We start from the raw sequence: 144,179 nt of genomic DNA, 5'->3' as shown, positions 1-144,179 counted from the left end.
AGAATTTGTAGATAGAGCTGGTCATAAATTTTTGGACAAAAAATAAGGTTTTTCTGGTCATAAAATGGTGATTCACTGAACCTGAAATGTTTTATGAAAACAATTTGGGTCCAAATGCTGGCAGGGAACTGCCCTAAGTTGGGACCCCAGGCTTCTAGAGTTACTTACTATGGAGCCGGAAGCCCTGACTTTAGTTGGGTCTTTCTGGGTTTTTCCCATGGTCCCTGTTAGGGAGCTGGGGTCTGGAAGCTCTGGGAGCACTGGATCCCAGATTCCTGGCTCAGCCCTGAAAGCTGTGTGGCAGGGAACCTGGCATCCCTGAAAGCTGAGAGCCCCAACGTGATCTGGGGATCTCAGGGTTTCCAGGTTCCTTGCACCTAGAAGACTCCTGTACCAGCTGGCTCTTTGGGTTGCTGGTTCCCCATACTGTGGGAGTCACCACACCAGACTGCAGCCAAGTGTACATAGCCAGCAAAGGGCTTGGCACTGAGAGAATAAATCTCTTTCCGTGGGGGAGGGGAAAGGTCTCTACCCGACCCTACAGACGTTATCTGAGCTGTCAGTGATGAAGGTAGAAGCCTCCATTTCAAAGTTATTAAGGTTTCTCAGCAGATCAGGATCAGACAGAGAGGAATAACTGTGTAATAATCTGTGTTTTCAGAGTCCCTCCCAATCACTCTGTGAAGTAGATTAATAAATAGAATTTTATAGATGGGTAAACTGAGGCACAAATCAAATCATTTGCTCATAGCCAGACAACAAGCCAGGATTAGAATTAAGGAGTTCACCCTCCCACCTTGCAGGGTCCCAGAGCCCGGGATCCAGACAGAGCCCCAAGGTCAACACAGCAATGAAACAGTCCAAACCCTGCAAGCCCAAATTGTCTGGCACGGGCCAGCTGCAGATGTCTAGTTGCTGTGTAGACATACCTTCATGTCACTGTTTCTCAGCAGCTGCCTCCAATCCCAGTTGTGGGGTTTTGCTTCTACTCTGAGAAGGAGGGAATAGTTTATTTTCCTTTGAAGAAAAGAACCTGTTTGCTTTACAGCAAGGAGGAGTGTGCTCTTTACAATTTAACCCTTTCTGGAACCTAAAAATAGCTACCACAAGAGTGCTTTTAAACCCCAGCCTGCTTGTTGTGTATTGTTTTCTGCAGATGCGATAGCACCTGTGCCCTATCTCCTTGCCCAAACCTAGACACACAGTCATTCTGAAATGCGTCTATCCCGAATGAGGGATGTCACAGTAGATGTGACATGGAACTGTTAATTATCTCCTAGCAGGATGGCTTCTGGCTTTAAACTACTAGCATCTACAGTCATGGAATCATGTTTTTACTTCTCCCAGTAAATTATGTTCAGCTCACAGAAGCTGCTTAACCTGGTCAGAGGGACTAAGTGTGATTTAACAGGATTTTTGCCCATCTTGTGCGTGCTGTTTCCAACTAGTCTTTAATTCTTAGTAGGCAGAGACCTCTGCTGGAAACAGTGAGGTACTACAAGAAACTTTAGATACCTGTTAACAATTACAGTGGAGCTGTGAAAAGAACAGGAGTACTTGTGACACCTTAGAGACTAACGAATTTATTTGAGCATAAGCTTTTGTGAGCTACAGCTCACTTCATCGGATGCATGCAGTGGGGAGACTTTATATACACAGAGAACATGAAACAATGGGTGTTACCATATACACTGTAACGAGAGTGATCAGGTAAGGTGAGCTATTACCAGCAGGCGAGAAAAAAAACCTTTTGTAGTGATAATCAAGGTGGGCCATTTCTAGCAGTTGACAAGAACGTGTGAGGAACCGTGTGGGGAGGGAAATAAACATGGGGAAATAGTTTTACTTTGTGTAATGACACATCTACTCCCAGTCTTTATTCAAGCCTAAGTTAATTGTGTCCTGTTTGCAAATTAATTCCAATTCAGCAGTCTCTCATTACAGTCTGTTTTTGAAGTTTTTTTGTTGAAGAATTGCCACTTTTAGGTCTGTAATTGAGTGGAGCTGTAAGGGCTTGGAACCCCACCTGGGGAGCAAGGGCACAAGCCTAGGGAGGGTTACATTAAAGACAATAGAGACTGTCTTCATGTGGCTTTCTCTGTCTCTCTGCTGTCAGGGTTCAAGCTGCACTTTTCAGAGAGTAAATACTCCAGTTTGGACTGGATTGACTTTATCTTTTGCATTTCACTGTTACCCTACACTTGAATCAACCAATGGCAATAGAAACCACATACCTGCCTCTGGGCAAAAACTCACACATCACAAGCCAGTGGTGTGCTAGTGAGCCACCCTGTGTGTGTGGCATACATCCCCCCATAGCACATAATAGTACTGGGGAAGTAAGGCTGGCCACTGCTCTAGAGGACAGAGCATAGCCCCCAGGGCACGTGGTTAACTGGGAGAAGGGTGAGTCCAGCCCTCCAGCTGGCTAGTACATTACGTTGCTATCAGCAGAATGTGCTAGGTGGTTTCAGAACTATGAATGGCAGTAACTAGTGATTAATATGCTGCAATCACCCTCTCTGAGCCATTGTGCACTGCAAAGCAGGATGCCTCCTTATTCTTATTTCTGATTCTGTTTGCTAGTTCATTCAGTGCCTTTTGTTTCAGATGCATGACTGGCAACTGTGCCACCAGCCTCTCATCAGTGCAGGCTGTGTCAGGTGAGAGCAGGGTTTGGCCTGTTGGGTTTTCCCATTGGGTTACAAAACAGGGGAACTACTGCATTGTTTTAAAATCTCTTTCTGAAGTAGTCCTTGCTCATAAGAGAGAAGCACGTTCTGCTCCTGGGCAGCAGCATCAGGAGCTCCTGGGGTTTATTTAATGTTCAGTAGGTATAGTCTTAAAGAGTCTTATATTTGTCTCATGACAATAGGATTCAGGTGGCTCCACTTGGAAGTAATGATGGGTGCATTTCATTATTTTCCCCAAATGTTCATGATAATTGAGGTGTCTGGATCAGACCCAAACAGCATCACCAGTGGCTGTAGTAAAGTAAGACTTCCCAAATAATTTTCAGCCCATATAGTAAATGACATTTTAACACATTCTCCCAATCTGGGCATCACATCTACTCATTACCCCAGAGCAGCTCTCCACAGTGTTAAATGAACCATAAGCAGAACATGCTGGTGGCTATGTGTATAAAGAATAATCATTAGAGTTTCAGTGAGATTGATAGAGTGGGACAGACTTCTTTTGAAGTGGGGATGTTAGCCTTAAAGCAAAGTTTGGTTGGTTGGTTAATCTGTCTATGATAGTTTGAAACATGTGCATAATGAAAGAGGCGGAAAGCAGTACGCTGATGGACAGTGATGATCCAGTATCACAGCAGTGGTTAGAAACATGCTCATTTTATTTATATGCAACAGGAAATAACATTTGTGGAATGCTAAATGTATTAGACTGATCAGTTTTGGCACATGACGGAAACTGATCTCTGTGAGCGGTATTGTACTTTTAAAATAGTCCCCTGTCCTATGGCCATAAATTCCGGTTCGTCCAGAATAATCATGATCTTAGTCTTCATCCAGAAAAATCAGAGTCAGGACATTGGGAAGGAGGATTCTATGCAGGATAGGAATTTTTCCACTCCCATGTGTGTCTATATGAGCACTAACTGAAAGGAGAATTAGTATAGCCACAAAATACTACTGAGCAAGGACTTAAAAATAAGGCTTCTGGTTTGGGGATTAACTAGAACTTTTTGGAATCATAGAAATGTAGAGAGGTCATCTAGCCCAGCCGCCTGTGCTTGGAGACTCTGCCACTTCATTACTCTTGGAAATGAAAATTAAATGAAATTGTCTGTGGTTTGCACATTTAGGGGCCATCCTCTAAACAAGAAACAGAGGAACTGCCAGTCTGGATCAGGCCAGTGGTTCATCAAATCTAGTATTCTGGCTCTAACAATGGTCAGTATGACATGCTTGTCAGGGGAAGTTGCCAGAAACACCATAGTTTTCAATTATGGAATAATCAGCCTTCAGGGGAAGTTTCTTCCTCACCCCCATCAGTTAGTGGCTGGCTTGTACCCTGAAGCATGAGGGTTTATATTCCTTTTTTTAAAATGTGACTGCTCTTTCCTGAAGCTGTGGATATTCCTATTATCCAGATCAATGGCTAATCCTTTTTTGCATCCTTGTAAATTCTTGTTTTCAGTGATGTACTGGGACAGTGAGTTCCATAGGTTAATTGTGCATTATGTAAAAGTACCCCAGAAGGAAATGCGAATGTGGAGATAGGCCACATGTATGCAAGCAATATAAACCAACTCAACTACCTGCACGTACACAACTTACAAGATGTGTGAGACTTGTCTTTCAAAAGGATGTAAAGTGGGCATATTTTCTGCTGCTGACAGGTGCATAGAGCAGTTTTTGCTTCAAGGTGCCAGAGAAGTCCTAGGCTGTACTAGACTCACCCCTCTGCTCAAACTGGAAGCAGATGAGGTGGGATAATTCATTTGTATGGGTGACACATTAATAGGTGCAGCATTTGTTATCTCTGTGCTACACCTCCAGTTCCTGTTACTCACCCCAGTAGAAATTTGCAGTGGACCCTTTTGCACTGTGCGTAACCAAAACCTCTGTTCTGTTCTGTGTGGGCAGCATGTGGCGCATGTCAATAGGAGTTGCATTCCTATGGAAGAGAGACCATCAGCTTCTATTTTAGCCTGCATAGGATCAGATTCTGCAAGGTGTTTCAACTCCCATGGACTTGCAGGTGCAGGACAGTAAATAACAAATTAAGATGTGTACTGGAATAGCATGCAGTAGGCTTAAGATACCTACAAATATTGAACCGAATCCTGAACTCTTTACTCAGTGTCTAGCTTGGCAAAATTCTCACTGAAGACTTCAATGGGAGTTTTGCCTAAGTAAGGCCTACAGGATTCGGTCCAATAGGAAGGTGCAGTTTATAGATGCCAGCCTAGTACAGGCCTGTCATTGCCAATTCTATCTGACTTTTCATCTCATAATATTCTCTTTGACGTTCTTAATACTAACCAGACTAAATATTTTATATACATTCCTTGCAGCCTCTTGCTAAGCCCTTTGCTCCCACTCACTGTGAAGATGGGTATTGCATTGCTGCTTATTCTGAAACATTACAGCCCTGTGAACTTTTTTTGTAAAGGTTTGAGCTGATATTTATTTTTGATAAGCAAGGATCCACTTAATCAGAAACAAAACCACCACCAAGGAAGAAAAAAGAAGCCAAACAAGTGATCCACAGCTAACAACAAGCTGTGTCCTCATCAACTCATTATAGTCTAATTAAAAAGTAATGCCATCACTTCTCTGGTAACGTCTACAATTCCTGCTTGTAATAGTGTGTCTGAAAAATTTATTCAAATGTGTATGTATTATTTAGTAACATTTTTATTCTAACAGCTCAATAAGTTACAAAAGTGGTTTTAGGGGGTTGTTTCACTTCACACTGATGTAAATCAGGAGTAACTTCATTGTGTCCAAAGGAGTTAAACTGATGTAACCAAGAAGAGCATTGGGCTCATTAGCCTCCCAGGGCTTGGTGTATATTGGCTGTTTGTTCGTAAGTGCAGTGACCCTGATTTATTATTATTACTGTTATTTATTATTTATGATTGTGTAACTTTCCAAACATCAACAAAAAAACAATCACTGCCCTGAAGAGTGTACAAGTGTAGAAAGACAATGTCAGATTCTGGGTGAGGGAAAGGGATTCAGCATACAGAAAAGTGATCAGGGAGCTGATAGATACATATCATATTAGTTATATGTTTGTAGTAATTGTTATTAGCAATATGCACTAATTTCCCCTCCTTCCATCCACCATTGCCCATTCATCACCCTTGTCTCCCTGCCCCATTATCCTCCAGCTCTCATTCCAGTCTCCTTACGCCCCTTACCTACCAACACTTAAACCCTGGATAAGTAGACAACTTAGCCATCTCTTATGGGTGTCATGAAAGAACCATGTCTTTGAGAGGGATTTAAGAGACGATAAGGTGATGATTTTGAGGAGCAGCTCAAGAAGGACATTCTATGAGTAGAGGGGTGATGGTGTGGAAGAAAATACTGAGATGGTTCTGGGAGAAATGGATAAATAGGATGTTGAGTCTGGCATTGCTGGTGAAGAGGAAAACACCATGCGGCTGCAACATGATAAGAGACAAGGTTAGATAAGCAGGAAGTGGTGAAGATATGTAGGGCCTTGCAAAGCATCACAAGAAGCTTGACTTTGATGTAGTGGTTATGGGGGAGCTAGGGGAGGGATTCCAAGAAGACTATCATGGTCAGAACAATGGGCGATGATCTCAGCAACCGTGGTTTGTGTGAACTACAGAGAGGCCATGTGAATATTAGAGAGGAGGAGGTTATAGTACTCACAATGGGGAATAAGGGCCAGATGGAGAAAAAGGTTGGATCTCTAAAATGTTTTGAGAGAAAGAGAAGCAAGATTTGGGCAAGGCCTGGATGTGTGAGGCCAGGGGGAGGGAGGAATGGAGGATGACATCCTGGTGACAGGCTTGAGTTACTGAAAGGTGGGATGGTGTTCTTGTCTGCAACAATAGAGAATAGGGGCTTGGAGAAGATTTGAAAGGAAAGATTGGGATGAAATCCAAGCCCTACTGAAGTCAAGGGGGCCAGGATTTCACTCCAGGAGTTCAGTTTTGGCCATGTTAAAATTTTGCTTATGACATGAGATTAAGGAGCAGGTAGCAGATAGGATTATTATTAATAATAATATAATTTAGCATTTATATTGTGGCAGTTCCTGAAGTCCATAACTAGCTTGAATTAGGTGCTGTACAAATGATGAGATGCAGAACTGGATGAAGGATGCTGCAGATCTAGGAATGGATGTAGGTAAACTAGATTCAAATCCCAGACCATTATTTCTGAACATGTTATTATGGTCTAAGTGAGACAAAGACAATCCAAGGGGCTACCTGTGTAACCCTTCTGCCCGTCAGAGTTGGCAGCAACAAGGGCCGGGTTCAATATCTAGGGGTTCCATTCCAATAACACAATGCAAACCGGCTCGAGCCCCCACCCAGTGACCTGGGACAAATATATACCACCCCCGCTGGGCGCCTCCAAGAGGCAATACTTCCCCTCTCGCAAGCACATAGTTTGAGTGTAGCAAAAGTCTTTTAATAACAGAGAGAAACAATGTGGCATTATGTTGGGGAAACACCACCAACCGGATTCATAACACAACCCATGAGCAAAAACAACCCCACCCCAGGCAAATTGGGGCATGCCCTTTTCCCTTTGGTTCTTGAGTCCAGCAACCCCAAAAGTCCAATGCCCCAAAAGTCTCTGTCCCTGGTCAGGGCAGCCCCAGAGTTCGAAAGTTTATCGGCGGAGCTTTACCTCCCAACCTGGGTGGAAATGGGACAGGGGTAAGAGGCACCTTACGTGATCTGAAGCTGACCGCCCCATAGCTCCATAGCGGCGCTCCGCTCCGCCAGCCGCCCCACAAAACTCCTTCGCGCAGCTGCAGTCCGCTCCACCAGCCGCCCCACGAACTCCTTCGCTCAGCTGCGCTCCGCTCCGCCAGCCGCCCCACGAACTCCTTCGCTCAGCTGCGCTCCGCTCCGCCAGCCGCCCCACGAACTCCTTCACTCAGCTCCACGGCCCACAAGCAGCTCCTGCCATCCACACACTGCTCCATGTCGAACTGCTTCACCAGCCGTCCCGCAAACTGCTCCACAATATATCTTCAGGCTCCCCCACTACTTAACACAACACTCAGTGATTTCAGCTCTTAGGTGAATTCAGCTTATAGTAGGGGAGCCCCAGTGCTGGTGCACTGTCAGCCCAAAGTGAGCTCAGCAGCCTATAACTAGACTTCTAATGAAATCAAAATTAGCTCTGATATTTCACAGTGGAGAGAGGAGGAAGTGCAATCAGCATGTAAGGCCCTCACCAAGGGGCCCATGCCACCAAGTATTAATACTTGTCCCCAGCCTCTCTCCCTTCACACAGTTTTGGAACCCATGACCCTTGCCTAGCGAGTGCTACTTAGATGATGGTGAATCCCTCCATCGTAACAAAAGGCCACGTACAGTTCCAAGCACAGTTCCCATAATCAGGGTAATAACAATTTATTCTTCCTGCCCCAATAACAGAGACACTGGGGATCCCACAGCAGCCAAAGTGACCATTTGGGCAGCTATGGTCTCATTCTAGGCGTGGTGGGTGTGCCTATGCAAAGGAGATCGGCCCCTGAAGTTCTTTTCCACAACTTGCCACACCTCACCACCAGATGTCAGGGTGGAGCTCATCCTGACACTGCTTACATCCTCCCCCCAGCCGAGACTTTGTCGTCCCGACAAATCACACTCCCTTTATACCAACTCATTGGTTTCCTCCAAAGGGCCTCAGGAAGCCCACTTTAGCTTCCACAAGCCTGTGTGCTAAATGTATTGGCTCCTCACTAGTCACCCCAGGTGCATCATAAGTTAACCGTTTCACTGGTCTTATCACCCTGTCTCGTCTATTGAGAATCTCTGTTGCCGAAGTAAGGGGAACATCCTCTTGAGTGACGGATGGAGAGGCTTCCCTGGAGGGTCCCTCGGCTACTGGCGTAGGCCCCTGCACTCCTAGTTCTAACGCTGGAGGGTCCAAGGTGCCCAGGACATCCTCTACCTGTCTGTCCCCATTGTCCAATAACCTGTGTGTGTCATCACAGGGGGGTCTCATCAGCAGCACCGGGGTATCAGAAAGGGGCCTAAATAGTTCCGCCATTGGGTTTAGGGCGGAAGAGGGAAAACTCTCGTTTGGTTCAGCTGATCGAGACTGAAATCTTGTCTCCATCCCAGGATACACCAGGGTTGTGTCTTCCTCCTCAGACTCACTCTCAGATGTGCAGAATAGGGGTAAGTTAGCTGCAGGGGGCCCACTGTCTGTGTTGGATGGCGGCTTTGGTCTAGCACCTCTGTTCTGCCCGGCGGCCCTGCCGTGGCCCATCTCACAAGGGGTGCTTACCAATTCCCCCACAGGGAGCAAAAGGTTTCTATGCACCGTCTTTATTTGCCCTGGACCGTCTTCAGGTTTGATCTTGTAGACCGGCAGATCTCCCAGCTTTTCCATCACCAGGTAAGGTATTGCCTTCCATCTGTCAGCTATCTTGTGTTTGCCAGCAATACCCAAATTTCGCAGCAGGACTCTGTCCCCCAGCTGGAGCTCCTGCGAACGCACTCTAGCATCATATCGATGTTTGTTGCGGTCTGCGTTCTTCCGAGCCGCAGCGGTAGCTAAGCGATAAGCATCCCGCAGCTTTTCTCTTAGTCGGGATACATATTGCTGATGAGTTTCATAGCTATCTCCATCCTCTGATACACCAAAGCACAAGTCTATGGGTAATCTTGGTTCTCGCCCAAACATCAAGAGATATGGGGTGACTCCCGTAGCATCGTTCTTTGTGGCATTGTAGGCATGCACCAGAAATGCGACATGCTGGCTCCAGGTTGCCTTCTGCTCTGGTCGCAAAGTTCCCAACATATCTAATAGGGTTCGATTGAACCTCTCTGGCTGAGGATCACCTTGGGGGTGATAAGGCGTTGTCCTAGACTTTTTAATTCCTGCTATCTTCAGCACCTCCTTCAGAAGGTGACTCTCAAAATCCCGCCCCTGATCAGAGTGTATCCGAGCCGGGAATCCATAGACTGAGAAATATTTGTCCCACAATACTCGAGCAACGGTGGTGGCCCTCTGATCACGTGTGGGATATGCTTGTGCATACCGTGTAAAATGGTCAGTCACTACTAGAATGTTTCCAACATTCCTCTTGTCTACCTCTACAGACAAGAAATCAATGCATACCAACTCCAAAGGTTTGTTGCTGGTGATGTTCTTGAGATATGCAGCCCTCGTGGGCAGAGTTTTCCTTTGAACACATCGAGCGCAAGTCTCACATTTCCTGCGAACATCTTCAGCCATTCGGGGCCAATAGAACCTACTACGAATAAGTTCCAGGGTCCTCTCCATCCCTAAATGCCCAAAGTCATCATGCAGGGCCCTCATGGCCAGGGCTCTGTACTTTTTTGGCAGTACTAGTTGTGCTCGTTGTTTTTGTAAAGGGTCAGTGGTCATTCGGTGTAGCACTCCCTGAATCAGTTTTAGTTTGGTCCATTCTCTCAATAGTAGTTTACCCTCCGGGTTAGGTGGGACAACCGCAGTTGGGCTTCGCCCCTCCCTTTTGGCAAGTAGTGTATCACGAATGTCAATATCTTGCCGCTGGGCTTCTTGCCAGTCAGCCGCATTGAGCATGGGCAAAGGAGATTGATCTAATGCAATATAGTTCACCGAAGCAGAAGGCATGCATTCAGGGGGCAGGCCCAAAGCTTCTGCAACACATCCCTGAAAGTCTTCACGGGCCTCTGGCTCTCGGCGACTCACACTGCAAATAGCTCTCACTCCATCTGTGGGTATCACAGCAACTTCTGGAGCCTGCGGACGCCTGGACAATGCATCTGCATCTACATTGCTTCTCCCTGATCGGTACTGAATGCTGAACTCATAGCTAGCCAAGGCGGCCACCCATCTCTGCCCTGTAGCATCCAGCTTAGCACTTGTTAACACATAAGTCAGTGGATTGTTGTCTGTCCACACCTGGAACTGAGCACCATACAAGTAGTCTCGAAATTTCTCAGTGATGGCCCATTTCAAGGCCAAAAACTCCAGCTTGTGGGTGGGATAGCGAGTTTCACTATCAGACAATCCTCGGCTGGCAAAGGCTACAGGTTTACATTTGCCTTCCACTTCCTGGTACAGGACTGCTCCCAGACCCTCCAAACTGGCATCAGTATGCAGGATAAATGGTTTGCTTGGGTCAGCAAAAACTAGGACTGGAGCATGAGTTAGGCAAGTAATGATTTCTTGAAAAGCCCTTTCACATCTCTCATCCCACCGTGGCCCAAATGGTGCAAAGGGGCCATTGTGTCTCTGCACAGGAGGCTTTGGGGACCTCCCCTTATTCTTGGACTTAGATTTGTTCTTGCTGGACTGATGTCCCCTGGTAAGATCATTCAGAGGCTTTACAATCGTAGCATAGTTTTTCACAAATCTGCGGTAGTAGCCACTAAATCCAAGGAAGGTCTTGAGTTCTCTGTAGTTACTTGGACGTGGCCATGTAGTGAGTGCTTCTATTTTATCAGGATCAGTACTCACACCTTCTTGGGACACAATGTGACCCACATACTTCACTGAGGTTCTGCAGAACTGGCATTTGTCAATTGAAAGCTTCAGACCATAATCCTCCAACCTATCAAGCACTTTAAGAAGTCTTTCTTCATGCTCCTCTAAGGTTCTTCCAAACACAATCAGGTCATCCAAATAAACTAACACTTGCAGTAAATTCATGTCTCCCACAACTTTCTCCATGAGACGTTGAAAGGTGGCAGGTGCTCCAGAAATCCCTTGGGGCATGCGTTCGAACTGATAAAACCCTAATGGGCAGATGAAGGCTGTCTTCTCCTTATCTTCTTCTCCCAGAGGGATCTGGTAGTATCCACTTCGAAGATCCAACACAGAGAACCACTGGCTTCCCAGCAAACAGTCTAAGGCGTCTTGCACTCGAGGCATAGTGTACTGGTCGACCACCGTACGGCTGTTTAGGGTGCGGTAGTCAATACACATCCGGATTTTCCCATTCTTTTTGCGGACTACCACAATGGGTGAGGCGTATGGGCTGCGGGACTCTGTAATGATGCCATTCGCAGCCAGCTCCTGAAGATGATGTCGCACATCTTCCATCTCAGAGAGAGCAATCTTCCTAGATCTCTCCCTGAAAGGTCGAGAGTCATGTAGTCTGATATTGTGCTCTACTCCTTTTGCACATCCCACATCCCACTCATGCAGTGAGAACACCTTGGATCTTTCACAAAGTTTCTTCCTCAGGCGATCTTTCCAGTCCTCGGACACTGGTGAATCTCCAAAGTCAAACTTTGCTGGGTCTATTGCCGGAACTGGAGTTTCATACTGGGGTTTTACAATCGACTCAGGCTCAAAGAGGTCTGCTATCTTTTGTCCTTGCTTCACAAAAATATCACGACTCGTTTCATTAACAATCAGTATAGTCACCCTTTCCTGGGCTTCAGCAGGTAGGGTTATGACTCCACTGGGGACCAGCACTCCTTCAGGGAGCTCTCCTCCCATCGGCTGCTCTATCATTGCTAACGTCCCTTTACTGCCTTTCAGACAGGTACTCATGACAAGCACTTCTTGCTCCGTCCTTGCAGGCACTACTAAGGGGGTTGTGCCCGCGTACTTCAGTGCCCCAAGCGGTAGCTCAGATGTGTCCCTTTTAGCGCTCTCAATTTTCCTATAGGCTTCAGCACAAAGCGTATGGATCATCAGGGTATTCAGGTACTGGTCCCCAGCCCGCCTTCTGCAGTAATCCGCGAGTACCTTGAAGAGACTGGAGTTGGTCCCTATCAGCACAGACACATCAGAAGTCCCTTTAGGGTCAGGGCATATTAAGGCAGCTGTGTCTACCTCTTCTCTTACCCCAGCAACCTCCTCTGGGAATTCCAGGTGCACTATGACATACCCTTGATAGGGGTATTCATCCATGCTGAGGCCACATAGGCCAAGGCCAGTCAGTGGCTGTATAGGCAGGTGCCTAAGCATCTGTTGGTAGAATGACTGAAATATAATAGTCACTTGAGATCCAGTGTCAAGCACTGCTTTACACTCCACCCCTTCGATCCTCACCATGACCTCTGCTCGAGGCCCTATCAGTCCTGCAGGGATCCCAGCTGTACAGTCTTTTCTGGGGGAATCTTCAAATCCTGCAGACCTGGGGGGTCCCCGTCCCCAGACCCTCTGGCAGCTACCGGATCTCTCCCAACTGATCCTCAGCTTTCCATACACTAAGGAGGGGTTTTCTTCATTACGGCACTTGGCAGCACTGTGTCCATCCTGACTACATCGGTAGCAGAAGAATTGACCTTTCCCCCTTCGCCTGGGGGGGATGGTGGCTCTAAGTGCGGGCTTCTCAATCGCCACAGTTTGAGGCTTCTTATTCCTAGAAGTCTTAACTCGGTCAACAGTACTTTGCAGCTCAGCTATCCGTTCCGTCAGGACCTGCATTTGTTGGGCAAGTTCCTCTCTGGTGCTCACCATCAGTACACTGGCCATTTGCAGTGGTGTTGTGCTGGCTGGCTCCGATGTTTGGGCTTCCCAAAACTCACTGGCAGCCTGCCTTTCTTCCTCCTCTCGGACCTCTTTTATCAGCTGGGAGTAACTTGGGGGATGTTCCCGTCGTTCTCTTAGCCGGAGATGAAGTAGAATCGGGTTCTGATACTGAGTTCCTCTTACAATTTGAGCCAGTCTGGTCTGATCCATCTGCTCAGCAGTCACTGCTCCCCTCATGACAGCTCTCTGAAGCAGTCTCTCCAGTCTCTGTATGTAGGCTGAAGCCTTCTCGCCCTTTTGTTGTCAGGAATTAAGGAACTTACAGTAGCTGTCTTCAGGGCCCTCTACGCTCCCAAAGTTGTGTTCAAGGGCCTCTAGGCAGTCCTTCACACTGACCCCAGGGTCAATGAGCTTCAGGGTGCGAATCACATCTAATGCTGGGCCGCCAAGGCTCTCTATAAGGCATCTTCGCTTTTCTGCATCTGGTACGGCCCACTCTTGCAGCATTTCAGTGGTATGCTCTAACCAGGGTTCAAACTCCTCCTCCCCAGCAAATAATCTTAACTTACGACAAGAGTCTGACTCAGCATGGGGCAGCACAACCTTTTCCAATATTTGCCCCAGAGCTTTTGTCCAATCATCAGCCGAGGCTGCAGCCTCCGAGCTAGAAGCTGCTAAGCCAGGGTCCAACAAACCTGACATATTAGCCATTATACAAACAGTAATTTCCTCAAAATATAAGCACAAACAAAAAAATATATAAATTGTTTCCCAATGTAGTGGATCACTCAACAGGTGCTTGCGAGGGGTACTGACCCAGGCAAATCCCGGACAAGCCCCCAAAAATGTAACCCTTCTGCCCGTCAGAGTTGGCAGCAACAAGGGCCGGGTTCAATATCTAGGGGTTCCATTCCAATAACACAATGCAAACCGGCTCGAGCCCCCACCCAGTGACCTGGGACAAATATATACCACCCCCGCTGGGCGCCTCCAAGAGGCAATACTTCCCCTCTCGCAAGCACATAGTTTGAGTGTAGCAAAAGTCTTTTAATAACAGAGAGAAACAATGTGGCATTATGTTGGGGAAACACCACCAACCGGATTCATAACACAACCCATGAGCAAAAACAACCCCACCCCAGGCAAATTGGGGCATGCCCTTTTCCCTTTGGTTCTTGAGTCCAGCAACCCCAAAAGTCCAATGCCCCAAAAGTCTCTGTCCCTGGTCAGGGCAGCCCCAGAGTTCGAAAGTTTATCGGCGGAGCTTTACCTCCCAACCTGGGTGGAAATGGGACAGGGGTAAGAGGCACCTTACGTGATCTGAAGCTGACCGCCCCATAGCTCCATAGCGGCGCTCCGCTCCGCCAGCCGCCCCACAAAACTCCTTCGCGCAGCTGCACTCCGCTCCACCAGCCGCCCCACGAACTCCTTCGCTCAGCTGCGCTCCGCTCCGCCAGCCGCCCCACAAACTCCTTCACTCAGCTCCACGGCCCACAAGCAGCTCCTGCCATCCACACACTGCTCCATGTCGAACTGCTTCACCAGCCGTCCCACAAACTGCTCCACAATATATCTTCAGGCTCCCCCACTACTTAACACAACACTCAGTGATTTCAGCTCTTAGGTGAATTCAGCTTATAGTAGGGGAGCCCCAGTGCTGGTGCACTGTCAGCCCAAAGTGAGCTCAGCAGCCTATAACTAGACTTCTAATGAAATCAAAATTAGCTCTGATATTTCACAGTGGAGAGAGGAGGAAGTGCAATCAGCATGTAAGGCCCTCACCAAGGGGCCCATGCCACCAAGTATTAATACTTGTCCCCAGCCTCTCTCCCTTCACACAGTTTTGGAACCCATGACCCTTGCCTAGCGAGTGCTACTTAGATGATGGTGAATCCCTCCATCGTAACAAAAGGCCACGTACAGTTCCAAGCACAGTTCCCATAATCAGGGTAATAACAATTTATTCTTCCTGCCCCAATAACAGAGACACTGGGGATCCCACAGCAGCCAAAGTGACCATTTGGGCAGCTATGGTCTCATTCTAGGCGTGGTGGGTGTGCCTATGCAAATGAGATCGGCCCCTGAAGTTCTTTTCCACAACTTGCCACACCTCACCACCAGATGTCAGGGTGGAGCTCATCCTGACACTGCTTACACCTGCAAATCACATAATTTCTTCCTATTCCCCATCTTCTGGTATGATCATTCAGGTGACATAAAAGTAAAGTTACAGCACTTCTTAAATATGTACTGCTGTCCACTTCAGGACATAATTACTGTACTCATTAAGTCACATTTAAAAAAGCACCTTGATGAATTTACCATAGGATGTGTAGAGGAATGCTTTCCTCCAGTATTTATGAGAGGAACATATGATGGGGTGAGAGTCATTAATGTGGTACTAAATTACTGTTCCCATCAGCTCTCAATGTATTTCTCACCCAGTACATTTCCATAGCTTTAGATGACACATTTAAAAAATTCTTCTTCTGAAGAGAAACATCTATTGCAGTTTTTCTTTCCTAGGCACTATGTCTTTGTAACTTTAGGGGTGGAGTGTCACATGGCTGTAAGTGGGACTGCTTTAAGAGCCATATAACCGTGCCTCCGTGGGTCACAACTGAGAAGACCAAATTCAGGACAAACTGCTGATAAACAGGGCAGACACACTGCAAAACTGGTGGTTATTCTCCCATAAGGTATACCAAAACAGCAACAAAGGTAAACTTCTGTTTCACCATGCTGGCTAACAAGAAGTCAGAAAAGCAGTCTCCTTAGGCTTTCCAGTCTGGATTCAACACCCAGACACTAGACTTAATGATGAGTGGTTATTTAAAACCAATTTCATCAAACAAAAGGTTCTTCTGATTCCAAAGGACCAGCCACACACCCAGGTCAATATATAACTCAGATCTTACCCAATAATCATGCTGTTGCCAGTCCTTTAGTATCTAAAATCTAAAGGTTTATTTGTAAAAAGAAAGGTGAGAGTTAAAATTGGTTAAAGGAATCAAAAACATACAGTAATTGCAAAGTTCTTGGATCAGGCTTGTAGCAGTGATGGAATAAACTGCTGGCTTGTTAAGTCTCTGGTTGTTTCCAAATTATTGGACAGTCCTCAGTCCCTTGGTTAGAATGCTCCCATTAGTGTAATTCATAGAGGTTTGAGCAGGAAAGAGGCAAAATGGAGATGTTTCCAGAGCCTTTTATAGCTTCTGCCGTGTGGAGGGAAATCCATGGTTTCAAACTAAGTCCTCAGCACACCTAGTGGAAAATTACAGGTTGCAAGATGGTGTTTGGAGTCATATGGGCAAATCACATGTCCATACATGATTTCGCTTAGTCACAGCAGAGGTCATTACCTATACTTCAAATGGAACATTCATAGGGAAAGTCCATTCAGTGTAGATGGGTGTCTTCCATTGTGAGTTAAGAATTCTTTTGATGGGCCACTTAACTTGAAGAGTCCCTTCAAGATGTGCAGGCTAAATACTTTGTGGGCATTACCACAGGAGCAAACATTTGAAATACAGGTTTAGAGCCAATGCTCACTACTTCAAATACAAAAATTGATACATGCATACAGATAGCATAATCATATTCAGCAAATCATAACCTTTCATAGACACCTTACGTGACATAATTTGTACACGATTTGTTGCAATTATATAACAGTGGTAGCAACAATGATCTACATGGTCATATTTTATCAGATAATGTCACAAGGCGTTTTATAGATTGGCATAGCAAAGGATGAGAATCCTTAATTTAATGAACAATGCTTCTACCAAACAGAAAGTTAAAAGCAAGGGAGCAGGGATGTTAAAGGAAATGGCTGTACAAAATCTATCCTACAAGATAATCCCAGTAGCACAGGTGACTACATTTAGGGTATGTTAGCGGAAGCTACCAGTTTGTGATATGTGCTTCTCAACATATTTATAGTGATAATGACATACTGAAATCTATTGCATTCAGAAAAAATTGCATTAAAAGAACATTAACTTCACAAAGTCAAGTACTCAGAAGTTATGAAATGCTAGAATTAATGTTGGCTCTGCAACTTTAATTCAGTCCCTTTGTGCATATGCATTATGATGCATAATTTAATTACATGATCACATACTGCTTTTTCCACAGAACCCTTGCCTCAGTCAGTACGGAGACGGTTGTTTAGGACCCCTGTTCATTTGTTGCAGATGTTGGAACGTGTGTAACGAATAAGGCATGGGACTGCAGGGAGAGAAAGATCATGGTCTCATGATTAAGGTAGTGGAATACTGCCCTGGAGAACTGGATTCTATCCCTGCCACAGAGTTCTTATGTGGTGCTGGCCAAGTCACTTAAACCAAACTTTTCACAGGTGTCACTAATTGTGTGTTCCTCATGTTCTGAGTGCCCTAACTTGAGACCCTGGGTCTGATTTGCAGACATGCTGAGCACGCACAGCTGAAAATGAATTCAGTGGGAGCTGTGCTTTGAACATAATGCTAAATACTCTGAAAAAATCAAGCCATAGGCATTGCAAATTGAGCATCCAAAATTAGTGGACACTTTTGACCTTAATCTCTGTGTGCCTCAGTTTGCCATCTGTAAAATGGGGATAATACCCCCTCACCTCACAGAGGTATTGTGAAGATACATTTGTGAAGAGTAAGAAGCACTTGGCTATGATCGTGATAAGCATAATAGAAAAGCCCATGAGGAAATTCTGAATTCAGTGCAGGGTTTGGAGTGTGTGCAGTAAATAATGCATGGGGGCCACATGCTGACTGATGAGGATAAAAAGAGCTATGGAATACCTGCTCATTCAGTGAGCACTCAGCCATCTTGTGCTCTGAATGAGGAAGGGGGTGTGTGTGGACAAAATCAGGCATAATCATGTAATTAAAGACTGCACCATATGCATGCTCACAAGGGGATGACGTAATGTTGTGTAGGCAACCTTCATCCAGGCATTTCCTAACTTCTGAGTGCTTGACTTTGCTACCTTAACATTCTCTTCACATAGCTTTTTTTCAATGTATTTTCCTAGGTTTTAAAAAAAGCAAATTGGGAAACCCAGAAATTCCCTTGTGTGTAGCCATACTGATTCCCACACGAGTCATAGGCAGGACTGGAACCTTTAGATCCACTGCCACTTGAGCTAATGGATAAGTCTAAGCAGAATAGTAGGCAGCTATCCTCTGTGCAAAGCAGCCACTAAACAAGAATGAGATGTGCACTTTGCCAGTGGGCTTCACAGATATTTGCTAGACAGCAAAGAAATGTTTAGACCTAGGAATCCTGGATTGTATTCTAGGTTCTGAAAGACAGTGTGTTGCTGTAGTTACAGCCCCTTCTGCTTCTATCTACCCTTTCCTGCCCCTGTCCCCTAGCCTGATCCTCTCTGCCTGTCCTCTTCTGTTCCGATTCCCCCTGTTCCTATCCCGCTCTGCTCTTGTCCCCCCGATGGTACCACGGGCAATGGAAAGCCGTGGCACGTGCTAGCCAAGCCGAGCACAACCTGCCAGAACCCACTGGGTATAGACATGGCATAGCTAGCGCATGCCACCACTGTGATGTTACTGGGGCTGTACTACTATTTTTAGTGCACTAGCCCTCATTGAATAGCATGAATATGGGAATCCTGTCCCCAGCTCCTAGTGCAGACATAGCCACACACACACAATTTGTAACATGCAACGTAACCACTATCATCAACCTGTAGGGTACCTAGTAGATTGCATTAGTAACATAAGGAGGTGCCTGAGTCTATGTAGTTTGCACCTGCTGTGATATGCACCCTCTTCACTCCCAAGCTTATGAAAGAGAATATTTGAGATCCCCTGGCGAACTTCCTCTCCCCAGTAATTAAGGGTATCCTAATGGGTATGGTAAGTGCCTTTCTGGGCATGTTGGGATGGACATATAACATCATGAACTCTTTCTGCCTGACAGGAAGTAGTTCTGTAATTGCAAATAGTGCTTTCAGACTTGCCTCGCACAAGGGAATGCTACAATTGTGGTCCAGAACAATTTCCTATTAAAATATTTATCAGACAATCAGTAACTTATTGTGGACATAAGCAAAATACTAAACATTGCAATCTATGTCATTGCAGACATATATTTTCCTGCAGGAAAAGGAGGTGCAGAGGTTAATTAAACCTGGTCCCTGCCCTACAGTTTACAGCATAATTTCAGAAAGGATTCAAGGGGGAAACAGAAAAGTGGTAGCAAACCACTAGAGATGGCTAAAGACAGAATTTCAGGGAAGAATATAACAATAATTTTTATAACTTTTTAGTCCTGGGGGAATTCTGTATCACTGCATGTGTGCAGAATTCATGTCCCCTGCAGATTTTTTTGCTTCCCTGCAGAAAAATGACTTCTGATGGGGAAGCAAAGGGAAGACACAAGAGTGGTCATGTGCCCCTCCCCAGCAGTGCAAGCAGGTCAGTTCAGGTGCCCAGAGCAGCCAGTAGAGACATAAATCACCACCAGGAGGAGGAGACTGGGCAGTGGTGTGTGAGAGAGAGACACTCTGTTCCTCTCACTCGCTATTGCAGCACACTCGGCATGGAGGGGCAAGGCTTCAGGGTGTTTCTGAAGAGGTAGACGTGGGGCAGGCCTTGTCCCCTCAGGCTGAGGAGAATGTAGCAGCCTGCCTGCATAGTGAATTGTTCCCATTGTCTTTGTGAATTCCCCCAGGAATATAAAAAAAGTGTAAAGTTTTAAGGCTTCTTTATATTGCCAGAGTGGTGTAAAGGACAGTATGGCCTTATAAATACTTATAGTGCTTTAGTGATTAGAATTAGTCTAAATTTTTGGACTGAAAACATTTCCTATCAAAATGTGCTCCATGAACTGTTCGCTACTGACCTTTTTGGAGATGGTCAGTAGCCAATATAAATTGTGAGTTTGATTTCCCAGCCCTCAGTTGCTCTTCAGTTGACTATGAAGTAACACTGAGCATATGGCTGTATATATTTGTTGACTAATAACTAGAAATAAAGGGTCAAACCTAGCTACATTACTATTAGACAGAGGGGGGCTTTGGCATTTCCTCCAATGCTCTCCACTTCCATTCTCCATCCATTGTATGGTAGTTTAAATAAATTACCAAAATAATTGAAACCAGCATGATTATATTGCATTACTTTGACAAATAAAATATGCGGAATTTTGCAGAATTTTAAAATATCATGTTCAGAATTTTTAATTTTTGGTGCAGAATTTCCCCAGGAGTTGCTACTCACCAACTTTCACAAAATGATCATATTTACTGACATGCTTATGCTATATTGGAACTTGGGCTCCCAGGTTATGTAGTTCCATGTCACAATAGCAGCCACCTAGTTTGTATGCAGTATCCAAGTTGTATGTGATAAAACTTGATCATCGAATGTTTCATGCACAAAAAATCTGTGTGCTTAAAGTTACAGTCATGACTTCAGACACTGCTTTTGATAGGCCTTTTATGTCCATACACTTTTCTCTTAAGGTTGATCCAAAGCCTACCGAAGTCAACTGGAGTCTTTCTTGATGAAAATGTCGACCCAGCTATAGGGCCAAATTCTCTGCAGGTGCAAATGGGTGAGGCTCCATTAACTTCAAAGGACTTGAGGTCATGCTAGAGCATTAGCACGTGCACCTTCCTAGCACACTTATGATCCTACCCTGCTCCTTACACCCTTCACTCTCCTTCCCACTCTTGCTTGTGCACTGGCAGGAGCAAATAAAGTCCCCTTAGTAACAGCATAAGAGAAATAAATTCAATATATGATATAGCAGCAGAATTGTCTCTAAGCAGAATGTTTTGCAAATTTCTCTAGGTGGTGTCAGTGGCCTACGATACATCTTATGTTATTATACAAACTAAGGAGTTGCTAAACACACAGAGCTTCTTTTCTGTTTATGCTGGGTTTTCCATGCATCAGCAGAAATATTTGTGCTGATGCATGGTTATTACTGAATATTACTGAATGGTTTGTCTGTTTTTTTGTTATCAGAAGTGCCTTCCTTCCTTTTCTTCCTATCCTAACCCACATTCTTAATAATGTGTTGAAAGAGGCCTTGCTTACGAAGATAGGTTTTCAAAGTTTTTAGAATTGTTCTGAGTTAATTAAGGTTAGTAGAGTTCTTAAATTGGTGGCAATTCCACCTGTTTCAGTAAATATGAAAGCAGATCAGGGCTACATCTTCTCATCAGATCCAAATAGCTCAAATAAAGGATTATCGTCACTCCACTGCAGAAACATTTATCCACCTGATGCTTCCTATACCTCCTGCACACACCTGCAGTGGCACGCATGGATCTCCAAAAGGGGTGTATTTTGGTGAGAGATGTTTGTCAAATATTTCAGATTCTGCTGTCCTAACACTGGCTGCACAATAAGGCATTGCAGGCAAAATACACCTGTATATTTAGATTTTCCTCCTTGTGGGAAACTGACATGCATCCTCGTCCGCCTCTGATATGGGATCACTAGACAGGACTGCACAGATGTATAAACAATTGTCATTGCAAATAGGCTAGTCCCAGGGCAAAGAACATAAAATACAATGTGGGCCACTTGGGGCAGTTATGATCCAGCATGTATTTGTTTCACATTACCTCAAAGCAAACTGTACTCATTCTCCTCAGACTGACTCACTAAGCTATCAGTGATAATAGCTACTGTAATTGTCCAGCAAGCATAAACTCAGAAATCTAGAACAAAATCCATTTGGCCTCAGCTGGTGAAATTGCAGGCTTGTAGGATAAGCCTAATGGGCACAGCTTTTGTATTTTTGATAGCCAGAGGTGAGAGTCACTCCGAGTCTGCGATAACGTCCTGTCCCAGGTCCCTCAGCAGCAGGTGCCCACCTGGAAGGGGATCTGCAGTAGTTTCTGTAAACCTCCCTGCCTGGGTTCTGGGAGACCCAAGAATGTGTGAAGCTGGCTAGTCAGGAAGGAGGTGTGACAGGAGCAGCCAGGGATGTGATAATTCAGTGCTTCCCTTGGTAGCCTCCACAAGCAGGACTCCTGCGTAGACCTTATCTGAGATGAAATCCACTCTCCCCTAACAGAAATGCTACAAAAAGGCAGATGGTGAGACCACTGCCTGCCCTCCCTTGGGTGAATGCCCCATAAGGCACAGTGGGCCGGACCGGCACAAGGAGGTGCAATTCCCATTCCACTGCTTCAGAAGAGTGAGTCTGGCCCTTTGTATGACACGAAACTGCAGAAGAGGGAAAAAGTCATCAATACAGTGTGTGAGAAGGCTTCAGCCTTTTGTGCCATGGTTCATGCATGTCTGGGAACTGACAGGCATGTCACACATCTGCTTCTTGGCTGTGCTATGTCACAAGACAGCAGTGACACAGCCCAGCCTAGGAAACATGTCACAGTCAAAGAGCAGGTGTGTGGCCTTCACTCAGTCACATGCATGCAACATGACACACAATGCTGCAGACCTTTTTGCTTTCTCTGGGATCACAGTGAGCATGGCTCTATGAAGGGTCCAGGATAGGAAGTATACAGTCTTTGGCCTGCTGTGATACAAAGCATTTGGGGTGGGGAGGAGTATTTTCTGGTGTCATCCAGCAGCTTAATCCCAATTCAGTAGCAGAATATATGTGTAGACATGATAAACACAACTACTTTCAAAAAAGAACTAGATAAATTCATGGAAGATAGCTCCATCAGTGGCTATTAGCCAGGATGGCAGGGATGGTGTCCCTAGCCTCTGTTTGCTAGAAGCTAGGAATGGGCGACAGGGGATGGATCACTTGATGATTACCTGTTTGGTTCATTCCCTCTGGGGCACCTGGCATTGGCCACTGTCAGAAGACCGGATACTGGGCTAGATCAGTGGTTCCCAAACTAGAAGCGCCACTCGTTCAGGGAAAGCCCCTGGTGGGCCGGGCCGGTTTGTTTACCTGCCGCGTCTGCAGGTTCAGCTGATCGTGGCTCCCACTGGCCACGGTTCACCGTTCTCGGCCAATGGGGTCTGTGGGAAGCTGCGCGGGGCAAGGGATGTGCTGGCCGCCCTTCCCGCAGCCCCCATTGGCTTGGAGCGGTGAACCGCGGCCAGTGGGAGCTGCAGTCAGCTGAACCTGCGGACACAGCAGGTAAACAAACCAGCCCAGCCCACCAGGGGCTTTCCCTGAACAAGCGGCGCCCCTAGTTTGGGAACCACTGAGCTAAATGGACCTTTGGTCTGACCCAGCATTGCCATTCTTATGTACTACTGCACACCTTTCCTATAAAGCTTTATAACAGTGGTTATTATACCTGTTCTGTAGATGGAAAAAGGAAGCAGCAAGAGACTAAAATGAGTTGGCAGGTGTCATGCTGTCAGGAGTAACTCACAACTGTGAGTACCTAACTCAGACAGCATGACAGTTGGCATAGTTGTGACAGGATTCAAATGCCACAGGTCAATTGAGATTAAAGATCATAACCCAATGCTGTCAAAAGTTTAAATTTGATATTGAGAGTCTTAAGGGTTAACCATTAGTCACAATGAGTGTCTCACAGTCATATGAGGATCTTGACACACAAGACCTTGAAAAATTATGTAAAAATAGAGGACTATCCCGTAAAAAGAAAGCCCAAGATCAGGAACTGAGAGCTTTGCTCATAGACTTTGACCAAAGAGCAGGATCTGAGCATCCCCATACCCAAGGTGCCACAAAGACCACTGCATCAAAACTAGTTCATCTGAGGCTCCTGGAAGGCAAGAAAGAACGTGAGCATGAAAAAAGAATGGTGGAATTCTGGAACAAGGAGAAGAAAGAAGCTGAGGTGAGAGCATACCAAAGACACAAAGCCGACGCTAAAACTGAGGAGAAATTCCACCAAAGATGCATGGAGCAGCTCAGGAGAGAACTCATGTATAGCAGCTTAAGGTCTTGGAGCAGCAAAAGGAACCGCCTCAGACTGTGAGTACATCTCCTCTCAACAGCCAGGAGTGGGAGAAAGCCTGCCCAATTTATAAACAGACTGACTGCATTGAGGAGTTCCTGTCCAATTTTGAAAGACAGTGTGGGATCCATAAGATTCCAGAGGATAAATGGATGCCTATCCTCAGAACCAGGCTGATTGGGAAAGCCAGACAAGTTTTTGATGATCTGGAGGTGGATGAAGCTATGGTGTATAAGAAATGTAAAGAATATATATTGGAGAGGTTTAAGATCACCCCTGGTCCTATTGAAGTACAGAAATCTTAAAATGTTTGGCAATGTCACTCATGTGGAACTGGTGCATAAAATGTAAAATTATATGAAAAATAAGTAGTGGGGCAGGGGCTGAAAGTACCTATGACAAGCTGTTTGATTTGGTGGCACAGGAGCAGTTATTGTGAACGGTTACTGATGAGGTAAAAGCGGCCACCTGTGACAAAAAACCTTCCATAGCTTTGGAGGCAGCAGAAATTGCTGATGAATATATTGTGTCAAGAGCTCATGATGGACACAAACCCCAGTGGAAAGATAATCCCTCTGCTCTCCAGGTTAAAAGAGATGAGGGGGTCTAGGAATAAACCTAACCCCAACTTTGTTTAAAAACCTCAAGGAAGCCTGAGATTTTAAAACCTCTTACCCGGAAGGAAGACAGGCAGTCTGCCATCACTGTGGGGCTCCTGCTCATAAAAAAACAAATTGCCCAAAACTTAAGGTCACCCCACAATCTACACTCACAACCCCCACCATGAGTATCAGTGCTACCGCCTTGATTCCAGAGGAAATTGTGGAGGAGGAGAATGGCCTCCTAAACAATTTTAGGATTGAGTCTTGGGAAGTAGTGAAGAATTTATCAAGACTGTGAGAGTGAATGGCATTGAATGTACAGAGTGGAGAGAGTGCATCACTTTAGTTACAGAAAGTTTGGTAAGGGAAGAGGACAGACTTCCTGGCAAAAGTCTAAATGTTTTAGCTTTTGCTGAATTTTCTGTCACTGTACCTCTAGCTAAAGTCCACCTTAAGTGGGAAGGTTTTAAGGGTGATGTTATGGTTGGCATCAGGAATTTACTGCCTGCTGATCTTTTACTAGGTAATAACATTTTAGCCATGACTAGGCATATTGTTATAACTAGGTCCCAGGGAGAGTATGGATCTGATTCACCTGCTTGGTCTGTGGTCAGCAGGGAAGGCTGTGAAGGGGAGGGGAAATGCCCTTCAGTAGCAGCTTGCCTTCTGGGGAGGAATTTGCGAAGTCTTCTGTCATGCCAGAGTCTGCTCTGAGCTTAAGTGAAATGCAAAAGGAGTTTGTGACTGCCCCAGAAGCTGACTGTCTTCTCTGGAGCAAGAGAGGGTTGCAGCTGAGAATAATGCCCCAGCTGGGGAAGGAAAGGGTAGATTTATTTATTTTTTTTTTGTAGAAGGATTGTTGTATAGAGAGGCTCCTAGAGGTGTCCTCATGAGGTTTGCAAGCAGGTAGCTGTGCCTGAGAAATACGGGAGAGAATTGTTCCAAGTAGCTCATGATTGTCCATTTGCAGGGCATTTAAGAGTGGGAAAAAAACTGTGACAGAGTGAAACAGAATTTCTATTGGCCTTGCACGTTTGAGACAGTAAAAGATTACTGGAAGAGTTGTGACTTTTGTCAGAAGCATAAGGGATTAAAGGGACCTTGCAAAGCACCATTGAAGCCTTTGCTCATTATTAAAGAGGCATTTGCCAGAGTGTCTGTACATATTATGGGACCTCTCACTAAACCTTTCAGGACTGGAAAGAGATATATGCTTGCCTCCAGGTACCCTGAAGCCACAGCCTGGTCTAATATTGAAGATGAGACCATGGCTACAGCTTTATTCACCATTTTCAGCAGAGCAGGTTTTCCCAGAGAAATCTTGACAGACTGTGGTGCAAATTTCATCTGTAGTCTTTAAAAAGTTATGGGAATTATCTGGAGTGAAGTATATAAAGGCTGCTCCCCATCACCCATGGGCTTGTGGAAAGATTTAATGGAACTTTAAAGGCTATTGTAAGAATATATGTCTCTAGGCGTGTGAATGACTGGGACATGTTACTCCCTTATTTTCTATGTGTGTACAGAAGTATTCCCTAATAGTCTACTGGCTTTCCCCCCTTTGATCTGTCGTATGGGAGACAAGAGAGGGGACCCCTAGATTTGATCTGAGACTCTTGGGTGGGCAGTACTGAGGAAGCAGGACAGCTGGAAGGGCAGTATGTCATTCATATTAAGTTTGGTATGATCAGCATACTGAAGAAAGATCATTTGATATTGGTGTTAGTTCTGATCCGTGTAAGGAAAAACAAAATGCAGGATTATTGGGAAGGACCTTTTGAGGTGATTGAAAAAGTGAATAAAGTTACACGATGTAAGGAAGCCCAATAGCACAGGAGCTGTGCAAACCATGCAAATCAATAGATTAAAAGCTTACCATGAAAGGGAGATGGCAGAAAACATTTGTTATCCTGATGAGGAAACATTCTCCACCCTTTTAATTGATTTGGTCAAAGAGAGCAGGGAAGAAACTTGTCTGGGAATCATTGAGTTTGGGGAGGGTTTAAATCCTACCCAAAAGCAAGAAATGCTGGCCCTTTTAAAGCACCACAAACAGGTATTTTACAACTGGCCAGGTTTAACTAACAAGATTGTAGACTCCATTCAAACTTCCCCCCACCCCCAGCTCCTAGCAGAGCATACTGGGCTAAAGGGGAAATGCAGAAGCAAATCCAGGAGGAGGTAGAGAGCATGCTTGAAATGGAGGTAATCACTAAGTCAAAAAGCCCCTTGGCATCTCCTGTTATAACGGTAGCCAGAAAGTACAAAACCATGAGATTTTGTTGGATTACAGGAAACTAAATGCTATCACCCAGTCTGGCCCGTACTCCACACCCCGAATAGAGGACTTATTGGACCTTACTGGATGCTAAGGGAACCAATTCTAAATTACTTTGTTGGAATCTAGCCCTACAAGAATTTGACAGAAATAATTCATATCAAGGGAAAGGAGAATGTAGTGGCTGATGCCTTATAGAGAAAAATGTCAGTAACACTCCTTCATACACCAGTTTTGCATTGTGGGTGTGACACTGGCAGACCAGGTGCCAGCTCATGCCAAAGCCCCAGGCTAATTCACTTGTGTATTAATATAGATCAAAATGATTGTTAAATGTATAAGAATGTAGTTGGTGTTTAAACTTCATGAAAACTAATGGGATGTTACCTGAATTGTTTTCACTTATCTGTATCTTGTTACAATGTAGTAGCAAACATTTACATTGTGTATACCCTTGTAACTAAATAACCCATCAAAGGAGAAAGAAGCCGTGTGGAATGCAAATGAAGAACTTTAACAAAAGCATGCAAACTTCAAAGCAAGTGGTCATTGTGTGTGATGATCAGAGGTCAAAGACTCAAAATGCATTCTTCACTCTGTCCTCAAAGGAAAAGCCCATGTGGGTAGTGACACTCTCAGCTTGTTTTCTTTGAGAAGAAGCTATAAGTATGGATTGAAGGAAGGATTCTGGCTCTCTGGACTGTTTGGACTCTCACAGGGAAGTGTACCAGATGCAAAGCGGAGATCCCCAGAGACAATCTGGGTAGATGAAAAGACTTTTTTGGGAAACTAGCAGTTTATTACATCACTTGCCACCATTTAGAATTACAAACTGTGACTCACCTGCGCATATATTTTACTTGCTTTAACTTCTCAATATCTCTCACTTCCTTTTCTTAGCTAATAAACATTTACTTAGTTTACTATAATATTGGCTATCAGCATTGTCTCTGGTGTAAGATCTAGAGTACCAGTTGGTCAGGGATAAGTGACTGGTCTCTTGGGACTGGGAGCAATCTGATGTTGTGTGATTTTTGGTTTGTGACCTTTTATCACAAAGTCCGGGTGGCAAGATAGAGTGGAGAGTCTACGGGGACTCTGTGAGACCATGGTAGTGATCCAGGAGTTCACATTTGTCACTGGCTCGGTGAAATCCAATGATAGTACATACCACCAGTGTGGGGTGTCTGCCCTTTTTTCTGACAGTCTGCCCTTAGGTTGGTCTTCACAGTTGTGAGCCCTACAGTGTGTCAGCAGGGTCAGTCAGGAAGCCAATAGCAGAGCCTGGAGAAGAACCTGGTGTGACATTGCACCCCCTAAGGCTTTATGGAAATATGCTTAGGAATGTATATATGACATAACTGGAATATGTTTTATGCTACATATGCCATGTAACATATCTCTGTAAAGTTTATGATCCACTGAATCTATTCCTCTTATATGTATGCATGTATCATTTTTGTGTTCGAAGTTATGAATATTGGCTGTGTACTTGCTTGATTTCTAAATAGCTTTAGTAAAGCATTTGGTCAGCTTCTTGAGAAAGGAATGTGCAAGTTAATTGCCCAATCAAGAAATACTTAATGGACAATGGATCTTGGAAGGCTCCAATCCACATAAGAAGTCTACTTGAGGATGTGCAAGGTAGCATGTGAACCATGGCTGCTACCTGTAAATTCTGAGTCAGGCATGGACATGTGACTTCCCCATGTGACTCCAAAACTCCATCTTGTAGCTGGGATTCTACGCAGGGGGAGGGAGGGGTGTCCACCCACAAGAGAAAGTCTATTTAAACCCTAGGGAGACCCCTCCATTTTGTCTTCAGCTGGCTCAAGACATAGCCTCTCCACCCCAAAGGATACCTGAAAGAAACTGGAACAAAGGATAGTAGCCACAGGGGGTGAGTGATTGCTGGACCCAGACTAGAAGGAGACTAGTCTGTAAAAGGAAGCTTACTGGAACACCCCTGAGGGTGAGGTTTTATCTGTATTTAGTTTTCTTACTGTATTAGGCAGAGACTTGCGTGTTTTATTTTATTTTGCTTGGTAATTCACTTTGTTCTGCTACTACTTGGAACCACTTAAATCCTACTTTCTGTATTTAATAAAATCACTTTTTACTTATTATTCAACCCAGAGTATGTATTAATACTGGGGGGAGGGGGGGGGAACAGCTGTGCATATCTCTCTATCAGTGTTATAGAGCGTGAACAATTTATGAGTTTACCCTGCATAAACTTTATACAGGGCAAAATGGATTTATTTGGGGTTTGGACCCCATTGGGAGTTGGCCATCTGAGTGTTAAAGACAGGAACACTTCTTAAGCTGCTTTCAGTTAAGCTTGCAGTTTGTGGGACGTGGTTCAGACCTGGGTCTGTGTTTGTGGTCGGCAAGCGTGTCTGGCAAGACCAGGCAGTGCTCTGGAGTCCCAAGCCGACGGGAAAGCAGGGGCTTGGCACATCAGTTGGCAACACCAAGGGGGTTTCTGTGATCCAACCCGTCACAGTGGCATAATCGGCAGGATCTGTGCACAGCTGATTGCTTTGAGATACCGGTAGTGATTTTAACTGAGTTTTGGGTGTGGTGGCTGGTGAACAGACAAAGTGGTTACTGGTTTGTTATTTTCTGTTTGCTTATTTTGGGGAAGGGAACAGAGGCAGGAAAATCAGCAACATGAGTGAGAGCGAGGCTCAGAAAAAGCTAGAACTGCACAGGTTGCAAATGGCAGAGAAAGAAAATTAACATAAAAGACTGATGCAATTAAAACAAATGGAAATTAATGCAGAAACAGCCAGGGAGGAGGCTGCCCACAAGAGAGCTATGGAGGCAGAAGCAGCCAGGGGCAAAAGAGCCCTGGAGTTAAGATACAAAGAACTACAGGCCCAGATTGAAGCCCAGAAGCATGAACTGGCTGTTATGGAGTGGAAGAGACAAACCCCCCCCCCCCATCTGCTGGCTCCACTTCCTCAGAAATCCACAAATGGGAGAGACTGTATCCACAGTATGATGAATCCAGCGATATTGCTGAGTATTTCATCACCTTTGAGAGACTGTACACCCTCGATGCAATTCCTGAAGATCAAAAGATGACCACATTGATAGCAAAATTGACTGGCAGAGCTCTGGACATATTCAATAAGATGTCTATTGATGCTTCAAACTATGGTACATTTAAGGAACTGGTTTTGATACAGTTTCAGATTACACCTGAAATTTACAGGGTTAAATTCGGGAGTTTTAAGAGGGGTTCTGGATTCAGTAATGTGGCTTATGTAATGAAATGAGAGATTTGGTAGATAAGGGGGTGAGGGGGAAAGGCATTACAAGCTTGGAAGAAATGTGTGATTTGGTTACTCAGGAATTATCCCTGAATATGTGCAGTGATGATGTAAAACCGTATTTGTGGGACAAAAAGGTGAATGCAGTGGGTGAATTAGCTGGGTTTGCAGACTCTTATGAGCAAGCACAAGCTGCAATTAAACATAAACCATTGGAAGAGGGGTACGGGGTTGGGGGAAAGCAAAATCACCGTTTTACCCCTGGGAAAAAGGAGGCGGGGCATTCGTCTCCCCATTCCCCTGTTACTCGTCCCAAATCTCCTGTACAAGCAGGGGAGCCCAAGAGGTGCTATAATTGTAAGTCCACTGGGCACCAGAGGAATAAGTGTCCCTTGCTGAGTGGAAACAGGCAGCAAGTAACACATGAAGCTGCTGCTTCTCAGAGGCCAGCTGCTGCCTCTTTCCACTCAGCAAGGGACATTTATTCCTCAGGTACCCAGTGGACTTCCCAGAATCCTATCAAACAATCTGTGCTTGTCATAAATCTAAAGGGAAGGGTAAATACCTTTAAATCCCTCCTGGCCAGAGGAAAAACCCTTTCACCTGTAAAGGGTTAAGAAGCTAGGATAACCTTGCTGGCACCTGACCAAAATGACCAATGAGGAGACAAGATATTTTCAAAGCTGGAGGGGGGGGGACAAAGTGTTCTCTCTGTCTGTGTTGCTTTTGCCGGGACCAGAGCAGGAATGCAGGTCAGAACTCCTGTAAAAAGTCAGTAAGCAATCTAGTTAGATATGTGTTAGATTCTGTTTTGTTTCAGTGGCTGATAAAATAAGTTGTGCTGAATGGAATGTATATTCCTGTTTTTGTGTCTTTTTGTAACTTAAGGTTTTGCCTGGAGGGATTCTCTATGTTTTGAATCTGATTACCCTGTAAGGTATTTACCATCCTGATTTTAAAGAGGTGATTCTTTTACTTTAATTAAAATTCTTCTTTTAAGAACCTGATTACTTTTTCATTGTTCTTAAGATCCAAGGGTTGGGGTCTGTGTTCACCTACGCAAATTGATGAGGATTTTTATCAAGCCTTCCCCAGGAAAGGGGGTGTAGGTTTTGGGGGGATTTTGGGGGAAAGACTTTTCCAAGTGGGCTCTTTCCCTGTTATATTTGTTAGATGCTTGGTGGTGGCAGCAATAAGGTCCAGGGACAAAAGGTAAAATAGTTTGTACCCTGGGGAAGTTTTAACCTAAAGCTGGTAAAAATAAGCTTAGTGGGGTTTTCATGCAGGTCCCCACATCTGTACCCTAGAGTTCAGAGTGAGGAAGGAACCTTGACATGGTGGCAGAGCAGTGGGATTAACTTGAAATCATTTTGAGATTTTTTGAACCAGAAGCACAGATTTTAAAAGGAATTTTTTTTTTCCTTTGGGCTGCTGGAAAGCAGGTTTTAAGCTGAAAGCAGTTAGAGGGTTTTTTTTTTTGTCTCTGCTTGGGGGCCAGAGCAGAAACAAAAGGGAATTGTCTTTTGTGAGCTGGAGTTTTCTCTACCTAAAGGCAGGATAGTTAACCTCCTGCAGGGAAATTTACAAGTCTTCACAGACTTGAAGAGGTGGGTTGTTTTTTTTTAGCTAAGAGCAACTAGAGGATTTTTCTGTCTATTTGCCTGGAGACAGAGGTGTTAGGGGTTTTCTTAAAGGATTTTTCTGTAGGCTGACAATCACTATCAGAGAACATAGGTATCCGTTTACAGCACAATCTGTTTTTGGGGGTTTTTTTTGGACAAGCCAAGTTGTTTGTTTGTTTTGTTTTTATTTCTAACTCTCGGGTGTAAGGTTAGTTAAAAACAGAGAGGCAAACATGACAGAAACCAAGGAAAAAGCCCAAGAGGCTGCCCACAGGAGAGCTGTTGAGGCAAAGGAAAAAGAATGGAAGCCATGCTCAGGAGGAAAGGAAGGCTGATCACAGGAGAGCTATGGAGGCAAGGGAAAAAGAAATGGAGGAAAAGGAAAAGAGAGGAAGCATGCTGAGGTGAAGAGGGAAAAGGCAAAGGCTGAGCGGAATCTACTGGATAACCCTAACCATCCTTCCCCAACAATCCACAAATGGGAGCGACTATGTCCACAGTATGACGAATCCAGTGATATTGCTGAATATTTTCTCACCTTTGAGAGACTGTGCACTCTCCATAAAATTCCTGAAGCTCACAGGATGACCACATTGGTCGCAAAATTAACTGGAAGAGCTCTGGACATATTCAATGAGATGCCTATTGATGAGGCTTCTGACTATAATAAGTTCAAGGATTTGGTTTTAAAGCAATTTCAAATTACATCTGAAAAGTACAGAGTAAAATTTCCAACCCTTAAGAGAGCGCCTGGACTAAGTAATGTGGCTTATCTAAACCAGATGAAGGATCTGTTAGATAAATGGGTCCAAAGAAGGGGAGTCACTAGCTTTGATGGAATGCGTGATTTGATAGCTCAGGAGCAATTCCTGAATATGTCCAAGGAGGAAATAAAACAGTGCTTATGGGATAAGGAAATGGACTCAGCAGAAAGTCTTGCTTCTTATGCTGATCGATACGAGCAGTCCCAGACCCCCAGAGAGGCGGGGCAAGCCGGAACAAAACGGGTGGAGAGAGGAGAAAGGAACAACCCTGGTCGCAGTTGGAGCGCATACCAGAAGGGACACCCTCAGATCACACCCCACTACCGGGGGCAGCCCAAGGCCCCAACTACACACCAAGGAATACTCCAGACACCTTATCGTCCTGCCACACCATTCTCCAGCAACCCACCTCGCCCCAGTGACCCGTCAGCTGGATGATGTTTTAAATGTAACAAGCCGGGGCATGTAAAGGCCAACTGCCCCAAGAACCCCAACCGATTACAGTTCATTGTACCGGAATCACAGCAGAGGTCCTCACGCCCAGATACCTCCCAGATACTCTCGGAGAGGAAGGAAACTGTGAGTGTGAGCGGGAAGAAGGTCACCACATGGAGGGACACTGGAGCACAAGTGTTGGCTATCCATGCTTCCTTAGTGGACCCCAATTTAATCAACTCAGAGATCCAAGTGATGATTCAACCCTTCAAGTCCAACTCTTTCAATTTGCCTACAGCCAAGTTGCCTGTCCAGTACAAGGGCTGGTCAGGAACGTGGACTTTTGCAGTATATGATGATTATCTCATCCCCATGCTGTTGGGAGAAGACTTGGCCAATCATGTGAAGCTAGCCAAGAGGGTGGGAATGGTCACCTGCAGCCAGACTAAGCAAGCCGTCGTGCCCAGCTCTGTTCCGGAAACTTCTACCAGGACCTGGTCAGAGGTGATGGACCCGGACCCCATGCCAACGTCTGCAACAGCAGTAGTGGATCCAGTCCCAGAGACCCAGACAGAGCCAGTCCCAGAACTGGAACCAGCGGAACAACCAGCACCAGACCCATTGCCAGCACTGAATCCAGTACTTGCAACCCCAACACCAGAGGCCCCACCAAACCTGAACCGGCAGCAGCTGATAACCCTACACAAGAGGTTCAGCTGGAGCCTAAACCCCAACATAGTGCACCAGTGGAGAGCGGTTCACAGCCAACGGAAACAGCCCCATCCCCTACATCGCTTCCAGAGGGACCAAGCCTAGGTCCACAATCCAATAAGGAACTGATGTCTCCAGCATCAAGGGAACAGTTCCAGATCGAACAGGAAGCAGATGAAAGCCTCCAGAGAGCTTGGACAGTGGCACGGAGCAACCCACCACTTCTCAGCTCTTCTAATCGATCCAGGTTTGTTGTAGAAAGAAGACTTTTATACAAGGAAACTCTTTCTGGTGGACACCTGGAAGACTGGCATCCTCAGAGACAGTTGGTAGTTCCAACTCAGTACTGGGTAAAGCTCTTGAACTTAGCCCACGATCATCCTAGTGACCATGCTGTGGTGAACAGGACCAAAGACCGTTTGGGGAGGTCATTCTACTGGGAGGGAATGGGCAAGGATGTTCTACCTATGTCCGGTCTTGTGAGGTATGCCGAAGAGTGGGAAAACCCCAAGACCAGGTCAAAGCCCCTCTCCAGCCACTCCCCATCATTGAGGTTCCATTTCAGCGAGTAGCTGTGGATATTCTGGGTCCTTTTCCGAAAAAGACAGCCAGAGGAAAGCAGTACATACTGACTTTCATGGATTTTGCCACCCGATGGCCGGAAGCAGTAGCTCTAAGCAACACCAGGGCTAAAAGTGTGTGCCAGGCACTAACAGACATTTTTGCCAGGGTAGGTTGGCCCTCCGACATCCTCACAGATGCAGGAACCAATTTCCTGGCAGGAACTATGGAATGCCTTTGGGAAGCTCATGGGGTGAATCACTTGGTTGCCACCCCTTACCATCATCAAACAAATGGCCTGGTGGAGAAATTTAATGGAACTTTGGGGGCCATGATATGTAAATTCATAAATGAGCACTCCAATGATTGGGACCTAGTGTTGCAGCAGTTGCTTTTTGCCTACAGAGCTGTACCACACTCCCGTTTAGGGTTTTCACCATTTGAACTTGTATATGGCCGCGAGGTTAAGGGGCCATTACAGTTGGTAAAGCAGCAATGGGAGGGATTTATACCTTCTCCAGGAACTAACATTCTGGACTTCGTAACCAACCTACAAAACACCCTCCAAACCTCTTTAGCCCTTGCTAAAGAAAACCTAAAGGATGCTCAAAAAGAGCAAAAAGCCTGGTATGATAAACATGCCAGAGAGCGTTCCTTCAAAGTAGGGGACCAGGTCATGGTCTTAAAGGCGCTCCAGGCCCATAAAATGGAAGCGTCGTGGGAAGGGCCATTCGCGGTCCAGGAGCGCGTGGGAGCTATTAATTATCTCATAGCATTCCCCACCTCCAACCGAAAGCCTAAGGTGTACCATATTAATTCTCTAAAGCCCTTTTATTCCAGAGAATTAAAGGTTTGTCAGTTTACAGCCCAGGGAGGAGATGACACTGAGTGGCTTGAAGGTGTCTACTACGAAGGGAAAAGTGCTGGTGTCATGGAAGAGGTGAACCTCTCCATGACCCTTGGGCGTACGCGGCGACAGGAGATCAAGAAGCTGTGCACTAGCTACGCGCTGACGTTCTCAGCCACCCCAGGACTGACTGAACGAGCATACCACTCCATTGACACAGGTAATGCTCACCCAATTTAAAGTCCAACCTTACTGGGTGTCTCCTCAAGCTAAAACTGCTATAGAATGGAAGATCCAGGATATGCTACAGATGGGTGTAATCCACCCCTCTGGCAGTGCATGGGCATCTCCAGTGGTTCTAGTTCCCAAACCAGATGGGGAGATACGTTTTTGCGTGGACTACCGTAAGCTAAATGCTGTAACTCGCCCAGACAAATATCCAATGCCACGCACAGATGAACTATTAGAGAAACTGGGATGGGCCCAGTTCATCTCTACCTTGGACTTAACCAAGGGGTACTGGCAGGTACCACTAGATGAATCCGCCAAGGAAAGGTCAGCCTTCACCACACATGTCGGGCTGTACGAACTTAATGTACTCCCTTTCGGGCTTCGGAATGCACCCGCCACTTTCCAAAGACTTGTAGATGGTCTCGTAGCGGGATTAGGAGAATATGCAGTCACCTACCTTGACGATGTGGCCATATTTTTGGATTCCTGGGCAGAACACCTGGAACATCTAAAAAAAGTCTTCGAGCGCATAAGGGAGGCAGGACTAATGGTTAAGGTTAAGAAGTGTCAAATAGGCCTAAACAGAGTGACTTACCTTGGACACAAGGAGGGTCAAGGAACTATCAACCCCCTACAGGCCAAAGTGGATGCTATCCAAAAGTGGCCTGTCCCAAGGTCAAAGAAACAGGTTCAATCCTTCTTAGGCCTGGCCGGATATTACAGGCGATTTGTACCACAATACAGACAAATCGCCGCCCCACTGACAGACCTAACCAAAAAGAAACTGCCAAATGCCATTCAGTGAACCGAAGAGCGTCATGGAATCATAGAATATCAGGGTTGGAAGGGACCTCAGGAGGTCATCTAGTCCAACCCCCTGCTCAAAGCAGGACCGATCCCCAATTAAATCATCCCAGCCAGGGCTTTGCCAAGCCTGATCTTAAAAACTTCTAAGGAAGGAGATTCCACCACCTCCCTAGGTAACGCATTCCAGTGTTTCACCAACCTCTTCATGAAAAAGTTTTTCCTAATATCCAACCTCCCCCACTGCAACTTGAGACCATTACTCCTTGTTCTGTCATCTGCTACCACTGAGAACAGTCTAGAGCCATCCTCTTTGGAAACCCCTTTCAGGTAGTTGAAAGCAGCTATCAAATCCCCCCTCATTCTTCTCTTCCACAGACTAAATATCCCCAGTTCCCTCAGCCTCTCCTCATAAGTCATGTGTTCCAGTCCCCTAATCATTTTTGTTGCCCTCCGCTGGACTCTTTCCAATTTTTCCACATCCTTCTTGTAGTGTGGGGCCCAAAACTGGACACAGTACTCCAGATGAGGCCTCACCAGTGTTGAATAGAGGGGAACGATCACATCCCTCAATCTGCTGGCAATGCCCCTATGTATACATCCCAAAATGCCATTGGCCTTCTTGGCAACAAGGGCACACTGTTGACTCATATCCAGCTTCTCGTCCACTGTAACCCCTAGGTACTTTTCTGCAGAACTGCTGCCGAGCCATTCGGTCCCTAGTCTGTAGTGGTGCATTGAATTCTTCCATCCTAAGTGCAGGACTCTGCCCTTGTCCTTGTTGAACCTCATCAGATTTCTTTTGGCCCAATCCTCCAATTTGTCTAGGGCCCTCTGTATCCTATCCCTACCCTCCAGCGTATCAACCTCTCCTCCCAGTTTAGTGTCATCTGCAAACTTGCTGAGGGTGGAATCCACACCATCCTCCAGATCATTTATGAAGATATTGAACAAAACCGGCCCCAGGACCGACCCTTGGGGCACTCCACTTGATACCGGCTGCCAACTAGACATGGAGCCATTGATCACTACCCGTTGAGCCCGACAATCTAGCCAGCTTTCTATCCATCTTATAGTCCATTCATCCAGCCCATTCTTTAACTTGCTGGCAAGAATACTGTGGGCGACAGTGTCAAAAGCTTTGCTAAAGTCAAGGAACAACACATCAACGCCTTGTGAGAAGGCCTTTAACCAGCTTAAAGCGACACTCATGTCTGACCCTGTGCTAAGGGCCCCAGACTTAGACAAACTGTTCCTAGTGACCACAGATGCGTCCGAGTGTGGTGTGGGAGCAGTTTTAATGCAGGAAGGACCGGATCAAGAATTCCACCCTGTAGTGTTTCTCAGCGAGAAGCTGTCTGAGAGGGAAAGCAACTGGTCAATCAGTGAAAAAGAATGTTACGCCATTGTCTACGCTCTGGAAAAGCTACGCCCATATGTTTGGGGACGGCGTTTCCACCTGCAAACCGGCCATGCTGCGCTACAGTGGCTTCATACCGCCATGGGAAATAACAAAAAACTTCTTCGGTGGAGTTTAGCGCTCCAAGATTTTGATTTCGACATCCGACACATCTCAGGAGCTTCTAACAAAGTGGCTGATGCACTCTCCCGTGAAAGTTTCCCAGAATCAACTGGTTAAAATCATCCTTGAGATGTGAAAAATATTGTTAGTCTTTTTATATACTTGGTAGTATATTTAGAGGTGCATGTGTCTTATTAACTCGGTTTTCTCCTAGAGTTCCAGGAAGAAATCACAGCCAGCGTTTCACCCTATCTGTGATTTGGGGGGGGGCATGTCATAAATATAAAGGGAAGGGTAAACACCTTTAAATCCCTCCTGGCCAGAGGAAAAACCCTTTCACCTGTAAAGGGTTAAGAAGCTAAGATAACCTCGCTGGCACCTGACCAAAATGACCAATGAGGAGATTAGATACTTTCAAAGCTGGAGGGGGCGGGGAAACAAAGGGTTCTCTCTGTCTGTGTTGCTTTTGTCAGGACCAGAGCAGGAATGCAGGTCAGAACTCCTGTAAAAAGTCAGTAAGCAATCTAGTTAGATATGCGTTAGATTCTGTTTTGTTTAAGTGGCTGATAATATAAGTTGTGCTGAATGGAATGTATATTCCTGTTTTTGTGTCTTTTTGTAACTTAAGGTTTTGCCTAGAGAGAGTCTCTATGTTTTGAATCTGATTACCCTGTAAGGTATTTACCATCCTGATTTTAAAGAGGTGATACTTTTACTTTAATTAAAATTCTTCTTTTAAGAATCTGATTGCTTTTTCATTGTTCTTAAGATCCAAGGGTTGGGGGTCTGTGTTCACCTATGCAAATTGGTGAGGATTTTTATCAAGCCTTCCCCAGGAAAGGGGGTGTAGGTTTTGGGGGGATTTTGGGGGGAAAGACGTTTCCAAGTGGGTTCTTTCCCTGTTATATTTGTTAGACGTTTGGTGGTGGCAGCAATAAGGTCCAGGGACAAAAGGTAAAATAGTTTGTACCTTGGGGGAGTTTTAACCTAAGCTGGTAAAAATAAGCTTAGTGGGGTTTTCATGCAGGTCCCCACATCTGTACCCTAGAGTTCAGAGTGGGGAAGGAACCTTGACATGTATCAAACAATCTGTGCTATAACCACTAGTCAGCATTACTGCCTCCCCTACCACATCCTCACCCATAGCTTGGAGAAGGCTGACCAAGATGTAAGCATGCACAGCTTCTGATGGATAAAATATTCTCCATATCACAACCGTAACACTACCCCCTAGAGATGCCAGTCGCCCATTGTCCTCTTTAACTGCCGTCCTGCAGGTACCCCTTTAACAAATTATTTTTCCCCAACACTTGTAGTTGTAATTTAGCAAACGGGTTTGTGCAAATGGGTGAAAGGGTGCAGAGTTTATATTGTGGTGAGGTTTGTGGTGTATGGTAGTTGCAATAATGATAAGGGGTGGGCTCATAGATGGAATAGTAGAGGATACGCTTTGTTGCGTGGCTTAACTTTTCACTTTCCATGCTTTTCTGGGTTTGTGCTGGGAAGATTTTGTATAAAATCATCGAAATGTAAGGCTGGAAGGGACCTCAAGAGATCATCTAGTCCTTCCCCCTGCACTGAGGCATCTATGTAGCAACCTTCACTGCTTCACAGTGAAGATTTCTGCATATTAGTTTCCATGGGTTTTTAAGGCTTAATTAGTCCTGGAGTTGGCCAAGTGGGGTATAGAAATTCAAGTGCTGATGGACAATAGTTTAGGGTGAACAATGACTTTCAATTACCCTACCTCTAATATTTAAAAACAACCCGAAACTACTTGTTGCACCAGCTCTACTCAAGCTCACCTCTCTACCAAGTGTTGCGTAGTCATTAGACAATGATTTTTAGGAGACACTGGACTTCAGTAACTCAGTCAGAGGTTAGGGGTCTATTATAGAAGTGCGTGGGTGAGGTTCTGTGGCCTGCCATGTGTAGGAGGTTAGACTAGATGATCATGATGATCCCTTCTGATTTTAAAGTTTAGGAGTCTATAAAGAAAAGTGGTACTGCCAAGAACAAATTCCAGCCCGAGGCCAAATTCAGAGACTTCCTGTTAAATAGTTTTGAAGAGAAATGACACAAAAAACATGTAGAAAATTCAAAGGGCCTAAAAACAAAGGTTGTGTGAAACTTTGCACTGACTGGCCACCTATTTTTAGAAGGCCAGCAATTCATGCCCATTTTAAGCTCATTTAATGCAACATCTTACTGTAGATTCTCAAGCAGGCACCACCACAATATAAATAATAATCAAGTGGAAGTGGAATTTCTGCAAATTGCTACTTAGCTCATAGACTTTTGGGGTAAAAAAAAACTTGCAGGATCCAGGTGCTGGATTGGTGATCTTGGGATACTGCCATGTCAGTTTGCAATAGGGTCTGGAATTTTTTTAGTGTTAGGAGCTGGTGCATTGTGCATCTATTTATAGAGCAGAATGTAGGATATTGCAGTTAAAAATTAGCAGGATCCATCAGGATCCATGTCCCAATCTGGGTCGTTGCATCACTAGGACATGCTGGTGTCCAGAACTTCATAGTGAAGTAGGAGCAGCTGGTTTGTTCTGTATTCAGACAGTAGAATTTGGGGGTCTGAGCACAAAAATCTGCAAGATCCAGCAGGATCCCAGAGCAGGTCTCTGTAGCATCAAGATGCTAGACAGTTAGAATAATCTATTCTAGAATTTTTGTGTGTGCCCTAATAGGGGTTGGATGTGTTTTGTAGTAAGGTTATGGGGCTTTGGGGGCTTTGGTGCAAATGGGGAAGAATCCACCAAGACTCCATGTCCCAGATCTAGGCCTGGGTAGTGCTATTGTGCTGGGACATCTGGGGGTCTGGAATTTTTTGGTGCACTAGAATGGGTTGGATTTCTTGTGAATGTCGGCTGTTGTTTTGGGGAGCAGGAGTGCCATACTCCATGTTCTGGATCCAGGCTTTTGCAGCGCTGAGATGCGCTGCAGTCGTGACATTTTGGTGCAGTAGGAGTGTGGCTGCATGTGTTCTATACTTGGGAGGTGGAATTTGGGGGTTCAGGCCCAACCACCAACAAGCTCCATTTCCTAGATCCAGGTCTTTGTGGCAGGAGGGCACACGGGGGGGGGAGGGGGTCCAGATTATTTTAGTGCAGTAGGAAAGGCTTGGACGTGTTTTGTATTTAAGTGGTGGAATTTGGGGAGGAGGAGGGTTGGCTGCAAGGATCCGGCAGGATCCACTTAGATCCGGCTTTTCCCTTTTTCCTCAACCCCCCGTGGAAACGGTGCATAAAGAGAGAGCCCCGCGCCTCAACCGGGGAGGCCACCAGCGAGCAGACTGAGCCGCTCTGAACTCTGCTGTTTTTCCTAGAAACGGATCCGTGCACCTAGAAAATAACAGGAAGGGAAAGCAGGGAAAAAAAAAATCACCACCCGAAGATCCTGTTGTTTTCGGTCGCTGCCCGAGGAATAATTTGGAGGAGAAGGATCCATATTTCTGCGGCTGCCGAGGCTGCGGCGCCGGGGATGGAGCGCGGGGCGCGGGCCGTGTAGCGGGCTCGCCCGGGGGCTGCCTTTCGGCCAGGCTCGCTCCGCCCGCAGGGCGATTCCAGCCTCGGCCCGGGCCCTGCCGCGGCGGCAGCGGGATCCCAGCCATTGGGGGCCGGTGGGGTTGAGTCCAAGGCCTCCCCCCTCCCCCGCTACACACACACACACACGCCCCCCCACCTCTGCCGCCGCCGGGGACAGAGGCTGGTGCCGGGGGCCCGACCCTGCTGCGGCTGCCGCTGCCTGGGCGGATCGCACCCCGCGAGGGGCGGCCGGGTGCAGGGGGGCGCGGGGCGGGCGGCGGAGGGAAGCTCCCGATGGCGCGTCCGAGGCCCCGCGAGTACAAGGCGGGAGACCTGGTGTTCGCCAAGATGAAAGGTTACCCGCACTGGCCGGCCAGGGTGAGTGAGGGCCGGGGCCGCGGCCCGGGGGCTGGGTGGGGGGCAATGCAGGGAGCCCGATCCCCCTCCCCTCCTCCCAGCGCAGCGCCCGGCCCGGCCCCACCATTTCCCCGCTGCTTCTCCTCTGCCTCTCCCGGGGCGTGTGGCGGCGGCGGCGGCTGCTGGGTCCATTGCAAGCCCAGCCGCAGACACAGACCACCCCCCCCCCGCCCCAGCCCTCCATGCCTGCCGCGGCGGGGAGCGACAGGGGAGCGGGTGTCTGTTCCCCGCTGGATTATTGTGCATCTTTGCTTGAATGTGCAGATTTCTCCGCACCCCCGTCCCGGGAGAAGGGGAGGGGGCGTGTGGGGATTGTACCTAAATTATTATTATGGGGAGTTGGCAGCTCTGCATGATGATGCCATTTATTATACGCCCTCCCCTCTCACAGTTCCCCCCCTCCCCACTAGTGAGGGCTCCCGCCAGCCTTCCCACATGCACATTTCCAGGCAGTTGCAGAAAAGCTGCCTTTGCCCACAATATGAAGCCACAGAGGGAGAGAGAAAGAGACAAACAGGCATAGCCATCAGGAGGCCAGATCTGTCTCTCTCTCAGCCCAGGAAGTGTCCACTGCATGGGAAACACACATGGGAGGAGAGCAAGGCCTAGAATTTAGGCAACAACTCTTTGCAGGGTGCTTGATGCACGGAATACACCATATTTGGGGCTGCAGGGGGCGGAGGAGGCATGGTCTACTACAAAGAGATTAGTGGTAAACATGGACACAATCCGGAAGGATGCAACTTATTAATTGAGAGGAGGAGTTGCTCTACATGGCCTCCATTTTTTCCACGCAACCCTCCAAATGCAGGCTCATTGGGGAGCTGATCATGTGGAGAAGTTCTGGGCTTGTGAGGCAGTGGCTGGTTTTATTTTGTGAAAAGAAAAGGAGGACTTGTGGCACCTTAGAGACTAACCAATTTATTTGAGCATAAGCTTTCCTGAGCTACAGCTCACTTCATTGGATGCATTCAGTGGAAAATACAGTGAGGAGCTTATGCTCAAATAATCAATCTCTTTGGTCACTCGATTTCTGACCTAAAAGTGGCTATTCTTCAACAAAAAGACTTCAGAAACAGACTCCAACGAGAGACTGCTGAATTGGAATTAATTTGCAAATTGGATACAACTAACTTAGGCTTGAATAGAGACTGGGAGTGGTTGAGTCATTACACAAAGTAAAACTATTTCCCCTTGTTTATTCTCTCCGCCACCCCCCCCCCCCCCCCCCCGCCCTCCTCAGATGTTCTTGTTAACTGCTGGAAATGGCCCATCTTGATTATCACTACAAAGGGTTTTCTCTCCCCCCCCCCCTCCCGCTGGTAATGGCTCATCTTAAGTGATCAGTCTCCTTACAGTGTGCATGATAAACACCCATTTTTTCATGTTCTGTGTGAAAATAAATAGGGGGAGGGATCGCTCAGTGGTTTGAGCATTGGCCTGCTAAACCCAGGGTTGTGAGTTCAATACTTGAGGGGGCCATTTAGGGATTGGGGCAAAAATTGGGGATTGGTCCTGCTTTGAGCAGGGGATTGGACTAGATGACCTCCTGAGGTCCCTTCCAACCCTGATATTCTATGATTCTATGAAATCTCCTCACTGTATTTTCCACTGAATGCATTCGATGAAGTGAGCTATAGCTCACAAAAGCTTATGCTCAAATAAATTGGTTAGTCTCTAAGGTGCCACAAGTACTCGTTTTCTTTTTGGGAATACAGACTAACACGGCTGCTACTCTGAAACCTTTTATTTTGTGGTGGTTTGGGGTTGTGAATTTTTTATTTTATTATTCCTTTCCCATCTTTGATTATAAACTGGTTTGAAATAACTGAGTTGGAAAAGCATCATGGGCATTTGGCAACCAAATAAGCATCCCACTGTATATTTAATGTCCATATTCAGGAGAGCCACAAAACAGAGCAGGGCATTCCCAGGGGCGATCTGATACTATGGCATACTTACAGCCTTCTCTTCCCCCTTTTTTGGTCACCATGGTGTACTTTGTTATGTTAGCTGCATTCTGTTTTCATTCACAAGTAAAAGAAAGTTGTTGGTGTTTATGATCTGCAAGAGCTTGAACTTTATAAAAGGTTAAGCATCAGAGGGGTAGCCGTGTGAGTCTGGATCTGTAAAAGCGGCAAAGAGTCCTGTGGCACCTTATAGACTAACAGACGTATTGGAGCAAAAGCTTTCGTGGGTAAATACCCACTTTGTAGGATGCATTATAAAGGGTTGTACACATCGTGCAGGAAAGTACAGGAGAGTAGGGTCAAGGTAGCATGGACTTTACCAATGCCCTTGAGAAAACATGGTGAAAAGTGAAGCAAGGGTCATTATGAGTGTGACTGAGAGTGCGAGTTGAGTGTAGACACAGTACAAGGAGGGAAAACCAGTATCGGAGGCTTAAATGAAGGTTGATAGAGAAGGGAAAAATCAGAGGATGCTAAATGTTAAAGGGAACAGAAATAAGGAAGCACACCCAATTGCTTTGGCAGAGCGGGCTGAAATTCATTCGTGAATAGGCATAATAACATAGAACTTAAGAATGGCCATACTGGGTCAGAGTAAAGGTCCATCTAGCCCAATATCCTGTCTTCAGATAGTGGCCGGTGCAGGTGCTTCAGAGGGAATGGACAGAACAGGTAATTATCAAGTGATCCGTGTCTAAACTTCACATTGTATTTGTAATTAATGTCTCTGATCAGCATTTATATTCTTATATCTGCTTGTGATGGCCAACAGCATGCTAACGGTGATGGAGTCTATTTTAAATCAATTTCTTTCTTACTTCAATAATGGTTTAATTTAATCTGAAAATGGAGTAGCAAGTGACTTTAACAACTCAGATAATTCCAGCTTTGGGTTTGATCCTGCTCCCATTGCAGTCAATGGCAAAACTCCCATTGACTTTACTAAGAAAAGCTGTAGTCTTCTCCTCACTTGAATGCAACAACATTCTCCTTGGAGTACAGTGAAGACTAGCCCTGTGGCCTTGTCCTCATGTGTAAAGAGGGTGTGTTGTTAACTTGTGTTAGCTAACAAATGGTAACTAATTGAAGTAAATGGAAAACAGGATAGGGCTCTTTGTTGCAGCAAACTTTTCTTTATTTTTTTATCATACACTGAGCACAGATGGGCACATCTTTGATTGTGTGTCCAGCAGGCTAGTCAAAGGTTTGTCCCTCAGGATACATCTTCACTAGGAAAAAAGGTGTGTTGTTAACTTGTGTTGTTAAGTGAAGACCCCAGTGAAGACAAAGTCATCTATGGTTTTAACATGAGGTTTTGCAGGTTGAGGTAAAGGCTATGAGACTGCTTTGTCTTCAGTAGGATTTTACTTTGTGTTAGGTACCATGTGTTAGCGAACACAAGTTAACAACACACCTTTTTTCCATGTGAAGCTAAGGCCACAGGGTTTACACTAATCTTCACTGTGCTCCAAGGAGACTGTTGTGTCATGCAAGTGAGGAGAGAAGTAGAGATTTTTGCAGGTGAGACAGCAAGTCAGCTCCCCTGATTAACTGAACCCCAGTTATCAAGAGGTTTTGCTTAAGCCGAAGATTTTTGTATAATCAAAGTTCAGATTTGTATATACTGCAGTATAACATTTATAAACCATTTGTATGCTTGATCCTTAAACTCACATATAAAAAAGCTACATATTTTATTTTAAAAATACTGGTTTAGTAATCCAAAGGGTTTGTTATTTATTGCTGTATTTAAATAATTTCTAGTTGCAATGGCCCCTCTCAGAGGCCGTGTTGAGACTCGGTGGTCCTTGGCAGGAAGTGCTATAGAAGGGCAAAATAGTTACCTGTATTTAGTGAAGTGGAGCAGTATTAAAGCAGGACAGAAAGTGAGTAGCCAGCTTTGACACTAAGCCAGCCTCTTACCAATATGAATCTGCCGTTTAACTCTATTGGCTTCAGCAGGAAGAAGATCAAGATGTGTGGGCAAGAGCAACATTCTGCACAGTGAGAGAAGAGGTAGAAGTGGCTGATGTGTAGAGAAACCAATAGGGAGCTCTGCTTAAAAACGGATGGCACGCTGTGACTCTTGAGTTTCACTAGCTTATGATATTGAGCATCATCTCACAAATTAATAACTTGCAAAGGGCCAAATCCTGCAGTCCTTAGTCAAAACTCCAATTGACAGTCACTCAGGTCGTTCCATGCTCTGTTGTAAAGTCTCGCTTTACAAAACCCATCTTTGTAAGGCACTTTTGGATACTTGGAATATGAAAGATGCCACTGAAGTCATATTGACTTCTCTCTGTTTTGATCTTGCAGTCTTTACTCAAAGACAAAACTCTCATTAACCTACATTGGGGCCAGTGAATAGGGATGGCAGGAATTGGGCCAAAGTCTGTAAGTTTGGTATCTAAAGTGACTTATGTGAGTGGATTAAGTCCAATCTTGTATCAAAAAGAAGAGTAGCAGTTTGGTGTAATAAGATGTGTGTAGCACTTACAGCCATGAGATAAATACTAAGCGGCTAGAGCCCCTGCTGATGTAAACATGTGAAGTTCCATTGATGTGAATGGAACTATGCAGATTTACTCCAGCTGAGGATCCAGCCCTGACAGTACATTGATTACATAGGCGGAAGAGGCATTTAGTATGCATGGAGGAAGCATGCTCGGATGGTTGAGGTACTAGGCCGAGATTTAGGAAATACAGGTTTGGTTCCCAGCTATGCTATTGGCTACCTGTGCAACCTTGGGTTATGCAGTCTCTCTGGGCCGCCGTTCACTGTCTGTAAAATAGGAACAACACCACTTCCCTACCTAACAAGGGTGTTGTGTCAATAAAGTCATTAACGTTTGTGACTTGCTCAGCTACTACCAAGATGGGGGCCATATCATTACTAGACACATAGAAAAATATCCATTGCACCTTCCAGATATATTCTTCTAGTTTGTTGAAAGGGTGAATATTGGCCATTGGTTAGCCATTTAAGATTAAATGAAAGGAAGAATACAAAAAATCAATAATTGTGTTCATTTCATCAGTGGCCCTGAAGAAATAATAAGCAATTAGATGACACAATATGAGGGTGATTAAAAAATAAGGAGACCATTAATGCAAATGTAAAGAGAGGAACAAAATTCTGAATGACCTGAATAATGTAGGAGTTTGCCCAGGTAAGTGACTTATGCAGTTCATTGAACTAAATGTAAAATAATGTGGCTCAGGATAAGAGAACGAGATTTGGGTAGACTCAGATAGCTTGTGCAAGGATGGTTAAGTTGGTTTGGAACAGTACAAAAGAGATCTAAAGAGGTATTGCAGTAAACTTTAATTTGCCACACACAGAAGGTTTAGATGCTTTTCACTTCTCAATTAGGCGAAAGTATGTCCCTTAGAGTGATGATGTTACACTAACTAATCTAAAGTTTGCAGTCTCTTGGGAATCTGAATTTCTTCTCTTCTAGACCCACATCTCTCTCCTTCTCCTTATAATTTCTTGCTGTTGCTTTATATTGATAGTGCCTTGTATATCATATTTGTTAGATATGTTTGACAGCACATGTGATGCTGCCTGGTACATGTACAAGAGTCACGCTTAAAGAAGATAGGTTTTCTGAGGTATTTATACATTTTAGGGAATCTGTGTTTGATCGATACCTCTTGCCAGTAACTGTTAGTAAACTCTGGCATTGTAATGGGGACCACTGTCTGTGATATGTTCAGCTGCAGAAATTATTTTAATAAAATACAAGGGTAGGCTGGTAATTTCCAGCCCAACACATTTAAAAATTATTGTTAACTATGACCCAATCCAAAAACCCCCGTAAAACATGTTTAACTTTAAGCACTGAGTAATCCTAATGTGGCACTTAAGTTAAAGTTAAGCATGTGCTTTGTTGGATTGTTGCCTAGAAGAGTAACACCGTTAATACTATGGTATTAAAGAACCTAAAAAGATAAACTACCAGAGGGTGAAATAATTCCAGCAGTCTTAATTTTCACTCTTCAATAAAACAGTGAAGAACAGTGTGGAAAAATGCATTTAAGACACATGCAAAGAAATTTTAGAAACAAACTATGGCCCTGATGTTGAAGTAGAAGTCCACATTAGTGGATCCCACAGGACTGTGCATGGTCACAGTGTCTTCACTGATGGATTCTAGGGCAGGACCAGGGCCCTGGTTTTGACACATTGAGTTAATATGCTAGATACCTAACTAACAACAACTTACTAACTACAGTTTGTATGTATGGCATCTTGGAAATATCATCAATCCCTCAAACAATCATGGAAGTACAGTTCTACATTTTAAAGTGTTTGATATTTTAAAGAGACCATTTGTTTTCTTATTGGACAAAGGACAAGAGAAGGTAGGGTTTCCCTGGCAGAGTTTATCCTGTTTGGCAAAGAATGACAGACAAAAATCAGTTAGATCCAGAAAACTTCAAAGAGCCCATCAAAAACAGACAACAGATCTTTCTCTATATTTTAATGCCAAAACCAGTTACAATCTATGAGCTTTTCTCTTTGGCCATTTGGGACCTGTCCAGTCCTTTCCTATTTGCTTAAAGATCACTCTGTGCTTTTTCTCCAGCCTCCCCTTGTTGTTGCTCTGGTCTTCTGCTATCACTTTTTGCCCTGCTGCTCAATCTGAGTCTCTTATATCTCCTCCTTCTTCATCACTCTCAGCCTAGTCCTACTTTTCCTCCCTCTCATTATCTATCTGTCACAGGGCACCACTGTCGCTACCCAGTGTATTCCACTGCCTGGCCAGCTTGCATGGTGTCACGGTCACAAACACACAGCAGGTTGTTACCTTTTCACCAAGGTGGGTGTTTGTTCTTTTCTTACAAAGTAACAAGTGTAATGCAGGCATGCAGCAATGGGAGACTTCCATGCCACCTTCTTTCCGCAGCCCAGGCTCACCTTCTGAGCGGAGCCTTGCTTCCTGTTCATCCCACTTACATCCTCCCAAATTGCCTCATTAGCACAGTGATTACCATTCAGTTGCTCAGTCCCCCAACACAGTGTATATTTAGCTTCAATTCAGCCTGTACTCTTCCCAGTGCTGCAGCAAACCCAGTGACCAGAGTGCTACTAGTTGTGCCCTGTCTCACACCTTCCCACTTATTTCTCCTGAGGCCTTTTCTTGCCTCTGGAAGAGGTCTTCTTTGCTGCCCGTGCCCCACCCTCTTTCTGGGGCTGGGGTTCTACTAGAGGTTCCTGTTCCTTTTGCAGCTGGCCTTCCATGGACTACTGGTGATGGTCTCCTGCCTTCCACCAACAAAAAGTTTATTTTGAGGGTGGAGGTTTTCCCCACATCTCCACCTCGGCCCATAGGTCATTGCACCAGTCACACCTCACTGATCTCTCCTCCAGTTTACTTGGCTCATGGTTTATATCTACCTGTATGAATTGTCCCTCTAGAGCCACATTTTCGGGATCCCTGTCTTCCCCTGACTTACCTTGGTCCTGGTTTGGGCCTATCGGGGTAGGTTCACCCACCAAGGCTTCCTTGTCGCGACCCACCTCTCTCTTCAGCTTGTTCTCCATCCTGAGCCTTGCCCAGGACTTATTCCTCCTGGGAGTTGGCTGAGCCTCCATCCTCCTTCTCTAGGTGTCCCTGATCTAGCATTCCTGGCTTCACTTTCCCCTTCTCAACTTTTCCTCCTCCTTCCCTCAAGTCTTCCAGTGTGTTTCATCTTTCTAAGCTTGTTACCATCTGTCTGTTGTCACATACTGGACCTGGAAGGATCGACACTCGTGAGCTTTTTGCACAGATCCATCGGTTGGGGTCCCTCCCCCCATCATCAACCCTTTTTACATAAAGCGAATGGAGTCCAGTCTGTTGTTAACTTTACCAACTAATGCAAAGACTTTATTAGCCCTACTCACTGCCATCTACACTTTTCTTCTACTTCCAATGGGATAACCGCCATGGGATAAGGGCTCTCTTCCCCACGTATATAATAAATAGTTATCATTGACCCCTCTTGTCGTTACTGCAGCTTAACCAAGGTGTTCCATATGAGGGAACTCATTGCCGCTGAATTCATAGCACCCCTTGTCGTTCTTCAGCCTACTTCAACCAGAACTGTTCTTATCTCAGGTCCCCTTTCTAGGCCTGTCCACCCAGAGAACTCCACAAACTCACAGTTCATGCAGGGGCAGTCTCTCTTTATGTGTCCTTGGCCCTTGTACTGGTAGTGGGCGGCTGGGCCATCATTGTTTGCCCCTTGCATCCCCTTCCCAGGCTTTGCTGTATGAGGTTCTTCAACCTTCCCCTCACCCTTGATTATAAGGGTACGGAGCTCTTTCCATGGAAAGTTTGCCTCCACAGACTCCTCTGTTAATTTTTCTGCCACCACTAATGATTCTGGCTGGTTCCTCCAAATTCAGACCCATGTAGTTGCAGGGAGGCGCTGTTTAAATTGCTCCAGAATAATGGAGTCCATTGGGGCCTTGGTGCTGTCTATCCAGCTGTATGCAACCATCAGGTGGCCTAGTCTGATCATTTCTGTGCAAAGGCCCTGGGACATATCCTGCCGTTCCAGCTGGCTGCCCTGAATTTTTGGCATATTTGTCAATATTTGGTGGTATTCAGACAGGCCGACTCTGTCTGAAATAGCAGTCCTCAGCGTATCCTAGTCTTTGGTCTAGTGTATTTGCTCAGGGCAATATAGGTTACCTGATCCTCACTTCCCAGATAAGGGGTTGGCCTAAGTGCTAGTAGCCACCTGTGCAAAGGGTAGTAAAAAGGCATCAGAGTCATCCCCCGGGGCCATCTTACACAGAACCAGGCCCACATTTCAATTTCCAGTCCCCTCACTGGAGCTCACCAGCCTCTAAAGGAGCTGTTCCTGTCCCCGGGCCTGCTCCTTGATGAATGCTAGCAACGTTTTCTGGGGCTGCACTTGCCAACGCAGAAGTGCTTGCATCCCTGTCTGCTGGGTCTTCTGCATCTCCTTTTGTTCCGCTAGCCAGCGCTGTGTCTTGTCCATGGTGCCTGGATCTTCTGCCTTCGCACAGGTCCCCTTCAAGTCTCCTTCTCAGCTAAGGGAGTTACTAATCCTGGAGAAGCCCCCACGTGTCACAGGGTGCCTCTGCCACTACCCAGCGTACTCCACTGCCTGTCCAATTTGCATGGACTCACGGTCACAAACGCACACCAGGTTGTCATCTTTTCACCAACGTGTATGTGTGTATTCTTTTCTTACAAAGTAAGACCATGTAATGCAGGTATACAGCAAGGAGAGGCGTCCATGCCGCCTTCACTCCTCAGCCTAGGCTCACTTTCTGAGCTGCCCCTTGCTTCCTGTTCCTCCCACTTATATCCTGATCCTTCCAAATACTTCATTAGCTCAGTGATGATCACCTAGGTGCTCACAATCCCTCAACAGAAAGTGTATTAATGGCTTCAACTAAGCTTGTACTCTTCCCTGTGCTGCAGCAAACCCAGTGACCAGGGTGCTGCTAATAGTATCCTGTCACACTATCTTACACCTTTGTCACTATCAGAATTGTGCAAACGATACTCCCTGGTAGGCTTTCTTCATTATTTTGTCATATTGGATCAATCTGTGCCATGATTTCATGATCAGCTACTAAGCTCCTGCATTATAAGGGGTTCTGCATGCAAAACTCCTGTGGCTACACCTGATGTTCTACGTGTCAAATGTAGTGAGATAAGCCCTTTATGGAACCCTTTCTTACCTTCAAGACTTTTTGCACATTTTGCTTAGATAATCTGAATTTAAGCCTTATTTTCAGATATTGGAGCAGATGTAAGAGGATGCTCTTTTATTGACGTCAGTGGTTCATTGTATTTATAGTTAATATTGTTAGCTGAATATAATGAGAAATGTAAATGTAAATTTCCCTGTATTTGGGAGTTGTGGGATCTCCTCTAATTTCACGCTCTTTGTCTTGTGCTCTGTTTTGAAGCATGCTTTAAAACAGAATTTATTTGAGGGTCATGGCAGGGAAGAGTAATGACTGCTATAATTAGGGTTTAATGTAACTTTCTTGAAAAAACACCTTTTCAAATTGCTCTTAACTTTTGACAAACAAATTCCCTTTTGGACAGAAATGTTCCATGGTTGGACTCAGTCCAGACATAACTGTTCAAGGGAAATTTCGGCAAAATTCATCTTTTTTTTAAAAAATTCAATGGCTTGTTGTTGTTTTAAATAACCATCTCCAAGTGCTCAGGTGAGAGTTTTGTACACAAATAACGGTAGCTGAATCTATTTTGTTTAACCATGGCATGTTTTTTTGTAAATCAGAGTGAACTCAAGGAATAGGCAAGAATGAAGGATATTGGTTCAATAATTTTGAAGCTATGAGTATTGAAAGTTTTTTGCACATGAGCACTAAGTTTTCTGTTGGACTCCTTTTTTCCCCTCATAACTTTAACACTACTGAGCTGATGTTCATCAATCATTACTTGTTTTGTGGATTTCAGGTTAAAGCCATTATAGTTGTAAGTGGACGCAATTGCATGGAAAGCTTGCTTATGCTAGTGGTTAATCTGTCTCCTGAGTGAAATTTGTAGTGAATCAGATTCTCAAAACTGTATGTACTAAATTGTAACTCACTCCAGAGAGGTATAAAAATTGCTAGTTTATATTATAATTGACACATGCTCTGTTAATTGACAAATAATGTATGATGATACTGGCAGAGTATAAATTCCTCTTCTTATTATATCTTATTTGCATTAAAGTAACTTTTAGAGGCTCCAACTGAGATTAGCCTCTGTGGTGCTAAGTGCTGTACAAACTAATGTAAATGTAGGCAACAACGCTAAGGTTTGTGCTTTCAACTTCAACTTTGCATTTCCTGCTAGTGAGTGCTTGATTTCCCAACCTTAATGTTGTGTTACACTAAATGTAGAAAGAAGAGTGTTAACATATAGAAACATATGTTTATAATAGCTTGCAACAGTATGACTGGGGATAAAAAACACTTTCAAATGATATATGATTGTCCTTTGAGGAAAGATCAAGAGGGCTTCCTGACAGTGATATGGATTAATCAGTGATGGAGAAGCAACTCGCTTTGGAGATTTAAATCTTAATTTGAACTGTAAACCCTTTTGTGGCAGAGACCTTTTCTACATGTGGGCTAGCGTAGTAGCCTCTAAGTGCTACTTGAATATGCATAATAAATGGTAACAACAACTAGAAAATACACCATAAGGAACAATCCTTCACTGGCCAAATGTTGACTAGGGACCATATTTTTAAAGATATTTACATGCCTAACGATGCAGATAGGCACCTAGTGAGATTTTTCAAAAGTGCCTGGAAGCCTGTTTGCATCTCTAGGCACCAAAATACCTTTACAGATCTAGCCCTAGATGACTTAATGAGTCCTTTAAATCTCTAACCTCTATGAGTCTGTGAAAAATATTTTAGTGACATATACCAGAGACAGAAGCCTAAAATCTAGGTGGTGCACATTGCAATGAAAGCACACCATTTAACTGTGCACTCTGACGGAGGCAGCATCAACAAAAAAGGCTCCAGTAGTTTGGATGATTCACAAGAGGAGCAACTAGAATAAACAGTATTTTAAAGGAGTCCAAGAAATACTTGGCAGAAGAGGTAGTTTCATGAGGCAAACCTTCTAAAACTTAAAGGAGGAAATCGATCCAGTCTCCCCTCATTTCCTACTCTCAGAAAAGGCTCTTCATTACTGGCTTTGGGTTTTTCAGAGTGTTTTACATAATTTTTTGTAACTGTTATTTCTAAACCTGATACAGAAATTGGAAATAAAGTGCAGATTCATTTCCAGTCTTGCTTTGTTTTTTCTCTTACTGTCTGACATGGAAGCTGAAGGACCCACATAAACCTGTAGTTTTTTTTCTTGTGCTGAAAACAAACAAAAAGAAAGTAACTAATTAGAATAAATACTACAGCAACATAAAATAGCAGACTTCCATGGCTATGTTGTAACTCCCATTTCTCCATTCCAAAGTCCCACATACTCCAGATGATCCTGGGTCAACCCATATATTATCTTTTGCATCACTGCTGATCCCAAAAGACACGGAATGTTCTTGGATTTCAGCAAGATTTAATACTCATCTCCCAGCCTTTAGTAAGACCTCCCTAAAGTCTACAAATGCCTTCAGAAGTCAGCATAAAAGATTGGACACAACGTGCTGCAGTGTTATGTGCAATACAAACCCCCCAGGTTGAAGGGGTATAAGTCTGGAGAATATGTTTATGAAAATGCATTATATCCCTAAATCCCTTTAAATAGCCTCTTACACCAGTGTGGAGAGATAATTAGCGTACAGCTGCAGCCCTAAAAATACAGACTGGAAACAACAGGTTATTTTGCCTTGCAGCAGCATGTAAAAGCCTAGAGAGAAGCTAACTGCCAGCTTCGTTTAGCAGCTTGAACTGAAGGCACCATATAACACCAGAGAGAAAAAGCCAAGCCATGAATGTTATATACACCAAGGAATTTCCTTAAGACCATAAGTTAACAAAGCAATGTGTGTATATATAACACCCAGCCAAAGTGAGTGAGCAGTGAGGGAAGAAAGGGAAAAAAGACAGATGAACCATGAGATGGAGAAAAGGTACCAGACTGCACTGAACTGGTTGGGACTGCTGGGAAGGCAGTGATGCTAATCATAAAAGGATGTTCGAGCCCAGGAAGCTAATACACTTGCCTTCGCTCTTAGGACCCCGTAATGCGCGCCTACTTACAAATGCGATTGCATGGGAACACATCAGCAACTGTCAGACTCAGATACCATGTTATGGGGCAGAGGAGACTCAGCTTACCAAAAGGCACAGCTAATTTCCAGCTTGCACCAGTGTAGCTAGTTAAATGGAAAAGCATGCAAGGGATACAAAAGGAACAATCTCAGTAGGTAAAACTCTTCCTTCAGTTCCCCCGCCTCCTCCATGAAGTGCCAGTGAAGTCAATGAGATAGCACAGGTAGCTTCTGGCCTGAAGACTGGTGTTCTTAGACTGTCTCTTCTACAAATTCCCATCTATCTATAACCAAGACCAGTTTCTACATTTTTTCCTTTCAGAGAGATCCCAGAGGATGGTGTTGGGGCAATTGCACATTTGCCTCATAGACTCTCCTGTGATGAGTTCCACCTGGGTTCTTTTCTGTCCCCACGCCTGCTCTACTCAAGAGGCCAGCTGGCAAAGCAGTGAGAAAATTTGGGCTACCAGATCCATCCATATTTGCAAGGCTACCAGCTTTTGATGCCTTTGAATCACAGCAGGACAGCGCAGTCAGTCTGCTTTCAGTCACTCACCGACAGAGGGCCTTAAATGAGAACAAGTGGGCTGAAAGGCTCCATTCAGAAAAGACAGAAGAGATGCAAATGGGCTGAGTATCAGAGTCCATTATTGAGGAGATCCACACACTGGCCCTGATTAATTGGGAAGCTCTGGGAGTTTTGCATTGTTCTGTGACACACAGCAGCCATCGCTTAGCTTAGCTGGCCAGGTAAGTCAGGTTTGCAGCTGTTCTATGTCACTGAAGCAGCACAAAGTATGCGGAGTGAACCATGGACACCTTTGTTTTTCTAAAAAAAGTCACAACCTGGGTGTGACAGGTTCCCCCCGGGATGCCACCTGGAACTGGGGTACCACTGAGCCCGCCTGACCTACCAGTCTGGGCTCTCTTTACACTATACTGCTGCAGGACCTCAAGCCCCCGCCAGCACACATACAGGCAGGGACGCACCCAGCTGCAGCTACATACAGACGCTGAGAGCTCTACATAGAAAGGCTTCAGCTAAGGAACTGCCCAGCTACTCAAGTGCACATCCCCCTCTGGAGGGTAAACTCAAAATTATACCGTCTTACACTGCACAGAGATCTGTACAGCGTAAGCTCATGAAATTTGCCCCCTCCCTCAATGGGGAGAGGAAATGTACAACAGCTTTTTGCCCCAAGTTATGACTCCCACACTCACTGGTTTTAGCCAAGGCAAAAATAAATCTATTAACTACAAAATATAGATTTTAAGTGATTATAAGGGATAGCAAACAGATCAAAGCAGATTACCTAGCAAATAAACAAATACACAACCTAAGCTTAATATACTAAAGAGATTGGATATGAGTAATAAATTCGCACCCTAAATGATAATTTAAGCTAGCTGCAGGCTCTTAAGGGGAAAGCTGCACTTGCTTGCAGCTTAAAACCCCAGGTATTCCCTTCACAGGCTAGAAATCCCTCTAGCCTGGGTCCAGCACTTCCCCTGCAGTTCCGTCCTTGTTCCTCAGGTCTTTCCAAGAGTCTCCTTTGGGTGGAGAGTCAGTGAAGAACCATGATGATTTCACTCCCCTGCCTTAAATAGCTTTTGCATATGGTGGGAACCCTTTGACTCCAAGCTTGGTTCCCATGCCCAGTCAGTGGAAAAACACTGGTATTCCAAGATGGAGTCCAGTACCAGGTGATCTGGTCACATGCCCCTGTAGTGTCATAGCAGCCATGACTTGGAGGCTGTTTGTAGCATCCTCAGGAAGGATCCCCAGTGGGAGATTAGCTTTTTCTAAGGCCTGTTGTTTTTTCTAATGGCCTTTCCCAGCCAGCCATCTAGACTGAGTGCATTCTGGCTGGTGGGCGTTCCCCAGGTGTAAACATATTTGTGATACAAATACACAGTCAATATTCCTAACTCCAGATACAAAAATGGTACACGCATACGAATAGGATAATCAGAGTCAGCAAATCATAACCTTTTCAATGATCTCTCACATGCCCTACATTGCATAAAATACATCAAAATTATACCATACTCATATCATCATAATATTATATGAAGAATATGGAGTGTTGTGTCACACTGGGATTGTGCCTGGGTCTCTGGCTACTCATGGACTGGACAACAGTGGGCACTATTGCATTTTGACACCTTTGACACCATTTTGACACCTTTTGTTTTCATGAATCCCTCTAGTGCTGCAGTTTGTGGGATGGGTTTTCAAGGTCTCTCTTATTACTAGCCAGGATACTGTATAGCTCCCCAAGTATAAATAGCATGGGTATTGTTTTGAGAGAAAAATCCAGTCATAAATATGTATGACTCCTAACCCAAAATGGAAGTTCAAGTGTGAAAGTACTTTGAGTCAGACATACCTTAGTCTGATTAAATGGGACCCTGCGCAGGTGGGTTCTGTGCAAGGCTGGAGATAGTTATAAGCTAAGAAAAGAAGTAAATCCGGCAGGGGTGGTGGTTTGCAAATGGACCTTGAGGAGCTAGGAGAATATGTTAGACCTAATGTTACCTATACATTGGTTTGTTAGGACGCTTGGGGAAAACTAGACATAGGGACGATGCTCCCAGGAAGTTTTGGTCTCTGCTTTTCATGGGAGGTATATGATTTATGCCCTCCCCTCCCTCCAGTTTATACCATGAGACCACCCGAGTTCTGCTGCCAAGGAAGCCTCCATGGCTATGAAAGCAGAGGTGCAGTTTGCCCCCAAGAGCGGAAGTGATGCAGACAGCTGTATGTGGTCCCTCTGCACTGGGATAACAATCACCCTTAATCATTACTTGTTTATCCAGCCCCTGCATTGCTTTTGCTGCTTCTCTGTAAATTCTTTTCACTTTATTGTGGTGCACAGAGCTGGAGCAGTGTACTAGGTGTGGTCACAGCAGGGCAACAGAGAGCGTAACTGTCACCTCCCTGCTGGGAACAGCCTGTGTGCCCCAGGCTGGCAGTACCACTTAGTGGTGAGTGTCCGGGGCCGCTTGCCTAGCAGCTACAGCTCACGGTAACATCACCCAACAGTGAGAGTCCAGGGCTGCTCTGCCTAGGGGCTATTGTCCCAAGCGGGGTGGAACCCGGGCCCACCCTACTCCACCAGATTTCGACCCCAGGGTGCTACAAAGCAGTAGGCCATATACATGGCATAGGGTCTGGTACCCTTACTCACGCTCCCTGGGTCACTTCCTACCCCTGTTTTCTGTACCTCCATTGATGTCACGGCTTGGTCTCGGGATCCCACCTGGCTCTCTCCCTGGTTCGTCTCTGGAGCCCCTTTCCCAGGCGATAGCGAGTCGTCGCCCTTGGCTTCGTCGTCGGTAGGCTTCCAGCAATTTGGTGGGAGGCTCAGTCCCAGCAGCTTGGAATCTTGGTGGCATCTCAGCAGGAGGCTGCTGAACCCAACTGCTCTCCTTAGTCAGCCCAGACTGAGCTGAGCTGCTCCCTTTTGAATGCTCCAGCTACTTGGAGCATGCCCAGCAGAGGTGAGGGGGCATGGCTTCCTTCGTCCAGGGCAGCTCCTTAATCCTTGCCTCACCAGTGTGGGGTTGATACACCCCGTCACACTCCCTGCTCTGTGACAGGCTGTGTATCTGGCCAAGAAGCCCAGATTGCGCTGACCTCTTTGTAGCCATATCACATTGCCAGTTCATGTCTAACCTGCACACCGCTATCTTCGCTAGGCCCCTTTCAGCATTGCTGCTTCCCAGATATCTCCCTCGCATGGTGTCTGATTGCCTTCACTTTCACTTTTCCAAACAAAATTTCTGTTTTGTTATTTTCAGCCCACAGTTCAGGTTGGTCAAGGGCCCTCAGTCTACTCTCACACTGTTGTTAATGCCATTGGCCTCAGTGGAGTTTCTCCATGTTTATGCTGGTGTGAGAGCTGAATCAAATCTTTGTCCTCACTGGTGTTTGCAAACTTTCCCAGTGTACTATCACTTCCTCCCTCTTCCAGAACCGAGTGAAGCTATTAAAGGAGGCTGGTCCTATTAGTGAACCCACTTTAAGTAGACACCTCCTCTGAGTAATTTATGATTTTATTTTTTATCATTATCATTTGCTTAAATCAATCAGTTATTAGTCAGTTTTCAGTCCAGATGCCACTGTTTCTATCTGAGCCAATGTGAATTCATTTTTCACTAAGGATTTTATGAGGTGCTGTTATCTAAAGTCAAATTAGATTACATCTATTCATGGATTACTCATATGTGGAAGTGTTTGCAATATCAGGGGCTCATGTTTGTCTTGCTTTTCATAATCCCATGCTTCCTATTACTCGTTTTTCCATTATCCTACCAGATGTTTGCTGATTTTTTTTTTTTACCTCTCCCATTATTTTACTCAGCCCTTCATGCATGCATAGCGGTCAGTCAGTGCAGATCAGTTTGCAGGAGAGGTGCCCTGGTGCGCTAGGCACTGTGAGCCATACGGAGGAAGGAGCACAGTACTTATCCCAGGGAATTTATAGTCTAAGGACCTGATCCTGCAATGCTGCCTGTGGAATCAGACTGCCCTGCCTGTATAAAGCTCCATTGAAGTCAATGGAGCTGCATGCAGGTGCCAGGCTCTGCATCTGTATTGCAAAGCTGGAGTCTAAAATGCACCCACTCTTCTTTCCTTTCATGAAAATCAGTATGACATTTGCTTATTCCAGTACCTCTCCAACTACCCATGATTTTTCAAAAGTAATTGTCAGTGGTCCAGCAAACTCAATAGACAGTGGTTCCCTTTGTGTATCATCTGGACCAACTGATTCACGCATGTTCGCATTGTTCAAGTATTCCCTTCCCAGCTCTTTAACTATAGCTATTTTTTCAGGGTCTTCCTTCTTTACCAGTGTTCACACTTCTTATCTCTATTTGCCCTGTTGATGACAAATGCAAACATTTCTTTGCCACATGTTTACAGCTTGAAGAAAGTTAGTAAGCCTTGTGGTTGAAAACTGAGAAATGGCAATTATGTAGCGCTGATAACAAGCTTCTTTTGTAGGTTAAAAGATTTGGATTTCCCTGCATTTGTTCGAATGAGTCTGTCCTGGAGCTTTTGTTTTTCTGGAGGATTTGGGTCAGGTTTCTGAAGGAGTTTTTTTTAAATTGGTGCTTCTGTCAAAATGACAAAAATTCCTATATTAAGAGGTGAAAACATTAGAAAGGTTGTATTTATCAGACATCGGCTCCTCATTAAAACACTGTTAACATTTTGTACCAATATTTTGCGAGGCCTCTTATACAATATCGTGCCTTATGAATGAATCCATTCTCTTGCTATGATTGCCACATTATTATTCTGGAGGGGATCTGATCCTGCAAATACTTACTACCAGTTTGGTGCATACTGTGAAGCCCTGTGCTCAGCAGTGCTTGTAAAGATTTTGAAAGGCAAGACCATAAATATTTTAGGGATAATATATTGTGAGGAGTTCCTGATCCATGATTGGGGCTCTTAGGAACTACAGTAATGCAAATAAATAGTAATAATAATAATAATAATATGCTGGATAGGAAGACCCCAAACTAGATGGATGGATGTTATACAATAGGATCTGATTTGCTGTGGATTTTCCAAGGAATTTCTTCAAAACAGAGAAGGACTCAAAGAGCCAACCCCATATCGATGGGACTTAGGCTAGAAGATGATGGTGATGATGAGAGGTCAGTCTCTTTAGAGAGATGAACCACTGTGACATTGCTCGACTTATATCTCATCTTCCAGAGTGGCAATACCCTTAGAGGTATTGAAAGAGTTGATTCAATTGGAAGTTAGCTTCTATGGCAGTTGCAGCTAGATGATGATTGTTGTTATTGTTAGTTACCTGTCATGCACCAACAATAGGGTTGGCCTTGTACATGACACAAATTTCCATATAATTTCTGTCCCAAAGTTTATAGTCTGGAAGACCAACATAATGAGATGGTTGCCATCTTGTCCAACACTTGAAGAATTGAACTGGGGACAGCCAGAGCTAAAAAGCATAGTTTGTTACAGCTTGAGCTAACGTGCCCCTGGCTCTATATACTCGCTGTAAAGGCACAGGGGAGGACCTGTAACACACACTCACCAGTGGGTTACAGTAGCAAAATGAGAGACCCTGGGGATTAAAATGGTGAAAGCAGACGTACAGGCACACATCTGAACTCCATAGAGATGCATGAGGTCTAATTCAGCACAGTATTTGGATCCCAGCATGAATTATATACGTTTAGTGTTCCCTGATGTTCTTATCAGCTCCAAACATATATCTTAGTAACCATGCCTTCTTCTCTATGTAATTGCCTTTGCCTAGTCATTTGCACAAGATGAGTCAGTGTAATATGCTGTTTCTTCACAGCTGCTGTATGAAACGAAATAGTAAACTGATGTAAAACATGTTTTTGATCACCTACTGTGGTAGCAGCATGGTGAAAACCAAGTTCTCTTGCATACTATGTATGTCATTTCTGTTTTAAAGGAAAAACAATTATAATATTTAATATTAACATGCATGGAAAAACAACAAATTAGATTAAGTTAAGGCTGTCTAAAGTCAGGTTGCATAAATGTAACATAACATGTATTTTATATAGGAAAATACAAAATATATTAACATTTTTGGAGGGGAGGGGGACTGCAAATTAAGGCCCCAATCCTGCAAACCATTAAGCGTGTGCTTAATTTTACCACTCGAGTTTACTGGGAGGCTAACAAGGAATCATTCAATCTAAGCTAAACACAGTCACACTTCATTTAAAGTTGTGCAATGCTCCACTATTATGTTGTTTGGCTGCCTGCTTTCTCCACAGCTGGCAGCCTCTCTACTCCCCCTCCCCACAGCGCCTCCCACCCGTTGGCAGACCCCACGGATCAGCGCCTTCCTCCTCCTCCTCCGCCTGCCTCCTGCCCGCAGCAATCAGCTGGCTTGTGGCGTTTCGGAGTCAGGAGGGAGTGGGGAGAAGCAAGGACTCAGCGCGCTGGCTCCCCCTCTCTCCCCTGCCTCCTCAACACCGCAAACCAGCTGATTGCCCTGGTCAGGAGGCGGGGTAGGGAGAGGGAGCATGCGTGCCAAGTCGTCGCTCCTCCCTCCTGCCTCCTAAATGCTGCAAGCCAGCTGAGTGCCGTGGGCAGGAGGGAGGGGGGAGGAGCAAGGACTCAGCGCGCCTCCCCCTTCCCTCCCCTGCCTCCTGCCCACAGCAATCAGCTGGCTTTCCGTGTTCAGAAGGGAGGGGAGGGAGGGAGGAGGAGCGAGGACACAGCATGCAAAATAAAGGGGGAGGAGGTGGGGAGGGAGAAGAGGCGGGTCAAGGGTGGGGGCTTGGGAGAGGGGGTGAAGTGGGCGGGCTGAGGGTTAAGTGATGTCGATCCTGACAGCTCCAAAGTGATTAGGGGAGTTGGTCATCTAATGACTTGCTATAAAGAAATTTACCAAGAAAAAAAAAGTAAAGCAAAACAACAATCTCTAGATGTGTTTTTTCGAGTTCCAAAAGTTCAGCAAGAGGAGCAGCCAGACAATCCACTCTCTGACTCCACCACCTCAACCAAGCTTCATACTCAGCAATGATGATTGTAGTATTAAATGGCTTGTTTAAAATTGTTTAAAACTTATACCTGTATTAAATTGCTTGTTTAAAATTATTTAAAATGTACATAATGCCTTTTGTCTGGCAAAAAAAAAAATTTCCTTGGAACCTAACCCCTCCTATTTACATTAATTCTTATGGGGAAATTGGATTCGCTTAACATCGTTTCACTTAAAGTTGCATTTTTCAGGAACATAACTACAACGTTAAGTGAGGAGTTACTGTACTTGCAAATAAACAAGAGTAACTGGGCTTTATGGAGAGACTTTAGTTTGGGAGGCAAAATCCATTCTGGAACTCCCCAGGCTAGAACGCAAGACTACAGTACATAGCTCCTCCCTCCCCTGGAGTCACCACTCCAACCTTTGGGCTGGAATAACAGTTGCAGGCCATCCACACTGGACACTAGGACCATGAGAGCCACGTCATCATGAATCCTGTGGCCCCTCCTCCAGCCTGTCTTCAACACAAGTCTGTATGGGGCCAGTGCAAAGACTTTCTCCATAACATCCACCCCTTTACGTGGCCACTCGACTGATACTGCACTAGTGCATCTGTTGCAGAGTGCCTTTGTCTCCAGAGTGAATTTCACCCTTGGCTACTAACACCTTTATTCCGTGAAAGGTATTACACAAATTAGTAAATAAGAGTATAAAGAATGTGACCCAAGTGACTGAACTGTGAAACTAACAATAGCCCAGATCTTGCAAACAGCTACATTGGTGTGGACGTTTGCACCTGTGCTTTTAAATAAGTAGGCTCTGCACCGGCCCTTGCAAAACACTGCTACCCATCATGTGTCTGTTAGGTGTCTGTCCATTCCTGTGGGAATGACAAATACACCCCTGGCATACACTGTAGTGTTGAAGTAGAATTGATATCAAAACAGTATTGTGTTGCAAGGCACTAACAATGTTGTAATCCATTGTCATCTTATTGGATCAGAGCTCGTCAAGGCAATTTGTGGTAGACTCATTAGCGAAGTACACAGGCCTCAGCCCACTATCAGATCTGGTCAGAGGGCAGTGGTCAGTGATGTGAGACAATGACTGCCTTTGGCCATAGCCGCATGTGGGATCTTCTTGTTGGCCTCGTGTGAAGACTGCCTGCACACTGACCCTGGCCCGTTCAAAATCCATTCAGAAGGGCCCAGGAGCATCATGGCAAATCAAAGCCTGGCACATGCATGGTTGAGTCAGTTATAAGAGACTGGTTTCTGACATCAGCTGCAGACCATTCTTCTTGCCACATTGATGTCACAGAGAAATCTGGGCAGGGCAAGTAGGCCCACAATAGGTGCCTCGATGACAAGTGTGCTTTTGGGTGATAGAAGAGGTCTGTGTATCGTAGTAGGCTTGAGTTTGGCCTGAACATCTCAGCTATTCTGGCTGTAGCATCTTCATGGCGGACGTGTGGGGGAGTGATGTTGCTTGACATTGAGAGCCACAGGACTGGTGTGGGTCGAATTGTCCCAGTTTTGATGCTCATAGTTGAATATAGTTGTGCGTCAATCAACTTGATGTGAGAAGAATGGAACCAGAATGGAGCACAGTATTCTGCTGCAGAGTAACAGAAGGCTAAACTGGATACTTGGAGAGTTTGAGCAATTGCTTCCCATGAAGTGCTGGCCAATTTGCTTAGAAGGTTGTTATGAAACCTCACCTTAGCCGCAGTTTTCCTCAGGTGGTTAAACATGTAAGAGATCTATCTAGGGGTTGGTCTGTGTTAAACTGGGTGGGATTCGTGTTTCAAGTGATGTCCATTGAGAACGATGTCCAATTCTTGGGCTGCTCTGGAGTTGTAAAGGTGGAACACACTCAAAACTGTCTTGGTTATACTTGGTTGTAAATGCCACTGACTACAGAATTCAGCCATCTTAATGAAGTAAGCGTTTAAGGCATCTTCAAGTTCTGGGCGTGACGGTGCTTGGTCACCTAAGGCAAATACCATCTGTGTACATGAACTTGCGGGACTCAGTAAGTGGAAGGTTGTTTGTGTACAGGCTGAAAGTTGTCAGTGGCAGCACAGAGCACTGAGGTAGACCATTGGTTTGTCTTCTCCATGCACTAAATCTGTCTCCTGTGTGCACTCAGAAATGTCTGTTGCAGAGAAGGTCAATGACTTCCCATGCTAGGAGTGCTCTTGACAATTTGACTAAGAGCCCCATGTGCCAAACTCTTATATGCTGTTGTCGGGTCCAGAAATATGGCTCCCATCTTCAGATTTTTCTGAAAGCCATTTTCGATTAATGTTGTCAAAGCTAGCACTTGATCTTAGGTGCTCCAACCTCTCAGAAAGTCTGGTTGCTCAACGCTGAGTATTGAATCCACTTCTAGGGAGATGCACTGAAGAATGAAACGCTCCATCACCGTGAAAGGCACAGACAAAAGAGATATCGGTCGACAGCTTGCAACATTGTGGGTCTTGTAATCAGTGCTTTTGAGGGACAGAAATTGTATGTTCTTTTTCAAGGTAGGAGTATTTTCACTGCTTGCAATTCAAGAAAAAGAGTGTTTCAGTAATCCCAGCATACTCTGTAGCTATAAGGCATGCACTAACAACCCAGGCAAGTGAGGGGCAAGCAGGCATATTTTGTGTTACACCTTCCTTAAGGAATAAAATTAAGTGTGTGACCAAAGCCCCAAATAGCATCTGATACAAGAGTGTCAAACTGGGAGCCACTCTGGATGGAGCCTGGGGGCTGCATTTAATTTGCAGAAGATGGAGCAGATTGCACCCTCCCTCATCTTTAGTATGTTTGTGTCCATTCACAACGAAGTGGAGCATCACATTAGAATCATAGAGCAATAGGGTTAGAAGGGATGTTATGAGTCATCTAGTCCAACTCCCTGCCAAGATGCAGGATTTGTTGTATCTAAACCATCCAAGACTGATGGCTATCCAGCCTCTTTTTGAAAACCTCCAGTGAAGCAGCATCCACAACCTCCCTAGGCAGTCTGTTCCATTGTCCAGCTGTTCTTACAGTTCGGAAGTTTTTCCTGAGATTTAATCTAAATCTGCTATGCTGTAGTTTGAACCTATTTTCTCTTGTCCTGCCCGGCAAGAGAGAACAATTTTTCTCCATCTTTTTTATAGCAGCCTTTCAAGTATTTGAAGAGGGCTACCATGTCCCTTCTTACTCGCCTTTTTCCCCAACTAAACATCCCCAGTTCCTTCAGCCTTTGCTCATATGGTTTGCATTTCATCCCTTTGGTCATCTTTGTCGCTCACCTCTGGATCCTTTCCAGTTTCTCTGCATCCTTTCTAATATAGCAGTGATCAGAATTGGACACAGCACTCCAACTGAGGCCCAACGAGCACCGAATAGTGCGGTACTATCGCCTCCCATGACTTGCATGCTATGCCTCTGTTAATGCAACCTAAAATTGCATTTGCTTTTTTTGCAGCAGCATCACGTTGTTGACTCATGTTGAGGTTGTGATCCACCACAACTCCCAGATCCTTTTCAGCCGTGCTTCCAGCAGCAAGCCAGTTATCTCCCATTCTGTATTTGCGCATTTGGTTTTTCTGCCCTAAATGTAGCACCTTTTCTTTGTCTTTGTTGAATTTCATTTTGTTGTGGATAGCCCGGTTCTCCAGTTTATTCAGATCCCTTTGAATTTTAGCTCTATTCTCCAAAGTGTTTGCAACCCCCCTCCCCCCCCCCCCCGCCAGCTTTGTGTCATCTGCAGATTTGATCAGTATGCTCTCTATTTGTACATCCAGGTCATTAATAAAGACGTTAAATAACACCGGACGCAGAACACACCCCTGTGGAACCCCACTTGAGACCTCCTTTCAATCTGACATCATTCTATTAATAGTTACTCTTTGTTTGCAGTTGTTTAACCAATTATGTATCCATTTAATGATAGTTCTACCAAGCCTGCATTTCCCCAACTTACTTATGAGAATGTCATGTGGGACTGTCAAAATCCTTGCCAAAGTCCAGGTATATTATGTCCACCAAACCAGTTACCTTGTCAGAGAGGGAAATCAAGTTGGTTTGGCGTAGTCAGGGCTGGCCTTACCATGAGGCAAACTGAGGAGGGGGGCACCACTAGGACCCAGAGCGTAGAAAATTGTGTCTACTGCTGGTGCATATGTATTCTCTCTGCTCTAGATGCACAGAGATGGTGGAGTGCTGTGCTGGAGGAAGGAGGGCACAAGAGACATAACAGGCAGGCAGGGAAAAGGTGAGAGGGAACAACAGAAAACAGTAGGAGCTGCAGGGAGAGAGAGGAGGAGGAACCCCTTATGTTCCTACTCAACGGGTAGTGATCAATGGCTCCATGTCTAGTTGGCAGCCGGTATCAAGTGGAGTGCCCCAAGGGTCGGTCCTGGGGCCGGTTTTATTCAATATCTTCATAAATGATCTGGAGGATGGTGTGGATTGCACTCTCAGCAAATTTGCAGATGATACTAAACTGGGAGGAGTGGTAGATACGCTGGAGGGGAGGGATAGGATACAGAAGGACCTAGACAAATTGGAAGATTGGGCCAAAAGGAATCTGATGAGGCTCAATAAGGATAAGTGCAGGGTCCTGCACTTAGGACGGAAGAACCCAATGCACAGCTACAGACTAGGGACCGAATGGCTAGGCAGCAGTTCTGCGGAAAAGGACCTAGGGGTGACAGTGGACGAGAAGCTGGATATGAGTCAGCAGTGTGCCCTTGTTGCCAAGAAGGCCAATGGCATTTTGGGATGTATAAGTAGGGGCATAGCGAGCAGATCGAGGGACGTGATCGTTCCCCTCTATTCGACATTGGTGAGGCCTCATCTGGAGTACTGTGTCCAGTTTTGGGCCCCACACTACAAGAAGGATGTGGAAAAATTGGAGAGAGTCCAGCGAAGGGCAACAAAAATGATTAGGGGACTGGAACACATGAGTTATGAGGAGAGGCTGAGGGAGCTGGGATTGTTTAGCCTGCAGAAGAGAAGAATGAGGGGGGATTTGATAGCTGCTTTCAACTACCTGAAAGGGGGTTCCAAAGAGGATGGCTCTAGACTGTTCTCAATGGTAGCAGATGACAGAACGAGGAGTAATGGTCTCAAGTTGCAGTGGGGGAGGTTTAGATTGGATATTAGGAAAAACTTTTTCACTAAGAGGGTGGTGAAACACTGGAATGTGTTACCTAGGGAGGTGGTAGAATCTCCTTCCTTAGAGGTTTTTAAGGTCAGGCTTGACAAAGCCCTGGCTGGGATGATTTAACTGGGAATTGGTCCTGCTTTGAGCAGGGGGTTGGACTAGATGACCTTCTGGGGTCCCTTCCAACCCTGATATTCTATGATTCTATGTACCTCTCTAGCACCCCCAGGAGCCTGGACTGATTAACACCAGCTCCTCAGGGAGCTTCCTGTTTCCTGCTGCTTCCCTGAACCCACTTGAGGAGAACAGGCAGTCAACTGAAGTAGCAGGAGCCAGTTAGGCCCTTAAGATGCTGATATCTTCCCTCACTCAGGCCCTGCTACCAGCCTGCTTATTTGTCCCCTTCAGTTGAGTGTTGAGGGCCTCTATAGCTGGCACAGAACAGCAGTCATGACTGAAAGAAGAAAACGCCCCTCTGGGGCAGCATTCAGAAAAAGAGAGAAAGCAAAGGAAGCTTTTCTATCTAAGCAGGAAGGAGCTCTCCTGAGATACATAGACACAGATGTTCACAGTGAGCCTTCCGGCCCCTGTGAGGAGGTGCCTGATGTTCTAGTTAGTCAGAGTGCGAGTAACCTGGCAGCTACTGCAGCATCCATATCTCCATCTCAAATGGATGTAACCATGCACATTCCTGAAGAAAAGTGTAGATCAGAGAAGAGAGTGGTGGAGGGGCAAGAAACAGCTGTTGCTGAGTTTAGTTCCTTAAGTCTAGATGATCCAGGACTGTGGACCCACTCGAGCAGTATCCTGAGGGACTTCCTTGTACTGCATGGGCCACAGCAAGTGAAAAACTTCATGTTCCCCAAAGACAATGAAAATAGAAGTTTCCATCCAACACATTACTGGTGTGAAATCCCCAATGGTGACAAAGTGGAGAGGCCATGGCTTATATACTCAAAAACCCAGAATGCTGCATACTGTTTTTGTTGCAAACTCTTCCAGTCTAATGTTCCAGCCACATTGGGTTCTACAGGAACAAAGGACTGGAAAAATCTGGCTAGAAATCTGGCATGCCATGAGAAGGCAGCAAATCACCAGAGAGCATTCCATAGGTGGAAAGAGCTTCAGATGAGACTAAGGTTAAAGGCCACCATAGATGATGAGCATCAAGAGAAGATTGCATCAGAGTCTCTTTACTTGCAAAATGTTCTGAAAAGGCTCATTGCCCTTGTGAGAATGCTTGCTACCCAAAACCTAGCATAGTGTGACACTTCAGATCAGCTGTATGTGCCAAACAATGGAAACTTCCTTAAAATTGTGGAGCTGATGGCTGAGTTTGGTGCTGTACTCCAGGAGCATCTAAGAAGAGTCACCACCCAAGAAATGTACACACACAACTACCTTGGAAAAACAATTCAAAATGAGATCATACAGTTACTGGCAACAAAAGTCAAACAGAAGATTGTGGCAGATCTGAAGTCAGCAAGATATTACTCTGTTATTCTGGACTGCACACCTGACATCAGCCATACGGAACAAATGACTTTAATGGTACATTTTGTAACAACAACAGAACCTAGTGAAAATGTCCCTGCAATGGTGACTGTCAGAGAGCATTTTCTAAAATATATTGACATTGATGATACTACAGGAGCTGGTATGACAAATGTGCTTCTTAAAAAGCTGGAAGATACGGGAATTGCAATAGCTGACATGAGAGGTCAGAGCTACGATAATGGTGCCCATGAGAGGAAAGAACAGAGGAGTGCAGAAACGGATCCAAGAGTTAAACCCTCAAGCTTTTTTTGTCCCATGCAGTTCTCATTCACTGAACTTGGTGGTCAGTGATGCAGCATCAGCTTCTAGTGAGGCTGCTGAATTTTTTAATGTAATTCAAAGCATCTATGTATTTTTCTCTGCATCAACTCATCGATGGCAAATTTTGAAGCAACATCTGGGAACATCCTCTCTGACACTGAAACCACTGAGTGCCACATGATGGGAAAGTCAAGTGGAGGCAATAAAGCCTATCAAACACCAAATTGGGAAGATAGATGATGCCATAGTTGCCATTATGGAGGATAATGCTATGACAGGAACTGTTCGTGGGAGAACAGTGGCAGAGGGAAATGGAATCACCAGAAATATACATAACTTCAAATTTCTGTGTGGCTTAGTGTTGTGGCATGACATACTGTTTGAAATAAATGTTGTAAGCAAGAGACTCCAAGGTGTTGACCTTGATATATCTGAAACAATGGAACAACTGGACAAAGCAAAGTCATACTGACAGTCTTACCAGTCAGATGAGGGATTTCAAAACGTTCTGAAGAGTGCGCAGAAGCTGGCAGAGGAACTTCACACTGAAGCTATTTTCCCACCCATTCAAGAATACAAGAGTCACCAAAGAAGAAGAAAACATTTTGATTACGAGACACGGGATAATCCCATAAAAGACCCCACACAACAATTCAAAGCTGAATTCTTTAACCAGGTGCTAGATTGTGCAATACAAGCAGTTGAACGTTTCATGTAGCTCAAGGAACACAGCAGTATATTTGGGATGTTGTATGATATTCCCAAACTCCTCACTATACCTGAAGAAGACCTACACCAGCAATGCAGGGCACTAGAGACAGTGTTGACACATGATGACATGCGTGATATTGATGCGAGTGATTTAGGTGATGAACTGAAAGCCCTTTCAAGATACATTTTAGCAGGATCAACTCCAAAGGCTGTTCTGGAATATATGTGCACAAATAAGATGACCACCCTCTTTCCAAATGCTTTTGTTGCTCTGCGCATACTTCTGACACTTCCTTTAACAGTTGCCAGTGGAGAACGCAGCTTCTCCAAGCTGAAGTTAATAAAAACATCAAGGACATTGCTCCACAATGACACAGGAGAGGCTGGTCGGCCTTGCAACCATCTCAGTAGAGCATGAGCTGGCCCAGACTGTGGACTTTCAGGAAGCAGTTCACGTCTTTGCACAGGAAGCACCACTTTGATTATTCAAACAGATAAAAATGCCAGTGTTTACTATGCAGACAAGAAAAGTTACATTTGCTGTTCAGGCCTTTGAAAGTTAAGTATTACTTCAAATTTTGGAACAAGGCATTTTAAGTTGTTCCCCTTTATTGGGGTAGGTAACAGAGCAGTACCATGAGAGGAGTAGAACAGGAAGAAGGCAGAATTGAGACCTTTCAAAGTTTTGGCCCAAGCAAGGGGGCATGGGGGCGTCATTTGAGCTCCCCGCCTCAGGTGCCGAAATGTTGTGGGCTGGCCCTGGGCGTGGTTGGTTCTTAGTAAGTGCATGATCAACCCTTCATCCTCCAGGTATTTGCAAATTGAATGTTTTATACATTGCTCGAGTAGCTTCCCAGATATCGAAGTCAGGCGACTGGTCTATAGGTCCCCAGCTCCTCCTTTTCTCCTTTTTTTTAAAGATGGGCACCATGTTAGCCCTTCTCCAGTGTTCTGGGACTTCTCCTGTCATCCAGGAGTTTGCAAGTATTATAGCCAATGGTGCAATATCTTCAGCTAATTCCTTCAGCACCTGGGGTGAGTAGCATCAAGCCCTGCTGACTTGAATTCATTCAAATTAGTTAGGAGATCTCTGACTTATTCTTTACTTATCCTGATCTGCATCCCTTCCCCTTTATTGTCTATGGTAACTGTGCTAGTCATCCAGTCACATGTTATTTTTTGTGAGAAGACTGAAGCAAGGTGGGCATTGAGCATCTCTGCCTTCCTATCATCTTCTGTTATCAGCTCACCACCTCCATTGAGCAGCGGACCCGCACCATCCTTGATCTTTCTTTTTTGTCAGACATATTTGTAGAACCCCTTCCTGTTGTCTCTAACCTTTCTTGCTAGCTGTAACTTATTCTTTGACTTGGCTTTCCTGATTTTTGTCCCTGCACTCTCGTGCTATTCCCGTGTAAACTTCCTTGATGACATGCCCCTCTTTCCATTTCCTGTATGTATCCCTTCTGGTTTTTAGATCGCTAAAAAGCTCCCTGTTCAACCATATTGTTCTCCTGTGGCTCTTCTTATCTCCCCTCTGCGTCACAATAGCTTGATGTTGAGCTTCTAGTATTACATCTTTTAGGATCTGCCAGCTCCCTTCGGCATTCTGATACCTGCAGTCTCCCTAGGTCCCATTGCCTTTTCAAATAGGGCTGGTCCTGGGCCACATAATATACAAGGCTTTGTGTATTCTGCAGTAAGCTGGACTGAAACTCTGCAGCAAGACTCCTGACATCAGCTGTGGCAGATTGGAAATGGTGTGGCAAGCCCATATTAAAAAATGGAGGGATTTTTAAAAATTAATTAAATCTGAAAATGATTAGTAAAAGTCAGTCCGCAGACCACAGGAGTCAGCACAGGAGCTGTTTACATTTTTGAGGTTACCCTCACCATGGTAAGGGCTAGCAACTTTTTTTTTGTTTTGGGTTTTTTTTTTTTTAATGAAAGTTGGATTCTGGAGCACAGGGGTGTGGAATGCATGAGGCTCTGGTTAAAGAATTTGGTTTTATGTGTTTGGCCAAAGGTCCACACTCAAAGCACTCTTCATGTAGATGAAAGAATTATGATCCAGTGGACAAGCCCAAATATTTGATTCAGCCCTGATTTGACATTTCCCACTTTATCCCTGCCCCCCAGTAAAGTAATAAAATCGCAGTTTCAACACTGTAAAACCCAACAATAACAAACCCAGTATTGTGAATGAGCATATCATGCCTTCAGGCCACCCTTCCCGACAGCTATGGGCAGACAGGATGTAGAACGTGGCAGAATTTTTGATCTCTGAGCATAGCAGAGAGCAGGACTTTTGTCAGTTTTAATCTCCCACTGGCTCATGAGAATGAAGCTGGCAGGAGAGAATGGAGGTATTTGTGCTCATGCAGCCTGTAAAATTTGTCATTTGTTGTTGTTTCAACAACTTAGCTACCTTGGTTTTTATTTTCAAGCTCGTTTATTCTTTACTCAGGATTCACAAACCTTTATATCTTAGGGGTAAGACCACAAACCAGGGTGGCCAAATTTTGCCCACTCAAGGACTGTCCTGTTTTGGCAACATGTGAAGCTTGGTTTGCTTGGGTGCATATAACCTGCAGGCAACGTCTCTGCATCAGAAGCGATTCAGTCGGACAGAGAAATTCAGGCACAACAAACTCTACTCTGCTTACTTGTTGTTTTAACCAACCTCCAAAGTTAGCAACAAGATTTCTCTCAACTCAACTCCTATACCTTCAAAGAAACAGACCTAGCAATTGCGCCACCTGGTGGCTAACAGTAATATTGCAAAAACATCATTGAGAGCTTGCTGGGGATACACTTTGTTAGCAGAAAATGGAGCAATTTGCAGCTGCCTTCATGTGACCATCTGGATCAAGGTGGAACATTGCATTCTGGGAAGGGTAGGTCCTGATCCAGACAAAAAATTAAGCATGTGCATAATTTTAAGCACATAAATAGTCTTGTTGGCTTTGAAGTTATGTAGATGCTTAAGTGGTTTGTTGGATCAGAGTCATAAGCTCCTGGGTCCCAGCTTCATATTGAAGATTAAGGCAACGCAGCCATTAATAAATTTTAACTATCGGGTTTTTTGTAAATATGGTGCTAATTAGAGATGCATTCAACTGCAGGACTGCTGCTTCTGCTTAGCAAGGCCATGCCCGCCTGGATTATTTGGGCTTCAGTTAACTCTTCATTGTCTTCTTTAAATCTTGTTGTGGTCCTGAGCATGCACAGAAGCAAAGGAAGGATTGATGCCTTTATATTGTCATTTCTTGCTGTGCGTACAGTAATCTTCAGTCACTTCCAGCAGCAGAGATGCCATTTTGCTCTTTTTTCTTTTTTTTTTGCTGATTCTACTTTCACATGCCTAGAGTCTTTTCTTTTTTTCACTTTTAGAGTGGAGTAATTATTTTTTATTGTTAGATTCTGTTTGTAGTCCCACCCTTTTGTGAAGTTTTTTTTTTTTTTTAAAAGCCGGTGAAAAATGCATTGCCCACTTGTAGTTTTAGGGTATGATCCACAGCAGAGGAAGAATTATGCTTTGGTTAAAGTGATATGCAGTCTTGAAAATCGAGGGCCAAATTTTGCAGTTCTTAGGCAATTTCTATGGAAGTTTGGCTTGATTTAAGTACCACAGAATTAGGATAATAGAAACTAGTGATGGAAAACATTTGTTGGACCAGAGTTTCAAATAATGGAGGTGAAGGTCTACATGCAAAGTATGCTGCATGGAAATTATATCCATGCACAACTGGTATTTGCCTGATTACTTAGACCTGCCCTCCATAGCACAAGGTGCAAGGAAGACTACATTTGGTGAAGCTGTGATGGTGATTGCATTTCACTAAAGCAATATGTTCATAATTTGTGAAGTACTTTGGGTTCCTCTGGGAAGAAAGACATGATATTAGACATTTGTTGAAAGATGTATTATTTTAAATAATTGCTGAAAAAAGGATCTGTTCATTCTGGTGGCTCCCAGTAGCTTACACTACTCTATTTAAAAAACATGTATTTTCCTTCTTTAGCTGAAATGGGTAAATTGATGGAGATAAAAACGCCAGCATGGTGGAAAGCGAGTAATCTGTTCCACCAATAGATTCTGAATAAGGTTGCTTTTAGCCATTCTTTCTGTTAATTAGCTAATTGCAGAATATCAAGATGCTTTGTCTTTGTTGGTAATAATGAGCAACTTTAACCAGTTTGCAGTTTGACTTGATTGCTGTACTCTGACTCCAGAAATTTCAGTGGGAGATTTGGATTTCTGCAGTGCTTCTGTGTGCTTTTTCCAGTCAAAGGCACTTACTGCATATCATAAGTCAGTGGTTACTGCTCTGCAATTTAAATGCCCTGTTTTTGTGGTTTCTACATCCACATATGTATCTATGCACAGTCAAGTTAATCTTTCCTGTTTGCGTCACGTTTTCGTGATAGCAAAATACGTTTGCCATATAGAATACCTTGTCAAACATAATGGGCCAGCTTCTGCTCTGATGGCACCAAGCAGCCAGAAAACCATCTCAGCTGATTGCTTCCCCCTACATGGGGTGATTGCCACACCGCCAAGAGCCAGAGCCGTGGCTGCATACCGTGCTACCTCCCAGCACAGGAGGCCTTCCTAAGGGAAAGAGGATGTGGCTGGGATGACTATGTGCTGCGACTGCCTGTATAGACCCTTGGTGGCCAGGTGTAAGTTAGTGGGGCTCTAGGAAATGTTCCATTATTCCAAATGTAGAGCCAAAATCTGCTGTTTTCTCCCTTGGGTAGCTGTGCAAGCACTGCTGATAGTAACAGCCCCTGAGCTCCAGGCACCGTAGGGCCTGCTGGGAAGCTGAACACCCGAAAAGGGGGGCAGGGAGGAAGAGGAGGGGTCATGGCCCCCCCCACTCTGCACTAGCCTGCACAGTGGGGCATCACACAAAAGGGAACAATCTCTTCTATCCTAGTGGATGGAACAGGCTGCATCTCCCCCATGTGCAAGAAGCAGCTCTATGAAGGTTTGGGCTTCTCTGGAGCACAGTCTCGCCAGTGCTTCTCCTAGGAACGCGGAGCTCGGCACCACCCCCAGACAGGACTGTGGTTTAATCGCCACAGTGTAGCCCAGAGAGTTAGTACCTCACTCTCCAAACAGTCTCCTTGCTTCCAGTGGAGCTACTTGTGGCTTAAATGCTACAGAACCCAGCCTTCAGGAATGAGCTGGGAACACTACATGAGGAGCCAGCTAGAACGCTGCAAGGCTGGGCCCTTATTGAGGTTGTTTACAAACTAAAAGGATTTGTGCATGAAAAATTATGGCAAAATTGTCCTTTATGTGGTTTTGCAGTTTCAGGACAACTGCACCTGTGTTCTTCCTCCATGGCCCACCAAGGGCACCCACTGGGCCTTCTCGCTCCCAGCAGTCACCTCTCCTCTGGGTGGAGACTCACGTTTCATTCCCTCCTGACCAGGGATTTTAAGGCTGCACAGCTCCCTGCTCGACACTGTGATATCCCCAGCAAGCCAGACTGCCTAAACAGGCCAGTGTCTGCACTTCGCTTTCACTCTGAAGGCGATGAACAGTGTATTGCCAAGAGTGATAAGTTACCACCCAGCTCCTTTTAAGCAAGCACACTGATTCTTAAGGTGAAACCGCTTTAGAGAAAACATTAAGACAAGAAAAGCACCTATACACATGCTAAAAGGCTTACCCCAGAGGTCACCCCAACTCCAACCTAGGACTCTGGTAGGTTTTAGTGCTTCAAACCCCACAACGAGGTTTTTTCCTTGGTTACAAGTTCATCCATCTTTGCTTCAGAACCAAGGCTGGGCAGATCAGCCATTTCTTCATACAGCTCGGGCCTCTGCTCTTGGCCTTCTGTAACAGGTAATCACCAGACAATGACCCTTTCTTGAGGGCATAGTGTCAAATGACTCGGTTTTTGCATTAACCTCTCCATATGGATTTCCCGGGAAATCCACTTAACACTTATTTTCCCAAAAATCCATACTGGTCTGGCACATTCTTAGTATTATCTAGACCAGGGTGGGCAAACTTTTTGGCCTGAAGGCTACATCAGGTTTTGGAAATTGTATGGAGGGCTGGATAGGGGAGGCTGTGCCTCCCCAAACAGCCAGGCGTGGCTTGGCCCCCATCCCCTATCCCCTGCTTCTCACCCCCTGATGCCTCCCCCCCCCGGGACTCCTGCCCCATCCAACCCCCCGTTCCCTGATGGCCCCCCGGGACTCCTGCCCCATCCACTCACACCCCCGCTCCCTGTCCCCTGACTGTCCCCAGAACCCCACCCCTGACTGCCCCCTGCCGCCCCATCCAACCCCTCCTCTCATTCCTGCCTGCCCCCCGGGACCCCTGCCCCATCCAACCATCCCTTCTCCCTGTCCCCTGACTGCCCCCATTCAACCCCCCTGCTCCCCGCCTTCTGACTGCCCTGAGCTCATCCACACCCCCGCCCCCTGACCACACCCCCAAACTCCCCTGCCTTCTATCCAACCCCCTACCCCCCCCCGCTCCCTGCCCCCTTACCACACTGCCTGGAGCACCGGTGGCCGGCGGCACGGCTGCACCAGAACAGGCAGCCGCACCGCTCAGCCGAAGCCAGCCACGCACCGCATAGCACTGAGCACTGGGCTCTGCAGCTGGACTGCCCCGGGAGCTCGCAGCCCTGCTGCCCAGAGCATTGCACTGGCGGCGGAGCGAGCTGAGGCTGCGGGGGATGGGGAACAGCAGGGAGGGGCCGGGGGCTAGCCTCCTGGGCCAGGAGCTCAGGAGCCGGGCAGGAGGGTCCCGCGGGCCAGATGTGGCCCGTAGTTTGCCCACCTCTGGTCTAGTCAGTATAGTCTGTCCCATCTGCCCCCACAGAAGTTACGTACAATCCCAGCCCACAATCATATATAAACTGAATACAATAAGGTCTTTCAAGGAGATTGCAGAAATTGTCTGATCTGTTACTCATGTTTGTTGACCTTAGCAACATGCTTTTCTAAAACCCCTGCGCCAACTAGTGCTGTGGGGGGTGCATGTACCACTCAATGTGGGGAGTGCATGTTCCACTTGCAGACCTGCACCTCGCACGTTGCATTTAATTACCACAAGCCTAGTAAAAGGGCTCCAAAGTTGGGCCATTTGGCGAGCAACCAAATGCTGGGAGGCGCTACTGTGCTAAGCTTGTTTAGAAAGAAAGCTGTTGTTATTCATTAAGCAGCTGAAAGCAACAGAAGTAAAGGAGAGAAAACTGGAAATCTGAAACCACCTGCTTTATTTTAGGGGTAATTGAACTAAATGATTATGATGTGGTCAATGCACAGATCAGATTCATGCACAGCGTGGCTCAAGAGTCAGTGCACCGTCTGTTTTGCTTCAGAAAAAACAACCCCCTCCAATTTGATTGCAGGTTATACCAGGCACTTTAAAATCTGTCTGTTTCCTTCCAGAAGCAAAACAAAGCAGCAGTTAGGCGGTGTAGTAGACAGTTGCTCCTTTCATTCACTATGTTTCTGTGACTACAGCACACTGTCTTAACATGGGTGCACTTATCTCTTTTGTTCCCGGTTTGAGCAATTCAGGGTTTTTCCCCCCTTGCATTGATCTTGCTGGCATTGAGGGAAATAGCAGATCCAAATCTTAGTGGATTTAATCAAAACATCCTGGACGATGGCAGTGATTTGGGGCTGAGCTCAGCAGCAGGGAGCTGGCAGCGTGGCTGCTGTCCTCCTAAGTATCCCTTTGTGGAAAATAGTAGTCGTTTTCAAGGAGTGCTGAAGTTATTCAGTTAGTTAAATAAGAGGCATTTGTAACTTCAGCAGTCAATCAAAAGGGGCCCGTCATGTTTCTCTTTTGTATGTTTCTCTTTTAAGGTCAGGCTTGACAAAGCCCTGGCTGGGATGATTTAACTGGGAATTGGTCCTGCTTTGAGCAGGGGGTTGGACTAGATGACCTTCTGGGGTCCCTTCCAACCCTGATATTCTATGATTCTATGATTCTATGGCAGGTCATGCAGGTTTTCCCCTAATAGTCTCACGTGGGCAGGCTGCACAGAGTCTTATCAAACCGCAAAAGAACAGAGAACCTTCTGTATTACTGAGTTCTGTTTCCCCCTAAACTCAATGAAAATTTTGCCTTTGAGTTCAACAGTAACTGGATGGGGTCCTGCATGACACTAAGGACATGCCTATTTTGCAATAAAAGACCCATGGGATGGCCACGACTGACTCCAGTCAGCTGACTCAGGTCGCCAGGCTCGGGCTGTGTGGCTATAAAATTGAACTGTAGACGTTCAGCCTTGGTAGGGTGACCAGATGTCCTGATTTTATAGGGACAGTCCCAATATTTGGGGCTTTTTCTTATATAGGCTCCTATTACCCTCCACCCCGTCCCGATTTTTCACACTTGCTGTCTGGTCACCCTAAGGCTTGGGCCAGAGCCTGGGCTCTGAGACCTTCACCCCTTGTGTGGTCTCAGAGCTCGGGCTCCAACCCAAGCCTAGATGTCCACCCTGCAATTTTGTAGCCCTGCAATCTGAACCCTGCGAGCCCAAGTCACCTGAGCCGGGCTCTGAAACTCAGTGCCGCAGGTTTTTTATCACAGTGTAGACATACCCTTAGAGATGGACTCCACCCCCATATAGTATCTAGAGACCTTAATCTGAAGGGTGTAGGTCACAGCCCTGTCAGTGAAGGTAGGAAATGTCTGGTCCTCGGCAACACAACGGAAGGTTGGAGTGTACATGTAAGGCAGTGGGAGCTTTACAAGCTCATCCTGGAGCTGTCCAGTGCAGATTTACGTTTAATAACTTTTGGAAAGATTGTGGTGTGCACAATTTTCTAGAACAGTGAAAAGCTCTTTGATGACTGCCTAAGATGACACAAAGGCAGTGGGGTGGTCAGTCAATGGATGAACGTACTGAGGAATAGAGAACAGGTGAGCAGCAAGACCGAGAGAGAACTCAACACCTCCCTTCCCCATACCTCCTCGTTGCTGCTCATAGCTGGCAACAGAAGCTGCCAGGGAATGTGGCAAGTGGTCTGACTGCACTGCAGACAGTGCTCGGGATAGGATCCTCACTCCTGCAGAGTCCAGAACATCATCTGATATAACACCCCATCCCCCTGTCTCAGGGTCATGTGAATATCCTTCCTTGGGACTCTGTGTAAGAAAAGTTCCTCCTGATCAGCATTCAACGCTAAGCGTGTCTTCACTCTTCAGTATCAGTCTTCACTCCTCAGATGATTTGCAGCTGTTAGTTTTATTCCAGGAAAAACTCCACTGGCATTGTACGCCACATCTTTCTACAATGCAGTCCATGGCTGACTTCAAATTTAACATGGAGATGTAGCTGCAGAGACTGCCACTGTGATCCCATGTGCAGTGCTCCTTTTAGCCACATTGTCTGGCCCATTCTGGACCTAGTTTCTCTCCTGTTCATACTGAAGATGAGGGGTGACTGCAAATTGGGTGCATCCCCCAGGCTCCTGGTAAATTATCATCGTAGACCTTGTTAGTATGAAGTTTAGACACTTCTAGCTTTAAGTAGCATAATATTTGTTGCAATCTGAAAGCCATGGAAACCCTGACTGGCTACCAATCTGCATTTGTAAGTGAGTGGCAGGGTTTGAATGTTTCCCTTCACATTCTTTTTCCTGCAGTTACAGTCTGGTACCTGTATTTAAAATAGGAATTAACCAGGAAATAATCTGATTGGTGGGCCCTCATTTAAACAGGTTATGAATGTCAGTGAAAACCGGGGCTTAGGTAACGTCCTGGACATCTGTTTCTGGTATTGAAGAATGCACAGAATAGCTGTGAAGTTCTTGCCAGTGGCCATACTGAGGTCAGCTAAGGACTTGCTACTAGTCTGAACCCCCAGTCACTCTTTGCTCTTCCTTTATATGAGTTTAAATAAGATCCCTAACACTTACATTCGCGTAGACAAAATTTTGAAAAGTTTTCATGAAATGTCTTAGAAGGTCAGGTTCCTTGCTGGCTCAGAAGCCAGATCATCAGCTGATGTAATGTGGCACCACCAGGCTTAAGTCACTGGAGCTACTCTGATTTACATCCGCTGAGGATCTGGCCCTAGTTCTGTATTGAAAGTTGTTGCCCTATGTCTGTTTGGTGACGAGTGTGACATGAGCTTGGTGGTCTCTGTCCAGTTCTTGGGAGATAAGTACACACCTCACAAAAACCCACAGCACAAGGAGCATTCCTTCGTAGCCTTGTTAGTAGCCTCAGCAGAGACCATGGACCAAATGGGGTATGGAGATGAAGTTATCATTCCTAGTCCAATAGAACAGGAGATGTGACTTCTCTGGAAGAGGGTTGAGAGGAAGGTTGGTCCGGTGGTTAGGGTGCTAGCTTAGAACTCAGGAGACCTATGTGCAAGTCCCTCCACTGCCATAAATTTCCTGTGTGACCTCAGGCATGTCATTTAGTCTGTCTGGTCCTCATCTGTAAAATGGGGATAATGATGCTTCCCTACCTCACAGGGGTGTTGTGGGGAAAAATACATTAAAGATCGTGAGGCCCTCAGATACTGTGGTTATGGGAGCCATATAAGTACCATCGATAGATACATAGGTAGTGCAGGGTGGTAGAAGGTTGCCATATGGCTGCCCCAGTGTCCCTGTTCTGTGGCTAAATTGAGGAATTGACTCTTCAGTTTTGCCACTGAGGTGCTTCGCAGACACATACACTTGTTATAAAATATAAACTAATTAAAATAAACAAGCCCCAAGCACAGAATGGGACCTCCAAGAAGTTGTGAAATCTCCAATCACACCTTTGTGGTTTGTCTGGCTTCTGAGATTGGATGGAACATGGTAACAGTCCTGTGTCCCTTTCTATCCCACAGATTGATGAACTCCCTGAGGGAGCTGTGAAGCCTCCAGCAAATAAGTACCCTATCTTCTTTTTTGGGACTCATGAAACGTAAGTGAATGAACATGGTGGTTTCTTTTGAAATGTGTGGGCCTGAATCTCCTTTCACTCAAACTGTTCTTATTCCTGTGTCTCTCCATTAACATTAATGGAGTAAATCTTGATTGAAACCAGTGTGAGACTAGAGGTAGATACTATGGGCCTGAATCTGGCATTGGTAGTGTAAAAGAGCCTTAACGTGGGTGTGATTGTGAATGTCATCCTACAGGGCCAGGGTGGTGCATCGGGGCCTGCATGTCAATGGGAATCAGGGCCCAGGTTTCTTTCATGTACACATTTTGACATGACTGTTAATGGATCACCGGGAGCTAGATCTATGATAAAAGTACATTGTACTTGAGGTAACCAAGATGAATGTATTGTATTCAAACACCTTTTTGGGCACAGTCCGATCCCATTGAAGCTGGTACCAAAACTCCCGTTGACTTCACTGGGATCAGAATTTGTCCCTTCAGCAATAAAGAGTAGTTTAGAAAGTGTTTTTTCTTAATTGAAACTTGAGTGTCTCTAATTTTGAGCTCAAGTTAATATTAATTTGGGGGAAGTAACTGACTCAAAGTCAGTGAAAGAGCAAGGATTTTCTGTTGACTATGGACCAGATTTTCAAAGGTATTTAGGCACCTGGTGGGATTTTCAAAAGCCCTTTGGCACCTAAAATGCATTGAAATCAGTGGGATCTTAGGCACCTGGGTGCACTTTAAAATCCTGTGAGATACCTAAGTACTTTTAATAATCTGGCCCTGTACACTTGTATTTCTACATAAACATAGAACAGGATAGGGTGAGAAGATTGGTGGTGGGCAAATGGAAAAAGAGCAAAGCTGAAACAGGAGTCTCACGCTATTTCCACTTAGTGCTTAAAATAAATATTCTTCTGTGTTGTGGGGTGGAGGAAGGTGGAACAGAAGGGAGGGTGGAAGAACTGAGCTGGGTGGGGCCATGGGGGGGGGGAAATGAGGAGGGGTAAAGAGTCGCTAAATAATTAATTACCACATCTTAGAATAAGAATAATATTAATTAGATGTTGCTTACTGTTAACTCTGCAGAGGCTTAATTTTGGGCTAATGACTTAGTTTGCCTCAAAGTTATTATTAGCCTGTGATCTGGTTTTTACCTCAGGAATAGAAACGTATTGTGCAATTATCTCCGTATTTTAGAAAGAATAACTAATAATAAACTGCAGAGTGCGTCTCGTTAGCTCTGTTATGGCAGAGCAGTGAAAACTATCCTCCTCCACGAAGGACAATGGAAAGGTCTCAAACCCAGTTTGGGATGATTTTTATTTTTTACCTTGTGTGTAAAAACTGAACTAAAATTTCCATATGTTATGGATGAGATAAATTCAGGTGTGTCAGGGTGAGTTTCACATGATCCGCTGTAATTGTTTTCCCTATAACTTTGGTGTGAGCCCTTGGCCATATGAAGAGAGATCTCTCAGTAGCAGCAAAATTAGGGAATACTTTAGAGATAAAGGAAAGTTAACTTCTTGGGGTTCTTTGCTCTGATGTCACTTTTATCATGTATGTTGGGAGATTACTCGTTAGCTTTTTAAGTAAATGTACATACTCCACATTTGTATTATTATTGTACAAGTGTGGATTTCTCAAAGGCCACATTAGATCCAGGTGCCATTGTGCTAGATGCTCTACAGACACATAGTAAGAGCAGATCCTTGCCCCAAAGAGCCTACAGTTTAAGGCCTCAGTACAGCAGCTCTCTCCATGCTGTCAGGCCCCTGAGGGAATGGGACCACTCATGAATAAAGTTACTCACATGCATAAATGCAAAAAGGATCAAGGCCTAGTTCAACTGAAGCTGCACAAGTGGGAAGAAGGATGGCCCAACGGTCAAGGTGCGAGCATGGGATGATGAAGATCTTTGTTTAATTCCTTTCTCTGTCACTGACCTCCTCTGTCACCTTAGCCAAGTCTTTTAGTCTCTCTCTACCTCAGTTCCCCATCTGTGAAATGGGGATATTAGCCCTACCTTACCTCACAGGGGTGTTGTGGGGATAAACACATGAAAGACTGTGAAGCTCTGAGACTCTACAGTGATGGGGGCCATAAAAGTACGTAGGAGGTAGGAAAAGGGTTACAGTAAAAGATAAAGTGGTTAGGTAGCTATGAGCTTATTTTGATGGGCAGAAGGTTCTCCAATGGGAATGAAGTGGATTTTTTCCCTCCATCATGCTTGATACAAATTATGACTGGCCATGGAAGTGTAAAAATACTAGTCTTTGAGAAATAGTAAGCGAAGAAGAAATGATGGGTTTTTTTAGGTTTTATGTATGAAATTATTGGTATATTTTCCAAAGTTTCTTTATGCCAGGAATTGCCTAGAATGTGAGTAGGATTTTATAATCCAATGATAGCCATGGGTTTTGTAGGTAAATTCTTGCTAATTTTATTTCTTCCTCCCTGCATCGTGATGTCCATTTTTGGGATGGGTTGACCTGCGGCAGAAAGGGCATAGTGCTAAGTCTTTTAGCTGTGATGCCTACAAAATAACTTGGCAATAATTAGGCACCAGGTGTGTTGATAGCACTGCTAGTAATGCCGACCAATATCGTCCCATTGTTTTCTTGTATCCCCTATCAGTTGTCTCTTGTTATACTTAGTTGTAAGCGTTTGTGAGCACAATCCATCTTTTTATTCAGTGTTTGTACAGCGCCTAGCACATTGGGGCCCCTAAGGTAATAATAATAAATACGACAGCCGTTATGGCCACATAACCAAGGGGTAAGTTGTGGCGCATGGGTTCTAGCAGTTCTCCATGCACTTTAATTTTTTATACAGTATTATTTTTAGTCTGTTCCCGATTTGCAGAATTCTCAGCAGTAATTAATATAATACATGAGACTAAGTAATCATTGTTTGTAGAGATGCACAGCATGATTTCGTAACATCAAAAGCTGAGGTCCTGAATTCAGATTCACAGCACTAACACAAAACCAGCCAGAGTGTAATGATTTACTGTGATGAACAAAAGAATAGGCATCACATCTGCAATATGGGTTTAACTTACAGGGAAAAAAATCCTAACAATAGTTTTTGAATGTCAATTTTGTTAAAATGCAGTGCGTTTCTGGGGCCCAAAGACCTCTTCCCATATAAAGAATATAAAGATAAGTTTGGGAAGTCGAACAAACGAAAAGGATTTAACGAAGGACTGTGGGAAATAGAAAACAACCCTGGAGTCAAGTTTACTGGATACCAGGTAAATGACAGCTTCCCTTCCATTCCTCCTTATCTTACTTATATTCCTTTTGAGGGTGTCTTATCCGTGTAACTACTGGGTGGCTGGTGCTAGAAGGCCGTGGTTTGGATAGTATTGAGGGGTTTCTGAGCTGGTGATGGGAATGTAATTGCATAACATAAAGATAAGCATGGTCCCGTACTCTATGACAAATGGGATCTTAATTGTACAGCACAGCCCCTCGGTCTGTGCAGTAGTCTGGAAAATTCTGCAGCAGGTATAGGTGAATTAAAATATAGAGGCTGTTTATTGAATTCTATGTAAATATGGTGACCAGTTCCTTTTGTTGTTTATTTTTATAGCACTGTGCTGCCCTCTAACTTGACATTGTCAATGGGCTGAGGATTTTTGCATTGACAATGCATAAAGCATTATAGAAATTTGGGGAGGGGAGAAGGCAGAGCAGGAGGTTTTGATAGGAGCAGTGACTGCATTTAACAGTTGTCCCTGTCATATGTTAGGGACAGAGTCAGTCAGCCAGAGAGGAATAGTCAAGGGGCTATAGAAACCCAGATTATCTTCTATGGTCCCTCAAGAGCATAAACCACCTCCAAAAGATGGAGGACAACTGTTATCCAATGAGCACTTTCCAAAGTATGGAACGTCTGCAGCTGATCCTGCTATCCTGTATTCCTGTCCCTCATTCTCAGTCATGCAGAAGATGATCTGAATGTTGATAGGGGTGGTATTCAGGGGCGCCTCTGGACTGCTGGAGGAGGACAGGGTGAGAGTTCTCCACCTCCTGGTCAGATCTGAAATTTCCCTCTAGGGAGATGTTGGTTTTTTGGGCTGCCACCCTTTCTACTGATTGGGTCACTTTCCCATACAGCCAAGATCTCTGAGTTTGCATTGCCCAGCACAAACCAGAAAATGACAGATAGATCCTATTGGACTGAGTCATTGGTTTTCCACTCTGCCGACTGCCGTCACCAGCACTTCGGTTTTTCTGTAAACTAGGGCTGTCGATTAATTGTAGTTAACTCACCTGATTAACTCAAAAAATTAATTGCGATTAACCACAGTTTTAATCACACCATGAAACAATAGAATACCAATTGAATTTTATTAGATATTTTGGATGTTTTTCTACATTTTCATATATCTTGTATTCTGTTTTGTAACTGAAATCAACGTGTATATTATTTTTATTACAAATATTTGCCCTGTAAAAATGATAAACAAGAGAAATAGTATTTTTCAGTTCACCTAATACAAGTACTGTAGTGCAATCTCTTTGTCATGAAAGTGCACCTTACAAATTAAAGTAGTTCAGGACACTGAGGTCAATGGTAATTGGGACAAAATACAATTGGCTTTACAAAAGGTAGATAGCGTCAAACCAGCCTGATCTCCTTTGAGAAGGTAACAGATTTTTTAAACAAAGGAAACGCAGTGGATCTAATTTACCTCGATTTCAGTAAGGCATTTGATAACGGTTGCACATGGAGAATTAAGAGCTAAATTAGAAAAGATGGGGATCAATATGAAAATTGAAAGGTGGATAAGGAATTAGTTAAAGAGAGACTACAGCAGGTCACACTGAAAGGTGAACTGTCAGGCTGGAAGGAGGTTACTAGTGGAGTTCCTCAGGGATTAGTTTGGGGACCAATCTTATTTAATCTTTTTATTACTGACCTTGGCACAAAAAGCGGGAATGTGCTAATAAAGTTTGTGGATGACCCAAAGCTGGGAGGTGTTGCCATACAGAGAAGGACCGGGATATCATACAGGAAAATCTGGATGACCTTGTAAACTGGAGTAATAGTAATAGGATGAAATTTAATAGTGAAAAGTGCAAGATCATGCATTTTATGGATTCATAGCAAGAATTTCTGTTATAAACTGGGGACGCATCACTTGGAAGTAACAGAGGAGAGAAGGACCTCGGAATATTGGTTGATCCCAGGATGAATATAACCCGCCAATGTGATATGCCCATGAAAAAAGCTAATGCCGTCTTGGGATGTATCAGGCAAGGTATTTCCAGTGGAGATAAGGAGGTATTAGTACCATTATACAAGGCACTGGTGAGACCTCATCTGGAATATTGTGTGCAGTTCTGGTCGCCCATGTTTAAGAAGGATGAATTCAAACTGGAACAGGTACAGAGAAGGGCTACTAGGATGATCTGAAGAAAACCTGCCTTATGAAAGGAGACTCAAAGAGCTTGGCTTGTTTAGCCTAACCAGAAGAAGACTGAGAGGAGATATGATTGCTATCTATAAATATACCAGAGGGATAAATACCACGGAGGGAGAAGAATTATTTAAGCTCAGTACAAATGTGGACACAAGAACAAATGGATATAAACTGGCCACCAGGAAGTTTAGACTTGAAATTAGATGACGGTTTCTAACCATTAGAGGAGTGAAGTTCTGGAACAGCCTTCCAAGGGGAGCAGTGGGGGCAAAAGACATATCTGGCTTCAAGTCTAAGATTGATAAGTTTATGGAGGGGATGATATGATGGGATGGCCTAATTTTGGCAATTAATTGATCTTTAATTATTAGCAGTAAATATGCCCAATGGCCTGTGATGGGATGTTAGATGGGGTGGGATCCGAGTTACTACAGAGAATTCTTTCCTGGGTGTCTGGCTAGTGAGTCTTGCCCACATGCTGAGGGTTTAGCTGATTGCCATATTTGGGGTCAGGAAGGAATTTTCCTCCAGGGCAGATAGGTAGAGCCCCTGGGGGTTTTTTCACCTTCCTCTGCAGCGTGGGGCACGGGTCACTTGCTGGAGGATTCTCTGCACCTTGAAGTCTTTAAACCACGATTTGAGGACTTCAGTAGCTCAGACATAAGTTAGGGGTTTGTTACAGCAGTGGGTGGGTGAGATTCTGTGGCCTGCGTTGTGCAGGAGGTCAGACTAGACAATCATAATGGTCCCTTCTGACCTTAAAGTCTATGATTCTAAATGTAGATTTTTTTTGTTACATAACTGCACTCAAAAGCAAAACAATATAAAACTTCAGAGCCTACATGTCCACTCAGTCCTACTTCTCGTTCTGCCAATCACTAAGAGAAACAAGTTTGTTTACATTTACAGGAGATAATGCCACCCTCTTCTTATTTACAATGTCACCAGAAAGAGAATAGGCATTTGTATGGCACTTTTCTAGCCGGCATTGCAAGGTATTTACGTGCCAGATATGCTAAATATTCGTATGCCCCTTCATGCTTCAGCCACCATTCTAAAGGACATGCTTCCATGCTGATGATGCTCGTTAAAAAAATAATACGTTAATTAAATTTGTGACTGAATTCCTTGGGGGAGAATTCTATGTCCCCTGCTCGGTTTTACCTGCATTCTGCCATATATTTCATGTTATAGCAGTCTCGGATGATGACCCCAGGACATGTTGTTCATTTTAAGAACGCTTTCACTGTAGATTTAACAAAACACAAAGAAGGTACCAATATGAGATTTCTAAAGATAGCTACAGCACTCGACCCAAGGTTTAAGAATCTGAAGTGCCTTCCAAAATCTGAGAGGGATGGGGTGCGGAGCATGCTTTCAGAAGTCTTAAAAGAGCAACACTCCAATGCAGAAACTACAGAACCCGAACCACCAAAAAAGAAAATCAACCTTCTGTTGTGGCATCTGACTCAGATAATGAAAATGAACATGCGTCGGTCCACACTGCTTTGGATTGTCATCGAGCAGAACCAGTCATCAGCATGGACGCATGTCCCCGGGAATGGTGGTTGAAGCATGAAGGGACATACGAATCTTTAGCTCATCTGGCATGTGAATATCTTGCGATGCCGGCTGCAACAGTGCCATGAGAATGCCTGTTCTCACTTTCCTGTGACACTGTAAACAAGAAGCAGGCATCATTATCGCCTGCAAATGTAAACAAACTTGTTTGTCTGAGCGATTGGCTGAACAAGAAGTAGGACTGAGTGGACTTGCAGGCTCTAAAATTTTACATTGTTTTATTTTTGAATGAAGGTTGGGGTTTTTTTACAAAATTCTACATTTGTAAGTTCAACTTGCATGATAAAGAGATTGCACTGCAGTACTTGTATTAGGTGAATTGAAAAATATTATTTCTTTTGTTTTTTTACAGTGAAAATACTTGTAAACAAAAATAAATATAAAGTGAGCACTGTAGACTTTATATTCTGTGTTGTAATTGAAATCAATATATTTGAACATGTAGAAAACATCATCACAAATATATAAATAAATGGTATTCTGTTATTATTTAACAGTGCGATTAATCATGATTAATTTTTTTAATTGCTTGACAGCCGTACTGTAAACCTTTCTGAGCGTGTCATCTCAGAATATGCATCTGATAACTGTTTTCAAGTGGCTACTGAAGAAATTGCCTCTGCCAGCCCTCTATTTTGATGGTTGTAAGATCAGGCTGATTTGTTCCTGAGTAAAATGATTGAAGTGCAAGCTCTCTCTTCTTAGGATCTCCCTGTGCAATATGGGACATGGCAAAAATTAATTATTTGGGAGAAGTTTTAGTTAATTATTATTATTATTTATTATTTCAAAGGCAATCCAGCAACAGAGCTCTTCAGAAACTGAGGGAGAAGGAGGAAATACGGCCGATGCAAGCAGTGAGGAGGAAGGTGATCGGGTAGAAGAGGATGGAAAAGGCAAAAGAAAGAATGAAAAAGCAGGCTCAAAACGAAAAAAATCTTACACTTCAAAGGTGATCCAGAAGCTTTTCCATTGTCACTTGTGCATTGTAATGGCAGTTTAGCCCGGCCTTCTGCAGGTCTAGATTTCTGACCAAAATAGTGGGGTTTATTGAACTAGAGAGAAAAGCTGGTCTTGTGGTTAGGGCTCTAACCTGGTATTTGGGAGACCTGGGTTCAATTTCCTGCTCTGCCACAGACTTAATATATTACTTTGGGCAAGTCACTTGGTCTCTCTGCATCTCACTTCCCCATCTGTAAAATGGGGTTATTAGCATTTCCCTACCTCACAGGGGTATTGGGAGGATAAATACATTAAAGCTTGCCAGGGGCTCAGGCACTGTGGTAATGGGAGCCACGTAAGTATTTGAGATCACTATTCATTTTCATATTTGTCTGTCTGTCTGTCAGCACAGTAGCACTGGTGTTCTATTCAGTGGGCCAGATTGTCAGCTGGTTTAACTCAACACAGCTCCATGGAAGCCAACAGAGCAATGCCAGTTTACACCAACTGTGGATCTGCCCCAACATATTTTACACACTTCCCGGATTATCATTTTTATTAGATCAGAGAAATTGGTGGTGGTGAAGGGAAGCTGGATGGTTGGCAGCTGTGTAATGGGTATTTCTGGCATTAGTAGCTGAGTGGGGACCAAGGCAGCTGGGGTTGTGGGACAAGCACATTTAAATAAGGTAAATATAAATATAGATGAGGGAAACATTTAACAAGGTCAACATTTGAATTCTCATCTTCAGTTTTCAGAACTAACTCTGTACTGGGATGAATGAGGCAGTTCACCCCTCTCTGAGCTCTTATTTTAAGCTGTCTGGAAACTATGCTTTAATTTACACCCAGTTCACATTTCAAGGTTATTTTCACAACCATAAGAACTAGAAACATAGGGCCGTATCATGCCATTGGTTTTAAGCAGAGCTCCCAGAGAGTTAAAAACTGGTAGCACAATATGGCCCATATTTTTCTTTTAACGAAATATTGAGTTCTGTAGTATGAGTCTGCAACAAGGGGTGGATTCCACAGCAAAAATCTATGACTGTAGAATTGAGGAATACATGGGCACTGATTATAATCGAGTGTATGATGAAACTGCCAGAACAGTCATGTTTTGATTAATGTGCTCTCAAGAACAGCTCAAGATGGCTTTGCTCTTCTTTTTCGTTTCTTTTTTAAACCTGGTTTAACCATGAGCCTGATCTGAAGCCCATTGAAATCAAGGGAAAAAATCCCCTATAAGAATTAGTGCTTGATTTATTTTGTCTTATTAATCTGGCCTCTTACAATGTCACTGAAAAATATTCCATTAATTATTTCAGGACTAGTTTCAGATTTGCTGAGCTTTGCATGAGAGATGGGCCAGGATCTGAACAAAAACCTTAGATCTCAGCACTCAGGAACTTGTAGGTTTAAAAAAAAATACATAAAAAGATTTTTTTCCCCTGTGTGTGTTTCACATTAGAAATTCAGGTCCTGTCTACCCCTTTTTTTTCTGGAAGACTCTGCACAAATGGAGAATTAGTAAAGCCACGGTCTAGCCCTTTGTGCTGGAGAATTGCATAACATAAAGGGAAGAAGAATGATGTATGGTTCCGTATGGCTTTAATGTTCATATATTAAAACTGACAGCACCAAGAAAGTATGGAAAGCAGCTCTGTCAATTCTGCTCTCGTTTTGCACCTCTGTGTTTAATCAAAACTTTTGTCAGTCTGGCACCATCATTTCATTAACTAACCAAACCTACAGATGACCCTTCTCCTGTTATCATCTCTACCACTGATTAGCAATGCTACCCACCTATGTCAGCTGTTAATTTCTCCTCGTTTCATCGGTTGCTGTAACTCTGAACGTTGAAACCAATCTATGCTTTCCACTCCCATTGACTGTATCTAGGAAGAGCTTCAAACAGGGGCCCATGAGCTAGGACAAGAAGAATGGACTTGCACGCACATTGTAAAACACAGGCTATGTCTTTCTCACCCTGAAGTTTGATTTTTGTTTGTTAACTGTGTTGTTGATCTGTTTAGAAATCCTCCAAGCAGTCACGGAAATCTCCCGGAGATGAAGATGATAAGGACTGCAAAGAGGAAGAAAATAAGAGCGGCTCTGATGCGGGAGACGCAGGCAATGACACAAGAAACACTTCTTCAGATTTGCAGAAAACCAGCGAAGGGGTAATCTTCCGTTCACATTCCCTTTGTGTGCAGTTTGTTACCACTGATCCTCAGACTCAGCCCCTCAGTGGTGAAGTGCACCCTGTGCAGAGGCCTATACACACTGCAGAAGTCCTGCTCAACTCCTGCTTTGAGGGTGTAAGTGGCATTAGACCTGAACAGGAATGAATGTCAACCTAGATGAGTGAGCAAGCCTTAGCAAACACTCTGGGTATGATTTCTCCTCTCGCTGTAAATCAGGAGTAGCTCCAGTGAAGTTGCGCTGTTACAAAACTGAGGCGAGAGCAGAATCAGGGCCTGGGCATGCTGTACTGTGACGTACTAAATGCAGTGGGCTTGCTTGTTCGCTCCCATGATTTACACCTACATAATTCTGCCAGTTTCTTTGGAGCCGCTTCTGATTCAGACAGGCTTAAGTCAGAGGAGAATCAGGCCTTGTGCGTGCAGGTTTCTGGGCTGATCCTGCTCTGGGTTTCACTGTGCTGAAGGGGGCATGTAATGGCATTGTGCCCCAGAGCAGCAGGGCAGCTGGCACAAAGAAGTAACCTGCACATGCCTCACAAGCTTGATCCACATATACTTGTCCCCACTGCACTCCCTGGCACTGTTACTATGAGCCCAGCAACAGACAAGGAGAGTGTTGGTCAGGAGAACTGATGTGTCTTGATGTGTTTAGATCGTATCCTGGTCTGTCCCAATGGGCAAACGGCAGCCACCTTTAAAAAAACAATTACTCCTGCTCTGTATTGTCCTACTCTGTTCACACTGCACAGATAACAGGCCGGGTTGTGGGGAATGATGCAGTGGGACACCGCACACTCAAATGTATCTTCCGACCTCCCCTTCAGAGCTCTTTATGATTGAGGAGGGTTTGTCATGATTATACCCCTTTAACTGCTGGGCATGCTCTCCAGTATACTGGGAGCTGGCTCTGGTACTGGCATACAGAACACTAAGTAAGCACTGATCCTAGGGGTGGGGATTGGTGCAAAGTGTATGCCAAATGCTTGGGTCAGACTCCCAGACACATACCTGTGGGAGTAACATGGCGGTAGGCTACATCTCAGGTGACCAGACAGCAAGTGTGAAAAATCGGGACGGGGGTGGGAGTAATAGGAGCCTATGTAAGAAAAAGACCCAAAAATCGGGACACTCCCTATAAAATTGGGACATCTGGTCACCCTAGCTACATCCCATGTTCAGCGTATGGTCAGAAGGTACTACCATGCATGGAGTTTTGCCTGCTCGTAGTAATAAGACTGGATAACTTTTCAAAGTTCAGGATTCGGTACCTAGTCTCTTGGTCAGGTTTGAAATGCTTAATGACCAGTTTCAGTGAGTAACTATGGCATCAAATGTGTGAGAGAGTTATAACTACATGGAGGTTGGAGTGGGATGGAATCCACCACCCAACCCACACACAGGGAGAGGCACTGTCCTGCAGCACTTCCAAGCCCTGTGCTGGAAGGGGGTCCACAATCCCTGCACAGTTCCTCCATGGGGATTTATAAGCACTGTACTCACTCACTCAGAGCCATGTCCCCAGGCCACTACAGACATTGCCACGCCACAGTTTCTGAGGGGCTGATAAAGAGCACTGGGGGCATGGTGTCCCGAGTCATGCTTATTTAGTGGCGGCCCACCTTGTATGTAGTGGAACCACTGTGGTTCTGCTGTGCTAAAGGACTTCTGCGCCCCTGTACACTGGGTAAATTTCACCCTCAGTCCTCCTCGGGATTTCTCTTTGGAGCTTTCCAGTAGCTCTTAAAGTTCTGTTTCAAGGAAGGGATGGAGTCTTCATCTCTTGATGTCTTCAGATCAAGACTGGATGCCTTTCTAGAAGATGTACTTTAGTCAAACACACGTTATGGAGCTCAAGACACGGGAACTGGTACATCACAGACCAAAGAATTTCACCCAGAGGTGACACTAGCTGATCTAATGGTCCCGTCTGGCCTTACAATCTATGAAAGAGCAGTTGAACAGTAATGCACAACTTGAACAGAGTGGGCCTGCTCTTCTTCTCACTTACCCCAATGCAACTCTCTTTACCTCAGTGAAGTTAGACCTGGTTTATGTGGGGAGGAAAATCAAGCTCTGTGGGTTTATCTGGTCATAAGAAGGTGCCAGGAACATAATACAAAAATATACCTTAGGCTGCTCTTTCCATGTTAGGGAAGCTCAGGTTTCATCAGGTTCCTGTGCAAGACTGGAATTAGAAAATTAGTTGTTTTGTTACAGTTTTCAGTGTGGAAAAGATGCTGACTTTGGCACCTCTAATTATATATAACAAACGGCCTCTTTAAGCTGCTCTCTGGAATGTGCTTGGTCAGCCCCACCATTTTGGTATGGTGCTGAACCATGCAAGGATCACTGCCTAGCCGCGTGGCCTCCCAAGCCGTGGAAGGCCATGGAAACCTGCTAGAATGATGGGAGGCCTACAAACATTCATCTTAACTTAACTGCAGTGCTGCCCAGAGGAGGAGAGCTCTTGCAGATGAGACTCCATGTCTCTGGTGCTCCCAGCATGCATCCTCCTGTGGCCATGCATGAGTTACCCAGAGGACACAGACTGCTTTTTGTCTTAATAATATCACAGTAGTCACTCCATTTATATAGTGCCTGGTTGCTTTTCCAGTGTGCTGAAGGCACCTCTCCCATCTTCAAAGGGGACAGGGTTTGTCTTTTAATCATCATTGCTTTGACTGAGAGGTAGGAGATCAACATGTGCCCTTGGGTCATAGCGCCCCTTAAAAACCTTCGCCATCTGACTGATCTTTGTTTAGCCAGAGAACACCACCTTGATATTAGATCATAAGCCAGACTTGCTGGCTATCACACCAGCCCACAGGTTCAGCTCCTCTTGTAGGCTTGCTGCTAAATTCATACTAGCCTCCCAGCTATTCCCAGGATCCTCTGTCTCCCCTCCCTTGCTGCTGCTGTTAGCATGGCTGCCTCTCCAAAATGATACCGCAGAATTACTGCATCTTGTACCTGAACCTCAAAAGTCTGTTGGCTAATAAGAATCTTAACAGGGCGTCTATAAGCTAGCAGTCACTGAGACTGCTTGCCCATTGGATAGAATCCTTTGCTGCGTACCTATGCTTAGGCTTCCTCAAAATACCTTCTAAGCAGAATATTCCAGTGTAACATTTCTCATTTCTAATTTCATTTAGCTTTTACAGTATAAAACCACAATAACAACTTCGCGTCGCAGCATGTTTAGTAAGGGTTGGATTCTGCAATCATTGTGACCTCAGAATTAATGCCCGATTAATTGTCACGTGTATGAAGAAGGTAAACAAATATCACTATTCCCATCTTACAAGTAGAGAAACTAAGGCATAGGGAGATTAAGTGAATTGCCTAACACCACACAGGGAGGAAGTGTCAGCACTAGGATTTGAACTTGGCAGTAGTCCCTACGCCCAGGCCACTAGCTCCTCTCTGACTGGATCCTCTGTTCTTCTGCCGTACTTCCATGTGCAGCTTTCCTGACTCCACACACATTTTTTACCTACAGGAGGCCAGATTCTCTTGTGCCCAGTTTCCGGTAGGTGCAACAGGGATGGTGGGGCAGCAGGGAGCTGGTTTCAGGTCCCTGATTTTCAGGCCAGTTTTGTTTGCTTCAGTGCCAGGGTGGTTTTGCACTGTACTAGCAAGATGAGTGATTGACTCAAAGCAACGCAAATAAAGGCACTCAAAGTTGTAGCTGTCATTGCGTGGACACCGTCGTGTTGAAACCCTCACTGATCTGGGGCAGGGTGGGCACCAGGGTAGGGTAGCAGGGGGTTAGCCATCCTCCCAGCATCATAATCCTCTGTCCATCAGTTCCATGGGGATGAGGCTCTCTGATCAGACCTGTGGTGCTGGCTGCTCCCTGCAGCATCATGCCCACCACTACCCCCCAAGCCCCACAGGTAGGGCCCTGCCAAATTCACGATCCATTTTGGTCAATTTCACAGTCATAGGATTTTTAAAATCATAAATTCCATAATTTCAATTTGTCTCAGATTTCACAGTTTTGTAATTGTAGGGGTCCTGAGCCAAAAAAGGAGTTGTGGGGGGGGCGACAAGTTTACGTGGGGGGGTTGCTGTTCTGCTACCCTTACTTCTGCGCTGCTGCTGGCGGCGGCTCTGCCTCGGAGCTGGGCAGCTGGAGAGCGGCGGCTGCTGGCCGGGAGCCCAGCTCTGAAGGCAGAGCCGCCGCCTGCAGCAGCGCAGAAGTACGGGTGGCCTGGTCTGGTACTGCCACCCTTCCTTCTGCGCTGCGGCTGGCGGGGCGCTGTCTTCAGAGCTGGGCATCTGGCCAACAACCACCGCTCTCTGGCCGTCCAGCTCTGAAGGCAGCGCAGAAGGAAGGGTGGCAAGACCACGACCCCCTAAAATAACATTGCAATCTCCGTGCAACTCCCTTTTGGGTCAGGACCCCCAATTTGAGAAACGCTGGTCTCCCATGTGAAATCTGTATAGTATTGGGTAAAGGCGCACAAACAACCAGATTTCACAGGGGGAGACCAGATTTCATGGTCCATGACGTGTTTTTCATGGCCGTGAATTTGGTAGGGCCCTACATTTCAGACGTTAGCAAGTATGTAAACACTGCTAGGGTCAGCATTAACGAAACCTCTGCCCCATCCATGCAGTGGAGCAGCTCTGGAAGGCAGATTCTGGGGCAGCAGCCAGTGGGGGAGCCTGGCAGCATGGCTTCAGCAGGAGCAGTGGGTAGATCAAGGAGCCTGAGCAGAGGCACAGATTTCCAGAGGGCAGTGTGGGCCATCAGGGGAGCTGTGGGCTTGGGGGCCAAACCCCCTGCTACATTTGTGAGTAGGCAAGACATGCCCTGTGATGGGCGGGGGGTGTGGGCGGTATCAGACTGAATTTCTGTCACCTGTGCAGCAGCAGCCATGTTGGGGAGGATCTGACCCCTTCGTCTTTATCCTATCTCATGTGCTAAGCTATGGCCCAGCACTTAAGTTGTAATTCTGAGCCGTGAGGAGGAGTTGCAGCGTTAACGTGCGACTGAGTCCGAGCAAATAGTTACGGCCACCACTACCCCCTCAGTTCAACCCCATGGGCACATTATCGTTGGCAAGAGCAAAGCCTTAACACTATGGTGGGATAGCTTTGTATATTTCATGTAACGTTTTCATTGTAGGGACTGACTAGTGCAGCCCCTGCCTCTCTCGTTAATGCAGGAGAACGACCATGTCAGTAGGGATTTGTAGTAAAAGGCAACCGGGATTTGGTTGACTAATCGGTCTGTAATTGTTTTAACGGGTGTCTGCACCTCCCTCCGGAAGGAAGCACAACAGCAGTGAGAGCATCTTCAGGCAAAGGCTCTGACACACCTGTAAGTATAACCTTAGCGAGCGACACATAAACAGGAGAGAGAAGAAAGTTAGTGTGGGAGCTCTGGAGAGCAAAGCATCACTGGCCTGGGAAATGGAGGGGGAAGGGCCGTGAAGAACATTGCGCATGTGGTATGGGACATATTTTGTAAGAATCCCTACCAGGGATAGGGGACAGAAAGCAGGAAGAAAAGCACAGACCTCTACTAATTAGATTGGTATTGCAGAGTGCCTAGGAGCCCTGGTCACAGACCAAGCCCTCACCGTGCCAGCTGTCGTATAAATCAGAACAAAAAGGCGGTCCCTGTGCCAGAGAGCCATAAGCAGCTATAGGCTACAGCCATACTGGGGGCCCATTGTGCTAGTGAGCTCCCTTAGCTGGCAGCAGTAGTCAGCTGAACCGCTTGGTTCAGAGAGACATGCTCACCCACAGCCATGGTGTGATTGATGAATAACACTGCCGCAAGGGCTTGTACAGGGCGGGAGCTGCTCTTGCTACAGTGTTAAAATGTTTTCTTTTTCCTGTTCTCTTCCAGATCCTGTGTAAAATGAAAACCGCACCATTCCCTGTGGATTCACCCTCTGGCCCCCTTTTTCCTGATGTTGATTTTTTCGGAATGAACAAAAACAAATATATTGTTGATTGCTTCACGTTGACTGTGTGTGGTGTGGTTCTTTCCTTCAATAATTTGTGTGTAGGTAGATAGGTCAGGTAACATTCCGAATCCTTTCTTTACAAGTGATTTCTAGAACAGTTCCCAAAGGGAAGCCCTGCCTGAGTGTGCAGTACTCATATAGCATCTCCCATGAGAGAGACAAAAATTAATGGATCCCTGTGAGGTAGGTAGGTATCACTAGGTCCATTTTACATGGAGAAACTGAGACATGAAGACAAGAGACTTGCTATGACCACACAGAAAGGGACTGATTCTCTTCCTATTAATGATAATGGGCACAAGAGCTGGCCTTGACTCAATAGTAACATGGGAGTTTCTCCCGCCTATGTTTTTCATCCCACAGAGCGCTCCAAGCCAGGCTATATCTTCAGGAATAACATACACACCCCTCAGTTTTTGTATTTCTTTCATTGTGGGCAAGTGTTCATTTGCTTGAGCAGAACACACAGCCATTTCTAGTGACTTCTTGCAAGGCCCAGGAGCTCCTGTGTGATCTAACCTTTTGCGTGATGCATACCAAGGGTTTGATGAAACAGAAAACTACAGAACTTGGTTGTGTTTGGTGTATCCTGCACCTTTCATAATGAAATTATGGGGGCAGGGAGACAAAATCCACCAACATAAATGGAACAAAGATTTTTATTTGAATAAAGTCCGAAATGCTCAAGCCAGGTTCTTTAATATTTTGTCATAATGTGTGTTTATGACGCAACACAAACTGTTTCCTTAAAAATAATCTTGCTATTGCCATGTATCATGCAGTGAGTGTAACTGTGACTCTGAAATGTAAAGATAAGGCATTCATTTGAATCTTGTTCTCTGCAGCTTGATGCATTAAATCTTACATTAAATACATTTTTTCTTCTCTTTCAGACTTAACCAACATATTGACTGCTGCACATGAAGGGAAAACACAAGAAGGTTACGTGTTTGGTTGTCTAATATTCTTGGATTTGATATGAGTCAACACATCTATTCATTGGTATCATCAACAGCATCCCAGTTTGTATGCACATTATTCACATTCCTATCTGTTGTGTTTGCAGAAATGACATTTTACCCTTTTTCTAAGGGATATCTTTTGATTTTCATATTATTTGGTTGCATGGAGTTGCCCTTTTCCAGTGACTGAGGTTTATGGAGATGTTGCAGAGTTGTACATGTGGTAGAAGCCTTTTCTAAAGAGAAGAGGCAGAAACTCCAAATTAAATAGTTCAAAATCTGCATTTTTGTAAAACAAGCAAACCGTAGGAGTTAATCCCCTACATACAAGACCACAAGAATCTATTCCACCTACAAACATAACTTTAAATTACACTGTATCCATCCTTTCTTGTTTTTTGATCCGTTTACAAAATGAAAGAAAAATTCTTCTTCAGCTGAGATCATTGCAACGGTCAATACTGTAATAAAATATCTTTCCTTATTAGAAATACCTAGCTAGTTATACTCGTTAATATTTCTCAAAATCACGATGTAATGTACACTATCTGGCTTAGTACCTATATGTGGAGTTAGTGAAAGTCTTTTTGTGTTTCTTTAGATTAATACAAGGATTTTTTCCAATGCCAACACAATTTGAGCTCATTCATTTGGATGTTTTCCATTTCTAAGCTTATTGTGATACAGAAACCTTATGAAACCAAACCAAAACATCGAATTTTTAGTATTGAAAGGCTTAAAAAAGGATCCTGTCATTCTTCTGTTTTTGGTTTTTGGTTTTTGTTTTTAATTTTGGAAATAGATCTAGACTAGGAAGTAAGCATTCCAAAACCATTATTCTGTGTACATTATTGTTGCTATTGTGATAATAGAGAATTTTATTTATTTTTATGCCAGCTTTTATTGTGAAAACATATTTAGTCTGGTTTTATCAATCCTTGTTATGCTTGTCCTTGGAACATCTTTTGCGTATTCAAGGTTTGTAGTTGACAAGTTTACTGTAAAAAACAAAACAAAAAACAAAAAAAACAAAAACAAAAAATGTATTGTTTTTACAGAATAAATTTATTGGAATGTGTATTGGGAGTAAGGTTTGAGGTTGTAAGCAACTAAGTTAGCGTCATATTTGGCTTCATACGTGTAATAATGTGAGGTATTAATGTAACTCAAGTATTAAAGCAAAACATTCTGTTAACACTGAGTTGACAATAATAGATACAAGTCCAGGTGAGATCTTTTTTTTTCTGTACATTGCTTTTTTTTTCTGGATAACAAGAGGTTATTAAATTCACCTTGACCATATTCAAAGTTTCTTTGAAAGCACTAGAGGAAACATTGGGGGCGTGATACCTATTTGTGAGACAGTAAATCCTGCGACGGCTGAACAGCTCTTGTTTTGTTTTCCTGGGGAGAATGTGCTGGGATGGAGCTGAATTCAAATATATAAGGGAGGACTCTACACCCAGGAAGGTTTGGATCCTGGAGGAAATAAATGTTATGAGCTCCTTTCTGCCGGTCAAACATTGACTGACGTGTGCTACGGTAGAGACAAAGTGGCTGGGGTAATATCTTTTATTGGACCAGCTTCTATTGGTGAAAGAGACAAGCTTTGAAGCTCCACAGAGCTTCTCACCCATCTTGTCTCTCTCATACCCTGGGACCAACACGGCTACAACAAAACTGCAACCAACACATGCTCTGGGAGTCTTGAATCCTGCCCTTTTGGCTAGAGTTGTAAAGCGTAGACACCCTCTTCTGACCACTGCTGTGAACTTCCCCTCAGGGTTTGACATTCTCCAGTTAAAGTATGTAAGTCCCCCCGTATAGGTTGAAACATGCACATGGATGAGCCAACACTGTGTTTAGACTATAAAAAAGAACTCTCCAAATTTAGAAATTCTAGAATACCGAAGCATGAAATGTTTCCCGTTAAGTTTATCCTCTATTTTCATCCATAAATGAGACAGAAATGTACTATTTTTAGTATAAAGATATTCTGATGTAATAGAAATACTTCTAACTGCAAATAGAAATGTACGCTCCACCAGCCAAGGCCTTACTAAATTCTATATTAGCTGCTGCCTGTTTATGGCAAAATACCAGGAGCAAAAGCAGCTGTGTAGAGAAGTGCAGTGGAAAAACTCTGTTCTGAAAACACCTGGAAATGTTTAAGACCTGGATTCTCCGAAGTGCTGAGCCCTCTGACGCCCCCTTCACCAATGCAGTTAACCATGTGCTTAAAGTTAAACATGTGAATAGTCCTGTCAATTTCAATGATTAAGCATGTGCATAGATGCTTAGCTGGATGAGACCTGGAGTGCTCACCACTTGAGCAAGACTGAATGCTTAAACAGCATTTCCAGAACCATATGATTTGCTTTTCGCATGTAGAGTCTTCTTTAAGAGATTTCTCAGGATTTTTAACAGGGCTGATCTGCAAGAAATGCTTTTTGATCAATAAAACATGTTCGTAACCATGTTATGTATGGTAATTGTTCATACTTCCAAATATTAACCAAAACAATCCACCATAGTTTTATGAGAATTGGTAATGCTGAAACAATCCAGTCTGTTACTGCTGGGGGAATTCTGCACCAACAAATTAAAAATTCTGCAAATTTGTCAAAATAATACTATATAATCATGCCAGTTTCAATTATTTTGGTAATTTATTTCAAAATACTTGTCAGCAAGTATGTCTGTAATAGGAGTAGAGAATTAAAGAAATCCCTATGACAACTCAGTTCCTGTTACTTTGCCCCCAGAGCCCAACTGGGGGAACCAAACACACCCTCCCTGCCCCCCTACCCCAGAGCCCAGCCATGCCTCCCCAGTCTAGACACTCTCCCCCACAGAGCCTAGCCATGGACCCCCCCTGGCCCAGACACGCACACCCTCTACCCCCTAGAGCCCAGGAATCCGAGGGAGAAACAGCTTGATGCTGGGTCCCGGTCTTGCACAGAGTTTCCTGCATGCTACTGCCTCTTTTCTTCAGGGCATGCTGGGAATTGCAGCTGCTGGGAACCCTCCAGTTCCCTCCCTCTCCCGCAGCCTTGTCTTCTGTTTGCAAGCTGGGCTCTGCCAGGTCTAGCGGACCCTAGTAACGGCCAACAGCTCTGCAGCCCATTTCTGTGGGGAAGAAAGGAAATTCTGCGTGCACAACATTAATTTCTGCAAAATTCTGCATTGCGTAGAAGTCTCCCAGGAGTAGTCTGTGCGGGCAGAACATTGAAATAATTATTACTTAGCTCCATGTGGTATTAATAATAAAACTCAAACTGCTTACTTACTCAAGGATAGCTTTAGAAATTATCTCCATGACAGAGTAAAAGCAAAATGTTGAGAAGTGTTAACTGAAGGCAGTTCCCTTTATTTTCTCTCTTTACAGTAATGATACACAAAGCGGACTGGGCAATCTTACACATTTTTGATAAACCACATGTCATTTGGATTCTATAAGAGAGTCCAGTTACCTCAAAAACCAATTATATACATAGCAAAAAAGAAGAGGTGGAAGCAATCTTTCTATTGAGCTTTTTCTTCTTCTTTTGCTTTCATAAAAAACTCTGGTTTGTTGACACACCTATAAGCCAGCAGTTGGGGAAGGATTCCATACACTATGTTCAGTACTAGAAAATAGAATTTTGCCTCTTCGGGGACTCTGTAGATGTAAGGTGTTCGAGCATGAAGAGAAGCACCAATATGGGAAAACTGAGCCTGTGGCAGATACATATATATATATAAAAGAATGGGTAAGCATGATGTACATTTTGGAATGACAGCATAATCTGCATTACTATATTCACATGCACGCATTACCAATAACATTTTTTGTGCAGCCCACTTTATGCCTGAATCCCAATTCTCCATCATTCTTTTGGACTGCAGTATAAAAATACTCTCTGATCTGGACATCATTCTGGCCTTGATATAATACAAATAAATGGTACCTCCCATGTGATAGTAGCAGCTGTATTTTGTGAACAAATTCAGTATTCTCTACCGCTCTCCCATACGTCTTAGGCCCTATTCATACAGGAGGGGCCACTAACGTGGACCCATGCAATGTGCCAGTGAAGTCCTCATGGACACAGAGTCTGCGCTAATAGATCCCAATGCAGTAGCAAGTCTATAGATTTTGCCTAACACCCACAGGAATCAATGGTAATATTTCTGTTGACACCAATTTGTGCGGGATCTGACCCTTAGTTTGTATTAAAATGTTAGAAAATAGGAAAACTAAGGAGCTAATTAAGTCTCACTAAAATATGTTTTGCCCCAGTCCTGTACACCTGACTTTGGTAAAACTCCTGTTGACTTCTGTAGGAGTTCTGCAAAATCGGGCCCGGAAGGGCTAGTGAGCTGGGAGTTGTTGGAATATAGGTTAATTGTACAGCTAAGGTTATATCTAGAGGAGAGCTCACGGCACTGAAACATATTTTTAGCATAAATAAACATTTATAGATAGAAGCACTCAGGATACTTGCTGTCTTTTGTCTCCATCTGTTATCTACTATATCAAGCAACATCTCACTTAAATTAACTATCATCTGCCCAAATTGATGGTTTGGCAGCAGGAGGAACAAGGGAAGATAAACATCAGCTTGATTTTGAGGGGACAGTGAGGGAAAGGAACACTGGAACTTAATGCAGTATTAGACTATGGGCCAAACCCTGCTCTCAGCTGGTGTCAGCAGGAGTTATCCAGGAGTCCGAAAGCAGAGAATTTTGCCTTTGCCTAGCAAAGCAGAAAGGTGCAAGATGCATACAGTCTATGTGCTTGTTCTAATACATCATCTTCTGCAAGGAGGTTCCATAGAGAATGTGCATTAAAACAGAAAAGGTACTAGTGGTTTCAGTATATTTAACCACCCCAGCTGACAGGGGAGAGCTGCTCTGGAAAGCCCTAGTCAGGAAGCAGAGTAATCAAAGAAATCAAATGCAAACCCATGTTAGCAGAGTGGCTCTTGGTATTTCCCTAAGTATCTGTTACCAAGCAAGCCTCACTCAGGGGCACTCCATATATTGCATTTTTTTAATAACCTAGCAACTCAGTCTGTCTCATTCACATTCCTAGCTCCCACCTCTGGCAGCTCACCACTGCTGGGAACATGGCTCAACCTCCCATTGTTCCTGGGGCCCCCACCCCACTCCCTACTTCACACTGGGAACTGCACTGGGGCAGGCAGCTCAGAGAGCCAGCAAAGGCCAGGGGCAAGGTGCTGAAAACATCAGCAGCAGGGGTAAGGAGCGGAAGGCTCTTTGCTGTCTAAAGTGGGCCTGTCTGTCTAGGCACTTATGGCCACCCTGAAGTATCTAGGGGACCAGAGAAGAACATTCCTCTTCATCTCAAGCAGTGAGAGCTTGACACATAAGGGTTTATAACCCATCTACATTTTTATCTGAGCTTAATGAAACTGGCTATTTTTATTATTCACAAAAATAGAATTTGGATCCTATCTTTGGCCTTATTTCTATCTCCATGGACTGAGTTTCACTGACTAATTATGCATCATGTAAAATGAATTATTTCTATCAGTCTTAGGTTTGTGGTCTTTCAGTTTCATTGTGGCGCCTCTGTTTCTTGTATTAGCAGCGAGGATCAACAGGCACACCCGACAGATCTGCTCTCCTTATTACTCTGTGTGCCTCCACTGTGTCACTTACTCATCTTCCTCTCAGCCTTTATACTCTCTCCTCGTCTGGAAGCTGTCTCATGCCGCTAATCATTTGCATTGATCTGCTCTGGGCCTTTTCTATTGCTGCTATCAATTCAGATAATGGAATTCTCCTTTAAAAAAAAAATCAAATCGCTTTATCTGCCTGTCAGTCACCAAGAGCCTGACCTAGCTGTAATTATAGGCAATAAGCAGAATCACATTCATTTCAATTGGGAGCCAGATTAGGGCTCAAATGGCAAGGAATGTGTCAGTCCACATTTGTGCATCTTTTTGCAGACGCCCAGTTTGCAGGAAGGGAGATTTCACTCCACTGGGGTCCAGAGTTCACCCATGCTCTCTAACTAGAAACAGGGGCAGGAGGTGGGGCATAAAATACACATTGACAACTGCATTAGCACCAAGCTGGCAAGAAAATCTAGGGCTGCTTGGTCCAGATTTCCATTTATGGCTAAGGGTTTTCATATAATGCTGGCAAATGTATGCCACATAAGGTGAAGGTTCTGTGGAGGGGTGGGTCATAGAGGAATTGTGAGTGACTGGATGGGGAAAAATCCTTTAGATGGGGAAGGGATTTGGACAAGTGAGACGGAGCGGGGGGGGGCGATTGTGTAAATTTAAGAGTGCCAGTGTGCCATGTCCCATTTTTTATGCAATACACTCATGCACACAAAGGATTTTCCCTCATGAACATGTAATGTTCCCGTAGAGGGTAATAACATGTCCTTTTTGTGTGTAGGATGTATTTCCAATAGATGATGAAAATTTAGCTCTCCCCTTGTACGCAGTGCATTAGCAGGGACATCCAGAAGATGTGCACGTCTTGCCAATGGGCTGGCACTCATATAACTGAGAGCAAGATCTGCCTTGCTGTGTAGGATTTCTATAATCATACGTCATCAGGGAATAAGCCATTCCTAGGAACCCTCTTATATCAGACCTTTAGAATGGGGAATGTAGGGGTTTAACATGGAGACCCCTTTAGAGCTGAAGCCCAGGCTGGACCATTAGGGTGCCCAGACAGGAAGTGCGAAAAATCAGGGTGGGAGTGGGGGTAATAGGCACCTATATAAGAAAAAGTCCCAAATGTTGGGACTGTCCCTATAAAATCGGGACATCTGGTCACCCTGCCAGCAAGAGGGCCATATCTCAGCCTTTACTAATCTGCTGGTCATTGAAGCTCACAGCAACTTCTGAGCTGCTAAATGCCAGGGGTGCAGGTGGCAGTTTGCAGGTGGCAGTCACAAATAAAGCGTCTCATCTACAGAAAATGTTTTTTCACCCACATTTTGGCTGCAGACCTATTACGAATGCTGTTTGGCGGGTGTCTTGGTGTTTGTATTGTTCTGCAACCAACAAAGCAGGCTGAGACAGGAAAAGAGGGCTGGGCTGGACAAGGGGAAGGGGCAGGTCTCCCGCCATCCTGGACCTGATCTAAAGCCAACTGAAATCAGTGAAACACTGTCACTGATTTCCAAGGGGGTTGCATCAGGCTCTTTGAGCTCTGTAAGGCCAAGGAAAGTCAGCAGGGAAAGACAGGGGATATGTGGCAACCAAGCAAACCCTTCTGAGCACTGTGTGTTCTCATTTAGATAAGAGCCTGCAGACTAGCCACTGAAGCAGCGGGGGTTGAGTGGGCCAGGTTTTTCTATGTCTCAGTGGCCTAGACAGGCTGAGGGAGGAAGGAGGATGTGGCCTGGCCTCTATACTCCACAGCTGGGCCTGATTAGCAACCTGTAGAGAAACTTCCTGCTGCTCAGATCTGGGAAGGGAGAATTACTTGGGCTATGTCTGTATGGGGTGGGGAGGGGAACTGTTTTGCTGCAGCACAGGAGCTGAACCCTTCATCACTTGACATGTAAGTCCTGTCTTCAGTTTCTCATATAGATAACTGTTCGTTTTAGTGAGGTCTTAGAGGATAACTAAAGTCTTTGTAAAATCAAGGCTCCTAAAGTGCTACTCTTGTGATTGTTAAGTAGCGTCACAAGATCAGTGACCCCAGAAGGTCATAACCCATATTTGGAGTCTCTGTGAACTGACACTGCAGTGTAATTCAAACTGCGGCCCATTACGTAACTTTTAAAATGACAGGGTTCTGAGAAAGATGTCTCCTCTCCCATGCTAATGGCTTGGCCCTTTCAGGTGTTTTTTTTTAACCTAGGAGACACTATTCTGAGATTTACATTTGCAAAAACACATAAATTGCAAAAGGACAGAAACAAAAAAGTCTCCCACTTAGTAGCAGTGTGTGAGCTCTCACCAGGGAGATTCCCATGGGATAAAATGCTTTGGCTTTCCATCTTTAGTTTTCTACTTTTTTGGGGGGGGTGGCTCTTTGTCCATAACAGAACACAAACCATAAGTTTTAATTAATAATTACAAGTGTTTTAAAATTTAGCAAATACAATTCTTGAAATAGTGTCACTTGTATTAAAAAGACCAAAAAAAGATGGAAAATGACACCCCCTCCCCCCAACTTCCTTTAAAACACAACCTGTCTCCCTCATTTTCTTCCTGAGTAATTAACAGGTATGGGCTCTAGACCAAATCAGTGTAATCGCTTTTAGTTGGACAATTATTTCAGTTCACTCTGCAGTGCACTAAACCATTTAGAGGAAATGCCTTTGCATATTGGTAACTGCAAACTACTGCTTAAATGTTGAGCAAGCTGGTACATGTGTTCTCGTTCTTGGGTAGGGAAAGGAAGAGTTGGGAGTTATGCTACAATGTGTATCACTTTTGACAAATGGTTTAGCTACTGCTATCAATCAGCAGAATTTTTGCTTGGGTCCCAGATTTGCTTAAATGACTAAAAAGGAAATCTATAAGCCTCACTTCTGCATTGCAAGTGGCTTTCCCTCTCCTTCCTCCTTTTTTAAATCAGCAGTGTCCTTTAGCCAGACCACAAACGAGATCAAACAATGTTCTTCGGCCTTCAGCAAGAAAATGTTGCACATGACTTAATAACCCAGATGCATACAGAAGTTATGAATATTTGCTGTGAGAAACATATGGTGAGAAAAGTTTTCAGTCTGATGTCTGCACATGAAGTTTATGGAGCTATGACAGAAAGACACAACATGTGTTTTGACTTTTGATTTCATTTTCCTCATGGTAAATAAGGTTTGAAGAAGTTGTTTCTTCCCCAAGAATGAGTGAAACCTGAGTAATCTGTTAAAAGATGTGGTTTACTGATATGCTTTTGCTGGACATGTTGACACTGGCTTGCCTATATTAGCTTGTTTGCATTGTGCCAGTTCAAGCATATAACATCAATTCTGATATCTTTTGACGCTCTGGTTCTTTCCATTTACAAATCTTGCCAAATTCCACTCTGATATGTGAGTTATGATATACGTGGCTATCATATATCTCTGGGAATAAGCAGGAAGAACTCGAAATGCTAGTAAATAAACACGACTATGACATAATTGGCATCACAGAGACTTGGTGGGATAATATACAACTGGAATATTGGTATAGAAGGGTACAGCTTACTCAGGAAGGACCAGCAGGGAAAAACGGGAGGAGGTGTTGCCTTATATATTAAAAATGTACACACTTGGACTGAGGTTGAGATGGAAATAAGAGACAGACTCTGGATAAGGATAAAAGGGGTAAAAAACAAGGGTGATGTCATGGTAGGGGTCTACTACAGACCACCTAACCAGGACAGGAGTGGCAGGTTTGTGTAATTTTTGGTGGTGCCCAGAACAGGTCCAAGTCTCTCCCCCCTCTCCGCTCCCTTCCGACCTAAGGCTCTGGGAGGGAGTTTGGGTGCGGGAGGGGGTTTGGGTGCTGGGTGCAGGCTCTGGACTGGGATAGAGGGCTGGGGTGCAGGAGGGGGTTTGGGTGCTGGGGATGAGGAGTTTGGGGTACAGCAGGTAGGCTGCCCTGGGGCTGGGGTGGGGGGCCAAAGAGGACTCCCCCCCCAGCCCTTTCCCTGTCGGCAACAGGGAGCTCTGTGGGAGGGGGGACCCTTCCTGGTCCCCCCAGCATGACACTCACCCAAGCCCCCCCCAGGCTGCTGCTCAGGAGGTCCAGCCAGGATGAGTCCCGTCCCCCCGCTCAGAGTCGCCTGCTGTGGGAGGGCTGCCATGCACCTCCTCCCTCTGCAGGTGCAGCAGCTGCCTTAGCCTGCCCTCAGCGCTGCTCCCTTGTAGCCGGAAGCGGCCGGCAAGGGAGTGCAGTGTGGAGCTGCAGGGGGCAGCCGCCCGCTGCCTAGGGCAGGCAGGGACGCTCGGGGGAGGTGCATGGGGGCGGCAGGTGGGGCCGGGGGACACTCCGAGGGAAGCGCGCGGGGGCGGCAGGCAGGGCAGAGGGAGAGATCCGGCCCCGAACATTGGCGGAGCCGGGCCCCCTGGGCCCTGAATTTGCTGGAGCCCAGGCACTATGGGCCCATACAACTCACTGCCCCAAACCAGGAAAAAGAGGTGGATGAGGCTTTTTTTCAACAACAAACAAATCGTCCAAAGCACAGGACTTGGTAGATAAAATCCCATGGGAAGCAAGTCTAAGGGGAAAAGCAATTGAAGACAGTTGGCAGTTTTTCTAAGAGACATTATTAAGGACACAAGAGCAAACGATCCCACTGCGTAGGAAAGACAGGAAGTATGGCAAGAGACTACCCTGGCTTAAGCAGGAGATCTTCAATGATCTAAAAATTAAAGAAAAGTCCTACAAAAAGTGGAAACTAAGTGCAATTACAAAGGATGAATATAAACAAATAACACAAGTATGTAGGGACAAAATTAGAAAGGCCAAGGCACAAAATGAGATCAAACTAGCTTGAGACATCCTTTGAGACATAAAGGATAATAAGAAAATATTCTACAAATACATTAGAAGCAAGAGGAAGACCAAGCACAGGGTAGGCCCATTACTCAATGCGGGGGAGGAGGGACAATAACAGAAAATGTGGAAATGGCAGAGGTGCTTAATGACTTCTTTGTTTCAGTTTTCATCAAGAAGGTTGGTGGTGATTGGACGTCTAACATAGTGAATACAAGTGAAAATGAGGTAGGATCAGAAGAGGCTAAAATAGGAAAAGAACAAGTTAAAAATTACTTAGACAAATTAGATGTCTTCAAGCCACCAGGGCCTCATGAAATGCATCCTAGAATACTCAAGGAGCTGACTGAGGAGATATCTGAACCATCAGCGATTATATTTGAAAAGCATGGAAGACGGGAGAGATTCCAGAAGACTAGAAAAAGGCAACTATAGTGCCAATCTATAAAACGGGAAATAAGGACAACCTGGGGAATTACAGACCAGTCATCTTAACTTCTGTACCCGGAAAGATAATGGAGCAAATAATTAAACAATCAGTTTGCAAACATCTAGAAGATAATAAGGTGAATAGTAACAGTCAGCATGGATTTGTCAAGAACAAATCATGTCAAACCAACCTGATCGCTTTCTTTGACAGGGTAACAAGCCTTGTGGATAGGGAAAAAGCGTTAGACATGGTATATCTTGATTTTAGTAAAGCTTTTGATACTGTCTCGCATTACCTTCTCATAAACAAACTAGTGAAATGGAACCTAGATGGAGCTACTAGAAGGTGGGTGCAAAACTGGTTGGAAAACTGTTCCCAGAAAGTAGTTATCTGTAGTTCAGTCATGCTGGAATGACATACGAGTGGGGTCCTGCAGGGGTTGGTTCTGGGTCCAGTTCTGATCAAAATCTTCATCAATGATTTAGATAATGGCATAGACAGTACACATAAAGTTTGCGGATGATACCAAGCTGGGAGGGGTTGCAAGTGCTTTGGAGGATAGGATTAAAATTCAAAATGATCTGGACAAACTGAAGAAATGGTCTAAAGTAAATAGGATGAAATTCAATAAGGACAAATGCAAAGTACTCCATTTAGAAAGGATCAGTCAGTTGCACACATACAAGATGGGAAATGATTGCCTAGGAAGGAATATTGAGGAAAGGAATCTGGGGGTCATAGTGGATCACAAGCTAAATATGAGTCAACAGTGTAATGCTGTTGCAAAAAAAGGAAACAACATTCTGGGATTTATTAGCAGGAGTGTTGTAAGCAAGACACGAGAAGTAATTTTTCCACTCTACTCTGAGCTGATTAGGCCTCAACTGGAGTACTGTGTCCAGTTCTGGGCACCACTTTTCAGGAAGGATGTGGACAAATTGAGAGACTCCAGAGAAGAGCAATAAAAATTATTAAAGGTCTACAAAACATCACCTATGAGCAGGGCCGGATTAACGCAGGGGCTTTAGGGGCTGCAGCCCAGGGCTAAGGGTGCCCCGGCGCAGCAGGGCTCAGGCAGGCTGCCTGCATGCCGTGGCCATACTGGAACTGGCCAATGGGAGCTGCGGGGGCAGCATTTGCGGACACAGGTGGTGCACGGAGACATGCTGTCCCCCTCCCTCCTGGGGCAGGCAGAGACGTGCCAGCAGCCGTCCGCTTCTGGGAGCAGCAGAGGCCACGGCATGGAGGCAGGCAGCCTGCCTGAGCCCTGCTGTGCCGCTGGCCGGGAGCTGCCTGTGGTAAGCATCTCCCGGCCAGAGCCTGCACCTTGCACCCACTCCTGTACCCCAACCCCCGCCACTGGTCAGAATCCCCTCCTGCACCCAAACTCCCTCCAAGACCCTGCACCCCCTCCTGCACCGCAACCCCCTGCCCCAGGTCAGAATCCCCTCCTGCACCAGACTACCCCCCAGAGCCCGCATCCCCTCCTGCACTCAAACTCTCTCCCAGAAAGAAACTAATATAACAGCTGTTCTAAGGTAAGAAGTAGGCTATTTTAAATTAAATTAACTATATTCTACATGTTTTAAGACTGAAATGTAACCACAGAATGGCTTTTTGTTAATTAAAAGGCAAGTTTAGTGTAGCATTAATAGCCTCGATGCCATAATTGTGATAATTTTGTTTTAAATTAGGAAAAAGACTTGTATACAGGGGCCCCACAAAATCTAATAGCCCCGGGCCCACAGGAGAGTTAATCTGGCCCTGCCTATGGGGGAAGATTGAAAAAATTGGGTTTGTTTAGTCTGGAAAAGAGAAGACTGAGAGGGGACATAACAGTTTTCAAGTATGTAAAAAGTTTTTACAAGGAGCAAGGAGAAAAACTGTTTTTCTTAACCTCTGAGGCTAGGACAAGAAGCAATGGGCTTAAATTGCAGCAAGGGAGGTTTATGTTGGACATTAGGAAAAACTTCTTAACTGTCAAGGTGATCAAGCACTGGAATAAATTGCCTAGGGAGGTTGTGGAATCTCCATCATTGGAGATTTTTAAGAGCAGGTTAGACAAACACCTGTCAGGAATTATCTTGATAATACTTAGTCCTGCCATGAGTGCAGGGGACTGGACTAGATGACCTCTCAAGGTTCCTTCCAGTCCCATGATTCTATGCTATCTCCATGCTGGGAAAAATTGGCAATCTTGGACTGTATACTAACAGCTTGTAGTTGAGACAAAGTCTTACTACTCGGTTGCTAAAGACAATTCTTATCACCGTATTGGGTAGTTAAATTGTGTTGTAAGCATGTATAATCTAACCATGTAATCACAGATATTCATCTATGGCCCAGATGCACCAGTGCATTCAAGAATCTCAATTAGCCCAACAGCATGACAATTACCTTTGTATCCTTGTGTTCTAGCACTATCCTCGAGTTGTTGTGACAGCTTCAGGCCCAAATTTTCTCCATCCTCTAAATATTATGGGGTCCTTCATTTTGCCACATATAAGGCAAATCAATTAGATGTGTTATACCGGACTTTTTATAAGTGTCCTGTCTCAAATGGTAAATAGCTCTGTATGTGTACTCTAGGCCAGGTCAATTTACCTGTGTGGAATTTTTTTTTTGACAAATTATTTTGTCTTATGGTTTGTGTCACCAATTATTGCACATTATATAAGTCACCATTTAATCATAAACATTTATTTAACAAAATCAGGATGGAATGAGTTGAGCAAGTGTGGGTCTTGGGAAGAACATGAAATTTTTTGGAGATGAACGTGAATATGTGTTAGAAATGACACTGGAAGCTCCCCTGTGCTGTAGAAGTAGCTGTAGTGCTAAGAAAATAGCTGATATTGTCCACCGTGCAACTAACAGCTATTCTCACCAATGAGACTCTTTTTAAACCATTCACTTGACCAAAACATTGAGTGTCTCAATGAGAATATTTAACTATCTTTTTAAAAAGTGGGTAGATGTTATGGCTTAACACCCCCCACCCCATCCTACCCCAAATATTTGGTTTCTTTAGGGAAATGTACAGCATTTAATAAGGCTTAAATAATACAAACAAGCCAGATAAAAATATGCAGCTAAAGAAAAAACTGTCTTCCAAGGCAATGATGTCACACCTGAGATGCACCTATTGAGCCTGATTCTCTACTCCCTGATGGTGGTTTTATGCTGGTGTAATTGTTGAAGTCATCTGAATTACTTTGGCATAAAACCAGCATAAGGTTGTGAATTGGTGCTCCTTACCTATGTGAGATTTCTCTAGTTACAGCATTATCAACTAGAAATTCACCAATGAATATCTTTACAAAGAAATAACTATAATACCTGGGCTAGTCCTCCAGCATGTATAAGGGTTAAGTCAGGCATCCAAGAACAACCAGGCACCAGTAGGCCATACAGTGCGATCATATAATAAGGCACAGAGTAGAACATGTATGTCAGCATCTGCATTTTAAACAGAAACATGAGCTGTTTTGTGTTTTCAGAGAGAGGTCTATTTAGGAATCAGCCGATTGCTGACAGAGAAATTGGAATATTCCAAGATTATGTTCTCTAGAGGATGTTTGCAGATGATGAAAGATATCCCTGTAGATAAACAGAACACTCCACAAAGATTCTCCAAATAATGAAATCATAATACTCCAGAACCCCACCACTTTCCAGAGTGAAGCTTCTTCATTCAGCTTGTTGCCAGAATGGATTTCTAACAGAAAAGGCAAATCCTTCATTTGAGGTTTACTCATTTGGTTGCCTCCCTATAAATGACACTATGCATCTCAGTGTTTGTCATTTTTAAAAATAGAAGTATTGTGGGTATTAAGAACCCTCAGGTCAACCCTCATGCGATGATCAAGTAAACAGGCTTGGCAAAGGATGCTGTGTGGTTTTACAGGAAAGAGGAATGTGTCAGTGGTGATACAGAAGAGAAAGGGTAAATATAGGGCTAGATTTCCTATCTACACCACCCTTTTACCTGTTTAGGTTGCTATTACATTAGGGCAGTGGTTCCCAAACTTGTTCCACCGCTTGTGCAGGGAAAGCCCCTGGCGGGCCGGGCTGGTTTGTTTACCTGCCGCGTCCGCAGGTTCAGCTGATCGCGGCTTCCAGTGGCCGTGGTTCGCTGATCCAGGCCAATGGGAGCTGCTGGAAGCAGCAACCAGCACATCCCTCGGCCCGTGCTGCTTCCAGCAGCTCCCATTGGCCTGGAGCAGCGAACCACAGCCACTGGGAGCCATGATTGGCCGATCCTGCGGATGTGGCAGGTAAACAAACCGGCCCAGCCCGCCAGGGACTTTCCCCGCACAAGCGGCAGAACAAGTTTGGGAACCACTGCACTAGGGAAATCCTCATTTGGTGCCTTAAAGGCAACTTTAAGTCCACTTTGCACATGCAGAGCAGCACAAAGGGGACTAAAGAGGGGCTAAGGATCTGGCCTGGGGAATATATTAAAAGGGACTGGGTGGTCAAATGATAAAATACGTAACCCATCACTGCTAGGTCCCCAGTCTGAATCCAACCCAGCTCAATGATAAACAAATGTTATCTTGTCATGGCTGTTCAGAGGCCGATGTGAAATGCACAATGGTCTCAGTCTCACTCCCAGTGGGCAGATGCCACATCACAGTTAGCACCCTCATTGGTAAGCCCAGTGAAACCTGTTGCTTCATATTTGTGCCTGTTCACCCATAATTTTAGAACATCCCATACGTAATAGTTAGTTCTTTACCTGAAGTTTAGGATAAGCAGCAGGATCCTTGATATAGGGCTCGTGAAGTTGAATATATGACCGGCAGAGTTCAGCAGGGCAATCCAAAGCAATCTACAGAGATGTTAAAAATTGCATGTGATCAAAGAAGTCACTCTAAACCAAACTAACCTCACCCTTACTATTGTGGGCCCTACAACTGTGCTCGCGGTTGCCACACAGAAGGCTTGCTTACAGGCCAGAAGGGACTGGGTCCTTTGCCAAGGTGATCCACTTGGTCACCATCACAGAAATGGGCTGACGTCACTGTTGAAATCTAGTCTTCCCTTTGCCTGCCTCACAGGTCCCTTGAATGGTTCATAGAGCAAAAAAAATGCTATATAACAGTTAGATAGTATAGTCATCAGTAGATCTCAAAGGCACTTTTATAAAGGAAGGTGAGCATCATTGTCCCCATTTTACAAATGAGGAGACTGGGACACAGAGAGGGGTAAGGACTTACCCAAGGTCACCCAGCAGATCAGTGACAGAGGCTGGAATAGAAGCTAGGACTTCTGAGTCCTAGTTTAGTGCTCTAGCTACTAGGACAGCATTAGTAGTCTTAGTTTTTCACTGGAAAGTATTTAAGCTAGTATACCAGGTATGTGTGGTCCATAACATTATTTTATTTGTACTGACAACTAGGCTTTGACCCAATCCATAATGCCTAATGGAAATTCACCCAATAGTAGAAAAATCAGGTAAGCATATACTGTAGAGTTTATGTAGAGATTTAAACAAGAGCTGTGCTGCAATAAGGTAATAGTGGAGAATGATGCGAACTCCAAAACCAGCTACTATAAAAAACTGTAATGAGGAAAAAAGAGAGAGAGAAAATCCAACAAACTAAAGAACAAATTTGCCAAAAAACTCCATGGTGACCCAACTACTATGTCAAGGAGCTGAATTCATGAAAACAAGCAATGATTACAAAGTACTCAATACTTTTCTAAAATGATCCATCAGTTTCAACAGCAGCTTAATAAGAGCTTTCCCAGGAGACATTGCTGGTGTCTAAATTACTGACAAGGCCCAGCTGTGTGTATTGCAGCTGACAACTACACTGGCTTTTGTAAGTCTGGGTTTGGGAAAAATACAAAGATTCCCACTGTACATGCCAATGGCACATCTTGGAGAGGGAGACACATCTGAAAAACAGGTGTATGTCTGTACTGAGGAACCACAGTTTATTGGCCAATAACATATTGCCACAATTACTGGAGCTTAATAGAAAGCTGTTCATTCCATCCATGGCTGAGAAAGTGATGTCACTGAAACAGTTCCTACAATGGGAGAAGAACTGGGTAGTGAAATGGGATAGGAAAAGAAGCTCAGAAAAAATGAGGAAGTGGCATGGCAGCCTGTAGCTGGGTGCTTGGGCAAGAGATTACACTGTGAAAAATGTGTCATCTCTTTCCACATTGCTTTGTGTTTTATTCAGTTAGCCAGCACCAACAGAACTAGGGAGTGTCCTGAGCGGCAACAAATGAAGATGCCAGTAACAAGACAGAAGTAAACAAAAATTAAAAGATTTCTGAAGGCAAATTTTCTCAGAAATATGACCAGAGAGCAAAAGTAAAGCAATAATACAAGCCAGAAGAACTACAAAAGAGTGACATGCACTAAGTAGAACAAATTGCTGATAAAGTTACTTCTGATCACCTGATATATGAATTAAGGTCTAAACAGGGTCAGCGCAACCAAATATGCAGACCAGGCAGTTGTCTAGGGCACCAAAATGTTTAGTGATTGTTTACTCAGTAGTGTGCAATTTCCATTTTGCCTAGAGCAGCAAATACTTCAAAACTGACCCTAGGAGTAGGTTTACCACTGCTCCAAGAAGAAAGTATTTTAAATTCTGTGTGATTCCCTCTGAAATTTCAAAGCTATCAGATGTATTATAAATCCATAGACAAAGTTAATTTAAAACAATCTATACTTGATAGGCAAGAATGAGACATTTACAATTTCAGGAGACTTGGGATAAACCCAACATAGTTCTCAGATAAAAAGATTCTACTCTCTCACTCATAATGCAAGCTGCATGTTTTTCTATGTGAGTTTAGTTACGTGTCTATGTTTTAGAAAGACATGAATGCAGATTTAATTTAGCTTGTGTGCATCCATGGTATTGTTCATTAATATATTAACAGTAGACCACCAAAAAAAACCAATGAATGACATGCTTTTTAGGTCACTGTGAGCCACACTTGGGCTGTCGTTACTCTGTTGCTCTTTGGGGGTCATATAGCTAGTCTCTTTCAGAAAACCAATTTCACACAATGCAAATGGAGAGGCAAAGCTACAGTAATTACAATAATGCTACATGCAGTGTTGTAGCCGTGTCGGTCCCAGGATATTAGAGAGACAAGGTGGGTGAGGTAATATCTTTAATTGGACCAATTTCTGTTGGTGAGAGAGAGAAGCTTACAGAAGAGCTCTGTGTAAGCTCTAACACTTATCTCTTTCACCAACAGAAGTTGGACCAATAAAAGGTATTACCTCACCTACCTTGTCTCTCTAATAATGCCACAGACACTTCATTTCTCCTTCATATTCTTAGGGCCCAGTCCTGCTCCCACTGAGAAGTTTTCCATTTTGTTGGGAGCTAACTGGGCCCTTGGTTTGCATATAGTACATACGTTTTCTCACTTCCTTTTGAAGAGCAACAGATGTAAAAGCTTTGTGAATAAAACTTAAGAGATCCCAGGTTGTTATTGCCCCTTACACTTACCATGCCCCTAAATATGCAAAACCCAGTTGCTAGGATGAGATATATAGCCAACATTAGATCTAGTGGTCTTCTCAGTAGTCCTTTCTTCTGGACTTTCTGAATCACCTACAATACAATATAGGGTTAAGAGTAGATCACAAATTCTACATTAAATGTATTTCATTTCAAATCTGTCTCTAAAGAAAGTTAAGGTGGTGAAACACCCTGACAGGAGCCAAAGGGACAACATCTTCTCTCAGCTATTCTAGTGTAAATGCAGAGTCAGTCTATTGATTTGAGTGTATGAGGGGAAGCAGCAGCATTTCTGTATATAATGACAGGTTTCAGAGTAGCAGCCGTGTTAGTCTGTATCCGCAAAAAGAAAAGGAGTACTTGTTAGTCTCTAAGATGCCACAAGTACTCCTTTTCTTTTTGTATGTAATGAAGTACTGTAACAATGTTACAATGATATAACAGAAAGCAGAATCAGGCTCCTACCATTCAAAGTTAAAGCTAACCCACACTTTAAGAAGATTCTCTAATGGTCCACCTGAGTGAGGATCAGTGTCAATCTTCATGTTGAATGGCTTACCTTTCATCAGTCTGTGACACTTTACAAGATAATTTACACAAAGATAATAAAATGGCTTCCTCATACCCGCTCTTATTGTGCCACTGAGTATTTTACGTATGCCATTTTATTTCTAAAAACCATAGTGCATATCCACTTACGTGGGGTCATAAGAAAATGTATTATGTAATCATAAATCCATATCCAATATTTACTTATCGAAGGGCTGACCAGGAGAGGAAGGATGGCCCAGTGGCTAAAGTGGGAGCCTGGGACACCAGAGACCCAGTTTCACTTCCCTATTCTGACACAGACTTCCTACGAGATGTTAGGCAAGTTGCTTAGTTGTCATAAGTCTCTGGTCCCTTGCTGTAAAACTGAGATGATCCCTCCCTCAGAGGAATGTTGTGGGGGTAAATATGTGAGGCATGCTGATGTAATGGGAGCTATGTAAGTACCTCAGATAAAACCTGGTTTGGGGCAATCACGAGAGCTCACTCACTGCAGAGTTTTCATTCAAACTTTCATTCAAACCTTCAAGGATGCTTTTTTTTTTCTTCACCATTATGCACTCTTGCCCAACATGCACACACCAGATGCAATCTCCTTGCAATTGAGAGAACAAGCCATCTTCCTCATTTAAAAGCACTGCATTTATATGACTCACTCACTTCCACTTCCCTTTTGAACGATAATCCATGCATTGATATGCACACAACAAAAAGACCTCCTACAAAACGGATTTCCTTATTATACATGATTGCATTACTGTCTCAAAATATGTTGTACAATGACATAATCATAAACATTCATGTTCAAATGACAGAATGGAAGAAAATATTTTTCAGGCAAAACTCCAAAGCAAGGACTACAGAATTTGGCTCATAGTTTAACAAAAAATAAAAAACTTCCTATATGTAGGGCTGTTTACTTCATAAAATTGTTAAAACCAATGGTAAATTTTCAGAAACAGATCTCCGAGGCAGTTCTGCTGTGTCTTCTTCTTGCTTCCTCATGCTAGATCAATAGGTAGGCTCATGTGAGTAAGACAAGTATGATTTAGATCTGTGTTACTCTATAATATTTAGTATCCGAGGGGTAGCCATGTTAGTCTGGATCTGTAAAAGCGGCAAAGAGTCCTGTGGCACCTTATAGACTAACAGATGTATTGGAGCATAAGCTTTCATGGGTGAATACCCACTTTGTCAGATGCGACGAATATTTAAGGTATCAAAGCCTGCTGCTGTAGGAGTGTTTACAACATCATAGACAAAGAATGTGTTTAACCCAATAGTATTAACAGGAAAAACAAGGGCTTTAAAAGGAAGTAGTGTTACAAATACTTTTAAGATGGAACTATAAAAGAATAATTGTAAAGTCAATGGATTGTTTCCATTTTATGTTTGCGTGAAGGCTGAACTTTAACTGTATATATTACACCCTTTTCTAAAAGGAAACAGTAACCTGACATACATATTTATGAGTGACATGAAACCACAGCACTGTGTTATGTACAGAGCAGTTAGAATGATTAGCCAAGGTGACAATGAGGACAAACCTACCCAATAGAACTTGTCTGTTAAGTTACTGTAGGGATACAGAGAAGAGAACGCATGCCTTTTCTTTTCTGTATGTATATATTTACATAAAGGCAATGCAAATGTAAAGCTCTAAAGAAAGTAGAAAGATAGGCCAACACATTGTGCAAAGGCTTAGTGCTGGACTGAAATACCTTGTCTACTGAGTTATTGTGCCCATCTCTCTCTTTTTAATACAGCAAAGTCATACCAATGTACCCTGGCATGAATTAAACAACAGTTCCTGCCAGATCAAAGTTGATCCACTGCTGGCTTCCCTTCTGCTGAAAACAACAAACCAACTCCTCATAAGTCGTGCTCATGCTGCTGTTTTGTATGTCGGAAGGAAGTCTGCAGGTGCAATTAGAATTTTCTCCTAATTCCCTAATCCTTGCTGAGTGCCTTGTTTGGAGCACCTCCCAGGATCAAGCTTTAAGAGCTCAGAACCATCTACTAGTATCAACAGGCTGAATGCAACAAAACCAGTCCCACCAGAATTCGTGTGCAAAGCTGAATTTATGCTTTGCCCTCCAGCTCATTAACTTTTCCTGAACTTAAATTACTTGAGACCGTTCCCTGAGTTACTAGTACATTTATAGACCTATCCACCATGAGCTGTAAATACCATATTACAGCTCAGTTTGATTCTAAACTGTGGCATAACTCCCCTATGCTTCTACCTCTGCTTTGAGAACACCTGAAGCTTCTCTGTTATCCAAGTGTATGTATTTAACTGGTTTGTAGTAAGTCTGTAACAATAAATGGCTTACGCAGCAGTATATAAATTGATTCCAATCATGTTTTAATGTAAGTACTTTGTATATATTTGTACATTTTTAAGAACTATCATGCCATTTGTTTCCTAACTCCCTTATTGTCTCTGAATAATGCTAGTTCAAAAATTAAAATTGGATTTTCAAGCTGATTGTAAATACTTAAAAGATCTGCTGAAAAGGGGCCAAATCATTGTAGGATTTAGTGTGGTTAATTGTTAATTAAACAAATCAGTATTAATAACTCACAACTATTTTCTGAAAACTAGATTTCAGTTAGGATAGCCTAAAATATTACAATTGGTTTTATTTCATTTTCACAGAATTTTGAAGTATACAGTTACTAAACATAAGTATGTGTGCTAGGTTCTCAACTATTCTTGTCTTCTACAGATCATAAATTAGCTGTGAAGATGTAGTTCTATTTTCCCTCAGGAAAGGCAATTTCATGAAAAAAATCGAAAGCATGGATGAAAAGATTCTATATTTAGAATTACACTGAGGACTTACTATGACCTTCAGAGAATAGAAACTAAAAGGCTCAATTTTTACACACAAAAGAGCTGTTCAATAAAAACGTAAATTAAAAAAAGAAGTGTTTACAACACTTGCTTTCCATGCATTTGCCTTTTTTAAACAATTTTTTTTTTAAAGTTAAGCTTGATTGAAACATGCATCAATGTGACACATTAAATCCGGTTAACAAAGTAGTAGTAATTACCAATCTCATAAACATAAGAAGCTTGGCCATGCTTCTGCAAATGAGCTACCATATTTTACCATATAATAGGCAGCAATTTCTGTACAGTTCTTGGGGATAGGAAGAGGGCAAATCGAAACCTTTATCCACCTCTACATGAACACCATATTCACCTCACTAATGCATGTTGTTGCATAAGGAGCAACCATCAACATGACCAAACAGTGCTTTGGTCCATATAGCTTGACTCTATCCCATTTTTATGCCTTTCGTTAGATTTCTGAGCGTTCTGTTTACATATTACTCAAATCCTCTCTACAGTTGCAGTTTGGAAGGTTCACTGAGCTTTCCCCTATCTGGCTTCCATGGAAATGAATCCTAATTTATAATGATATTCAGAAGTGCCTCCTGGGACTCAGATTTAGGAGTTGTACCTGCTTCATTGCCCCAAAAATCCTTTACTGCATTATAACCATTATTGATGTGTCTTTCACAAGCTTCTTGAAAATCTTCCAGTGCATCATCTTCAACTAGTGTGTCCTGCAAGATCACCTGTACGCAGAGAGCCTGTTAGATTTCTGGTTTCAGAGTAGCAGCCGTGTTAGTCTGTATTCGCAAAAAGAAAAGGAGTACTTGTGGCACCTTAGAGACTAACAAATTTATTTGAGCATAAGCTTTCATGAGCTACAGCTCACTTCATCAAATGCATCGAAAGCTTATGCTCAAATAAATGTGTTAATCTCTAAGGTGCCACAAGTACTCCTTTTCTTTTTGTTAGATTTCTTAATGTTCAGGGGTAGGACCTGTCTCCTATTATCCATATATACAGTGCCTACCACAAAATGGACCTGTCTGAGGCCTCAAGGTGTTTTTGTAATACAAATACCATTAATCCATTATATGTTGACACTCAAAATGGGTTTGGAATGTGCTCTGGCAGTAAGCCTGGCCACCTCTAGCCCGAAATAGAATCATAGAATCATAGAATATCAGGGTTGGAAGGGACCCCAGAAGGTCATCTAGTCCAACCCCCTGCTCGAAGCAGGACCAATTCCCAGTTAAATCATCCTAGCCAGGGCTTTGTCGAGCCTGACCTTAAAAACCTCTAAGGAAGGAGATTCTACCAACCCCTCTAGGTAACGCATTCCAGTGTTTCACCACCCTCTTAGTGAAAAAGTTTTTCCTAATATCCAATCTAAACCTCCCCCACTGCAACTTGAGACCATTACTCCTCGTTCTGTCATCTGCTACCATTGAGAACAGTCTAGAGCCATCCTCTTTGGAACCCCCTTTCAGGTAGTTGAAAGCAGCTATCAAATCCCCCCTCATTCTTCTCTTCTGCAGGCTAAACAATCCCAGCTCCCTCAGCCTCTCCTCATAAGTCATGTGTTCTAGACCCCTAATCATTTTTGTTGCCCTTCGCTGGACTCTCTCCAATTTATCCACATCCTTCTTGTAGTGTGGGGCCCAAAACTGGACACAGTACTCCAGATGAGGAGGGATAGCTAAGTGGTATGAGGGGGAGGGATAGCTAAGTGGTATGAGCACTGGCCTGCTAAACCCAGGGTTGTGAGTTCAATCCTTGAAGGGGCCATTTGGGATCTCGGGCAAAAATTGGGGATTGGTCCTGCTTTGAGCAGAGGGTTGGACTAGATGACCTCCTGAGGTCCATTCCAACCTGGTATTCTATGATTGCCAATCTTAAGCACTTTATGAGGCCTCACCAATGTCGAATAGTACTCCAGATGAGGCCTCACCAATGTCGAAATAGCTAAACATCATGTCATTCTTTGCTCTACTTTTCAGGTAACCATTTTTCTCAATGCATGAAATTGTGCATAAACAAATGTTGCATATTGTGACTGACCAGCTAATCCTATTGTTGCCGAATTACAGAGTCCTAGCTAGTTTGTGAGTAGATACCATCTCTGTAGATGAAGATGATTGTCAAAATGAGCTTTGGATAGGTATAAGGTGTTTAACACAAAATCACTTCCTTACTACCTAGCATGATAATATATTTCCGCTATAAAACCCAATAGCAAGCAATGCAAACATTTTAAAAAGCAAGCAGGTGTCCAATTATATGAAATCTCACAGTAATCTACATAATATTACTATCTGTAGTTATATAGCACCTTTATCTTAGTATCATAAGGAGCTTTACAAAGCTGGGGAAGTATCACTATCCCTGTTTTACAGATGGGGAAACTGAGGCACTGGGACTATAAAGGTCATAGATTGAGGCCAAGCCTATGTTAAAAATTTACATCAGTAAAACTATGTTAAAAAAAAAATCCACACCCTTGAGCGATGCAGTTATACCTACCTAAAACCCTGGTGTGGACAGCACTATATCAGCAGGTGGGCTTCTACTATTGACATAACTACTGTCTCTTGCAGAGGTGGATTAACTATACCAACAGGAGATGCTCTCCCACCAGCATAGTAGCATCTACTGTACACCACGGCAGTGTTTTAAGCGTAGATCTGCCCTGAGCAAATGGCAGTCAGGAACAGAATACACACATCCTCACCCCTAGTCCTTCATTCTAACCAGCGATCACCTTGCTTCCCTCTGCACTCCACAATGAAACTAACAAAACAACTAACTAAAATATTATCTCTATTACAAACATAATAAATCTTTACAGTGCACTCCACTAAAACTCTGCAGGAATAATGAGCAAGTTTTTAGTCTTTTTAATGCTATTAGTATAGTAGTTTACATTTAATATAGTAACATTACCTTGATGGGAGTATTGTAAGTCACTGAAGGATGATTATAGATTCTGAACCCAGCCCATATAGGAAGACAAATATACGGTACACTTAAGAAAGAAGCAGGACACATTCTTGCTCCATATTTACCTATTAAAAGAAATAATCATAAAACGTGAAGAATTTGTATACTAACTGTATATGCAGACAATTATAGCATATCCCATGGATCATCCACACCAAACAGTTACAATAATGCTGGATGTTAAAAGCTTTTTTAAATGCTTGCAACCCAGCATATAAATTTGATGGAAAAGCCTGTGCTGGCAAATGGAAGAGCCACATGCAAGCAGGTAACAACTAGATACAGTACAGCGTGTTTCAAAGATGAGATTTTCTGTTTGTGACAGTCAGCTGCCTCAGCTGACCTCTTTGCTACATACCCACAGGGATGGAAGAGCTCAGAAAGCTGTTAATACAACCTGCTCTAGATAAAGGCATCTTTCACAAAGGAAAAACTGACACTTTTAAGTCTGATATGCTCTGCTTACTAAATCTTGGTTTCTAATGCAGGGCAGTGACAATGCTTGGAAAAAGTGTCACAGAAAATTCTGGGCCAGATCCTCAGCTGCTATAAATCAGTGGAGACTGTGCCTTTTACATCAGCTGAGGATCTGGTCTGTATGTCAAAATCAGTGGCAGAGAGGACTCCCTGAAAATCAGAGATCTTGAGCTTGTATAGGAGAAAGGTGAAGAGCTTCTGTGGCATAGTAAACATGCAACATGTGTGTGGAGAGAGAGAGGCAATGGACTAATCAGGCTGAACCATGAATGCTCCATCCTAGCTATAAATACCTGGGCTGAGATTTTCAAAGCCAACTAGTGGTTGTAAACACATTAACATTCATTTATGGCAGTAGTGTGTCTAACCTCCCTCTCGCCCGAATCATCTTTGAAAAATCATAATGTTAGGCTTTTTGCAAGAAGGAAATCATTTATTTATGTAAGAAAAATTTAAAGCATTTCAAGTCAACAATTGTATGACATAAACATGATTTAATAATGATTTCTCAAGCCGCAGCAGCTGTGAATTCATTTGTCCAAAAGTGCCTATGGATGCCTTTTGCCTGACCCCTGACAACTGTATTGTAAAGCAACAAGTGCTCTTTATGCTAATCCATAAATGAACAATTTTTAAACACTATTAACAAACAGATATAGTTATTTTTTCATATCCCAAACTAAAGCACATTAATTCAATGAGAATCTTTCTATTGACTTGTGTGCTTTGGATCAGGGCCTTATTGCCGATAGCAAAATAAGATGATAAACTTTTTCTTGTCGCCATGGAATGAATGGTAAATCCACAAACTTCCCAAAGTAAAAAAATCCTTGGTATCTGGTTAACTGATCTGTTTATATTCCTGAAGTCCCTCCAAGGTTATATTAAAGTAAGGAGCAATATACTATATTTTGGTTATGAGATTAGGTAGCCTTATTTTTTATTAACCCAATATAGGAAGTAGAAAACAAAACAATGTTAATGCTTCACATGGCAAAGTTGGTTATATGAATAATCTTCTTACCCACAATAGTTCCAGGCATAAAGACAATAATGCTCATGACAATGGATCCTAACCAGTATAGGCCAATGGTTCTGTAACTTTCTCTGAAACAGAAATAATTGATTTAATGCACAATCCCTAGAACACTACTATCAAAAACTGTCCTCAGATTATACTGATTTCTGCTGATAGCATTTTAAGGGAGAAGGCTGAGATCCTCAAAGGTATTTAGATGCCTAGCACCCTTTAAAGATCTGGGCCTAATGTGGTGGTGAATGGTGGACACAGAGGTGTGATAGAAACAAACCTATGCGGGGACACTGCATTTTTGTGTATAAACAAGATAATTATATGAGCAATATGGGATTCTGTGTTTAATTACCTGTTTTGTGGGAGGTTTTACTCACAGAAGGGCTCAGTGGGCACCTGTTGTACAAGGCTTTGAAAATAATTTGCTTTAATGATTGTTACCAGAAGGTTGATGTTTCAAAACAGTATATTTTGAAATATTTTCCCCTGCAATGTGCATTTAAATCATTATTTTCTTTAACTCTTTCCACAAGAGTAAGCAACATAAGACTCTTATATTCCAGAAATTATTACTACCTCTTTATTTAAACAGTACTTCCTGGTAGAAATGAAAGAAAGAAGACCATGTAGTCTTGACCAAGACACTGTTCTGCTCTCTTGAAATAATTATACCACGGAGTTGGAACATGCATTCTCTTTAGGATTTCCACTTTCTGGTTAGCTAATATAAATTGTACAAATGCACTGTGTTTTGTCCTGTACAGTAAATCATCCAGATAAAAGTCATGGTAGAATTTTTATTCTGCTGCCTACATCAAGTTCAGCAATAATGATAATAATTAATAAAACCACCACCATCAACAAAACACTCATTAACTAAACTAATTAACTGTGTCCATTTTGAATTATAGTGCATAGGCAAGAGAACACAGGTTGTTTATTTGCTCCCCCTTGTGCATCTGAAACAAGAGGCCAAATCCAGTTGTGATCTAACTCTGCAGAGAGTAATGGAATTTCAGTAGGGCTTAATTTGGCCCAACAAAATTTACACAGTACAAAATAATATTTAAAAAACTCAAACATCTAAACATTGCATAGCCACAGGAAATTAATTTTGTTTGTGGCTTATACAGGGGTGTGGAAAGCTAAACAAATGTTACACAAACATCAGACTGACTTACTCCCACGCAATAGCTGCCACCATTAAGAGATACATCAGATAATGCACAGAGCCATCCCAATAGCAGATCACATGGCCATATGCAGTGTTCAGATGAGGCTCGCCCTAAAGAAAATGGATTTTAAAACAGTGCAATGGCAAAGGAAATTCAATAAACTTTAGAACTGTATTAAGAATAGCCGGTAAACAGGCTGGAATAAAGTGACTGGTGTTCATTCAGTCTAGGGATCCATTTTTTTCTGGCTGTCAACTCTCGTTTCAAGGCATCCATATCATTATCTGGGGTTAGGATGAAATAACTTCCATATAGACATACCTTTTAGAGTATAGTATTGCAAAAGTAAGTGCATTCTGGTGGGGAGGGGGTTATGCCTTGCTCTTATAGAATCATAGAATATTAGGGTTGGAAGAGACCTCAGGAGGTCATCTAGTTCAATCCCCTGCTCAAAGCAGGACCAACACCAACTAAATCAGTATCTGGGGATCCAGTACTGAAACAGCAATCATTGGTCTGCAACGTTATGGGAAATTCCTGTTTCTAAAAAAACTGATGTTCAAAAATCTGAAGTTATGACATATATATATCAGTGATGAAATGTAAAGACTGGTTGATTTAATTCAGCAAAGATATTTTTAACAATCTAGAGACCCAACAATAGTGTTGAGCACATTAATGATGGTAATATTTAAGCTCATAGGGCTGAACTAATTTCTCTGAAGTCTATAGAATCTTTTCAATTACACCAGTGAATGTTGGATCGGACCCTCATTGTGCTATTTTTGGTGGACACTGAGATTCAGCAGGGAACAGATTCTGCCAACTTGGTATCTGGCACCATCAGGTTTTTCACTCCATTTTGGTCCCTTTTATTAAAAGGATTAAGCAAAAACACAAGATTCATTATTTTTCTTCTAGGCTAAGCTTACAGGTTTTGTAATATTTCACTTTCACTCTCCATTAATGACTGCTGAATTTCTATGGAGTTCTGCAGAAATGCATGCTTTAACTAGTTCAGTAGAAATGTATGCATTAACTACACTGATGCCATAGAAGTCCCCTATGAACAGTATTATTGCAACTAAATGAAATAATATGCTGGGGCTTGAAGCCAATGAAAGTTTTGTCAGTGACTTTAATGAGAGTAAAATCAAACCCAAGAAGATTCTTTTGGACATATAAGTACTCTTATTTATATTATTAAGAGAAAAGCCAAATTGCAGTGGTAAATATACTTCATAGCCTATATGAAAACAAATAAATGACAGTATCTTCCTCTTCAATGTCCAAGGCATATGAAATAAATTATAATACTGAACTTCATATCCTGTTAACTTTCTAATGGCTTTTTTCTGCCTTGGGCATTTTTATAATAAAGATTTTATCCAATCATCAATAGTAAAGATTTTAAATTCATAAGATAAATGATTGTTTACCTCTTTCAAGTAGTAGGTCATGAATCCATCAATAATTCCATCCTGTTCAAGTCCTATTATAAGGTTCACTACACTGGTAAAAGCGAATACAGCATAAACTGTAGTAAAATGAAAAGAAATTAGTGTATATAAAAAGGCTTGCAAATCGCAGGTTGTCAGTACATAATCTGAAATATTAAACTGTTAAAAGATTAACATCTAATTGGGGGGAGATTTATCTGTTGTAAGGAAAACATCCAGACAGATATATAATGGACAATATAACTTGCTACCTAGCAATACCTAGTTTAAATACTTTAAGATACCAATATTTTGCCACAAGGTGTACTCTTCAAGATAGCTACACTTAATTACATGTACTCCATACATCCACATGCACAGCTCCTACTGACCTCAGTGGGTGATCAGCATCACATGAAGAGGACTGGGTAGCCCTTAGAAACTACCATATAATGTAGACAGCCTCAATTGCAAACATTTGGTCTTGCTTGAGGAAAACTGAACATTCCAGTTATACTCAGAAGAAAGAAGGGGAGGGGCTGGCAGAAAAGGAAAGGAAAATGTGACTTGCCCTTTCTGGGGTGGAGCAGGGCGAACCTGCTTTGCCATCATGAGCCATGACCACATAGGAAACCTAGTCTGAAAGGTGTTCAGTGACTCAATAGGGAGTGACTTTTATGAACTGAGAGTTGTCAGCACCATGCAACATATGCAGTACCTTGGAGGATAAAGGTGTATGGTTATGGGATGAGTAGCAGAGGGTAAAAATACATAGTAGGTCTGGGCTATGGGCTCTGCCTGCAAGGTGTGGAGGGGTCTAGGGCTGGAGCTTGAGGCAACTAAATGTGCCAGTAGTTTTTCCTGTAGGTTGCCATATGGTGCTCCAGAATCTAAGCTTTCACTAAAAAACAATTACATCTCCCCAGCCTTAAGGTAGTGAAAATAACCTTCAAATATGAAAAGAGTATACTGATGCTGAGATGCTTGCCTGAGTCTGTGGACAGCCTAAAACGATAGCACTGAGAGGTGAGAACGACTCCGTTCATCACACTTTGGTGTTAACACTGAAGCCTAGTGATGGTTATTAGATATTATTAGTGGAATATTTATTGTGTAAGAATGAAGACAGATGATCAGATTATGACAATCTGTATCATCTAGGGGCAGCCAGCCCTATGGAGCCCAATTGGGAATCCAAACCCTCCTGCAGGGGCAAAAACCGCAAAAGAAGCCCACTGGGTCCATTAGGAGAATGGGTCCTAATGAGGAGGAGCCAGGCCTGATGTGTTCAATAAGCTCCACTGTGTCACCTGAGCTCCACCAAGGGGAACAAAACTGGATGGGCCCAGCAGAGCAGATTTTTAACTCTTCTACAGTCCACTGTGAGTATCTCATTTTGGCTTTCAAGTGGTGGAGTTGGTTTGTTGGCAGAGGCTGAAGATTAGCACTACCTTTCCCTCCACCCCCTATTTCAACCCCTGCTCAGCTCCTTCAACTTCCAGTGGAAGTTGAGATCCACTTAGCACCCTCCATCATCGGGCCCAAAGTTATTAAAAGGTTTCTATCAGGTTAAAGGCGTGTTACCCTTCTATAGACACAAATGGTAACAGCCATAAAGTATGTCCACATGAGATGTAACTTTCAAACCAATGAATAAATTCTTTGATTATATTAATACATACCATAAAACAGTGGGTCTTTTGGAGGTTTTCTTTTGACCAGAGTACGAGCTACTAGAGCAATGAAAATCAGAATCAGGGATCCAACTGCTACAATTGCCCAGGAACTGAAATTATTTTTAAAAACAGGGAATTAAAAACAAGCACCCATGTGCCCCCTTCAACTCTGCAGTTTTTCTTATCAGCTAACCTCAAAAGGATCACTTTTCAAAAGCAAAAGTGTACCCCCTTATTCTTAAATTAAATGCAATTACTAATGAAAAATTTTGCTTTTTAAAATCCTTGCAGAGTTTATAATATTATACATTTTTACTGTTTTTCAGAACTTCCATGCCTGCTTGTTACATGTCATCATCTATAACAAGTTGCATCTGAAAAAGTGGGGTTTTTACCCATGAAAGCTTATGCTCAAATAAATCTGTTAGTCTTTAAGGTGCCACCGGACTCCTTGTTGTTAAAATAGCTTGATAAACAACTAGTCCAGAAAGTTAGATTGTCAGACTAAATTCAGTTTCTATGCTGACATTAGCAAAAACTAGGACAAATAGGCTGTGAAAGTCATATATGCATAGATTTTTAGGTCAGAAAGGGCCATTATGAACATCTAGTTTAACTGCCACAGTAAAGTACCTAGCTGTGAAAGGAAATGTTTTCAAAGTAAAATTACAAAAAAACAAATTGATCAGCCTGGTGAACTGGGGGTAGCATTGTGCAGTGCCTCACGATAGCTCTGGGTTCAATTTCTGGCCTCCCTCTCCCAGGCCCTAGATTGCCAGGGGCAGGAAATGCTATAGAAGTGTTCTCAGGCGCTGGAGAGAAGTGCTATGTGTGACTCATGGTGAATGCTTTGCAAATAGAGTTGATGGGGTTCTGCAGGGAGGGCTTCCTTTTCCATAAGGATGGAGGCCATAATACAAGGCCTGGAGGATAAATGTCAGAGGCTGTGTAAAGTGCTGGTAGACAAATGATGGAAATACTCAAGACGCAGAGAGAAAAGAGAAAAACATTAGCTTCCCCAAGGAAAAAAAATTTTTCAATAGAATTCATTTAAAATCTATTTACATCTCTAGATTGGCAAATTGTTCTAAATTCACTTTAGGGCAGATTCTTGAGATCAATCCATCCCCTTTGTGCTTACATACAAAATAATATGGGGAGAATTAAGTAAACCATAAGGTTGTTCAAAAAACATATTCTGAATATTGGAGACATCAGGATATGGTTTCAGAAGATACACTAGTTACAAGTCTGATTTTTCTCCTCAAGAAAATAAATTAGAAAGTTATATTTAAACAATATGAAAACTGACAAGAAATTAAGAATGGTTTTACATTTCAGACTTGCTCCTTCAATCTTAATCCTGCTATTCAGCCTTAGTGGATCTTGCACTGGATCTATTTATTGAGTAAAGATTGAAGGATTGAGTACTTCAATTGAATAAAATGCAGACTTTCTGCACAGTGGTGAGTACTTACTAGAAAGAAATATTGGCAATGAATCAAACATGCACTAACTTTTTAGAAATCTGCACACTGAATATTACAAAAATATCTGAAGTACCTGGACCCTTCCAACCCAAACCAGCAACACAGTCTATTACATGCACTGACTTTTTGAAAAACTTTTAGGCAGTGGAGCATACTGACATGTCTGATGCTAACTGTGGCCCTATGCTCCATTAGTCCTGAAGTGTCTTAGGAGAAAGACTCTTGGGATCCTTTTCTACATTTTAAATCCAAAGTTTCTCTCAAGTTTTTGTAGAACTTTGTAGAACACTGGAAAATCTTCAGGGACATCTTGTAGGGCGCAGCTGAGGAAACTCTCCCTTGGATGCAGGGCTGGTGCAAGGATATTTTGCGCCTTAGGTGAAACTTCCCCCTTGCCCCCCCCCACCTCCGAAAACTAGTAAACTTAGCATTATAAACAGCCTGTCAGAAGGGCTGTTGTAATGTTTCTTTTTTACCCTTAAGGCGTTTCAGTTGTTTGCCATTGCCTCTGATGGTGTCCCACTCAAAGTCTTACTATTGTGCAAAGCTAAATTGAGCCTTGCACTGCATCACCAGCCAGGTTAGGCAGGGTGACAAATCCCCCTTGCCCCAAAGGGCCATTATCCCCTGGTGACTAATTTCTACTCCAAGTCTGTAAAGCAGACTTTTAAGGTAAATACGTTATTCTTTCAATATTACCCATGCACACATCTCACAAAGATTCTCACTCTTGACAAGTTACCAGCCTTGTGTGGATCCCTTCCACATTCCTCTTTGTAGGTAGGTGCCCTGCAAGAAACGTGTGGGGTGCAGTGAGTTTGTCAGGCCTGCGATGACAGCTGTGAAGGTCAGGGGGCCCTTTGCCCAGGGGTGCTGGTGTAACAGTGAGCTTGGGGTGTCTGACAGTATGGGGCAGGGGACTGAGGCTGGTGGGGCAGATAACACTCTCTGGGCTGGGGGGCAGGTGGTACCAGGATGGGGCAGGGGCAGGTACCTGTCAGTCTCCAGCACTCGGGCAGCGCCAGGGCCAGCAGCCTCTTCACCTCAGAATCTCCGCCGCTTGCCTGGGGGTCACTCCTCCTCTCAGGCTTCCCGGTCGCGGCCGCCCGGGAGGACGCGGGTGGGGAGCGCCGCAGGAACCGGGCGCCCGTCAGGGGGAGCCGGGTGGCCCGAACCCAGGGCGCCTGTGCTCCCCGCCTGCCCCTGCTGCTGCGGAGGCTGCCGCCACACTGGGCTCGGGCCACCTGGCTCCTCCCGAGCGGCGCCCGGTTCCTGCTGCTCTCGGCCGCCAGGTGCGGGGCCCCAGCTGAGCCCGGCCCCTTGCGTCTCCTCCACCGCGGCGCCCCCGGCTCACGTCCTCCCGGGCGGCTGCGGCGGCAGCAGCCGGGAAGCCTGAGAGGAGGAGTGGCCCCCGGGCAAGCGGGGGAGACTCCGAGGTGAAGAGGCTGCTGGCCCTGGCAGGGCCCGAGCGCTGGAAACTGACAAGTACCTGCCCCTAAGCAATAGTGTAAAAAAAAAATTTGGGAGCACTGCTTTTTAGCGCCCCCAAATCTTGGCGCCCTGGTGGTTACACCGGCCCTGTTTGGAGGGTGAGGTACAGAAAAATTGAAACTACTCCCATGCAGTAAGACTTAGGGCCTGATTCTTCACCCACTGATGTCAATAGCAAAACCTTAAGTGACTTCTTTGGGGGCATGATGGTGACCTTAGGCTCTGATGACTCTGGAACTGACTATGAATGATCCAGTGATGTGGGGACTTCCACAGTTTTGAAAGGGAAAACCCTGAAGGATTTTTGTGGCTGGGCACAAAAACCCATTAAGAACTTATTGGGGCTGGGTTTGGATCTGCAGTTTCCGAAGGGAATTCCACCCACGATCTCTCCTCCACCCCTTTCCACAGCCAGGGTGCTGACAGGTGAGAACTTGATATAGGATCTCTATGTCCTTCCATGCCTCTTGTTTAATCTCATCGCTTTACCTGAGATATTTTGCCCCAACCCAGGACAACGCCTTGCTCCAGCACCCCAGCCCCACACCCTGGAGCCCGGCTCCAGTGTTCAGCTCCCCAAGCCCAGATCCCCGCTCTCAGCCTTTTGCGCCCATTTCCCGCCTAAATCACTTGGCGAGGTCCCCCCTTAACCCCACCTTCCACCCCCAAGCGCTCAGCCTCCAACCCTCCTGGCCTCCGCTCCCCCCCCCCCCCCGCGGGGCCTCAGCTCCCAGCCCCTGCGGCCTCGCCCGCCCACTCCCTTGGCGCTGGCTATTGTTGTACCTCTCTCGGGTCCACATTTGTCCTTCCCCTGCCCAGCTTCTAAAAATACGCTACGCAGTGAGCAGCCTGGGAGCGCGCCCTGCCCTGGCCCCCGCGGGCGCTCGGCTCCCCCTACCCAGCCCAGCCCGGGCGCAGGGGACCCCCGCCCCCCGGCTCACCTGCTGCTGGCGGCTAGGAAGTTGAAGAGGTACGTGACGGGGATGGCGGTGAGGGACAGGACGAAGACCCCGGTGGCAGCCGAGGCGCTCATCCCAGCAGCGGTCGCAGCTGCTCCGCTCACAGGGCGCTTGGCATGGTCGGAGACACTGGCCCGGCTCAGCGGTTCTCCCCGCCCGAGCGCCGCTCTCTGCCCCTTAGACCTGCCTTCCGCGGCTCAGCCCGGCTGCCGCGCTCATCCCCCGCGTCGCTGGCAGGCTGCGCGCCGCAAAGGTTAACGCGCCCCCCCCCCCCCGCTCCCTCCGCCCCCCCGCGGCAGAAACCGGAGCCCCCCGTTGTTCTTCCAGCAGCAGTGACGGGACTGACAACTGCGGCTGCCTCGCTTCATTCCACAGCCGCCCGCCCGGGACCTCTCCCCTCCCTCCGCCCGCAGCCAGCGGCATGAGAGCTATTGTGGCCTGGCTGGCCCGAGCGAGCCAAGAGCCAGTCATCACCCCCTGCGGCGGCACATGGTCCCAGACGGCAGGGAGGCCGGGCTCTGGGGGATCGGGACGGGGAAGCCTGGAAAAGTCACTTGTCTTTATCGTCCCAGGCTAGCTGTCCTTGCAAACTACTGCGGGGCGTTATTAGCTCGGTGGACTGGAGCAAGGCGTCCCCAACGGGACAGTGAGCGTGCAAGGCAGTTGTTCCAGCTGTAGTGGTTAAAGAGAGATAGAGCCACTTAGAACAGAGCCGTCTTCCCCTTTCTCCCCATGTTTGTAACAATAGGTATAGCAATCTTTTCACTTTTTTTTTTTAAACAAAATGTGAGTAAAACCAGACTTGGGCTTGGACTTCAGCAGTATTCTCGTTGTAGCGCTGAATACACGAAACTCACAAGCAAGCTCTCTGACTGGACTAGAAACAAAAGTGAAACCGACTTGTCTGTCTTCTTCCAGCAAGTTGAGTGAAGCACACAAAGTCAAAGGGACTAGGCAATTATATTGAAAGGCGGCATAATTAAAACTGGTAAGGAATATTCTGTCCAGGGGACATTTAGCCTGTGGAACTCATTGCCACTAGAAGTCATTGAAGCCAAGAGCTTCTCAGGATTCAAGAAGGGATCATGGGAAGGTTATATAGATTATAACCAGAGTTATAATAGCAAGGATAAAAAAAACCAAACTCAAAATTCTTGGGGAGCGGGTGTTTTGTTTTGAAGAGATCTATAAATCCTCATATTTCAGGATATATAGCAATCGCTAGTAATGGGATAAGGAGGAAACTTTTCCTGTGAGTAGGTTATTTCATAACTGTATCATGCAGGATTTTCTGCATTTTCCTCTGAAGCAGCCATGTTGGTAAGAGGATAAGTGACTAGATTGGCTACTGGTCTGATCCAGTCTGACAATTCTTATGTTCAACAAATGGCAAGAATGGTGAAAAGTAAATGAGAGTTCTAAAATTCTTTATGCTTTAGCAATCAACCATCTTATTAGGCAAAATAGATATGGAAATTTATATTTAGAATTGTTTTATAACCTGATACTTTCCCTTTAAGTGTGGAAAACTTGTTTTAAATGAAATATATTTAGTTTGTCCCAAAATAAAGTAATGCATAAGCCAGAAAATACTTGTACATGCATGAGAAACTTCAGCCACATAAAAGCTCTCAAAGCTGCAAACCAAGGTAAAGGGTGAGTGATAACATATATAGCAAATTAACTGTTCAAAGGAAAATATTATGGCCTAAGGTCCTTCACCAAAAGTTCTTAAGCAAAGTAAGCAGTCGTGGGATAAGAGGCAAGGTCTTGTCATGGATCAGTAACTGGTTAAAAGAAAGGAAACAAAGAGTAGAAATAAATGGTCAGTTTTCACAGTGGAGGGAGGGAGGTACACCAAGGATCTGTACTGGAACCAGTGTTGTTCAACATAGTTATAAATTATCTAGAAAAAGGGATAGACAGTAAGGTGTCAAAGTTTGCAGATGATACAAAATTACTAAAGATAGTTAAGTCCAAATCTGACTGTCAAGACTTACAACGGGATCTTACAAAAGTTGGTGACTCGGCAACAAAGTGGCACATGAAATTCAGTGTTGATAAAGGCAAAGTAATGCACATTGGGAAACATAATCCCAACTATGCGTACAATATGATGGGGTCTAAATTAGCTGTTACCACTCAAGAAAGAGATCTTGGAGTCATCGTGGATAATTCTCTGAAAACATCTGCTCAATGTGCAGTGGCTGTCAAGAAAGTTAGCAGAATATTAGGAACCATTAAGAAAAAGATAGAAAATAAGACAGTAAATATCATAATAACTTTATATAAGTCCATGGTATGCCCACACCTTGAATACTGTGTGCTGGTAACCACATCTCAAAAAGACCTATTAGAACAGGAAAAAGTAGAGAGAAGGGCAACAAAAATGATTAGGGTTATGAAACAGCTTTCATATGAGGAGTGATTAAAAAGACTGGGAGTGTTCAATTTGGAAAAGAGACAACTAAAGAGGGATATGATAAAGGTCTATAAAATCATGAATGATGTGGAGAAAGTGAATAAGAAAGTGTTAATTACCCCTTCACAAAACACAAGAATGAGGTGTCATCCAATGAAATTAATAGGCAGCAGGTTTAAAACAAACATAAGGAAGTACTTCACACAATGCACAGTCAACCTGTGGAACTCATTGCCAAGGGATGTTGTAAAGTCCAAAGATATAACTGGTTTCAAAAAAAGAATTAGATATGTTCATGGAGGATAGGTCCATCAATGGCTATTAGTAAAGAGGGTCATGGACGCAACTGCATGCTCTGGGTGTCTTTAAACCTCTGATTGCCAGAAGCTGGGACTAGACAACAAGGGGACAGATCACTCGATAATTGCTCTATCCTGTTCATTTCCTCTGAAGCATCTGGCATTGGCCACTGTCAGAAGACAGGATACTGGGCTAGATGGACCATTGGTCTGACCCAGTATGCCTATTCTTAGGTTCTTATGCTCTTAAGCTGTTGACCATTTAGGGCCAGAGAACAGATAACTTTTTGAGGGTGAGAAGAATTTCTTTGGCTTTCACCATCATGTACAAATAAATCAATCTATAACTTTTTTATTTTAAATTGTGTGAATTTTGGTGGATGGGCTCGAGCCAGATTCAGTGCAGGCAAGAGTTCCCATCACTGCTCTGCCAAGGCAGCTTAATACTGTCATGGAACACCCCTTGCTGTTCCAGCCCTCTTCCAGCCCTTGAGCAGAAAGTCCCAATCATGGCAAACAGTGTGGTGAGCAAATATCCACTAAAGAGTAGGGAGCAGTTTCACTGCCTGTCTCTGTCTAGTAGCAGAAAATACTCCCACAGTGTGGCTGCAGTAACCCAGACTGGCCACAGCTCCACTCAGCTGGGGCTGCACAATACAGTTACAGAAGGGCTGCCCAGGGAAACAGGATCCAGGAACCCACGAGAGGCTCTGAATCAATACATCTTCCAAGGTAACCTCTTCCAGCAGATCTCCTGTGGCAGTAACTCTGCTTGTCTTCCCTGGAAAATCCTCCTTACCTATTATGAACAGCTGTAATGGGGAACAGCAGGACTGAGATTACACCAAACCATAACAAAGTTTATGTGAGGTGAGTATAGGCAGGCTCCAGTGAGGCTGTCTTCTTCTCCGCTACCATAATAGTGCTCAGTTATTCTGCATCATGGCCCATTCCATTCTCTTGCATGTGCTCAACAATATGTGTGTGCGGCTGTGAGGGACAGCAATGACCTAATGTTTTACACAGCTTCTTGTGACCCCAGACAAGTCTTGTCCTCGTTGCTAACAGAGTCTCCATCTCTATTTCTCTTTGCATGTCTTCCAGCCAGCTTACTGGCTCCCAATTCCATCCTCTACTGTGCACATTTCACTGATACTTCTCCCTTTCCCCTATATGCCCTATCACTCCACAAGATTGTGATCATTACTATTAATTATTATTTGCCAATACTCAAAAATGTGCTCAGTATTATACACAAGCCCTGAGATGCTTGCAGTTTGTATAGTCAGACAACCAATTCAGCCACACCCTGCGTGAGATCATGAAGGTTCTGTCTTAAAGTAGGGATTTGACATTCATTTGGTGGCAGCATTTTACTGATCTGGATTAGTGTTTGTGGCCTTCATAGAAGACATCAGTTTTCATTTTGGATTTCAAAAAAGAGAGTGGGTACCTGGCACAGTGGAGTTGGAAATAAACTCTAGGTATAGAGGGGTGGCGGAGATGAATGCATGGAGATAAGAATGAAAGTGATGAAAGGAGTGGAGAAGTGGGAATTCCATCCCTTCTCCTGTTATTGGGAACTCCAACTGACTTCTCAACCACCATCAAACCAGCAGCTTCAAACAATCCAGCCCGTCTCCAGTTACAGGACCTATTGCCATTGAGCTTTCCCCCTTTCCAATACTGCATTCCTTCTACTATTAAAAGAGCTCCACTTGTCATTTCCCATGGTCAAAGAACTTTCTGCCTCCAACATTCCACCCATTCTCCTCTCAAAGGGGCCCCCAGATGTCATGCCTTACAGGCAGAGACCATTCAAAGATTTCAGCATCCCAGCCTTTGCTTTAGAGAGGCTCTCCAGGGTCATTCCCGCCAGCCACAGAACCTTCTGATTCCAATATACCATCCCTTCCCAAAATGTCCTGCCTCCTTGTTCAGTCAAAACAGAGAGAATACCATTCACTGTATCCCCTGTTATATATGCTCCCACAACTCAGTGACATTGCATATACTCTATATACTATTGCCTCTTTTTCCAACCACTTGTCTCATTCTGACAACGTTTTCCCTCTGCCAAGCAGATGTCAAGGGTCTTGCAGGTTGACTTCTCAGTGCAGGAGAAATCAATGACATACAGTTTGGGCATAGTTCAAGTGTAATTAGCTTTATTTACACTATATGCACTAATCCTAGAACAGAGATACTGGCAATCCTTTCTTTTACACCCCTGACCATCTCTCAGGGAGCAACTTTGCCTCAAGGTTTGGCTCTAATCAGAGACCAAGGCAGAAAGCAATTACTTTCTTGCCACTCACTCAGCAAACTCTGCCCAGAACCTTCTATACCCCTAAATTAACATAGGCACCCACATTTCTTCCAAGATTTAAGAACTTGCTTGCACATGAAGAAAACAAACTTTGAAGACTATGTGTAATAGTGCCACCTGGTGACACGTGCAATAACAACATTTACTATATAAATAAAGGTAGGTTTACAGTCCATTTAACAGTCTAACTAGTACTCAAAATATTATATATGTGCAATGTTGGTGAGTTATTGTTGCCATGAGAATTGTAATCTTTCTATTTCTTGTCACTTATGCATTGAAATTTGTCATTTTAATGTTGCAAAATCATATTTGATTAATAAATAAATAGGAACTTTATCATTAGCAGTTGGAATGCCACCACTTGTGGATGCTACACAATAACTGTTTGACTTTGCACATCAATGCTGCACAATAGCGTGTGTGTGTGGCGGGAGGGGAGGAAATTATCTTAGTATTTGGCCCTTTGTTGATCATGAAAGCAAGCAGATGAGAATATGCAGATGATAAGAATAAGCAAAGTGATTCATAAGATTCCCTACACACCTCATTGTGGACCTATAACTGTCCTGAATCCAACCTATTCCACTGCTGAAGCTCTAGTGACTGGGAACCATACATTGCACAAAATCATGCGATGTTGTAAATCCTGTCAAATGGAGCACCAGTTTTTGGAGAGGCAATGTGACATTGCACCGAGAGTCAGGAGACCTGTGTTCTGTTTCCAGCTCTGCCAATGTCCTGCTGTGGACCTTTGGGTACCTCACTTCACTTGTCTGTGCATCTATTTTGTTTGCCTTTTAGATTGTAAACTCTTTGGGACATGGACTGTCTCTGTGCTAGGTACTATATATACACCTATTATAAATCTCAAGGCCCTGATTTTGGTAGTGGCATCTAAGTGCTACTATAATGTAAATAAGAACAGCATGATGTTTTTGTGATTTGGACAAATGGGGCTAAAAATCCAGACTCTAAACTTATTTTCATAAGCATATGATCCAAAGACTTCAGAGATGTTGTGAAAGACCATTAGCTCACTGTAACATGTAGTGCACAATGTGAACCAAAAGACATCTCATAAATTGATGACTTCCAAGAATCCACCATCATATTCAGGGGTGTGCCTGAAACTCCAACAGTAGTGAGTAACTAGCAGCAGAAAACATAGATAGAAGCTCATAGTTTGCATAGAGACAGCCTATGCAAGACTGTCACTTGCTCGATCCATGCATTAGAGGCCAACATTTGATCCCATTTAAGCCAGTGACAAAAGTATCATTAATTTCAATGAGATCAGGATTTGGTCCTGTAGACACATTTTGGTAAATTTTACAGGGCTGTAATTCAATCTTTCAGGATTCTGTTGGCTCACAAGCCAATTGAATTTCATTTTCCAGTTTAGTGGTATCACCAAAACCTCTCAATGGAATTACAGCCCCATAATTCACAGTTGCTTGTTGTGTATGCTGTTTGTGCCACCTAGCCCTCCAGTTGTACTCAGTAACACAGGAGCAACATGCAAAGAGGAAGCAAACAATGATAAAAGTCCATTTCATGTTAAACTGAATATCAATGATACATGGATTTGAAGCAAACATTAGAATATATTTATGGTAAGTAAACTTTAAAATTGTAAACATGAGTATTCTCACTGAAAACCAGAGTCTCAGAACTACACTCATCCAAGATGGGAAGGGAACAGATACATACCACGTGACCTACATATCTAACCACAATTAACTTTTTGTACTGACACTGTGCTTGGGGTTCTTCAAAACACAAAGATAAAGTCAGTCCCTGCCCCTAAGAGCTGTGAATCTCAGGCCCTGATTCTGTGTTTGTCTTTTGACAAGCAGAAGTCTTAGAATTCCACTAATTAATCTAGGCTCCATGCAGCTGCAGGGGGTTGCCTGCCTGGACTCTTGTGGAAGAGCAGTGCCTAAGAGAAGAGAGGACACACAAAGAGTTCTAAAGGAAGGGATAACTTTATCATTTTTTTAAAATTATTGTTATTGTAAACTCACAATTTGTGGAAATTGTGTAACATAGGAGTTGTGACGGTGGCAACATGAGTGTCTTCCTTTGCCAGTTACAACAATCATATCCATCAGATACATGAATGTTTATCAGCATCAAACTGAATATGAAAAGGAAAGGACTCCATCAAATGGTTCCAGATACTGACCTCCTTTGCAATTATACTGACCTCTTTTGTAAAGTTCTTTCAGCTCTACTGATGAACAACACAATATTAAAGCTAGGTTTATTATTATTATTCCTAACCAGGGAGCACAATAAGCTACAAATACATTATTTGCTATGAAGCATTCTCTCTGTTTTGGTAGTGGGGAAAGGATGCTGACTGCTTATCGGAACAATCTGTAATAATTTAAAAAATATGTGCCAGTTCCAAAACTCGCATCAGAACAGCAAACATTGACTGAGTACATGCACACAAAATTGAACCCTTGTGGGGAAAATGAGGAGCTGACAAGATCCGTAAGAGAGAAGAATGAAATAATTCCAGGAACAAATGGCTGAAAACAATACCCTGTTTCAGCAGAAACCTTCTGAGATCTCAGTTAAAGAGCTGGCCTTGCCCTGCCAGTAAAGTAGAACAAGGCCACTTGGCAGACATCTTTGTGCTTCTGGTAGATCCCCAAGAATCGTGCTTATCTCAGGAATCTGTGAGGCATGAGAGCTGAATTTCTGCTTCTTCTGTATCATGTGCAAATAGACCTCCTCCTTCACCCCAACCCTGACAGGATTCAAAGGAAAACCCATCATGGGAAAGTCCTACTGTGACACTCTGTATCTCAGGGGAACACCCTGCACCCCCATGTTCATCCTAATAATATGATTGTGTGGTATCCAATGCAAAGTTTGTCATGTTGGGTGTCTTCGGAAAGCTCATGATGCACTGAGTATTGTTGTTATAATAATGTTATAGGTTGTAATTTCATAGGTTATGAGGCTGAAAATGTGTCCTCATGGCTTAAAACAAACCCAGGCAAAACTCTCCAGGAACAGAGTTTTTCTTTTATTTCATTTGACCAAATCTGACTTGTTGTGCTTTGACTTATAATCACTTAAAATCTATCTTTTGTAGTTAATAAATTTGTTTGTTTATTCTACCTGAAGCAGTGCATTTGGTTTGATGCATGTCAGAGACTCCCCTTGGGATAACAAGCCTGGTACATATCAATTTCTTTGTTAAATTCATGAACTCAAATAAGCTTGCATCGTCCAGCGTGCATAACCGGACAATGCAAGACGGAGGTTCCTAGGATTGTGTCTGGGACCAGAGATATTGTCTAGTGTAATTTCGTTGCACAATCCAAGCAGCGGCTGGCCAAAAGTGCTCACTCATGTGCTGGAAGCAGCTTACATGCTAGAGGCTGTGAGTGAACAGCCCAGGAGTGGGGGTTCTCACAGCAGAGCAGGGTAAGGCTGGCTCCCAAAGTCGAGGACTGGAGTGACCTAGTGCATCACCAGTCCAGATAACAGCAGGGGAATGTCACGCCTACTCCCAATGGTTTCTTAAACAAGAAAGGCACCATGGTCAGCCTGTGCTGGCTTAAGCTATTGTGCAAACTTCAGAAGCTTGTATCTCAAATGCTCTGCCACACTTTGACCTTCTGTAGTGCTTGCTACTGATCAGCAAAACCTTCTCATCCATATGAATTTTGTAATCTTTTATCTGTAGCTGAGCCATTCCATATACATAATGAAATCAAATGAAAAGTTGCTCTTGGTCAATTAATACTGTATGTTTCATATAAACACTTTCCTCTTTATTAATTTATGTTGCACTTCCTAGATAGAAACTGAGTGTACTAAGAAAGCAAAGAACAGAAAAGGGTTTAGTAACATTTACTTGTACCCCTTTTGGGAAGTGTGTTGTGTGTTATTTCTGATTTGTGCAGGATAAGTACAATCCCATGACATCACCTTTAAAAATGGCTGTGATCCACATGCTGCTACCGCCAAAGAAAACTGGCCAACATTTTTGAACCAGGGAGCTGGCACAAAGATTACACGGTAAAACAAATGTCTGATCCTCTGTGTTCACATACAGGAAAGCCAAGTTTGACAAAGACAGCTGTGATAACAGTTTTCTTTCTTAGCCCTGTGGATTGCTGCTGCATATACCTATGTTTTCTCTCCCTTTCTATGTCTCTTTTCCTTTGTTGTCTCCCGTGTATTTTTGTGATTTTATTTTCATTCTCATTCCTTTCTCCCTTCTCTTTTTCTCTATCAATTTTCTTTCCTTCTGTGTTTGTCTCAAAGTTATTTTCCCTTCTGTCTCTCCTGCACATCCTTCTCTCTCTCTCTCTGCAGTTACCCACCTTGTCTATGCTTCTCTATCTTCTAGCCCCATTTTTCTCTCCTTTCCCTCTGTCTCTCCTTTACCCTAGTTCACTGCCTTATCTTTGCTTTCTCTTCTCCTCCCCCCTCCTTTCTCCTCTCTTCCTGGTGCATAACTGGCAATTTGCATACATTTTACCAGGGAGAATTATTTTAATAAGCAGGAAGTCTGGAGGCTGCTAGGGCCCCCAGCTGATAGACAGTTTTGCAGGGGCTCTGGTGAATTTTAGGTTATTTTCTTTTTATAAGGGAAGAGGGGAAAATAAAAATGCCCATAACCCCTCCCCCCAGTGATGCCCAGATCGCCTGTTGATTTGAAAAAGCATCCATGGAAAATAAAGTTTGGTCTCCTATATAGCCTCATTGCTCTCATTTGCAGCTTCTTTCTTTCTCTTCATGGTTTGTACCATCTCTCCATGGCAACTGACTCCTTTTCCTCCTTTAAATCTGGCTCTTGACTCCCACAAATGAATTGTCAAATAAGGGCACAGCATTGGTGCCTTCAGTTCCACTAGAATCATTCTGGTGGGATGGAGTGGGATAGTGGGGATCCTCACCCTCTTGATCTTTGGGGGCATACTCCTGTTAAAAGTTGCATTACAGCCCTACCACTACTCTAAGTGTAGCTGGGGACCTGTGTACATCCATGTCCATCCAGCTGCACCACAGATCAGGAGAAGCATAGAGGTGATGATTTCTCTAGCTGTATTCTCTTAAGTGAGTAGAGTGAATGCATTTTGAAAATAGATCCCCTGCCCAGTGCTACTTCTAGCCAGTGACTGCTATGCTGTTTCTCCTTGTTGTGTCCTTTCCTGCTTTTGCCTATCACATTGAAATTGCCTCTGCCTTTTCTAGGGTCTTCTGTTCACTGAAATAGTCCATTATTGCTCTGACTTAGTTTTGTCCTAATTATAAACCTGCACACAGGACGGTGACATATTATTTTCCTCTGATAGGCACATGCTTCCACAAAGCCTGCCAAGCCATGAGAGATGATAAATGGCATCAAGTGCCACAAGTAATTTAAGGTTTCAGAGTAACAGCCGTGTTAGTCTGTATTTGCAAAAAGAAAAGGAGTACTTGTGGCACCTTAGAGACTAACCAATTTATTTGAGCGTAAGCTTTCGTATGCATCCGATGAAGTGAGCTGTAGCTCACGAAAGCTTATGCTCAAATAAATTGGTTAGTCTCTAAGGTGCCACAAGTAATTTAAGATTGCTGTTGTACTACAGCAAAACTCCAGCAGATGGCAAAAGGATCCAGGTTATTTCTCACCTGATACTTCTCTGCCAGACTATTGTGCTAATGATCTTGAATTAATATAGTTTCTTCCGAACAATTTCTTCCATAGTCTTACTGATATACATCTTTCTAGTTGGGCATGTTGTAAAGGACATTTTATCTAACTGAATTTATGTGGGGAATGGTAGGTAGGCAGAATATAATTACCCCTCACCTTCCTGTCCATTACAGCTGCATTGTGGCTGTGGCTGCACTAGAGTACCCTGAGCACATGACATCAGAAATTGACACTGAGAGTGTACCATTTTTTGTCTCCCAATCAAAACGTGCATTCCCTTTTTCATAGGCATAGGAGTAGTAAATTAAAAAGGAGGTGGTCTTTGTTTCAGAATTTGCTGCACCTCATCTTTCCACATCGCTGATCCAGGCATTTCAGATCCTGTTGGATGGTAGCTTCAGTGCCAAAATTTGCAACCCTCAGCTGTATTCACTGAATTTTAATTTCAGAAGTGCATAATCATTTCTATTTCATTATTTCAAAACTGCACATATGCAATATATTTTAAGTAAAATAGTTATTAAACTTAAAGTTTTATGTTGTTCGTCACAGGTACATTAAAATATTAATTTGGTAAACATTGATTTATATTTCAACTGCAGAATTTCAATAAACTGCAAAAATATTTATCTTAAAATTATTAAACTGTAAATTTGAGTTTTTCAGTCCCATGTGTATTATGTTATACTTTCTATAGCTATCACAACTCTGTACACTTTGTGCAGTTATGCTTTTCCCTCTTATTATTTAAGGTGATATTTTGAGTATTTCCCTCCAGAAGACAGGACACGTGCCCAATTGCAGGAGTCATACACTAACTAAGCACCCTTAATGGCCTCCACTTAATATGTTTATATCAGTGATACAAGTTTATATCTTAGTCTCCTAACTCCAGATATAATAGAAATAATACATGCAAACAAATAGGATGAGCACAAATTTAGTAGATTACAAGCTTTCTAATGGCACCATACAAGGGGTATTTAGCATAAAGCATATTCCAGTTATGTCATATTCATAAGCATATTTCCATAAAGCATATGGAGTGCAACATCACAGTCATTTTAATTTATTAGTTATTCAAAAAACCATTTAACTTAATTCATACATGAGTATAAAATATTTCTTTTACTGAACATTGGCTAGAATTAATTTCTATGAATTTCACTTTCTAGGTGGCTATAACCTGTGATCACATTAGGGCTCTACCAGATGTGTGTGAGGTATTTATTCATGTGGTGATATTACCCAAGCCTGATCCTTATCCAGGTTTTTCCATGGTGTCTATATGTTACTGACCATGCTAGTTGTTTTTAATCTAGGAAGTCGTTTTGTTTCCTTAACTGCTCTATTATATGGTGGGTGGGTGGGTGTATACTCCTTTTT

General features: G+C 44.0%; 2 protein-coding genes across 12 annotated transcripts; one reads left to right on the top strand and one right to left on the bottom strand.

Moving 5' to 3' along the window:
- The first annotated feature begins 40,946 nt into the window (after positions 1-40,946).
- HDGFL3 (HDGF like 3) lies at positions 40,947-100,011 on the top strand. Of its 4 annotated transcripts, none has more exons than XR_012154020.1 (7): positions 40,947-41,598; positions 80,379-80,455; positions 83,542-83,680; positions 88,233-88,391; positions 90,418-90,564; positions 95,723-95,917; positions 96,452-97,437. XR_012154020.1 is itself a non-coding variant. In XM_073304061.1 (6 exons), the coding sequence occupies exons 1-6, from the start codon at positions 41,515-41,517 to the stop codon at positions 95,780-95,782; spliced, it is 666 nt and encodes a 221-aa protein (XP_073160162.1). In that variant the 5' UTR covers positions 40,947-41,514; the 3' UTR covers positions 95,783-96,390. The 4 variants fall into 4 exon arrangements, 2 of the variants coding, with proteins under 2 accessions (XP_073160162.1, XP_073160163.1); XR_012154021.1 differs by having other exon boundaries at positions 40,949-41,598; positions 95,763-95,917; positions 96,452-97,436; XM_073304061.1 differs by lacking the exon at positions 96,452-97,437 and having other exon boundaries at positions 95,723-96,390.
- Positions 99,606-132,320, bottom strand: TM6SF1 (transmembrane 6 superfamily member 1). 8 transcript variants are annotated; one of them, XM_073304055.1, is made up of 11 exons: positions 132,055-132,114; positions 130,365-130,411; positions 128,139-128,242; positions 126,457-126,554; positions 125,024-125,127; positions 123,834-123,916; positions 122,276-122,397; positions 115,927-116,031; positions 113,175-113,267; positions 111,773-111,892; positions 100,884-101,251 (listed from the first exon to the last, which is right to left on the bottom strand). In XM_073304055.1, exons 2-11 carry the CDS (start codon positions 130,388-130,390, stop codon positions 101,060-101,062), a joined length of 1,047 nt encoding a protein of 348 aa, XP_073160156.1. In that variant the 5' UTR covers positions 130,391-130,411; positions 132,055-132,114; the 3' UTR covers positions 100,884-101,059. The 8 variants fall into 8 exon arrangements, with proteins under 8 accessions (XP_073160161.1, XP_073160156.1, XP_073160155.1 ...); XM_073304060.1 differs by lacking the exons at positions 100,884-101,251; positions 130,365-130,411 and adding an exon at positions 99,606-99,968 and having other exon boundaries at positions 132,055-132,320; XM_073304054.1 differs by lacking the exon at positions 130,365-130,411 and having other exon boundaries at positions 100,884-101,264; positions 132,055-132,316.
- Positions 132,321-144,179: the final 11,859 nt, after the last annotated feature.

The sequence above is a fragment of the Lepidochelys kempii genome, chromosome 10, assembly GCF_965140265.1.
Source record: "Lepidochelys kempii isolate rLepKem1 chromosome 10, rLepKem1.hap2, whole genome shotgun sequence".
Classification (NCBI taxonomy): domain Eukaryota; kingdom Metazoa; phylum Chordata; order Testudines; family Cheloniidae; genus Lepidochelys; species Lepidochelys kempii.
Note: the sequence above shows the minus strand (reverse complement) of the source record. Positions and strands in the feature narration are given on the sequence as shown.

What these genes read in the sequence shown, in the direction of transcription:
- HDGFL3 (XM_073304061.1), top strand. Translation starts at nt 41,515, where the DNA reads ATGGCGCGTCCGAGGCCCCGCGAGTACAAGGCGGGAGACCTGGTGTTC. An exon ending in ACCCGCACTGGCCGGCCAGG is followed by an intron (nt 41,599 to 80,378) that starts GTGAGTGAGGGC and finishes TCTATCCCACAG; the next exon opens with ATTGATGAACTCCCTGAGGG. An exon ending in AAAAATCTTACACTTCAAAG is followed by an intron (nt 88,392 to 90,417) that starts GTGATCCAGAAG and finishes TGATCTGTTTAG; the next exon opens with AAATCCTCCAAGCAGTCACG.
- TM6SF1 (XM_073304060.1), bottom strand. Translation starts at nt 132,146, where the DNA reads ATGAGCGCCTCGGCTGCCACCGGGGTCTTCGTCCTGTCCCTCACCGCC. An exon ending in AAAAGACCCACTGTTTTATG is followed by an intron (nt 126,555 to 128,138) that starts GTATGTATTAAT and finishes ATTTTACTACAG; the next exon opens with TTTATGCTGTATTCGCTTTT. An exon ending in GTGGCAGCTATTGCGTGGGA is followed by an intron (nt 123,917 to 125,023) that starts GTAAGTCAGTCT and finishes TTTCTGTTTCAG; the next exon opens with AGAAAGTTACAGAACCATTG.